Raw genomic sequence first — 141,402 nt, 5'->3', positions numbered from 1 at the left:
CCAGGTGGCAGCCTAGCCAAAAGGAGGCTAGAATATTCTCATTCAATTCTGGTTCAGGCACCTGGATCCTCTTGTTGGTTGACATGGTCCTTGGAGCCTTCCTCTCAAAGGAAAATGGCCTAGTACAAGTCTCTCAAACTATTGCAGACTCCTTAAACTTGACTCACTGGTTTGACATCCCCTACTAGATGGCTGTCACCATAATTTAGTCATTAACCTACTGAGCAGTCTATCAGAAACCTTAGGTGCACTTTCAGCTCCCATACCTCTCCTGCAAAACACGTCACAACCTGTAGATGTCTCCCTAACCTCCATTCTAGTAGCTATTGCTCTGTTTTCCTATGGTGTGGACAAATGCCACCTGGCTGGTAGTGTGTACCTGTGGGACAGTTTGGGCCAATTGCCATTGGGCTGTCTTTCCAAAAATAAGGACTGTTTTCAATTATTCTAAGTTAATGGGAACTCTGAAGCCTACCAGGTGCCCAGGAGGCCTCATTAGTGACAGTCAACCGCTGTTCCCTGAATGATGTAGGTCCTACTTGGGAGGCCCCAACAGTTGTAAACAGGTATCACATATGCCCTCAGGACTGTACCTTCTATGTGGAAGTCAGACATTAACTTGCCCCCCTCCCTGAAAACATGGTGCCTTGCACCATAGGGAGGATCATAAGCAACCTTTAAGTGTTTAAGGAAGCACCATCATTAGATCATGTATCCCTCAGATGACTGTGGAGATTGCTCCAAAATGAGGCTACATTTGGTTACATGGAGGAGCTTTCTGGAGGGGTGGCTTATTCATGCACATTCTGCAAGAAGTTACCCCTATCTTGAGAGTCATCTTATTTGAAATGTTGATATGAAATTCATCCCTGACTTTAGCTGAAGCCATCAGTGATACCACCTCAGCCCTGGAAGGCATTCAGGTGAGTCTCAACTCACTGGCCAGTGTGGTTATGGGTGATAGAATGGCCCTCGACTTCTTTGTGGGCCAAGGTAGGTCTCCAATCATGAGTACATCCTGCTGTACCTGGATTAATCCCTCAGGCTGGGTATAGAGCCAATTCAGAAATTAGAGAATGCTACCTGGCTTTCTAAGGCAGACCTTGATGTATGGTTGGGTTTTTTTGGATGCCATTTTTCTAGCTAGTTGAGTCCTGGCCCTTGGTTGATTCCTGACCAGTTCTGCAGATTGGTCTCATCCTGTTGCTTGGAGTTCTGTTGATAGTATGCTAATTAAATGTTGTATGAAACCATTAGAATGGATTTGGTCCCTTCTCTGTCAGATTAATCAGTGGCCAATAGAAAATTCATCAGAAGTCATCTGTACAAGTTGCTGTGAAGGCTGGAAGAGGAGTAACTTTTAGAGCATGAAAGCCTGGGAGGTTCTCATATAGGAAGTGAAACCTGTTTGATCTGAGCCATGAGTGAGGATTAGTACCAAGCGTGTCCATTTTACAGATGAGGAACCTAAGGCACAGAGGTTAAATAACTTGCCAAGGTCACCGAGTTCGGGAGTGGGAAGTCAGGATTTAAATCTCTTCCCCTCCAGAGACAGCAATTGCTACTCACTGTTTCAGGCATAAGACTGAGACCACCAGTCAAAGAATTGAGAAAAATTTGGCATTAGCTTTAGATATTTTTCTTTTTTTTTAAGGTTTTATTTATTTGAGAGAGAGAGAGAGCGCATGAGAGGAGGGAGGGTCAGAGGGAGAAGCAGACTCCCTGCTGAGCAGGGAGCCCCATGTGGGACTCGATCCTGGGACTTCAGGATCACCTTTAGATATTTTTCTAAAACTGGCCTACAGAGTTGGTGACTGTGAGTTTGGAGAAGTCTGGGTGAAGAACCCTAGGATTTTGTATGAGCCAATCTTTGAAAACTAAGATATTTTAAAAATCTTTTTAAATAAAACAAATATTTAATAAGATTTAAAGAAGAATAAAATGAACCACCTTAAGATAAATTACCAATACAACCGAAGTCCCTTGGGTATCCTCTGCACTCCCACAAGTAACTACTACCCTGAATTTAGTATTTATTATTCCTATGCATTTTCTTCATGTCTGTCCATTAATATATGTCACTGTTTTATATGTTTTAAAACTATATATGGTATTTGTAGTAGTAGTCCCAAGACTACCCCTAGGTTCCTAGACCTGCTAGGACTCACAGGACTCAGCATTATAGTTGCACTCACAGCTAAGATTTATTACAGCAATGTAGTAAGGACACGTTGGCTCGTAAGAGAAAAAGACACAGCAGAGTCTGAAAGAATCCATGTGTAGTATTTCTTATGCTTCTCCCTCTCATTGAGGGGTTGCATTAAGCACACTTTCCCCCCAGCAGGGAAAATGCAGCATGTGTACCATGTTTCTGCCTAAGGAATCCATTAGAGACTCAGCACTCACAGTTTTATTGAGGGCTGGTATGTGGGCACCCTCTGCCTAGCATGTACCAAAATTCCAGACTCCCAGAAGAAAAGCAGGTGTTCAGAATAAACCACATTGTGTTCAGTCTGTGCACAGTCTGCATTTATTAATTGGAACTCTAGTGTAGAAAGAGCTGTCCTCTCTCCTCCATTTATTTAATTATATCAATATGAAGTCATGGGTTTTTATTCAGTGGCTTGTAACACTATTATTTTCGCACTCAATATATAATCATGCAGACCCATTTAAAATTATATATATAATTTTTTTTTTTTTTTAAGGACGGGAGTCCATTGCTCTGGATCTCCCGTCCTTTTTGCGGAGTCCTCTCTTGACGGCCGGAACCTTTTTTTTGGCTCTCAGGCTGTCCGGGGAAATTTTAGGCGGTGATACCTATCAACTGACAGGCGACCCAATAGATAAGAGCGTTGGGGCTAGGGGACTGAGGGGAGGAAGGGAGGGAGGGAGGGAGGGGGAGGAAATGGAAGGGTGCGGGGCGGAGCCAGGGAGCTGCGCGGCCAGGGGGAACCGCGGTAGGCCCAGGGCCTGAACCAAACTCAGGGCTGCCCTGGAGCGGGTGGTGGTCGGAGAGGAACGGGCAGGTCCCGTGCCGCTTCTGGGGCGCTGCTAGAGGCGAAAGACAGCAAGGGCTGTCGCGGCTCGGCAACGAGGGGGCGGGGCCTCGGTTGCGTCCGTCCCACGGGGCGGGGCTGAGTCTGGGGAGCAGCCAACCGCAAGTCCAACGGCCGGTTGGCTGCGGCCTCCGCGTGCCCCGCCTCCGCTTCTCGGCCTGCTAGTCTGCGCGTCCGGGGACTGTCGGTCTCCCCGTCTCGCTTTGGGTTTTGTCGCCCTGTAGTTTTCGTGGCTTGCTTCCGAGTCCTCTGCAGTCTCTCTCTCCCTCCCCCTCCACTCCTGCCTCCGTCTCCCCAGCCTGGCTCATTCTCCCGCGCTTCGGTGTCCGAGACCTGAGGGCTGCCCGGCGCCCAGCTCTGCCCGGAGAGAGATGGAGGAGCGGGGGTCCCGCGCAGGTGAGCGGGGCTGCGACACTGCAGAGATCCCTCCAGAGTGGGGCACTGTGAGTGTGGGGACAGGTTCGGCGGCGCCGTCTGGGCTTAGGAAATCCAGTCGCGGGGAGAATATTGAGTCAGAGCCACGATCTCAGGCGTGGATCTCAGACGTGGCCGGAGAGTATTCTTGGCTGGTCTATTTTTGTTTTCCTTCAAGTGAAGCCAAACCTAAACCTTAGAGTTACCATTTTAGAGATGAAAGGGAACTGAGCCTGGGGCAACCCTTCTTTCTAGAGAGGGGTGTGGGGGTCGTAGAGAGTCCCCAGCTGGAACTTAGGGGACCTGGATCTTGGTCCAGGCTTGCTACCGACCTATTGAGTGGCCTTATATAAGCTATTCCCCTCTGTAGTCCTGAGTTTTCCCATGTGTACAGTGAGAGGGGTTTGGAGTACTGGATCTCCAAAGGCCTGACAAAGGATGGGTGCTGTTTAAATATTAGTTGTTAGGAGTAAATAAATATGGGAGGCCTCCTTCTGGGGTTCAATGGAAGCTGCCTGGTGCACTGAATTAACTGGCATCTTTGGAATGACATTGTTCATTACAGTGCTGAGAAATAGGTGGCATTATCCCCTTTACAAGCGAGGAAACAGAAGTACAGAGAGAAGTCAGACTCCAAAGTCCAGGCCACACTATACTCTCTCCCACTAAGAGAGCAGGGAGGACTTGATTGAAAGGTGATCATATGGAGCAGCAATTAATAACTTGAGTTCTTGGCTAAAATGAACAACTCCAAAGCAGAACTCTGATTCTTCAGAAGATACTGATTCTTCTCTATCCTTAGTTCCCAGTATATGGTTTGTGTGAAATAGTTTGGGTTTCAGTGCCAGAGTCATCATCTATGTTACATAACCACTGTCATCAACGTGATCAGCATAATCATAATTAATTAATAAATAATAAAAAGTAATGATAGTGACTCCAGTTGTTATAGTGAGAGCAAAGCCATAAGTGAAATTGTGAAGACATCAAAATCTCTAATACTTTTACTTATATAGTGCTTTAAAGTTTATAAAGCACTTTTGAGTGGTTCTTCATATTGGTCATCTTAGGTAGGTATTATCCACATTTTACAAGCAAGGAGTCCAAGACCTAGAGAGATTAAGTGACTAGCCCAAGGTCACACAGAAGTGTAGCTGGGACTCGAATGAAGTCCCATTTGACAAGCTGTGCTTCTGCTTTGGTGCTCTCCCTGCTTCCTCTCCCTTTCCTTTTTCCTAGTCCCACCTCCCCACTCCATGCCTATCCTGTGCTCTAGTTTTATCACCCAGAGAATTCCTGTTTTCATGTTAACTAATAATGTTAACTAATAATCAATCATATGTTGACTGATGATTAATAGTGTTGGTAGTAACTCATAATTAAAGTGTGGGTTTCTAAGAATTTAAAATATGATCTTTCCCAGAGGCATAGAGGGATTTAAATGCTTTTAAGAAGAGAGTTGTTCACTGTTATCATCATCATCACCCACAGATTTCAAGGAATAAAACTACAGTTGACCCTTGAACAACACAGGTTTGAACTACATGGTTTCACTTATATAAGCATTTCTTTCAGTAAATGTAGTACAATACTATAAATGCATTTTCTCTGACTTGTGATTTTCTTAACATTTGTTCTCTAACCTTATGATAAGAATACAGTATATCATACATATAACATGCAAAATATGTGTTAATTGACTTTATATTATTGGTAAGGCTTCCAGTCAACAGTAGGCTATTCATAGTTAAGTTTTGGGGGACTCAAAAATTATACATGAATTTATGACTGCCGGGGGGGGGGTCAGTGCCCCTAATTCCTGTGTTGTTGAAGGGTCAACTGTAGAATGTGTAGTGATTGAAAGTCTAAAAATAATAACCCATATATTGAGCTCATACTATGTAATGGGCTCTATAACAGCCACTTTAACTTTTTAACTTAATTCTCTCAGCAATCTTCTGAATTTTATACATGAAGATCCTGAAGCATTAGGAAAGTTAAATAACATGCCCAAGGTCATGTAGTCCCTAGTGTGGTCCAAATCCTGTGTTCTTAACTATTAAACCAGCTTGGCTCTAGGACAGGTGTTTACTTAGAAAAAGCAAGATCCTCCCTGGCAGGAGAGCCTGAATTGAGGAGAGAGAGGTGTGCTCTAGTACTGTGTGAAGAAGACAATTCACACTTGCTTTTCAATTCTGCTACCAAGTGCCCAGAATTGGAGTGAGGAGAGGCTTTTGTTCTGGACTCTGGAGGCCACTCCCCTCAGTCCCCTCATGATAATGAGCCATGGTTCTTCTTTCTTTTAAGTCAGAAACAAGTGACCAAATGAATCATTCATTTGCTCTTGGATAAGTTTGTCGTGATTGAAACTAGGCAGCTCTAGCCAAAAGCAGTGCAGCTTTTTCTTTCAGTTTATTACCCAGAGGCTTCCTGGGAGATTGGTCTAAAATGCATACTTGATCATGCCAGTCCTCTGCCAAAAACTCTTGAGTGGCCCCCTCTCTGTGTGATAAACACCTTAATAAGGTATCAAAGCCTCCCAGGACCTGGGCTCTGCTGATCCCTCAGTCCCACCCTTTGCGCTCTACTGCAATCCTACCACACAACCAGTAGTCCCCACAGTTTGCTCTGTTTTCTGTCCTTTATAGGCTTTTCACATCCACTCCCTCTGCCCTTTTCACCTCCCAACTGGCTGACCATCCTTTAGGATCCAGCTCACCCACTCATTCAGTCATTGAACAGGTTTTCATCAAGTGCCTATCAATCACCAGGCATGGTTCTGGGTATAAAGATGTAGCAGTGAAGAGAACAGACCTATCCCTGCCCTTTATGGAGCTTCTGTTCTGTAATATGTATTAAACAAGTAGGATCCGGATGATAAGTGGCATGGAGAAGGGAGCAGAGAGAGGGGATAAGCGAGGAGCAGGGGAGTTGTCAGTGAAGGCCTCCTCAATTAGATGACATTTGAACAGAGCTGAAGGAGTTGAGGGAGTGAGCTCTTGGTTATCTGAAAGGAGAATGTACCAGAAAGGCACGGAGCGTAGGATATGAGACAGGAGCTCACTCGGCTGCCCTGATCTGGACTGATGCTCTTTTTCTGTTTTCCTCCACACTCTCATGGTTACCCCTAATGTGGCACTTACTGCATGGTATTGTAATTGTCCATGTATGTCTGTTTCCCTCACTTGGATGCGGGTTTCTTGAAGGCAGGGACTTCTGATTTCTTTCTGTCGCCTCAGCACCTACCTTACGGGCTGACTTGGGAGTGGGCACCCAGAAATATTTATTAAATAAATGAATAAGGCTTTCTGAGCCTCGTTTTTATAGCCTGACAATTTTTTACAAGTGATTTATAAAAGAAGGATTGGATGACAGATGATGAGAGGGGAAAAAAAAAAAAAGAATTCTAAGCCTGGTTCTGTCTGGCTTAATTCCCTTTTTGGGCCTCTGAAGTAGAATACCTGATTTTCTTTGAGAAGCATACCTGGAGACTTCCATTTTCAGCATTTATGGCAGGCTAGCTAACCTGTACCATGGCAGGCTAGCTAACCTGTACCATATAACAAAAGTCCTTTATAGCTGAAATTGCAAGGAAGTAAGAGAAGTTCCCAGGGGCCTAGAAACCAAGAGTAAACTGAAAACCAGAGTAGTTAGCCCCTTAACCTGACCTCAGCTGCCTGGGTGTTTGCTCATCTCACTTATGTAGAAGTTTGGGCTTTAATAGACCTGCTGTTGCAGTGAATGCAACTGTGGGCCCACATGGGTTAGACCCTCACTGGAACTGAGATCCCTGCATGAAGCTAAGTCCCTTGAAAGTCCACACCCTTTGATGGGGTGAACTAGGCAAAAAGAATTCTCACTACTGACCCGGAGAGATGACAAAGAAGATTGCCTCATATCCTAGGCTGTAGTAGAGGGAAGAAGTTTCCCCCAGAATTCTTAACCACAGGCTTTCCTCATATGGATTTGGATTTATATTTACATTACCCGAATGACCTAAGAATTCCAAAGATAGTGACATTAGAAACCCTCCAGGCTGGCGATACCCCTGGATGCTTGCAGAAGCACATGCAGAATCTCTCTGGAGAGACATACTTTTTTTTTTTTTTAAGATATTATTTACTTATTTATTTATTTGACAGAGACACAGCGAGAGAGGGAACACAAGCAGGGGGAGTGGAAGAGGGAGAAGCAGGCTTCCCGCAGAACAGGGAGCCCGATGTGGGGCTCGATCCCAGGACCCTGGGATCATGACCTGAGCCGAAGGCAGACGCTTAACAACTGAGCCACCCAGCGCCCCTGGAGAGACATACTTGACACAGGCTGAGGCTATGTAGGATTTCCACAGAGTCTGGAGGATAGATTTGTTCAGTGAGCATGCTTATTGCTTGCTTTGTGCTTTTGAGAACATGATGTTCCTTTTGCATAAAAAAATAAACATTTGAGTAAATCTTTGCCTCCCTGTGTGTGGTCTCCAGAAATGGGATGATAGAGCGGAACTTGTACGCGGGGCAGCATTCGGGTATGGACACACATTTAGCTGCCTCCTGTCCTTGCAGAGGTCATGGAAGAAGTGACATCGTGCTCCTTCAACAGCCCTCTGTTCCAGCAGGAAGACAAGAGAGGGGTCACCTACCGGATCCCAGCCCTGCTCTACATCCCCCGCACCCACACCTTCCTGGCCTTTGCAGAGAAGCGCTCCACGAGCAGGGATGAGGATGCTCTCCACCTGGTGCTGAGGCGAGGGTTGAGGACTGGGCACTCGGTACAGGTGACTCCTCATCCCAGATCTGACTCTGAGCCTCAGTCTCTCTGCACATTGCTTAGACTACTTCAGGGTTTGTGCCGTTTCCTGTCCGTGCTGGAAAAGCCCTGTGTGGAAGGAAGGAAAAAAAAAGAAAAAAGAAACCAGTAAAAGCAATGGCTCTCACTTACTGAGTACTGACTGTGTGCCAGGCACACATTGGATCCCCAACAGCTACTCTGTGACATAGGAACGGTTGTCAGTCACATTTTACAGATGAGAAAACTGAGGCTCAGAGATGTTGCCACTCGTTCAAGGTCACACAGCTATAATGAAGCACAGACGCAGGCTTTAAACTCCATCTCTGATTCCAGAAGCCTCCGTGGTTCATTCAGATTCAACTAACACGCCGTGTGCTTTTCATTCACGTTCTCTTTTGTTCTTATAAGTCAGCCAGGGAGGTAAGCACTGTTGGTTCAGTTTTCTGGTGAGGGATCCTGGTCCTCCAGGAGGTAGGTAGCTTGTTCCAGGCCACAACTAGCAGATGGTGGGGGTGAGGATAACCACAGTTCTCCTTCCTGCGTGTTTTATGTGAGGTGCATAGTACAGGAGGAAAGAGGATTAGTGATTTGCCTCAGGCACACGCCTCCCAAGCAGCAGAGCTGGGGCTGGAGGCCTCACTTCTAAGTGGCACATCTTCGCTGCATCTTTAGAGGAGAGTGTTTGCTGTCTCTGGGACCGTGAAGATAGGGTTATTTCAGATCCCATTTATCTTTTCTCCTGCAGAGCCAGCTCAAGTGAGGATCAAATGAGATGATGGATTTGAGAGTCTTTTGTAAACAAACAAACAAACATAGATGTCTTTATAATAGGCACTCTAATCCCCCTCACCTGCCCTGGTTTTCTACCCACAGAAATATCACCACTTCTCACCAGACCATGACTGTCCCGTAACCTCAGTGCCCAGCCGTCACAAGCATTTACAGATGCGTCCATTTTGACTCCTTCTCCCTTCTATTTTATTACTTTCATTCTCTGACTTACCTGATTGCAGAATCTCGAAGGTAGAAGAATCATCAGCCTAACTTCTTTCCCAGTGCAGAGATCTTCTGTATTCCCTTGGTAGCTACTAAGAGCTTAGGGGTTAAGAACATGGCTTTGGAGTCAGGCTTTGGAGACCATTTATTGGCAGTGTGACCTTGGATTTGACTCTTGTCTGTTTCATCATCTGTAAAATGTAATAATAGCAGTTACATAGTAGGAACTCAACATTAGTCATCTCCCATAAAGGGTCTGCTTACACAACTCCTCCAGTGAGGAACTTGATCCTGTGGCAACTGTTAACTTTTGTTTTTGGAATGAGACAACCTGTACTTTAGAATCACCTATTGGTCTTCTGGGACATTTAATCTATATATAATATAAAGTCCCTTTTCCAGAGAATGCTCTTTGATGTACCTAAAAGCAGTGTTCATACCCTCTGAGCGTTCTGATTTGGGGGCTCACCAGCTTCAGTTCTTTTAGTGGCTTGTGAGGCCACAGTCTTGATTTGCTTTCTGGTCCCTCGAAAGCTATGATTACTGCCTTTGGGATTTGATCTGGAATGTCCGTGCCCTTTTTCAAAGAATGGTACTCTGAATTTCGGGCTCCAAGGATAGACTGACCAGCTCAGCAATGGGTGGCTATCCCATTTTGTATCTCTTTAACTCAGTCTAATGTAAAGTAGCATCTGCTTTTTTGTGGCAGCTGCATAATGCGGGGTGACTAATATTAAGTAGACGGTCAGCCCAAACCTCTGAATCCTTTTCACATTTACTGCTTTTATAAAAATTTTAAATTATAGTAAAATATACCTAACATAAAATTTTCCATCTTAACCATTTTACGTGTACATTGCAGTATTGTTAACTAGAGGCACATTGTTGCGCACCAGATCTCTAGAACTTTTCCATCATACATGACCACTACTTTATACCCTTTGGACAACTCCTCGGTTCCCTCTCCCCCAGCCCCTAGCCACCACCTTTCTTCTTTGTTTTTATGAGTTTCTAGATACTTTATTTATTTTTATTTAGTTAGTTATTTTAAGTGTTTTTTTGTGTTTTGTTTTGTTTTGTTTGACAGAGAGACACAGCGAGAGAGGGAACACAAGCAGGGGGAGTGGGAGACGGAGAAGCAGGCTTCCCGCGGAGCAGGGAGCCCGATGCAGGACTCGAACCCAGGACCCTGGGATCATGACCTGAGCCGAAGGCAGATGCTTAACCGACTGAGCCACCCAGGCGCCCCAAGTTTCTAGATACTTTAAATACCCCATATAAGTGGAATCATCCAGTATTTGCCTTTTAGTGATTGGCTTATTTCACTTAGCGTAATGCCCTCAAAGTTCATTTGTGTGGTAGCGTGTGACAGGATTTCCTTTTTTAAGGCTGAATAATATTCCGTTGTGTGTGTATATACCACATTTTGTTTATTCATCCATTGATAAGACACTTGTGTCTACCTTTTAGCTATTATGAGTAGTGCTGCTATGAATATGGGTATGCAAATATCTCCTCAGGACCTTGCTTTTAATTCTTTTGGGTATATATCTAGAGGTGGAATTATTGGGTCATGTGGTAATTCTATTTTTAATTTTTTGAGGACCCTCCATACTGTTTGCCACAATGACTTGAATATCTTATATTCCCACCAAGAGTGTACAGGGTGCCAATTTCTCCATACCCTTGCCAACACTTATTATTTATTTTTGATAGTAATCATCCTAGTGGATGTGCAGTGATATCTTGTTGTGGTTTTGATTTTCATTTCCCTAATTATTAGTGATAGTGAGTGATATTTTCGTTATGCTTGTTGGCCATTATGTTTGCTGTTATTTTTTTTTAAAGATTTTATTTATTTGAGAGAGAGCAAGCATGGTGGGGGCAGGGCAGAGGGAGAGGGAGAAGCAGACTCTCCATTGAGCAGGGAGCCCGACACGGGGCTCAATACCAGGACCCTGGAATCATGACCTGAGCCCAGGGCAGACACTTAACTGGCTGAACCACCCATGTGCCCCTGTTTGCTGTTCTTTAATCATGCTTCTCCATCCAGATTTTCAAATCCAGGACTTGATCTATCTCTGTCAAGCCTCAGCTTGTTTATGTCCCATTGCTCCAGCTGGTTGAGATCATTTAGATTCTAATGCTTTCATGTTTCAGTTACTGTTTCTTCCAGCTTTGTGTTAACTTTATCTTAGACATACCTGGCCCAAGTCATTTTCTTCTCTTAGCCAGTAAGAATGGTTGCACTTCTGACTTCACACTGACTAGACTGGCCAATAACTAAGTTGAATTTGGCACATATGTTTGAAGTGTTTACAGTGCACCAGGCACTCTGGTACAGAATGGGCTGCCCCAGAGATATTGAGTTCCCTGTCCCTTGACCAGTTCAAGGGGAGACTGAATGGCCTTGATCCAGAAGGCTTAGAGGGAAACCTATACGATGGGAATTAGTTCTAGGTCCTTATGACTCTGAGATTCTCTGATATGAGCTTTGCCTAATATGTTTTGCCCATTTATTCAGGAATTAAATGTTTTGTTTCATTCATTCATGTGGTATACATGGTCTACATTACATTCATGTGGTATACATGGTCTACATTACATTCATGTGGTATACATGGCCTACATTACATTCATGTGGTATACATGGCCTACATTACGTTCATGTGGTATACATGGCCTACATTACGTTCATGTGGTATACATGGCCTACATTACGTTCATGTGGTATACATGGCCTACATTACGTTCATGTGGTATACATGGCCTACATTACGTTCATGTGGTGGTATACATGGCCTACATTACGTTCATGTGGTATACATGGCCTACATTACGTTCATGTGGTATACATGGCCTACATTACGTTCATGTGGTATACATGGCCTACATTACGTTCATGTGGTATACATGGCCTACATTACGTTCATGTGGTATACATGGCCTACATTACGTTCATGTGGTATACATGGCCTACATTACGTTCATGTGGTATACATGGCCTACATTACGTTCATGTGGTATACATGGCCTACATTACGTTCATGTGGTATACATGGCCTACATTACGTTCATGTGGTATACATGGCCTACATTACGTTCATGTGGTATACATGGTCTAAAATGCTATAAAAAGGTATATATCCCATTCTTAGTGCCCTACTTCCTATAGGTTGTCACCATTGTTTCTTATGTACCCTTCTAGTGCTTCTTCTTACAGAAACAAAGAAATACAAGTATATATTCTTAATACTCCCCTTTAAAACGTTTTAACATGAAGTGATAAAACACATAATAGAAAACATAAAACATAACATAAATGTTCATTGCACAAAACATGAATGTCATCCCTGTGAATTGACAAAGCCAAAACTTGTGGACTCATCACTTAGCTCAAGAAATAGAATATTACCAGCACCTCAGAAACTTCTCTTATCCCCCATCTTAAAGGTAATTGCTATCCTGATTTATAGCTCTAGAGTTTAGTTTTGCTTGTTTTTTTTTTTTTTTAAGTAGACTCTACACCCAACATGGGGCTTGAACTCATGACCCTGAGATCAACATGCACTACCGACTGAGCCAGCCAGATACCCCTAGTTTTGCCTGGTTTTCATCTTTATTCTTTTTTTTTTTTTTAAGATTTATTTATTTATTTATTCATGAGAGACAGAGAGAAAGAGAGGCAGAGGGAGAAGCAGGCTCCCAAGGAGCAGGGAGCCCGATGCGGGACTCGATCCCAGGACTCTGGGATCATGACCTGAGCCGAAGGCAGATGCTTAACCATCTGAGCCACCCAGGTGGCCCCATCTTTATTCTTAATGTTTGTCTTCTTAAGTGTTTTTGAGGTTTATCCAAACAATTGTGTACAGGCTGCTCTGAATATTCTTGTATGCGTTTTCGCTACTGTGTGCGTGCATTTTTGTTGGGTTTCTATCTAGAAAGAGCATTACTGGATCATAGGGTAGGTTTACATTGCACTGCAGTAGATAATGCCATCCAGTTTTCTAGAGTGGTGGCCGTGAGAGCAAGTCTATGTCAGTTTCACCCTTACTCTATGCATTTAGCTCTTTAAAGTTCCATCTTCAACATTGTTTTAATGTTTTATCTGTCGTCTCTAGTCTCAGTGGAAAGCTTGGTTCAGATTACCTAGTTTGCTGTTACTGGATTTTTCTTCTTATTTCTTATGCAAAAAGTAGCATACTACATACATTGCCTGTACTTTGCTTTGCTCATTTAACAATATATTATAGAAATCTTTCTATCTCAATGTGTAGAGGCCTTCCTTTTTTCTTTTTCATCTCTTGCATTGTATGTTCATTTAACCAGTCCCCTACTGATGAATATTTGGGTTCACGATGTTTTGTTGTTCCAAGCAATACCACAGTGAGTAATCTTGTATATACTTAATTTGATGAGCAGAGATATTTTCGGATAAATTCCCAGAATTGGGCATGCTGGGAAAGGATAAATGTGTCTGAATTTTGATATACCCTACATTAATGTTGAACCATTTTGCACTTCGGTCCATATAAGAGAGTGCCTGTTTCTTCAGATTTTTGTCAACAGGATAGTGTCAAAGTTTATGATGTTGCCCGTTGGTTAGATGAAAAGTACCACATCAATTTTAATTTTAATTTGCTTTTCTTTTTTTATATGTGAGGTTAAACATATTTTAATTGTTTTTCCCTCTTTCTTTGAGTTGCCTGATCTTGCTTTTTGTCCATTTCAGTTCGGTTTCTGGAAGTTTTCTTACCAATTTCTAATACAGTTTTTTTAAAAGATATTAAGGAGATTAGGTCTTTCTTTGTGATCTGTCTGATTAGGCATTATCTCATTTTAGACTTTTACCAACTCCTGTGTGACCATGTTATTGCTGTATGAGCATGTTATTACATTTTCCATTTAACTGATGAAGAAATTGAGGTAAAGTAAGTTTAAGTAACTTGCCCAAGGTCACACAGGAAGTGATGAGGGCTGCTTTGAACTAGGTAACTCTGACTCCATGCTTGAGTTTTTAATGACAGTGTTATGAATTACCTCCCCAGGATAGTAGAGGAAGGGGGAAAAAATCTTTGTTTTAAATTTCCCTTTATTTGCCTAAATTCCATATTTGTCCGCCTTGCTTTACTTTTCTTCATTTTCTTTTTGTTTTCCCCCCTCTTTCTTCCTTTTTTCTTTCTTTAAAAAAATATTTATTTTGCTCCTATCATGTGCTAGGCACTGGAGGTACAAAGTTAGAATAATTTGATTTCTATCCTCAGAAGACTCATAATCTAGGAAAGGAGCCAGTCACATAAAAAGTTATGATTATAGTATAATAAGTGCTATAACTCTTCTGTATGTACAAAGAGGAAGCCACCAATTGCTTTTGGGAGGGGGTGGGGGGAGGGAGTTTCATAGAAAGCTTTACAAAGGAGGTGACTTGAGTTTGGAGAGTGAATTGGGCATCTAGACAAAGTGAGGAGGAGTGTTCTAGACAGAGAGGACAGCATGTACAGTATCTAGCATTGCCTCTTCCCAGCTTTATAAATCATCCTGTAATATTTGAGAATTATTGAATATTAGTGAATACTTCATGATTCCATAGATTTTAATACCAGTTATTTCTTAGCGCTGAAAAATACTAATGCTTTCAATGAGCCTCATGTCTTCCTATTAGTCTCTCACTCCTGCTCTCTCTCCCTTCCCCTTGTCTAGTGGGGACCCCTGAAGCCATTGCTGGAAGCCACATTACCTGGGCATCGGACCATGAACCCCTGTCCTGTGTGGGAGCAGAAGAGTGGCTGCGTATACCTATTCTTCATCTGTGTGCGGGGCCATGTCACCGAGCGTCAACAGGTCATGTCAGGCAGGAACGCGGCCCGCCTCTGCTTCATCTGCAGTCGGGACGCTGGCTGCTCATGGAGCGAGGTGAGGGACCTGACTGAAGAGGTTATTGGTGCAGAGGTGAAGCGTTGGGCCACATTTGCTGTGGGCCCGGGTCATGGCATCCAGCTGCAGTCGGGGAGGCTGGTCATCCCTGCATATGCCTACTACATCCCCTACTGGTTCTTTTGCTTCCGGCTACCATGTAAAGCCAAGCCTCATTCCCTGATGATCTACAGTGATGACCTAGGGGCCACATGGCACCATGGCGGGCTCATTAAGCCCATGGCAACAGTGGAGTGTGAAGTGGCAGAAGTGACCGGGAGGGCTGGCGACCCTGTGCTGTATTGCAGCGCCCGGACACCAAACAGGTCCCGGGCTGAGGCTTTCAGCATTAACCATGGTGAATGCTTTCAGAGGCCAGCCCTGAGCCCTCAGCTCTGTGAGCCCCCGCATGGCTGCCAAGGCAGCGTGGTGAGTTTCCGGCCCATGGAGATCCTTCAAGTGTACCAGGACCCTAATGGCAAAGATGCTCCTACCGTTCAGCAGAGCCCTCTGCTGGACAGCGCAATGAGGCTAGAGCAGGAAGCTGGAATGCTGTCTGAATCTTGGCTCTTGTACTCACACCCAACCAGTAAGAAGCGGAGGGTCAACTTAGGCATCTACCTCAACCAGACCCCCTTGGGTGCTGCCTGCTGGTCCCGCCCCTGGATCTTGCACTGCGGGCCCTGTGGCTACTCTGATTTGGCTGCTTTGGAAAAGGAGGGCTTGTTTGGGTGTTTGTTTGAGTGTGGGACCAAGCGAGAGTGTGAGCAGATTGCCTTCCGCCTGTTTACAGACCGAGAGATCCTGAGCCACATGAATGAGGACTGCAGCAGCCCTGGTAAGAGCTCTGAGCCAACTGAAAACTAAAAATTGGCTTAGAACCCAATTTTCCTTAGAAAGGAAACCACAGAAGGCAACCACAGGATGATGGAGGCCAGGTTAATAGAAGTTATTGAAGTCTACAGAGAATCTAAAAACTTAATATTCTGCTCTCCACCTCTTTTCACTTCTCCAAAGAGCAAAAGGAAAATTGTGCTGTAGTTACTGCAGTGGGAAGAACTATGTGTTGGGAAACCATGATGTGGTCCTAGTGGTGCCACTGGCTTGCTCTGGGATCTTGGATGTGTCCCCTGAACTCTCTGGGCCTCAGGTCGTCTCCATCTGTAAAATGAGAGGATTGGCTCTGTGATTTTTCTTCTTCCCATTCCTAGGAAAGGCAGAGTGCTCACATGCTCCATGATCAGCAAGTCCTGGCTTCATGGGTCTTTGATAGGACTCTGATCTCTAAGTGGAAGTCAGAGGACTCATCTTTTCCAGTGACTCACCACTCATCCAGGTGTGAGGCCACAAACAGGTGTCCTGGCACAAAGGAAGATCTGGATGGTTTGTTCTGTTTTTAATAACAAACACACCCTCACCCTTCTAATCAGGCTCAGAACTCTGCAGGCTCTCTGTCCTTAGAGGAATTGGGCAGAACAGCAGAATCATGAGGTCACCTACCTTCTCCAGCTTTGCAGCTCTGCTCAATCTTCCCTTCCTCCTCCAGAACCCTTATTTCCTAGGGAGAAAATAAGAAAAAGCCAGTGGCCCTTGATAATGGTACTTACTGTTTCTGAGGGCATTACTCCTATGAAAGATGACCCTGAAGTTCATGTACTAGAATGGTTCCTGTACTAGGATTAGGACGTTAAAGCATTGGCTAGAACTTTCCATGGTCTCTGCCCTCAAAGAGCTCACAGTTTATGGGGCTAGAAGTGGGAGAAAATTCAAGATAATCAATGCAGCTGGTTTGTAGATGTTGGGCTTTAAGTTGGGGTTATGGTAGCTCCTGATGTCATTGTCTTACTTGCATCTTCATTGTGCTTGGAGTCAGCTGTCCCAGGGCTTGGCCAGGCCACTGGGTTTTCCTCAGGTCTCTTTTTCTCAGAATATTGTTCTGGCCTAGCCACTGCTTTACTTATTAGAAAGGTCTCTGGACCCCAGACCTCTGAATCAGGCCTATTTTTTTGTACCTACTACAATCACTATTTGTGAAGTAGGGGTGCCCCTTTGTTTGATGGGTTTGGGGCTGAAATTTGCCAGTGCTGGGTATCTCAGATGATACTAGATTGGTTGCTCTTATTTTAGAATCTTTCCCCCATAGCCTGTTATTGTAACAGAAATTTGATCATGAAAGACTTGGTTTTTCTCCCTATTTTAGGAGAAGAAATACCTTTGACTTATATCAGATAACTAAATTTGGTGCTGAGTAATGGCCCGGAGAGCGAGTCTTAGTTGTAGAATATAGCCCAGGAGGCTGGAGGCTGCAGTTGCACCTGTCATATGGGGGAGAGCCCTCCAGGATGAAAGTAGGAGATTAACTTCACATACTTCTGCATAAGGCTTAAGTCCATGGTTTAGAGTGACTTTTTAAAATTCCCTTAACCTCTCTTCCATTTGTCAAAGTTATCCACCCAGTACACAGTTATGCTCACTCATTCACTCATTTATACATTTATCTAAATATTCTTGAGAGCCTGTGCATAATGTAAGGTGCTTTCTATTGCCATTCCCTGGTTGAAAGGCATCTGTGGCTCCATTTGCCTGCTAGAGGCGGTCTGCATTTAGTCTGGCATGTAGGGCCTTCAGTTGTTGGGGGAGATAATGCATACTCCTCTCTGCTGCCTTGTATGAAGCCCACTGTCAGAGAAGACCCCTGTCAAGTGGGCAGTGGAGGGGGCGGCAGAGTTGGTGGTACAGGGAGGAACCGGGGAAGGGCAGCCCTCTCCTGAGTCCTAGAAGCTTCTTGTTCTGCAAAGCTTTCCCAAGCACCATACTCCCAAAGAGATAGGAACAGTGGGGATGGCTTTCTTCTCCAACAAGGTCTAAAGGATGAGGAGTATGAAAATAGCAAGACTTCCTTGGGGCCATCCAAGAAGGGAGTCGGGGGAGGGCCCTCAGTCACATGCCAGTGTGAACCACAGATGTCCAGGACCAGCCCTCAAAAGATGTCTTATCCTTCTCCGAACTGCCATTCCCTTTCTCCTTCCCCTTTGCTTTATGTTTGCTTCTCCTTAGTGATTAGCAGTGAAACTCTTAATAGGCAGAGGGGCTGTGTGCATCGTTCAGGACTAGCAAGCAAAGAGGATTCGGGGACAGAGGTAATGCCGAATGAGGATTAGGGAGAGGAACAGAGTGAGCAATGGCAGCTATGGAGAAAAAGAACAGCAGGGCGGGAATCCCGGCGCCTTTAGGAAGAGAGAGAAACACGGCCCAGGTAAGAGACCTAGGCTGGAGAGGCTGCAGCGTAGGTGGTGGCTGCTGTGAAGAAGAAATGACAACAGGCTGGAGCTGTTTCCTGACACGTGTGGGAAGGGCCAGAGGCCCGCACAGGCCAGCAATTTAGGCTACAGATACGTTCCTACCCAGCCCTGTCACCTGAAGCTGGCTTAACTTGTTCATGTTCCGGGTGACCAACAGAGACAGCTGTAGGCACTCCTGACTTGTTTGTGCCAATTCCTCAAGGTCTTCAGGGCCCTGGGACTGATCCCATGACACTGGTATCCTAACTGAGCCCATTCCAGGCCCTCTCAGGTTGGTAGAATGAAAAAGATGGGGTAAGTGATGGCAGTTGTGAAGAAAAGAAGAAAAGCAGACTGGAGACCTCTAATCTAGAGGCATGGAGAGAGGCCTACAGAGGCTCTGGTCCCTTTGCTCCTACATGCAACCCCCCCCCCCATCTTTAGACCCTTAGAATGGATCCATCCAGCACACAGGGTGCACCACTGGGAGAGCAAGAAAGCATAGGTAGGGGCCTCCTGCTGCTGGTAGGTATCCAGATCCACCTCCCATCCTTTCAACCTGCTGGGCCTGCTCAGGTTCCCAACCTCCTGATGCCCTCACCCCTAGACCCCTACTGTTTACTTCAGGCCCTGGTTATTTGGGTGCTTTACTTGGATCTGTTTCTCCCGGTCACCAGTCTCCCCTCCTATCCTTGGGATATCATGCAACCGTAGGCATAGATGAGAGACATTGCACCCTGTCTGTTGGGTACCCCAAGGGACCCACAGAGATCAACCTAAGGCTGCCCCGCCTCCTCTCCAGGGCAGGAGGCTTCAATACTTCTGCTTCAGCTTGCTCAGTCTTCTTCAGTAGGCTGTGTGTTTTCCCCACTGCATCAGGCTGTAGGTGTCGTGTCCTCCCTTTCTGTGCTTCCACAGTGCCCAGTTAGGGCCTCCCTTTAGCCATTACCACAGGGTGTGGTGTGTTATTGTTGTCCGTCTTGTGCCTTCACGGCCTCTGCTAGGCTGTGAATTGAGGGCCAAGTCTGTATGAATCCTCTCTCCATCCCTTTTACCTCGAATTACAATGATTTCTTTATAAATACAGGCTTTTCCTGTTGTGTTCTGAATTCCCTGAAGGTAAGGACTGTGCCTGCTTCCTCTCACTGTCCTCTGCCCCCAGCACAAACTGGACAGCAGTACGGTTCTGCCCAATGAATCAAGGAGTCAAAGATCCTTGGCCTTCGGGAGCTAAGTGAGAAGGCCAGAGCGAGCCCCACCCCGCAAAGGGAGGGGCATGTTGCCTCCCTCTGTGAATTGGATAGCGTTCTAAACCCACTGAACACGCATCCAAAATGAGTCTTCTCTCTGCTGGCCTGCTTCCAGGACAGTCACAGGACTTCCTGGTAAAGAGCTTTTCTCTGGCTTCAGCTGAGTCCTGCCTGGGTGTCTCAGGATCACAGCCCAAGCCCAAAGCCAAGCCTCGGTTTGGGTTTTCATTTCAGTGGTATCGCCCCTCTGTCCCTGATAGGCGTTTGTGTAACTGCCCCTCCTCCAGGACTCCGGGGGTGACACCGTGGTTCAGTGTGTTCTGAGCATGTCTTGGTTCTGTGATACCAAGTTCCAGAAGTGCCCTCTGTACCATAGAAACTACCAGGACTCTTGGTAACAAGGGAGATGAATAAAGAGCTTAATTTTGGCAACTGCTGTGTGTGTGTTTTGTTGTTGTCAAACTGTGAGGTGATTATCATCCTAATACTTATATCTGGTTTGTACCCAGCTTCTTTCAAAAAATGGATTTGAGGCCTTTTCTTGCTTTTCATAAGAACTTTTACTTTCAGAAAGCTTTATTAATAATAATCCTTTGTACTTCAGCACATTGTCATTGGAATACAGTTGCCTATTGAGGGAAGCCGGGCAGAGATTACCATGACTGATAAGATTGGGTATTACTGGTTTGATTGCATATTACACACGAGCTATTAAGTGGTTAAGTGGGGGGCTGAGGTACAGAGAATCACCCCGTCTGGTACCAGCCCCGGGCTTGTCACTGCACGTCTTATTTCTTTTTGCAAAACGCCCTGAGATTGTTCCCAAATTGTAGCTGGCAAGGCCACAAATACTTACCTCAGTGATGTGGGGTGATAGCTTTAACTCATGACTTTGTACTCTGCTTTCTTAAAACAAATTGACTGTTGAAAAGTTTTAAATGGGCATCTCTTTCATCATAACACTAAGAGTCGTATAAGGATGAAAGAATCAATGTACAGAACTGCTAATTTACCTCCTAAAAATAGTTTTATAGTAATTATTGATATGATCATTTTAAAAATCCAGTGATCTATTTTATTTTTGTGTGTTTTGTTGGATTGCCTGGGGACCTTTGGGCTTGAGAGGAATATGCACTGCTCCATAAACTTCAGTGCTCAATTTCTTTTTTAAAGATTTTATTTATTTGAGAGAGAGTGCAAAAGAGCACAAGCAGGGGAAGTGGCAGAGGGAGAGGGAGAAACAGACTCCCCGCTGAGCAGGGAGCCCAACACATGGGGCTCCATCCCAGGACCCTGAGATCATGACCTGAGCCGAAGGTCAGGTCAATCAACTGAGCCACCCAGGAGCCCCTGGTGCCCAATTTCTTAAACTCCTATTCAATAAAACATTGAAAACCTCTTAAATAATTAAACAATAACAAATTTGATTATTGATTATTCTGCCTTCAACAGAAATACCAGTTACAAATTTAGTATAGCTGATCCTTTTGAAATTTCAAAGACCATAAATAGTAGATAAAACATAAGTCCAATGACTCTGAAAGATGTCCTTATACCAAAATGGAGTACAGAAGAGCTGATGCCATAGATTTAACTTTGTTAGTTATTGTTATTACACCTTTTGGGGGGTTTTAACTTTTAAACGTCTCCAGAGTTTGAGTGGCTTCATCAGGCTCCCCTCCCCCCACCACACCTTCCTAGCTCTTTAGTAATAGCAGGTCCAAAGGGAAAAGAGTACCATTTCAGACAAGTACCATTTCCACTGGGAACATTAACATGGGAGGTTGGAGGCCTGGAACCACAGACAGCTGTCTTCTCCTTGGGTGGAGAATACCTGAATGCAGGAGAAGCCTGAAGGAATGGAGCCAGGCAGAAACAGTCCTAATGATCTCTACCAGGCTTCTCCCTGTTATGGGACCTTATAACCATCCCCCCAACATTTTTTTTATTTTTATTTTTATTTATCTCTTAAGCTAGTTTGAGTTGGGTGTATACCGCTTGCCAGCAAAAGAATATGAATACGCATCCTCACAGGAAATTTGATTACTTGGTACCCCAACCTGTGAGTCACTACCTGAAGCAAAACCACATTAAATTTCAATGCAGTCTGCTAAAGTTAACAGCATTACCTAAAGGGTACATTACCAGAAGAGTCCTTGGGATAGAATGGAGGAAGGACTGAACTAAGAGGGGTCGAGAGTCCAGGGTCTTTGTCCTAGAGCTTGCCACTGACCTGATGGGCATCTTCGTGCCAGCCATTGGCCCTCTCTGGGAACCCATTTATTCAGCTAGAGCAGGGGGATAATCCTTGTCCTGCCATGACCAGGAGTTATGTGGGTCTGAGGAGCTAGTGAATCCTCAAGAGGGTTTAGGAACTGGTGCAATGTCATGCAAATAGAGGACAAATTACCATTCACTCTTTGATCTCCATTATCCATCAGCATTGGCGACCTTTGACAATCAAATGCTGAAAATGAAGGTGATGGATGGAGGAAAGGAGGAGAAGGCAGGGCCTGCTGACGGAGGCACTTCGAGGCTGGACAGCGACCTCGCCTCACCTCTGTCCTGTCCTTAGCAAACTGCAGGCTTCATGGTTTTGCCCAACCTTCTGATTTTGCCCCAGACCTTTTGCTCCCTTCCTATGAGGAATGACCCAGCCTGGGTATAAAAGAGGGAAATCTCAGCCCCAAGTAGGAAGGGACCTGGTCTGAGTCATCTGTGTTTTCAGTGCCCACCATAAGGCCAGGCATAGCACATACAGGAAAGGATGCAAAAGGAATAGCATTTGTAAAGTGCCTACTGTGGGTTGAGTTATACATACATTATCTCTTTCAACAATCCATTTTATAGATGGAAAAGTTGAGGCTCAACAAAGCTACAAGATATGATCCAATGTCACACACCTGTAAGTGATGAAGTCTGGTGATCCGATGCCAAACCTATATTTTTGTCATATTTTGCAAGTAAGAGGCAGAACTGTGAGGGATGCTTACCCTGCAGGTTGATGTGAGGCAGAGACAGTGCCTCTTAATTCCTTGGAATTAAGGAATTCCAATTCCTTGGGCGCCTGGGTGGCTCAATTGGTTAAGCGACTGCCTTCGGCTCAGGTCATGATCCTGGAGTCCCGGGATCGAGTCCCGCATCAGGCTCCCTGCTCAGCAGGGAGTCTGCTTCTCCCTCTGACCCTCCCGCTTTCATGTGATCTCTCTCTCTCATTCTCTCTCTCAAATAAAATGAATAAAATCTTTATTAAAAAAGGAATTCCAATTCCTTAATTAAATTCCAAATTTAATTCCAAAATTAAGAGGCTGCCAGTAAGAGGCTAGTGATGATGACCCCTGTAGTAATAACAGGTCTCACAGTTGTACTAAAGTGGCCTCTCAGACCAAAGGTCTTCCCCTTTTATTTCACTCAAGAGAAATGCATTAGGGGCGCCTGGGTGGCTCAGTAGGTTAAGCGTCTGCGTTTGGCTCAGGTCATGATCCCAGGGTCCTGGGATGGCGTCCTGAATTGGGCTCCCTGCTCGGCGGGAAGCCTGCTTCTCCCTCTCCCTCTGCCCCTCCCCCCCGCCCATGCACTCTCTCTCTCTCAAAAAAAATTTTTTTTCATTAAAAAAAATCTTTTAAAAAAAGAGAAATGCATTAATTTCTCTCCTTAGAAGCCCAGATCTAGCTGGAGATTATTTTCCGGTAGCTCCAAACTTCAGAAGAGCTGCCTCCCACAACCCAGAGTCATCCTAAACATAGATTGTATTGTCATCAACCAGGAATAGAATCAGGGTGAAAGCATGGATTCTCTTGAGGGGTAAACATAGAACTTGGATGGCAGGTGAAGCTGACTTAGTGCTGAGTGAGAAGGTCAGGGCTAGCAGGCGCTGGGCAGGTCTCGGATTGAGCCACAGGTTGGAGATAGCAACCCTTCTCTGCCTTTCCGCACTGTGGGCGGGTCCCTGGAGCTGTACCCAGTGGCCAGGTCTGAGGCCGTCATGCACTGGCGATGGTCCTCCCTACATCGTCTCTAATCCTCACAACAACCAGGGGAACAAGGCATTATTGTCCCCAGCCTGCAGACAAGGAAACTGAGCCTCGGAAAAGTTAAATGATTGGGCAAGTATCTTAATTATAATTTCAACTGTAAATACTAGGATAATAAAAGTATCTCATAGGGTTGTTGTGAGGGTTAAGTGTAAATACTCTATGTGTATTTAAACTTAGATAAAAATTAAAAAGTGCGTGGCACATAGTAGGTCGTCAAAGAATGGGATCTGCTGCTGATTATGATTTTTCCCTGTAGTAATCATATTAGCCCATCAAGTGTGCAGAGTGTGGTCACAGTACTTTTCAACTTACGTGTGCATATGAATCACCTGGAGAAGTTAAAAAAGATAGGTTCCTGCCCCCACCCCCACCCCCAAGAATCTACTCTGGTAGATCTGGGTGGGGCTTGAAAATTTGCATTTCTAACAGGCCCCCAAGTCATGCCTGATGCTGCAGGTCCATGGACTACTCTTTGAATAGCGCTAATGTTTCAATACTCCCCCTCTCCATCCATTGCCCCACCTGCCTCTTACTCACACCCTTGCCAGCTCCAGGTGTAGGAAGAACATAGCCTGCTATTACTAATGTCCATGTGGAGCCCATTTTATTTCCCAAATAGGTGTCTAACTTCGGTCTCTAGGCTGCCAGTGAGCTGCATCTTGGCTGGGTCAGAAATGTAGCTTTCCCATGGCATGGTAATTGCCTGGGATTCCTACTGATTTCTTGCCAAATCTCATGGAGCTTAAAGGTGACACCACAGCTTGGGCACAGACCTGGGTCTGTGGGTACAGGACAATTTCCATCTGTAAAGCAGATTTGCGAGACTCCTGTACCTAGCCAAGTACTGAGGAAGCAGCGTAAAAAGAGGCCCTGGGTTAGCTGGGCTGCTGAGGACTCAGCTCTGTGAAGAAGGGCTTTTCATACCTGCAGAGGGGAGAGTGAGGGTCAGCACAGAGCATGAGCTAAGACTGGAGAGTTGCCAAGCTAGAGATGGCTGAATTCTATTAGTATGAGGGTCGAAAGTGAATAATCTGACCCTATCTCTGGTCTAGACTGTTATTTTCCGCTCTTGGTGACCACACAGTGTGTGCCATAGGCAAAGGTCCTCCTTACTGTCTCCTGATAACCCTCTCCTTAGTTCCTTCCCCTCAGGGTCCCCAGGCCCAAATCTCTTTGGATAGAGATGTTGGAAATGATCAGCAATCTGTATAGTGCCCTTTTTGCTACTCTATGTTCCTGATTTGAGAGCTGAGATTTCTGTATTGAAATTGAAAGATGGTTTTAGACCGTGGAGTTTGGGTTAAGGTCAAGTCCTGTGGGCAGATAGGAGCTTTGAGGGGAAGGTACCATGTCCATTTGTTCACCATATTATTCAATCCCCTGGCATAGTAGGTACTCAATAAAAATTTGTTGAATGAGTGAATGAATGGCCATTCTACATTCAATCCTCCAAAATTGGGAACTCAAAGGTGGATATTAGGCAGGATAGGACACGCTTGCCTTTCCTGACCTCACTCCTTTGGTTTGAAACTTGATGGCATCTAAATGACCCAGAAGATGATCCCTGGTAGCCTGAGTTAAAGTGAACCCTGAATTCAGGGAGGTGCTATTAAGAGGCTCCCAGGCCGGAGCTGAGGAATACCTTCTTTGTCATTCCAGTAATCCAGGTTTGTACCACGGTCTGTGTTGTTACCGGAAAACCTTTCCTAACGCCTGATCTGAACACTGTAGTTTGGCATCTGCTGTGTTGTCAAACAATGAGGGATGCTTGGGTGAGCACCTTGGCCCGGAGCCTTGAAAGTTGAGAGCAAGGCTCCCAAGGTCAGCGTGGTGGTGGTAGCAGGAATCAGTGAGAGAAGACCTAAAGGAGAAGCTGAATCATGAGGCCAGAGTCTGTTGTGTCAGCTGCCTTCCACCTCTTACGTGAAGAGTCCACCTTGCTGGAAAGTTAACAGTTTCCTTAGGACACTCAGGAGGGTCGCGGTGGGGCGGGGGGGTAGGGTTTCAGGTTTGTTTTCCGGGCCAATGAGTATCCCAGTGCTTCCAAAATTGCAAAGGGAGGGCACAGGCCTCCTATTAAGCCCAGAGTCAGGAGGTGGGCAGATCCTCCCTCATCAGACCTCCCTGAACCCAGTGGAGCCTGACAAGGATCCACAGCTGCAAACACACTTATGCTTGCCCGGGAGCTGAGACTGATGCCACCAGCTAGGGACAGTTGGGTTCCAGATTCAGGAGCTCGGGTAGGTGACGTGTGTGGGCAGAGCTGCTGCTTCTGTTGCATCATACAAAAGTGCCTGGCCGAAAGCCAGCCAACGTGGAGCTCCCCAAGCCATGTACCTGTAAGGCTGCAAATGCCTGTTTTCCGACTAGTACTGGGTAGACCATGAAAAACCCCAGGTTTAGGTGTCTGAGGTGAAGCTAAGCATGACTTCCTGAGAGCTCTGGACTGGGGAGCCCATGCCTAGCCTCTTTGGGAGGGGCTGGGACCAAGGGCTGCCTCTCCTTCTTGCCGTGTCTGAGAGAGGTTGACCGAGGCCTGGGATAGGGCTGCCCTGTATCCAGATCATTCTCAAAAGAGGCCTGTGTACTTGACAGTGGGACCTCTGGCCTGTGGGTAGGAACTAGTAACAGACTGTGGAAGAACATCTCAAATGACATTTAGGAGAATGTACTTCACTGAATAGAATCTTACAGAAAAGAGCAAGATGATAGGAAATTAGGGTTATGCCGGGAACCAAGAGGAAGATCGGAGCAGCAGTAAAGGCTCTTAGTCTCCTTTCTTTTTTTTTTTGGCTCTCACTCCTTCCTCCTTCCTTTCTTTCTTCCCTTTTAAAAAACAAAACAAAACAAAACAAAAACAGCTGAGTGAGACCTTGGGCAATTTCTTAAACTCATTGACCCTGCATTTCTTCTCTGTAAAGTGGGCACAACAACGTGAACCCCAGGTTGTTGAGAGGATTCAGAGTGTGTCTATGTGATGCAATGGGTCAGGGATGGGCAAGCTTGTCCTCGCCCTCCCTGCCTTGTTCCCATCTCGTTTGCATCTCTGGGCAGTGCCAGGGGGCCTGAGGCAGTTTGTCAGTGAGACTAGAGCCATAAGGGCTCTCTCTCGTATCTAGGGGACCACAGGGACCCACGGAGGAGGCCTGGCTCCTGGCAACGGGAGGGGCTGGTGCTAGTGAACGCAGTGAGCCCCACCATGTCTTGTCAGGCTGCCCAGCCAGTCCTCACTGCTTCTCTGGGGCAGGAGTGAGTACCTGCTTTGTGTAAAAGAAGAAATAGAAGCGTAGACTTGCCCAAGTACCGAAGGTCACACACAGCAAGTGATGGAACTGATGCTGGAACCAAGTTTCCTGGTCCAGAGGCTCTGTGGAGTCAGCACTCCACCGTTTTGCACTCCTGTAGCTCCAGGAACTGTTTAGGTTTGGGCTGAGAACAGTTCCCGACACACGGAATGACAGTCCTGGGTGGAGGCTGGGAGAGAAACCTGAGGAGCAGGGATCTCTGTGAGTTTGCCTCACCACCCCCCTCCCCCTGCCGCCCCCCCCCCCCAATCTCCTGGGGCTGACCCTTGCTCAGAGTCCCGCTGGAACAAGATCCGATGGGTCAAACCTTTACAGAGGGCCCGCCCAAGACAGGTACATCAGTGTGATTGTTTAGTTTAATGCTCACCATAGCCCTGTGAGGCTGGCCTCGTTAGCCCACATTTTAGATGAGAAAAGTGAAGCTCAGAGAGTGGCAGTGATTTGCCCAAGGTCACACAAAGTCAGGAGCCTCAGCTCTCCCAGACCAGGGCTTCACCTGTGGCCCCGCGGCACTGCCAACATCATCCACCAGGTGGCAATCTCCCCCAACTTGATGCGGGCAGCCGGCGACCTGGAATCATATGGCAGTGCCCATGGTCGCTGATCCCAGTCCTCTCTGCCAGGTGTTTCAAAGCCGCCCGGAAGCATCACTTAGTAACCGTTGTTCCCAGCGGGAAACGGATGCCCTGAGAGGGGCTGTGGCTTCCTGGGGAAGGAGGTTCTGTGTGCGTGCCTGAACACAACACTCGCTTCAGTCCAGTTCCATTTGCGACTGGTGCACCTGCTGCCCCGTCCTTAGCTGAGATATGCTGGGCCTCATTCCCTTGGCATCCCTCCGCCCCCACTGTGGTCAGGCCTCGCCCCGTGGTGGCAGCTGAGCTGTCCCTTGACTCTGGCAGAGGTCCAAGGCCCAGCCTCTTCTGTAGGTGGGGTCACCCTTACCTGGTTTGAGGCTGTCTGGACAGCCTGATGGTCCCATGCCCTGTTCTAACCTGTGATCTTCTTCCACGCCTGCCTACAGCCAGGAAGAATTAGGAGGGGGTCCTCTGCATCCTTCCTGGAACACCTTACCCCTTCCTTTCATTACTGATGGCTGGAACAGCCCCCCTTCTCAGTGGATTCCTGCCACTGGATTGCTCTACTAGAAACTTCGTCCCAGTCTCTGTGCTGCTCAGGGTGGGCCTGTGGGTTCCCAGCTCAGCAAGTTTTCTGCCTGGGTAAGAGAGCGAGGTTCCACTTCTGTCAGGCATGCCTGGTTTCTCTAAGGAGCTCTGGAATAGTTCCCATTCTCCATCACGGCAGTCACTTCTCCCCAGGAACAGAGCACTCCTCGCAGGGCTGTGCTGATGTCCCCCGTTTTCCCTCCTAACACCTCCGTGTGTCTGTTTATAGAGTGTCTCCATAGAGTGTGGTCTTAGAGCCTCCTGTCCTCAGCTGGGGGCCTTCACAAAAGTTCCACAAGCCTGAGACCTCAGGGGAAGTCCTACTCTACAACCTGTCAGGCAAAGGTCATTTATGGACACTGAAAGGGTTTAGTTTTGAAGCGAGGGAGACTAGGAGCTCCACAAAGGCAGGGACCTGCCATTTGAGTTCCACGTTGCCAGCACCCATCACAGGGCCTGCATGAAGTAGGCCTGGGCAGATCTCTCACATGAGTGAGAGTCCCCGAGGTGACCTCTCCCTGATGCTGGATTAGGTTGGGTCACCCTTTCAGAGCAGGATGGCTCCCCTCCCTCTGGAGCCCCCACATTCCCCTCTGCAGGAAGTGGGAAGGATGGAGAACAGAACGAATATTTATGGCTGCCGGGTTCCCATGCTTCTCTTGTTCTCATGCCTTCTCCATGATTTTTGCTAAATCTATGTATTCTTCATATTTTTCTTTAGCATATTTTATGTATATACCTAATCTCACTATCTCCTAAGTAATAATATTCATGAAATCATAGGTTTGATATATTAGTTTTATTTTTTTCCTAATACACACTGAAATAAATAAATAATAAATAATGAAATAAACCACCGACAAACATCCTCTGTGCCACTCGTGAGGCGTGTACCGCACTTGGGGTATTTATTTTTCACAAAACCCTATGAGGTCAGTGATGTTATTTCTGTGTTACAGGTGAAGAAATAGAAGCTCAGAGAGGTGAACGGCCTTGGCCAAGGTCACAGAGAGTCTTTTGATCCTGACCCTACCGCCTCCAGATAGGAGAGGGGAAGGGAGGCTGTGTGTTGAGGGGGATGTGGGGTGGAAGGGGATGGAAGCAGCTACCAAAGAGAAATGATGGTGGCAGAGAAGACAGGCGGTGGGGGCAGGACTCCACGTCAGAGAGGCAAAGGACCTGAGTGCCAACGACCTATGCACAGCAATGGCCGTTCAGGTAGCCGCAGATTTGCCTGCACTTGTGTGACCAGGATTGATTGTGCTAGCGAGCCTGGTAATTGGATGATGTAAGCACTGCAGCTGGGACTGCTCGCTGGAGATTAATTATTAGGGAGGAGGGGAGTGGCCGGGATGATGCCGGGCGGTGGCGTTTGTGACCCCCCTGCAAGAGCAGGCAGCCAGACCTCAGCAATCCGGCGGACCCCTCCGCATGCAGCTGCTACCCAGAGAGGGAGGCTGCTGGTCCAGAGCCGCAGCCATACCATGTTTCATGGCAGAGTGGGGGTGCGGGGTTTGGGAGGTCCCCTGGAGGAAGGCCGTTCCTGGGAAGGAGCAGCAGCTACGGCGGCAGGAGGAGGAGCCTGGGCTTGGAGTCAGGAGGCCAGAGGGGAAATCCCAGCTTTGTCGCTTACTGGCGTTGTAGCCTTGGAAAGGTGGCAATATCTTTGAGCCTCAGGTTCCCCAGCTGTAAAATGGGGAGGATGGTGCTGACTTCCCTAGGAAGTTGTGAGGCTCCAAGGAGATTATTGGGCCCTCTAGACCTGGACCCACTCTGGGGAAGCTTTTATCTTCCCCCCACTGCTCAGGTCTGGCCCTTGTCCCCCCACCTGGGGCCTCTGTGTCCTTCCTTACCCTCCCCAAGGCCCCAAAACTTGGCGCCCAGCCACTGTGGGTACTTTCTGCATGAATGTCAAGGTCCCCAGCAGGATGGGGAAGCCAAGGGGTTGGACGATCCCAAGAGGAGGCCCCGAGGGGAAGGCAGGGTTAGAGAACGAGTCAGTCCTGAGTCCAGCCATCTGCAGGCTCTCTAGGAGAGCCTCTGGCTGGCATCCGATTCTGCTCGCACTTGGCAGGACTGTGGCTGGGCTTTGAGGGATTTGTCATCCCCCTCTCTCAGAGACCTCAGGGTCTGAGGGTAAGGGCTGGGGACGAAGAGAAGCAGCCCTGGTTCACCCTGGGGCAGGAGGAGTGGGCTTGGGAGGAAGAAGGCTCTTAGATTCTAAGTTCTGCCATTTAGCCAGCTAGCTGTGTCCGGCTTTTGCTTACACATGACCTTTCATGGCTATAACCACCTCCATGGCTCCTCCCTCCGCGTCACCTTGGAGTCTTCACTTCTTCCGGCCAGATGCTCCCATCCTTCCCAATTCATATGCATGACAGAGGGGATCTGGCCATGATCAGGGGGTCACAAGGCCCTCATAGATCTGTGGGAGGGACGGGCCGTTGGACTGCCATGCCTCTTAGCAGACGAGGGCTGAGGTTGGACGAGCTCACACATGTAAAGGGCCCACAGGGGACTTGGCACATGGTAAGTACTTGTAAGACTTTGAATGAAACTCAGAAATCCTCCTCTCACACCACAGACCTTTCTCCTGGCCCCTTCCTTTTGCCTTCACCCTCGTGGAGGCCTCCAGCCTTGGATTCCCCGACCGCTGAAGTTTTTCTTGGCCTCTCTCCCTCTCCCCGCCAGCCTGGACCTTGGCGGGGGGGGGGGGGGGGGGCACTGTCCCATCCAGACCCCTTGCAGTACCCTGCACCCCCCACCCTGCACCCCCTACCACAGCAAACCTCCTCCCACTTAAAGTTGCAGACCCCAGCTCTGCTGTCGTTCACAGACCTCCTGCCAAGGTCTCTGTCCCGGGGAAGGGAGTAGGTGACAACTGCAAGGATTCACCGAGCACTTCTAAGCGCCTGGTCTGCTGCTCAGTGCTTTCCCCAATAATGTTATGAATGCTTTGCAGTCCTCCTTGAGACGAGGCTTTGCCCAGATGAGAACAAGGAGGTGTGGCCCAGTGAGAGGACGTGAAGCCAGCTCTAACTACAGATCCTTGGCTCACGAGGCAAGCTGCTGGTGTGAGCACTAGCATCATTAAGCCCGTCCAAGTGGAGCTTCCACAAGGCATACTGGCATTTCCCGCCTTCTCTTTAGCCTTACCAGGTGAGTTAGCTAACAGCTAACTTTTATCGAGCCCTTTATGCGTGCCAGGCACTGTTGTAAGCACTTTACGTGTATGTACCAATTCATTGTGTCTTCTTCATAACTCTGGAGGATAGGCTCTGTCAGTATCCCCGTTTTGGAAACAAGGAACTCAGGTTCAGTAAGTGGCCACAGTCACGTCATCCTGATGGAGCCAGGTTTCACAGCCAGGCCATCTCCCTGCAGGCCCCCAGCTCACAGCCAGGCCGTCTCCCTGCAGAACCCCAGCTCTTGACCACCGTGCCACAGAGCTGCCCCCATTTCAGTTCAAGGCCCCAGAGCCCATTTTCTGCCCACTTCCTCCAGGAAGTTTCCATCAATCATTCCCTACCCAACCCCCACACCTTTAAGTTCTCTCTTCCCGCTGGATCCTTGTGACTTTCCCATGCCGACACAAGGTCCTCCATCCCAGGTTACTCTGCAGCTACTTCTCTCTCTCTCTTTTCTTTTTAAGATTTTATTTATTTATTTGACAGAGCGAGAGATAGATAGATAGCGAGAGAAGGAACACAAGCAGGGGGAGTGGGAGAGGGAGAAGCAGGCTTCCCGCGGAGCAGAGAGCCCGATGCGGGGCTCCATCCCAGGACCCCGGGATCATGACCTGAGCCGAAGGCAGACGCTCAACGCCTGAGCCACCCATGTGCCCCTGCAGCTACTTCTCTTCCTTTCCTCCCCTCACAGCCCAGGTTCCGGAGAGAGTTTCTCCACGTGTTGTCCACGCTTCCTCACCCCTCTTCCAAACTGACTTCCACTCCTCCCACTCTGCCCTAAGCAGATGGAGACGGTGCCTTCCCGTTTCCAGAGGAAAAACTGCATGCCCATCCACAGCTGAAAAGAACCCATCAACCAAACACGGGATCAGCTACGTAAGTTGTAAAACATGTTACAGATCTAGCAGTTCTGCAGCAAACGCAATCAAGATTAAAAAGAGGATCAAAGGCAAGAGCGCTGAGTCCTTTGGTAAAACCTGACTGGCAGTGAGGCTTGAGCCAAGTCTTCTCCATCCCACCGGAGTTCTGAACACCTCTCTGCGCCCATGTGCTAACATCTCAGCCAACCCAGCTTCCGAGTGCAGAGGCGGCAGACCCATCCTGGCGCTGTCCCGTTTCACTGTGGACACAGCCTTCTTCCGCTTCCTCGCCCAGTTAACATTCGGCCATGCGGACTGTGGCTTCCTTCTTGGCAACTACAGTTATTGGAAAACAGCATCAAAATAAGTCTCCTGTTCTTCTTGGTGGTTTTGCAGTCACCATACCTCCCTACTGGCCTTTAGGCATTTCTCAGCCTTTCTCTCTTCCTCCTATAATCTTTGTTCTTTCCTTCACATCTGTCCTCTGTCTCCCTTCCTAATGCTCTACTTGCCTCACTGGGCTCAGGGTTTCTGGGAGAGTTGGGCAGGAGTCATTTGTGTGCCAGCCCTGAAAGATGACCCTGGGCCCAATGCAGAGAGAGAATTCAGGGTCATGGGTAGGGTGTGTACAGACCCCTCCAACTGCTCGGTAACAGTGGGCCCAGGAAGACTCCATTGCCAAGGTTCCCAACGACTGCTCCATGGAGCTCCCCTGCCGCCCTGCTCCCTGCAGGACCCTCAGCCTCAGGGCCTGCTTGCTCCTTGATGTTCAGGAAGCAATTCCATTCCTCATGGGCCAACATCACATTGTACCACTCTGATTCCTTATCTCTCTTCCTGCTGCTCACTCTCTAAGGACTGGAATTCTAAGCTCCAGCCTTGATCTTCCATTTGCTGTATACATTCCCTCCAATGACCTAATCCACTCTCAGAGCTGTGGTTACCCTTTGGTCAGCCATTCCTGAATCTCTGTCTCCACGCTAGGTCTGGGCTCCACACCCACATACTGAACTGCCCTCTAATCCCCTGGCCAAGACCAAGCCCATCGGCTGCTCCCAAACCTACCCCTCCTCCTCTGCTCTCTCTCCCCACCCCCCACCCCCCCACCCCCGGCCAGAAACACGCACAGTCTCCGTGAGTCCCCTGTCTTTTGCTTTCCATATCCAAGCCACCACAGAAATCACATGGATCCTCCGCCCTCATAGACTCTCTGGAAACTGTAGAACACAGTTGAAAGAGTGTGGGCTTTAGGGTTGGACAGACCTGGGTTGAAATCCTGCCTCTGGTACTTACTGACTATGTGACTTGGGACAACTCTCTTAACTTACCCAAGGCTTAATTTCCTAATATACAAAATGCGGGTAATAACCTACTTCGAAGACTTGTTTTGAGGATTAGAAACACTGATGTAAATACTTACCCCATGCCCGTCCCGTCATGACACTTACTGGTAGTATTCGTCCTAATGATGGTAAAGATTATTATTATTTCTGCATTCACGTTATTGCTCTAATCTAGGGCTTCATCTTCTCCTTTGTGGACCACTGATGGCATCAGCCTCCTCGCAGAACTCTCTGCCTTTGTTCTCCATCACCACCCCCAAATCTGCTTTTCCAGCGGTAGGGGTGGAGAGATTTTTCTAAAATTCAGATCTTCAGGTGCCTGGGTGGCTCAGTTGGTTAAGCGTCTGCCTTTGGCTCAGGTCATGATCCCGGTCTCCCTCTCCCGCTACCCCTCCCCCTGCTTGTGCTCTCTCTCTCTCCCTGTCAAATAAAAAAAGTCTTTTAAAATAAATAAAGTAAAATAAAATGCAGATCTGATCATGACAGTTAACCTGCTTAAAACTCTTCTCTCCCCCATTCTGTCTGAACTGTGTCCTAGCCACAACTCACAGGTCTCCAAGCACACATTGCTCACTCACAGTTCCCTCTGCCTCTGCCTGGCAGAAGGAATGTCTCCTTCCCCTCCTTTCCCTCATTCCCTGCCTGATACATCCTCCCCCTCATGTCCAGAGCCAACGCCTGCTACTCCTCCACGTGGGTGTCTGTGTACTTGGAGTTGACTGGAGGGCAGGGGTCAGGTCTGATGCTGCTTGGTGGTCCCTGCTTGCCTGCACAGGGCTTGGCATAAAGAAGGGCCTCACAGAATGTCTTCAGAGGCTTGCCCAGGTTTGAACCCTGGTCCCTTGTCTCCCTGCCTGGGACTCTTTCCACCACACTGGTCACTCTGCCCCAGCAGAGAGCAGGAGCCCAGAGCTGGTGGCCTGGGTGGGGGACTTCCCCCTGTGATGGCAGCAGTCGACCTGAGGACATCACACACCCCATCTCAGTGCTGCACTCGGTGAGTGGGGAAAGGATAAAATTATCTACTGCCCACATCCTGTATCTCCCCATCTGACACGGAGGAGAGATAAAAAATGAACAGCACAAAATCCAATCTTCCTTGGTGCAGAGGTGTGGGGGTGCGGCGGGGGGGTGCCTGGAGGCCCAAGAGGCAGCTCCTCGTGGAGCACATCTCCTATTTATTGGCTCATAATTGAAGGCAGCCTGGAGATGTCCCAGCACTGGCCCCCGGCAAGACAGATGGGGGCACAGTGCCGGCTGAGGGAGGGCGTCGGGATGCACGTCCTGCCACAGTGGAGGGGAGGACAGAGAAGGGGAGGCAGCTAGCTGCTGCCCCGGCCCTGGGGGTCTCCCCTGGGCTCAAGGTCCTGCTTCTGCCACCTACTTGTGATGACCTTGGGTCAGACTCTTCCTTCTCCAGGCCCATCATTTCAGCCTTCTGCGTTTCATTACCAGGGGATAGGAGAGCTGCCCTGGGATTTGGGGGAAATCCAGGCTACTAACTTGCTTTGTGGCTTTTAGGTGAATCTCTTAACCTCCTGAGCTTTGTGCCTTCTCCTAGTAAAGACGAGAGGATGCTTCTGTCTTCTGTGTGAAGACTCAGGGGGTTGGGGTGGCCTGCAAGCAGCCGGGTCACGCATTTTAGCAACAGCACTGGAAGGCTCCCTGTTGGGGAGAGCAATGAAACAGGAAATGTTGCCAAACAGTAAGAATCTGCTTTGGCTCCCATTTGCTCATGGGAATGATCCAAATTCTCAGGCGTGGCATTCAAGGCTCTACCTCTGTTTTTTGTGCCATTGTGGGGAAAGGGTTTGGGGCGGGGGGCCAGGAGGCCTGGGACCAGTCTCACCACCATCTCGTTAGGTGACTTTCAGCAGGGCTCTGACCCACTTCCGGTCTCATTTTCCCAGTCTGTAAGATTTCGGTACATGATCTATGAGGTAATTAAGGTCTCCGAGTCCAGGGCCGGTCAGTAACTAAGTCCTGTCGTCTCTCCCTCTAAGTGTCCCCAATCCTCCCCTCCCCACCTCCAATAACGGCTACTGCCTCACCTCAGTACTTACCTTTTTCTCCTGGACCAACGCAGAAGCGTCCTGGCTGATGTCCCAGCCTCTGCCCACCCTTCTCCACAATCCGGTCACGTGACCCTCCTAAAGCCCGAATCGGACCCTGTGCCAAACCCTACTTCAGCTTCCTTGACACTTAAGGTCCAGCATGACCTGGCCTGGTCTGGTCCGCCTGTGCCCCACCTCTCTGCACCCTTCAGGCCGGCCTCCTCCCTTGCCTCTTCGGTGCCTCTGCTCAAATTCTTCTCCCAGACCTCCCCCCTGCTCTCTCTTCAGCTCTGACACAGGGTCTTCCCAAACTGGTCCCTGCTGCAGCCTCTCGAGAAGCTTCTGGAGTTCTGAGCCCCACAGGGGATAGGTCCCACGGAACCCCCACAGCCTCAGGTATGAATAATGCTGCCTCTTCTCCCTCCTGCTGCTGATGACCAGCGGTGTCTGAGCCACAGGGGGCCCAGAAGTGACCTCCTCCAGTCCCCCATTGTACGGATGGAGAAACGGAGGCCCAGAGAGGGGCAGTGGCCACATAGCAAGTCAGTGTAGAGCCAGGGCTGGGGATCCTCCAGTGCCTGCTGTGTGGGGTGGGGACACTGGGCTTGAGCAGAACTGCAGGCGAGACAGAGAAAGGGGATTGGGCAAAAGGGACATCCTGGCCACCTACCTCTCCTCTAGTGGTCAGGGTGAGCTCAGCAGGAGAGACTCGGGGATCAGGGGAGACTTCACTGACCGAGTTCCCAACCTCACCAGGCCCCCTGCTGGTTCTGTCACATCAGGGGTTGCAGGTCTCAATGCTTTAGATGACCAAGGCACAGGGTAGGGTAGGATTTTCCCAGTTGCCCCAGAATGTTAGGACCAGGCCTAGAATTCACCAGAATCCAAGACCCCAGGAGCCCACCCAGCATACCACATTCCCACTCTGGGGCATGAGGTTGGTGAACACCTGGACACTGGAAGGAGCCCAGTTTCCTCCCTGGCTGTCCCAACATCATTTCCATCTCTGATCAAGACTTCTCCCTACCAGCGGTAGCCACCCATTCAGTGTAACGAGCTCCTCGGCTGGTGTCAGGGACACTAGGTCCTTGCCCTTGTGGCTCACAGGCCTGGAGATGGGAGACAGGGACCCTTGAGGGGAGAGAAGATGAGGCTAAATCATTGCAGCGGTGATGGGTGGAGATGGACGGGAGGATGCCAGAGAGGTAGAGTTGGCAAGAGGGCCTGTGGTGTTCAGGATCCTAGGTGCCCAGGGGTGACGGTGGCCAGGCCTTAACTAGGATGCACAAGTATGTGGCTCGGACCCACAGGGCCCTTCAAAGGAATGAGTCCTGATCAGAAAGCTGACCCCTACTAGGGGAAGGGCGGGGAGAGTCTCCCCAGGTCCCTCTCCGTATTTCAGGGAACATTGTCTCAGGGCTGAAGTCTCTGCTTCGGATGAAAGGCTGTTTTATGTGGGCGGGCTCAATGTGATGGTCACATTAAGTGGCGCCATAAGGGAGCTTTTCCAAGTGTGAGGTTATTAGTTTCCTCGATGTAATTACATAGGAGGAATATGGCCAAAATGGACCCTCATCAATCTAGCAGCTGAGCAGCCTATTTAAGACACCCAGTCACATGTTACCTCCATAGCATGTCTGTCAGTGACACCACAGACCCCGTGTTCATTCCGCAGATCATCACAGAACACTGTGGGCCAGGCTCAGCGCAGGCTCTGGGAATGCGCAGTCACCTGCCTACATTTCCTTTCATTTTTATAGTTTCATTCTTGCAATCATTCTTTAACACACCTAGGGTTTATTTTGGAATATGATATAAGGTGAAGCTTTAAAATGATTTTCCTCCAACGGGACTGAGTACCTGTGAACTGTGATCTACGTCAGAATTTTCCAGAGTGATTCAACAGTATACTGGCACTGTAAGATGCTCAGGAGTCAAAAAGATCTGTAGTGAGAAAGTCTAGGAACTGCTGCATCCTCATAACCTTCTCAGAGATTCCCAGTGGATACAAACCTAGTAAAGGCTCTGAGGAGTCCTGCACATGAGGATATCTTTAGGTCTTGTTTCCTAATTTTCTTTGACTGCAGAAGCCATTTTTAAGTTACGTCTATAAACACAAGGCAGAAAGCATCATCCACTTTGGAGTAAAGATGAAAATAGAGCAGAACTAAGACTGTGGCCTCCTCTGCTTCGGTTGCAGCTTCTACTCGCTTATGGATCTGGGGTCGTGGCCAGAAGATACGCACACAACCAGCTCTGCTCCAGGCCCTCAGCACTAAGCGCTCTGCCAGGAGCCACGAACCATGGGTGCCCCACGGAGGGTGAAGTGGCCTCTCCGGCCCTGGGCTAAGACTTCACTGAGGAGCATTTGCTCTGGGCCTTGAAGGATGAGTAGGAGTATGTGATGGAGCTAGATCTCGTGAGGGCATGACCTCCAGCAGTGACAACCTGTCAGGGCAAAGACACAGACCCTGCCTCCAGAACCATGGGACAGAAAGAGCTGTATGAACAGACATGCCCGTGGGGAGCCAGGTGAGAACGCTAATGCCTATGACATGGGGCACAGTGGGTGTGGATGTGCAGCCAGAATAGGGCCTGGGAAGACGCCTGAACATTCACCTTCCAAGTTCAGGGTCTGCTTTGATGAGGCAGGGTCTCCTGGGGCCTCATTATGATAGTCAGCACAGACCACACATGGGATCCCCTCCTAGGGCCTCTCCTTCCTCAGGGAGTCTGCAAAGTTCCTTTCCTGTCTGAAACAAGTAACTGGGGAGTTGGAGTGGAGCAAGAGGAGAATGTGGGGAACCGAATTCCTAGGGATTAATTAGGGCCCTTCAGTGAGATCTGTTTCCCCTCTAGAGGCCAATTAGGGCATCTGAAAGCTTGGAAGAAGAAAGGTAAGTATGTGTGTATGTGCTCGAGGCAGGCCCATCCGTCCTGTGCTGGGCTGGTCCCTCTCCCCTCTCGGGGAGAGCAGGTCTCAGGGGCACCCTGTCCACTTACAGGAAAAGTACAAGTGCAAAGATAACCACAGAACAGTTTTCATCCTCTAAGAACAGGACTTCAGTGTTGCACTGTGTGAGGTGCATTATCATCATCACAGAAATCACCGTCCCCTGGGTAGCATTGTCCTACACTGAGCCCTCACTAGGGACCAGACTCTAGGCGAAGTTTGCATTCAGGAGCCAACAGCAATGCAAAAATGTTCCAGTTTTTCCACATCCCCACCAACACTTGCTATTTTCCGTGTGTGCGTGTTTCTTACCAACACCCATCCTAATTTGTGCGAAGTGGTTTCTCATTTTGGTTTTGATTTGCATTTCCCTGATAACTAGTTGAGTGTCTTTCCATGTGCTTATTTGCTATTTGTATATCTTCTTGAAGAAATGTCTATTTAATTCCTTTGCCCACCTTTGAATTGTGTTGTTAATTTTTTGGTTGTTAAGTTGTAGGAGTTCTTTATATATTCTGGATACTAATCCCTTGTCAGGTGTATGCTTTGCAAATATTTTCTCCCATTCTGGGGATTGGCTTGGTAGTGTCCTATGATGCACAAAAGTTGAAATTATTGTTTTAATTGGGAGTACACAGACACTGCGCGTCGTGGCAAGTGAGGCTGCAGGCGGGAAACATTATTGTTATTGTTGTTGCTGCTATTATTTCATGTCTGCTCCTGAAAAATGTTTAGGAGGGGCCACAGGGACACAGTGAGTGGGGTGGAACCAGCCTGGGATTCCGCAGCACCGCAATCCGCTGTGATTCAGTCAATGTTCCTTCTAGAAGAGGAACTAAAGATGAAAAGATGTCATGAGACTCTGCCAGGCACACAGGAAACCACAGCCCTGAACTGAAACTGAAACTGGTACCAGAAGAGAAGTTGCACAAGACAGAACTTCAGTAGTAACATGGTGATACTCGTGGAGTTGTTTATTGGGTGGTAGTGGAGTAAAGAACAATAAATAAATAAATAAATAAATAAATAAATAAATAAATAAATTCCCTCGCACGTTCCCAGGTTAAATTCTAATAGCTTATGGAACTCAGAGGCAAGGCAACTTATTAAGTTGTCTTCTTTAGACCTTGAGGATTGTGGTCCCATAGAGGTCTAGACACCGATTTCCAGGACGAAGGCAAGTGCTGCAGATTGCATACCATTTAAATAGAAGAACATGAGTCACGATTCCAGTCGCTCAGGGCCAGTCAACAAGGAGACTGAGAGCCTTGCTATCATTCTGTTTCAGGAAACCCTTTCTGACCATAATACGATGGGCAAGACTTTGAAACACGGAATCCGAGAACAAATCATACCCTTGGCTGAACTGCATCACCAGTTGAATTCCCAGCTACCTTGGGTTTTATATAACAGAAAAACGGTTAAAGTTAGCATCACGAGTGGCAAAAACTTGAACCCTGGAAATTGGGATGCAAATATCTGTGATGAGACAGAGGTAAAGACATCTGTCACCTGGGTCCCCCAGACACTTTCACTGTATGGTGTGTATGTCCCCAGCTGGACAAGTCAGGCAGGTCTTCGAGAGAAAATCTGGCATGGGGGGGGCGGTATGGGAAGGAAATAAGGAGCCTGGCCAGGCTGCTGAGGCCAGAAAGAGGAATACATGGGACCGTCTTTCGAGAAAGAGTAGAGGTTGTGGACACAGCCTATTAACCATACGGGGAAACTTCTCTACTTGGCTCCCCATTGTTGTGGAATGGCTGAGAAATAAAAGAACTGTAAGGCTTCGATGCCCACACAGGTTTGGGAAAGAACCCCCCTTGCTAAGCAGAAGCTAGAAGAAGAGCATGCTCGACTTTTATGACAGGAGTGTCTAGATACCAGAGGTAAATTTCCCGTGTGACTGGTGTTACAATATTTGTCATGGCAGTGAGTTTTTAGGCAACAAGGGTTGAGAGGGTAGCAGTGTCAGACTTTTTCCTTGAAGGGGACTTCTGAGTTGCTACCACAGCAGAAAAGGGCAAGGCTGATTCACACCATCTGTCGGCAATCCTGGGGACATCTAGAAATACGGGAAGAAGAGACATAAGGGGAAAGACTGAATTTCTTGCTTGTCAAATACTTGAAGTCTCTGAGATTCAAAATTCTTTCAACTAATGGAACTGTGATCACAGTTATCTTCACAGTCTTGTGAGATTTGGGATTTACAACTTAAAAATTGAATAGAAAAATCCTTTATGTTTTAACTGTGAATTAAGGAAAGAATGTCACTATTTTATTACAATGGAGGAGAAACACCTAGGACTGTATTTTGAGATTTATTGTTCTATCTGGCTATCTGAACTGTCTACTTTTCCTTCTATTGTTACTGGCATTTGTGAGTAGATCAAGTTACACCTGTGAGTCAGGGTTCCCCAGCATTCTTTGGGTCCTAAAGACATGCCATTCTGGTGATGGCTGCTTTGACATCCTTGCTCCTCGGCGTGTAGATGAGAGGGTTGAGGACAGGGGTGAGGACAGCATACACCACATTGCCCATGATGTGAAAGTCGAGGGGCAGGTCAGCCCTGTAGGCCACATAGGCTGTGGCAATGGATGAGTAGTAGGTGCCAACCACCAGGAGGTGGGAGCCGCAGGTGGAGAAGGTTTTTGAGCGTCCTTCTTGGGAGCTGCTGCGAAGCACTGCAGCCAGGATGTGGGCATAGGAGAGAAGCACCAGGAGAAGGGGCAGGAAGGATACCACCATGGCGATGCAGAAGCCCATGAAGGTCTGGGGCGTGGTATCAGAGCAGGAGGCCTGGACCCCAGCCAAGTGGTCACAGAAGCAGTGAGAGATGTGAGCAGTGTTGTCAAAGGCCAAGTGGGAAGTCTGCACCACTGCGGGGATGGGCAGGAGGAGGGCAGGGAGCCAGGCACAGGCTGCCAGGGCGGCACTGGTGCGCGAGGTCATGAGGACAGGGTAGTGCAGGGGGCGGCAGATAGCCACACAGCGGTCATAGGCCACGGCCACCAGGACGAAGGCTTCTGAGCAGGAGAAGCTGTGGAAGTGGTCCCTCTGCAGGAAGCAGGCGGGGAAGCGGAGGAAGCGGTCCCCAAGCAAGAGGAGGGACAGCATCTTGGGGACGGTGGTCAGGTGAAGAGGATGTCCAGGGCCGAGAGACTGATCAGGGAGAAGTACATGCGCTTGTGGAGGCTGGGATCTGCAACCACAGCCACCAGCATCAGGGCGTTTCCCAGCAGGATGAGCAGGTAGAGGAGGAGAAAGACAAAGAAGATAGGAAGAAAGAGGGATTTGGGCAGAGAAGGAATGCCCACCAGGTAGAAGATGGTTGAGGAGTCCTCTGATCCATTACAGGCTATGGTCTCCATGGTGGGTTAATATGGATGCCCAGGAAGTAGGTAGTGGAAACATCTGGGAGCCAAGCACATCTGGAAATCAGAATAATCAGTGATTCTGCAATGATAATTATGTGATGGTCACTGTATAATTAAGGTAACCCTCTTTTCTTTTATAATCAAGTATGGAAAAAGTATCTACAATATGCAACCATATGTTCTATGCTGGGTATATAGTAGACAGTTGAACAAGACAGAGACAGTCCCTAACTTCATGGAGCTCATTCTAGTGGAAGAAAGAGACATTAAGCAATGAATCACAATTATTTAATTACTGTTGTGTTAAGTGTTATGGAAGAATTCTGCTGTTCCTCTTTCCCATGTCCCATATAATCCTTTCTAGGGATATCAGATCTCTTAAACCATGCCCCTAAGCTCCTTTCCTTTTTGGCATTTGCTTTAAGTTTTTAGAAAAGTGATACCCTCGTCACCAAGTTGCTAGGGAGGGCTGATTTCTCCAAGGTTTATAGCAACATACTGTCTTCCCACCATAATTATTAACTAGGGAATGGCTCCTTTCTCTCCTGTCCGCCTGGTACACTGGTTCTGCCTGTCTCCACCTAAGCTGAGGACTCCAGATCCTGTCTCTGGGTGTGGAGCTCTTTGTTAGGTTACAGTGAAAGGAGTGACACTGAAAATGCTCTTGATGGGAAGAATCATTCCTGACTGGAGTCAGAACTGATAGTGGATTCTCCCACAATTGGCAGCAACAAAGAATCCAAGACAGTATCTGTGTGACTCCATCGGGCGTAGCTTCCTACTGGCTGCCACAGCTCAGCAGACGCTCCTGTTTACCCATTGCATGCCCCCCACCCAGCGGGCAGAACTTGTCATGTGACCTGGGAGGCGTTGACCATAGAGAGAAACTCGCTCACAGTAGCTGCTCAAAGGTGAAAGAACCCCTCCCAGAGGAACCAGAAGGGATTCTGGGTTTTCAACCCACAGATCTGGGGGGGTTTGAGCTGAGGAAAATACTGATTCACCCTCCATTTTGGATTTGTCCCTTGGATGAAGGGCCCCGAGAAATCCATGTTGATACTGGTATTCCTGTCTCATTGATCCTGGTGACTCCATGATTTTCCTGGAGTCACCTCCAATTTCTCTCTCTTCTCACAACACCTCTTATGTGGAAGACCAGCAATGTAAAAACTGGAAAAAAGTTCTTATTTTCAAGTCCTACAACTTTCTCCCCAAAAGCCAGAGAGACAGTGAGCATAGAGGCTTGGGGCACCTGAGCGACTCAGTCGATTAAGTGTCTGACCCTTGGTGGTGATCTCAGGGTCGTGGGATTGAGCCCCGTGTTGGGCTCCAAGCTCAGGAAGGAATCTGCTTGAAGATTCTCTCCCTCTTCCCCTCCCTCCCCTCTCTCTGTCTCTCTCAAATAAATAAATAAATCTTTTAAAAAAAGAGAGAGAAAGAAAGAAAAGAAAAGAAAGAAAGGGTAGGGGCTTTCCCAGGTGCCACAGGCAAGAGCCCCCACTAGAACTCAGGTCTTTGTTTCTCAAAACAGGGCTCTTTCTTCTATGCTATGTTTCCTAGAGGATCCAGAAGTTCAAGTTTCCAGGGGAAAACTTCAGGAGAAAATACTAGGACCAAGGTTTTCTATTTCCCTTTCTGGTTTTTATTTTCGTTGATAACATCAGACAAATCTATATTTCACATTTTTATCTGAGTCTCTATCTGGTGAGTACTGAAACAAGATGTGGTATCTGCCAATTCAAAAATTCCTTTGAAATGTTCCAGAAGTCAGACCCAAGGACCTAGCCAAAGAATGAAAGTTCTCTGTCCCAAATTGAGAGACTTATCCCTTAGTATCTGAACCCCATCCTGAGATGTTGGGCCACTGGGATGTTCTCACACCTGAGGGGATGCAAACTGTGCTACCAAGGGCATTTCTGCCCTCAGAGAGGCCAATGTGGCTGACAGTCCCAGGTGAGGCAGAGTGAGGCATCTGAGAGGCAGAAACACAAAGGGTCAAGGCCAAGGGTCCACCTGCGTGGACAGGTGCACATGGTGATGGACCATCCAACAGTCAACCACACAATGTGCTGGCTGACCAGTGAAGCAGGGGCACCAGAAAAAATTTCTGAAAGAATTTCGCATTTGGTATTTCAAAGCATCGTCCAACTGTCCCATCCTAGGAAATATCCGAGTTTGGCTGGATCTTCTTACACTTAATTTACAGGTTAGGGTTCTTGTTTTACTCTGAATTACCTAGTACATGTGAACGATGCAGTCCTGTGCTTCGGGCCCGAAGGGTGCTGTTTCCCAGGGCACAGAACGTGCCACCATAACCGGCAAGGGTGCTCCCTGTCTGGATTGTCCACCAGCCAGTTACACAGCCAGACAGAAGAACTGGTCCCTGAATGTACAACCTGAAGCCTTACTTCACATCTATCACCCCCTCTCATCATCCAAGCCTGCCAGGGAGTGCTTATGCCCTTCAGCCAGCGAGAATCTGAGGGTCCGTCCAAGGCCACGGCCGGTGAGGGGGAGAGCAGAAGGTGTTCTGGAGCCAGGCTCCTGCGAAGGCCTGAGCCCCGCCTGGCAACCAAGAGTGCTGGCTCCTGGACCAGCTCTGCCACTCGCCAGCTGTGACTTTGGGTCCCTGAGCCTTGGTTTTCTCATCTGGGCAGTGAGGGCTTTGGAAGAAAAGATCTCTGGGGGGTGTCCAATTCAATGAGCTCTTTTCTGAGGGTCCCCTCTGTGGTTGACAGATCGGATGTCACAATGGTCCACACCCAAAGGGAGAGGGTGAGGGCTATCTGGCCTAGGGAGCCCCTGCTGCCAGCCACATTCTCTCCCTTCATCTTGTCATGTGGACCTTAGTGGTCAAGTGTGTGGCTTGTGTGTCAGAAAGGCCCTGATTCCAATCCCAGCTCCTACTTTCAGCGGTGTGACCTTGGGCAAGTCACTTCCCCCTCCTGGGGCTCATTTCTGTCATCGGTGACCTCCTGAGTTGTTGTGATCCTTATGGAGAGACATAATGCTTAGCTTAGACAACGCTTACATGCGAGCCTGGCCACAAGGCTCAGAGCTTGCTAGTGTGTCTGCCGGTGACAAAGCCTTGCTTTGCTGGGGGAAAGGCTTGGCCAAGATGATGTGAATCCCACCCAGAGGTGCAACTTGTCCAGATCTGCCAGGATATGTGGTCTAAGATCCCACAGCCCGTGTATGCACAGCCAGTCTGGATCTTGGTTGCCATCATCTTGTGCACCCAATCTGTCTTCCTGATCCCTGGTCCTGGTTTATAGGTCCTGGCCACTCTGTCCTGTTTCCCCACCCCAGCATTCTCTGCCTGTCTTGGGGCACTGTTTCCCTAGCCCTACTCACCTGTTAAACCTGGTCCACACTGGTGTCTCCTATGGCATCTCCATGCAAGGCCTTCTCGGTGCTGAGCCATGACCCACTAAACCCTCAGCCCTTTCCTTTCAGGCAGGTCTCCTAGGGTAATTTCTTTCAAGATGGTACTCTTATGGGAACTGCACCCACCATCCCTCAGAGATCAACTCCCTGGCATTTCTTAGGACATATATGGGGGAGGGTAGAATTTGTCCCTAGACTTTGCTGACAATGAGAAGAGCATCATTAACAGCTCTCAAGAGCTCAGCACTTTATGCCAGTGGTGTATACTTTATTTTAATGAGAAGTCTGACTGAAATCCATGGATGGATCATCTTTATCTGACTTTGCCTGTTGGAACTATCTGCTCAGTTGAATTCTCTTTTACCATTCTATATTCATTAATTTATTTGTTCAACAATATTTACTGAGCTCCTAATCTGTCCTGGGCACCTTTATTTTGTGTCCTGAGTGCAGAATTAGCTGCATCTAAAGCTCAAGGGCTCTTATCCAAGACTGGGTCTTGAGATATGTGATTTTGGTGATGGCTGCCTTGACTTCCTTGTTTCTCAACGTGTAGATGAGAGGGTTGAGGATTGGTGTGAGGATAGCATATGCCACATTGCCCATGATGTGGAAGTCGAGGGGCAGGTCAGCCCTGTAGGCCACATAGGCTGTGGCAATGGATGAGTAGTAGGTGCCAACCACCAGGAGGTGGGAGCCGCAGGTGGAGAAGGCTTTTGAGCGTCCTTCTCGGGAGCTGATGCGAAGCACTGAAGCCAGGATGTGGGCATAGGAGAGAAGCACCAGGAGAAGGGGCAGGAAGGATACCACCATGGCGATGCAGAAGCCCATGAAGGTCTGGGGCGTGGTGTCAGAGCAGGAGGCCTGAACCAGAGCCAGGTGGTCACAGAAACAATGGTAGATATGAGCAATGTTGTTATACGCCATCTGGGAGGTCTTCACCACTGCGGGGATGGGCAAGAGGAGAGCGATAAACCAGGCATAGGCTGCCAGGGCAGCATTGGTCTGTGGGGTCATGTGGACAGGGTAGTGCAGGGGGCGGCAGATAGCCACATAGCGGTCATAGGCCATGACCACCAGGATGAAAGCTTCTGAACACGTGAAGCTTTGGAAGAGGTACATTTGCAATAAGCAGGCAGGGAAGCTGAGGAAGTGGTCTCCAAGCAGGAAGAGGGACAGCATCTTGGGGACAGTGGTTGTGGTGAAGAGAATGTCCAGAGTGGAGAGGTTGATCAGGAAGAAGTACATGGGCTTGTGGAGGCTGGGCTCTGCCACCACAGCCACCAGGATCAGGGCATTTCCCAGCAGGATGAGCAGGTAGAGGAGGAGGAAAGTAAAGAACACGGGGAGGAAGAAGCTCTCTGGCAGAGAGGGGATTCCCACCAGGTAGAAGACTGGTGATCCATCCACTGATCCATTACAGGTTGTGGCCCCCATAGTGAGGCAGAGCTGGATTTCTGGGAGATAGGCAGCTGGAACATCTGGACACTGAAGATATCTGAAAACCATAGAAACAAAGGATTCTGGAATGAGATTTTGTAATGTTTATAGTTAATACAAGCACAATTATTTACAGCCAAGTCTATAAGACTGATTGTAGGTTATGGTATTTATTGATTTCTACCATGTGAATCCAAAATTCCTACCTTTCTTCTTTGGTCAAATATTAATTAGTAGTTAATAGTAACCTACCAAATGGAAGTCATTATGCTGTGTTTATGTGATACAGTGATGAAAGAAAGAAGGCAGGCAAAATTCTTATCTTAGAGTTTACATCTTACTGGAAAAGTCAGATCTTAACAGTTGATTCTTGAATTATAATTGTGAAAAGTGCTTCAAAAGATTTCTTCTGGTCTTCATCTTAGGTCCCATGTTATCTAGTTTGGGATGTCAGTTCTTTCAAATCAAGTCCTAAAGCTTGTGTTTCTACTTCTGCACTCACTCAAAGTTCTACCATCTTGCTACCGTCTTGTAAGGGCTGCTTTCTCCAAGGCTTTCTGCGACCTGCTGCTGCTCACATACTTACTAAACCTATTTCTTGCTCATATGCCTTGAGTAGCGGTTCTTCCATATACCTCTTTAGCTACATGTCTGGACTTCTACTCCTGTGTGGGATGTAATAGGTCATGGTAGCCCAACACTTGTACTGCAACAACTAGGAAAACCTGGATAAATTACACAAATTACATTTTTTAATAAATTGGAGAAATATGGCTGCAATGAGGATGAAATGAATTGGAACTCCAGAGAAGGGGTACTCTCCAAAGTCAACTGCCAATCACCAGCTCTTATCTTTTCTGGGAATATTTGATTTGGGGACCATTGTGTGGCTTGGACTTGGCCCAGGCAGAGGGACACAGACTAGGGAAGGAAAAAACAGCAATGCTTTTTGGCAGTCAAAAAGGGTTTGCAAAGCTGGTGCAGCCACTCTGGAAAACAGTATGGAGGTTCTTCAAAGAGTTGAAAATAGAGCTACCCTATGATCCAGCAATTGCACTACTGGGTATTTACCCCAAAGATACAAATGTAGGGATCCGAAGGGGTATGTGCACCCCGATGTTTATAGCAGCAATGTCCACAATAACCAAACTGTGGAAAGAGCCAAGATGTCCATCGACAGACGAATGGATAAAGAAGATGTGGTATATATATACCATGGAATATTATGCAGCCATCAAAAAGAATGAAATCTTGCCATTTGCAAAGACATGGATGGAACTGGAGGGTATTATGCTGAGCGAAATAAGTCAAGCAGAGAAAGACGTGTATCATATGACCTCACTGATATGAGGAATTCTTAATCTCAGGAAACAAACTGAGGGTTGCTGGAATGGTGGGGGGTGGGAGGAATGGGGTGGCTGGGTGATAGACATTGGGGAGGGTATGTGCTATGGTGAGCACTGTGAACTGTGCAAGACTGTTGAATCACAGATCTGTACCTCTGAAGCAAATAATACATTATATGTTAAAAAAAAGAAGAAGAAGATAGCAGGAGGGGAAGAATGAAGGGGGGGAATCGGAGGGGGAGACGAACGATGAGAGACTACGGACTCTGAAAAACAAACTGAGGGTTCTAGAGGGGAGGGGGTGGGGGGATGGGTTAGCCTGGTGATGGGTATTAAAGAGGGCACGCACTGAATGGAGGACTGGGTACTATATGCAAACAATGAATCATGGAACACTACATCAAAAACTAATGATGTAATGTATGGTGATTAACAAAACATAATAAAAAAAAAGTTTGCAAAACATTTTGGAAATTTAAGGCACTCTAAATGCATAACAAGTTTTCCCCATGGGACAGCTTCTGAATTTGGGGGCTATGCAAAAGAGGTTGGGAAGCTGGACTGAAGGCTTCTCAAAGAATAAAAAAACTTCTAAAAGATAGATCTCATGATGCTTAAGAGATTAGAGGGAAAGAGCCTCCCTCAAATACAGAATGGTCTTACCCTCAAATATTTTCAAAATTTCTGAAGCTGTGTGTGTGTGTGTGTGTGTGTGTGTGTGTGTGTGTGTGTGTGTGTTGAGGGGGTAGGTGGCAAGGTTGCTAAAGACTTACGTTCAAAACCTCCAAAGGGTAAAAGCAAATCTATAATCTCTCAGGCTAAGGAGATCGAGATCAGCCACACTAAAAACCCACAGCCCAGGAGGCCATACTTTAAGAACAAGAGCAAGTCAAAGTTAGACTGAATCTTAGGAAAACTGAAACTGAACCTATCTCAAGCCTTGATTAGCTAAATTTTGTGGGGGGATTTGACCGGACTGGATACAAGGGAGCCTTCTGGGTTGCTGGAAATGTGCTATATCTTTAGCTGATTTATCCACATCTATATACCTATATTTGTGGGGTTTTTTTTAAATTTTATTTGTTTATTTGAGAGAGGGAGAAAGAGAACACGAGCAGGGGTGAGGGGCAGAGAGAGAAGCAGACTCTCTGCTGAGCAGGGAGCCCAACATGGGGCTCGATCCCAGGACCCTGAGATCATGACCTGAGCCAAAGACAGCTGCTTAACTGACTGAGCCCCCCAGGTGTCCCTATAGATCTATATTTGTATGTACATCAATATCTGTATCTGTGTATTTGATGTCTGAATCCAGAGCTAGAGCTATATTTATAGCTAGATCTCTATCTGTATCTAATATTGTAGGCATTATTATGCCCGAGTTATACTTTAATTAAACAAGCAAGCAAACAAACAAACACAACTGAATATATTAAATCTTGCCTCTGTGTATGGCTTTTTGTCCTACTACAATGAAAGGAATGGCAGAGGATGCCTTTTGTTGGAGAAGTCACTTGCTGATGCTAGTCAGAGTTAAAGGCATATTCTACCCAGTGGCAGAGACAGAGATTGGAAGGCATTTCTGTGTGATATGATTTGTTCTCTCCCTCCCAGTTGCTGCTGCTGCAGAGCAGGGGTTCCTGATGAACACTAGCCTGTAGACTTCCCTAGCCCCAGCTAAGGAGGTGCTACAGTATACTGGAAACTCAGGGGTCTCGGGGTCCACTGTTGCAGAGACGAACACAGTATTTTTGTGATAGTGCCTAAGGCACAAGCCCCTACCCCAGGGGCTCCCCTTGTCAAGGAAGGGGAAATATGTGCTTCCGAGCACCCACAGAACTGGAGGCCTTCAACCGACTGGGCGTATTGATTCCTTTCATACACTGGGATGTCCCTCTGAATAAACGACACAGGAGCAAGTCCATGGTCACATTTATATCATTGCCTCTTCAACCCTGACCATTTCTAAAACGACTCCCTCCTTGATTTTTCCAGAACTGTCCTGTTTCTCTGACTTGTGCTAAAACCTCTCTCATGTCATTGAATCATAAGAATACCAAACCTGAAAATGTCCAGCCAGCTTTTTTCTTTATAGACCAAAAGGCCAAGGACTTGCCCAAGATCACATAGGGCCAGTCAGCTGCAGAGCGAGGACCAGAAAACCCAGGCCTCAGACTCCTAGACCAGGACTCTCACTCTCTAGATCATGTTCCCTGGACAATCTGGAAGTTTTCGTGTGGGAAGAGATTGGGGCAGTTTTTTCTTTTTTCTTCTCCATTTCTAAGCTGATATTGGCAGCCACAATCAGAAATTTCAATTTGGAAAAAAAAAAGAAATTCCAGTTTGTTCTTTGGTTTTTTTAGAGTGGTGGGTGGCCTGGTTTCTCATTAGGGAGTGAAGGCTGGTAAAATGTATTTCCAAAAGACACATAGAACAGACCACTCCATTGTGAATGCTTCCTTGGAAGAAAAAAAATGTTCTGAAGGTCAGCCCACAGTATCCAGACAGGAAAGCAAAACTGCTACACCCCAACTGAAAAGAGTTAATTCTCAGCTAACCAGACCACCAGACTCAAACTGCCTCAGCCAGTCACCAGGTTTTCCTCAGACCCCAAATTGGTGCCAACTGCATTTGCCTACATGCTGTTATAGCTCAGAGGAATTGACTTGGGACTGATGGTCACTGAGTTAAGCTGAGTTGGGGTTTGAGGTGCAAAAATTCAGAGCCAGCAAGCCGATTTGTACCCCTCTAACCTCCCTCCTCTGTCCTGCCTCTATCCAACAACGGTGGTGGAGAGGGCAAATGCGGCGTCTGAAGTCCAGAAACAGAGTGTCTTCTCAAGGTCAGCCTTGAGAAGTTCATAGCCAGGGTGGGTCTTGAGCCCAGTTTTCTGGCTCCCATGTGGTGTTCATTAGGATTTTTCAAGGTAGAAGATGACCCCCTAGCCTGCCGTCCAAGATGGCTCTTCTGGCAGCCTTATTCCTTCTCACTCTAGGCACATGGCAACTCCTTGCTCTTGCCTTGTCCTTCTGCCTAACTCAACTCAATGCTCCCTCTCCCAAGAAGCTTCGCTGGTCTTGGCTGGCTCGGGGCCCTCTTTTCTGGCTTTCAGGGTTTCTGTGCTTTCCTTTGTTATCACTATGATCATATTGGGGTGTCTCTGTCTCTTTCTATGTCTGTGGCTCCACCAGACCGGAGCACTTGCAGGGCTGTAGTGGAGTCTAATTATTTCTATTTCAGAGTGAGCCACCACCCTCACCAGGAGCTCGGTGCTCCAGAGACAGGAGCCAGAATGCAGCTTTCCCAATAGGCCTTGAGTGGCTGCTGAATCATACCGTCAGCATGAAGGGGTCATTAGCAAGTAGACAGTTTTAGTTTGACCATTTCTTACACAGATAGGGCACACAGCTCAGAAATGGGCTGTGGTTTGCCCAAGGTCACACAGTAAGTGGGTGACAGAACCAGAACTAGACTATCAGCAGGGCTGGATTATCCCCTGAAGCCAGGGATCACTCAGCAAAAGCCCTAGCTGCCCTCCCTCCTGGGGCCACGGGACAGACCAACTAGTAAGATTTATTTGCTCACCCCGAAGGCGCTGAGGCACTTCCCTTCCCTAAACTTCTGTTTTGTCAGAATGCATCTATGCAACAGATAAAGCACGTGCTTAGACACCAGCTAGATCGGAGCACTGGAAAATGTTTTTGCAAAAACTTAGTATCTGATGTGTTTGAAAAGCACTGATGTAGCATCAGGCTAATAATCAGAAACTTTCTGGACTTCCTTACATTTATTTTATGGTTTAGATGAAGGGAGTTTATTTTGAATATGTATTACAGGGGTGTTTTCAGTGCTTAAGGACACCAAAGGTATTGTTAGGGGAAACTTCCTTGGTCAGGATGATCTATGAGCCACGAGTTACAGTGCTGGTGGGGGACAAAGGACAGAAAACCCAGTCACTAGAATGTTCAATTGGATGCTGCACTTTACATACATCCTCTCCTTCATCATCCAAGCCTGCCAGGGAGTGGTTATGCCCCTTGAACAAAGGAGAAACTGAGGGTTCGTCCAAGGCCACAGCTGGTGCGGGGGAGAGCAGAGGATGTTCTGGAGCCAGGCTGCTGCAAAGGCCTGAGTCCCGCCTGGCAACCAAGAGTGCTGGCTCCTGGACCAGTTCTGCCTCTCAAGGGCTGTGACTTTGGGTCCCTGAGCCTCAGTTTTCCCACCTGTAAAAGACGGCTTTGGAAGAGATGGTCTCCTCTGGCTCAGCTAGGCTTTTTGAGCACGCCCTCTGTGTTTGGCCCAGTGAGGGGTCAGGATGGCCGTCTCATGGCCCCAGGCTCTAAGGAGGGAGAGTGAGGGCCCTGTGGCGTGCTCGGTCCTTATGGTCACTGTGTCATCGCGCTTCACCACAACTCTTAAATCCACACCAACCTCCCACAATACTTCAACGATCCTGTGCCGTTCCCATAGCCAAGAAGCAGGATACGTGTGCAGGATAGCCTCTGGGCTCACTAACTGGAGCTAGAACGACCTGTGTTTCCATTCTGGCCTCACCACTTTCCACTTTCCCTCTGAACTGCAACTCCCTCATCTGTGACTCATAGTGTTACGGATGCCTCACTAAATATTTCCATTTCTTTCATGGTCATTGACCTTGCCTCTCTGTGAGAAACTCTCTCACAAAAGCATCAGCCTCTTGCCTGTGACTGCCCATCCCTGCCCGTCCTGTCAGGGTCTGGCCCAGGGCCACACAGAGTGGGGGTGCACGCTGGGACCCTCACTATGGCTGTACACATCCCCGGCCTCTCTGAACCTGTCCGTTCACTCCAGCCTTCGCCAACTTCTGGAAAACTCCACCCCCGGCCCAGCTCACCTGCAAGCCTGATCCACCTTGGTGTCTTCTGTAGAGTCACCGCACTTGGCCCTGGGGGAAGAGCCAGGAAGGAGCTGGGCCAGAGCCCATTAAACCCCGGAGTCAGGGCCTGCTGGGGCCCTCTCCCTTAAGTTGGTTCCCCTAAGGGGCCCCACCCCCGCCAGCTGGGAACAACTTCCTAGGGTGGAGTGGGGGACTTGGCCCTGGGCTTTGCAGGTAATGGAAACAGCGTCATTAACAACCCTCCTGGGTCCCAGAACTTTATCACCAACAGAAGAGTTTGATTCTTGTTTTCCCATCTGGCCCCACAACAGCCAGGGAGGACAGGCAGAGCCAGGATTGTCCCCACTATTTGACACTGAGGAAAAGATCGAGTGAAGGGAAGTGACTTGCCCAGGGTCACATGAGTGGCTGCTGGCCAAGCTTGGACCCAAGATGCCAGTTCCAGTTCAGCGGTTTAGCAGCACATCAACCGATGGCGGAGACCTCAGTTCTTTCCAGTGATGTCACCTTGGACAAATCCCTTAGCCTCACTGGGCCTTTAGGTCCTTGCCTGTGAAAAGGGTATAACAACACTGCCCATCCCACAGGCTCCTGAGAAGGTTTAGTTGCTGAGCTTGTGTCTAGGGCACGGTGAACATTCAGGAAGTGAGAGCTGTTATTTTGATAAACCAAAATAGGAAAACCCTGTTGTACCCCTGGGACACACTCCCTCAGCTATTCCATGAGGGACTTGCAAAGGTTCTGTGGGAAGAACGTGAGGAGAGGGGCTCTGTGCCCCAGCCTCAGGCAGGACCCAAGCAGGATCATAGATCGGTTTGGACCTCAGTCTGTCAGATTCTTCCCTTTGGCTCCATAGCTCTCAGTTTCTGACTCTGTCACTCTTTCATTGATCTGTATACAATTTTTAAAATTTCACAAGTAATAAATAGATCCCATTGTAAAATAGCTTAAGCAATGTGGAGATTTATGGAGTAAAAGGTGAATGCTTTCTTCACACCAGCCCTTCCTCATATTTCCCCTCCCCTCCCCAAAGGTAATGATTTGGTGTATTCCTTCCAGACCTTTGCTAAGCATGCGTGTGTGTTGTGGGTGGGGGGAATGTTTTGTTTTTCCTTTAACATAAATAAAGTCATTTTGTCCTTATGGCATCACTTATATTCCAACTTGGAACCTTTCTGTCTGACATACTTCATTCTTTTTATCTCATATCTGGTATTTCATAGTATGGATATGACATGGATTATTTCATAATTTCCCTGCCAATGAACATCTAGGTTGTACACAATTATTGCTATTATGAACAATATTATAATTAATGTCCTTTTAACATGCATTTTGGGGATGGGTACCCAGATATTTCTCTCAGATAGATCCTTAGAAGTAGAACTCCTGGGCCAAGCAAGCAGTAAGTACATTTTATTTTATGCATTTTATTTTAAATCAATTAATTAACATATAGTGTATTATTAGTTTCAGAGGTAGAGTTTAGGGATTCATCCATTGCAGCAAGCACATTTTAAAATGGAATAGGGCATGCATGCACAGGGACCATCCCAACTTCAAACCCAGAGACTTTGAGAACACCCAAAGCCCAGCAATGACTGAGATGACCTTGCGGGACCCGTGCCTGATGCTCTGCCCGGAACCAGGGGAAAAGCATTCACGAGCGATTCATTTCAGCCCACAGTAGAGACTTCCAGAATAGATGTCTGCTGACTGTAGATTTACAACTGCAGGATGTAGTTGGCATCCTGGGAACATTGACAGCTTCCTGGGAAATCAAAAGAATGGCACAGCAGAGGCTGTAGCCCCCTCTGATCGAAGGAACTTCATGATGGAACTGAAGATGGTTTGGGAAATTTCTCTGAAGAACAAACCAGAACTTTTTGTGCTATCTCCTCCTCTCCAGATCTACTCCTTCTGACTGAAGGGAGGACTTTTGGTTTGGGATAAATTTGTAGATGTGGATCTTTGCTTCAGGACCACAAAGGTAAAAGCTGAAGGTTTTTCTAGGGGAGAAGATCTAACCAGTCTCAAGTTAAAGGCAAAGAATCCTGCAGAATCACTGGACTGTCAGGTGGATTCTTTTGTTCTGTTTTCTGTTGCTCAGACACGACAGACCTTCTTAATAAACACCTGGAGCCATGATAGTGTTGTATGGCGACAGATGGTAGCTGCATGTGATGAGCACAGCATAACGTCTAGACTTTGTCAAATCACTATGTTGTAACATTGTGCATCAACTACACTTTAAAAAAAATTAAAAACCAGGTTTGTACCTAAAAACAAAAAAAAACAGGAACACCTTGGTGGCTCAGTCAGTTAAGTGTCAGACTCTTGCTTTTGGATGGGGTTGTGATCTCAGGGTCGTGAGATCAAGCCCCACGTTGGGCTTTTTGCGCAGCGGGGAGTCTGCTTGGGATTCTGTTTCTCCCTTTCCCTCTGCCCCTCCCCACTCTCGCATTCTCTCTTTCTAAAAATAAATAAATACATCTTCCAAAAAAAAACAAAGAAAACATCCCCAAACCTCCAAAGCTACCTTTTGGCAGCATGAGAAGGACTAAAGTCTTTTTGGGATGTGTCCGATGAAACTAACGAAAAGACTGGGTTATTGGTGGGAAGAGCTTACATAGAGCGCAACAGTCATTTGAACTATAGTAGGTCAGAGAAAACAAACAGAAACCATGACTTAGATTCCTTTCAGGTTTCTAATTTTATTTTGTTTTACCTCCAAAAGTGAGCCAAAATAGGCGAGCTAAATTGTTGGCTGAAATTTCTTTGTAAAAAGCCAACACTTAAAGACTTCCTAGTATAACATTAGGGGATAAAGTATGATTTACCTCATTACCTCTGAGAATAAAAATGTTCTCAGGCTTCTAGGAAATGACTGGCTGTTCGATAGCCATGGGGGTAAAAAATAGTCCTCAGAACTTGTTTTAAACCAGTTTAATTGTCCAACGACAGCTTCTCACTAAAACACATGTTCCTAAAAGCTGATCAGTCTAAATGTCAGCCACCCAGCAACACCCTCGCCCCAGTAACCACACCACCACCACTAAAGGCAAACCATTCCCTCAATAGCAGCACCGCTGAAGGTCCACCAACCCCTCCCCTCCACATTGTCCACAGGCCTGTGTGAGATCAGCTCCCCGGGGTCGCTCAGAACCATACACTGGAGCATTCCCAGTGCTTAAGCTGGTGGTTAAGTTCAGCCTTCTGTTTTCAGGTGTGGTGTGGTGGTCTCTTCCTTTGACATGATGCATTCATAAATGCATCATGAACTGCAGTTCAGTCGTAATGTTCCCCCTTTCACTTTTGATTTTGGTAATTGGGGGTCTTTTCTCGTTTTTTTCTTAGTCAATCTACCTAAATGTTCGTCAGTCTTGTTGATGTATTTGAAGACCCAGTTTTCATTGTGTCTATTTTTCCCATTCTCTTTTTATTTATTTCCATTCTAATCTTTATTGTTATTTCATGCCTACTGCTTGCTTTGAGTTGAGTTTGCTTTTATTTTATTTTTTTTAAGATTTTATTTGTTTATTTGACAGAGAGAGACACAGCGAGAGCAGGAACACAAGCAGGGGGAGTGGGAGAGGGAGAAGCAGGCTTCCCGCGGAGCAGGAAGCCCGATGCAGGACTTGATCCCAGGACCCTGGGCTCATGACCTGAGCTGAAGGCAGAGGCTTAAGGGCTGAGCCACCCACGTGCCCCAAGTTTGCTTTTAAAGAAAAATTATAAAAGTATAATTTCTTAAATTAAAAATTAGAGTATTAATAAATAAATTAATCATCTAATAACATTAGATGATTAATTTGAGATTTTTCTTCTTTTTTTCATATAAGCATTTACAGTTCTACATTCCCTCGAAGCACTTGTTTTAGCTGCATCCTGTGATTTTGGGTATGTTTCTACAAGATATTTTCTGATTTTCCTTGTGATTTCTTTTTTGACCCATTGGTTTTTAGAGGTGTGCTATTTAATTTCCACATATTTGAGGAAGCAGCATTCAGTGATAGAGTTTTTATTACTTTAAAGATGTGTAGAATAGAAAAATGGGCAGGCTATTTAAAATACATATGGCTTGGAACCAAAATATCTAGTTTAGTAATAATGGTGGCTTCAAAGGTGGAACTAAGACAAGGTTGTGTGGATGATTCTGGGAATATATTTGGAGAATATATAAGAGGAGGATAAAAGAAATTAAAGTAAACCACGCTGTTTGAAATATAAACAGAAAGCACAAAATAGGAATTTAGCATACTATAAGCATTTTACTTAGCATCAAGAATATAAGATTGGGGCGCCCGGGTGGCTCAGTCGGTTAAGCGTCTGCGTGATCTCAGGGTCCCGAGACTGAGCCCTGCATCGGGCTCTCTGCTCAGTGGGGAGCCTGCTTCTCCCTCTCCCTCCGCTGCTCCCCTGTTTGTGCTCATTCTCTCTCTCTCTGTCAATAAAATCTTTTTTTTTAAAAAAAGAATATAAGAAATTAATGCAGAGGAAATGGTATTACCATAAATATCGTTCTTGTAATGGAATCATAATCTCATGACTACGTATTTTCACTATGTGTAAATGATAAGTGGAACCAGCTTTAGAGCTCAATATTGTAACTGAGTTTAGAAGGGTTTTAAAGTAGCTTTTGACATTTTAGAAATCATTTTTTTAGTGTTTCTTCTTCCTTCCTCTCCCAGTAACATTGAGATATAAAATACACCACATAGTGGGTTCATGATATATGTTCTTGATATATAAATGACCTTATGTCATTTAGCAGACAGATTTTATTTTCTTGACAAGAAGCATAGGTAGCCACTTGTGAGGACAGATAAATGATCAGATTAAAAAAAAAATCAGATCATTGCTGCCTGAAAACTAGTTGGCTTATGCAATTATCCTAATGCTTGGTTAAAAAAAGAAATCTCCACTGGGAAGAATCAGTAACACTGGGACATCAGTCCCACATACCCTGACTCAAGATGAGCCCTGCACCCTTAGGGAGAAGTGAGATGGATTTTAAGAAAGTATTTTCCTGATGTAGGTGTACCTTATCTGAACTTAACATACGAGCACTCCACAGACCTTAATTCTGGCAGGCAGTCATCCCATATATGGCTCTGGTTTGTTGCCTCATCTCCTCTTCCAGATGACTTTCCCCCTCCTCAATCTACCAATATCTCTTCTTGTTGTCGCTCCAGCCAATCAGGAGTGCACAGGAGTGCACAGAGTCCCATCCCACAACCACCCACCTGCAAGCATCTGTGCCTGCATTCATTCTGTCTTCCCACCTATTCCTATGGAAGAATTCTTCGTGCTCCTACGTAAAGCTGGTCACTCCAGCGATGCCCCCCTCCCTCTCCCACCACCACTTTTTTTTTTTTTTTTGCTCAAACGGAAACAATCTCTATCAACTGCTGATTGAATTTTCAAAATCAAGGAACAGAACAGTCTTATAGTATGCTACTGTTTCTCTAAGAAAGATATAACATAGCCATAATTATATGTTATACATATGTGTGTAAGTATATGGGCTTGCTTATATTGGAAAGAAAAACCAAAAAAATGAATAAAAACAGTTTTTGTAAAGGGCAGGCAACAGGTGGAGGGAGCAGAAATGGAGATGAGAATTCACTAAAAATGCTTTGCTTCATAATTTTGACTTAAAATTGTTATCATTGTGACTTTAAAAGATGTTCATTGCTATTTGCTGAAATTCTCACTCTCCGCTAATGCCCTTGCTTAAAGTCCCATCGCATGCTACATCTTTATTACAATTTGCTAAGAAAGATTTTCTTTCCTTTAACATATGCCACAAGAATGTCACTGCCTGCGGCATTCACTTTTCTGAGAGTGGTTTTCCTTCCTGCCTTTTTGGGGTGCGTTGTAGTTCTGCCCACACCAGACCCTTTTTTGACATGCAGCATTCCTGAAGAATGAGTGGCAGTCTTCTGGGTTTGCTTGAGCATAAACTCCACTTCTTGTCCAAGCTAAAAATCACACCCCATGACAGGTAGCAACAGGGATGCCATCCCACATTCTGGTCAGCTCTAGAATGAAACCTCTCTTTCTCTGACGGGAGCAGCTTGGGGCTTCTGTTCAATCAGTCCACATCTGCCATGCCGTTAACTCCATGAGGACGCCCAAACAAGCAGTAGCAGGTGCCATAGGTTAAAAATATTTATGGGAGACATTTTTATCTTGGATTAAATACCAAACTCTATGCTCCCCCCACCCCCTGTGCTTCCCTCTGATACGGCACCTACCACACTGTGTTGTTTCTGCCCGAGTCTGTCTTCCTCACTAGACTGTAAGAAAATTGAGGGCAGCGACTGTCCCAATCTCTCTCTCTGTGCCTCTAGCTTCTACCACATGGTCTAGCACCTCCCAAAGGCTAATTAAAGTCTTCTTAAGTGAATGGAAAAACAGAGAAAATTATATTCAGCAGCTCGATGCTTATTCTGAATATGAAAACCACCACAAGACATCCTACTCATGGAAAGACTTGGACCGCACATTGAGAACTACCATTGCAGCCTCTGCCCGATGGAATGATGCCTTGTAAGAGTTTATTATAAAATAGAGTATTCACATGGAGTCAAAATGTATAAAGTCTGTATATACAGTTTAATTGTAAAGTGAATACCATGTCACCACCATTCAGGGGAAGAGAATGAAACTGACAACTCCTCATAAAGCCCTTCGTGCCCCTCTCTAATTCACAACCCTCTCCCTTTCTTACAGAAATAACCCTGATTTTCCATTTTAATAATAAATATGTCTTCTCTTTTCTTCACAGTGTATGACATCTGTATGCATTGATAAAAAATGTAGTTTAGCTTTGCCTGTCTTTAAACTTTATATAACTGGAATCATATTATATATATCCTTTTGAGTCATGATTCTTTTGCTCAACACTAGATTCTTCCACTCAACACTAGATTCTTTCATCTATTCATGTGAGATTACTCATGTTGTGTGTATATGTAATTCCTTCATATTTTATCGGCATACAGTGCTACATCTTATGAACATTTTACAAGTTAGAGAAATGCAGCTATGCCAGATAATACAGTATGTGTATATTCAACATTATAAGATAGTGATAAAGCGTTTTCCAAAGTGGTTATGCCAATAAACACTCCCACTCTCAGTATACGAGTGCTCCATCAACCTGCATGCTCGTCAACTTGGGTATTGGCAGACTTTGACATTTTAGCCAGTTTGATGTGTTTCTAGTGGTAAGTATTCATTGTTGTAACTTGCACCTCTCCTGTTACTACTAGGTTGAGCATGTTTTCTTAGATTTATTGAACATTTGCTTGTGAAGTATTCTGCTAATTTTTCTAATGACTTGACTATTTTAAAAAAATTGACCTAGGGGCGCCTGAGTGGCTCAGTTGGTTAAGTGTCTGCCTTTGGCTCAGGTCATGATCCCAGGGCCCTGGGATCGAGCCCTGCATCGGGCTCCCTGCTGTGGGAAGCCTGCTTCTCCCTCTCCCATTCCCCCTGCTTGTGTTCCCTCTCTCGCTATCTACCTCTCTGTCGAATAAGTAAATACAATCTTTAAAAAAAATTTAAAAAATGAAAATAAAAAATTGACCTAAAGTAATTCTCTATATATTCTGGATGAATCCTGAGTCCTTTAGTTGGTTATATGCATTGCAAATAATTTTCTGTTCTGTAGCTTAGCATTCCACTCTCTTCCTGGTGTCTTTTGATGAACAGAAATTTTACATTTTAAAGCAGTCAAATTTATCCTTTGTTTTTTCTAGGCATAGAGCTTTTAAAAAATCTTGCTTCAGAAATATCTCCCCAGCCCAAGATGAGGACTGTAGTCTCCTATATAGTTTTATAGTTTTGCCTTTCATATTTAGGTATTTAATGAGATTGCTTTTTTTGTGTTTGCTTAAGCTAAGAGACAAATTTCATTTGTTGACATATGGATACCTGATAGTACCAATACTATTTATTTATTTATTTATTTATTTATTTATTTATTTATTTTAAGATTTTATTTATTTATTTGAGAGAGAGAGAATGAGAGATAGAGAGCACGAGAGGGAAGAGGGTCAGAGGGAGAAGCAGACTCCCTGCTGAGCAGGGAGCCCGATGTGGGACTCGATCGCAGGACTCCAGGATCATGACCTGAGCCGAAGGCAGTCGCTTAACCAACTGAGCCACCCAGGCGCCCTTAGGCAAGTTCTTTAACCATCTCTGAGTCTGTGTTTTTCTATCTGTAAAATAGAACATAATACTACCTATCTCATAGAGTTTTTGAGAGGATTTAATGAGATAGGGGATATTGGGTGCTTGGAGTGAAACATAATTATCTGAAAATTACTCAAGGAGTTCTCTGTGTTCTACGTGGCAATATCCAGGGGAGAGCCTGCCTGCATAGATTTAATTTCCCAGGGGACTGGTGGCATCCTTTTCCTGCAGGAGAAGACGCAACTTTCATGGGTTCTGAGGGTCTCAGGAGGCCAGCTGGCTTTATCAGGAGCTACAGTTACTAGCTGGCATCTAAGGTTAGACTGCGTAGTATCCAGTAGTCAGTTTGTTCTGCTCATAAACCTACTCTCTTGCTCCCTTCCTCTCAAAAGAGAAGCCGTCAGGGTCAGGGCATTAGACCTACATCTTAAGATGTATGTGTGTGAGCCGTTAGCAGCCAAGGCTGAGCTGCTAGAGGGCAGGCCACCAACTGTGTCTACTATAGTCTATCACTCAAACCGCTCAGATTCATTCACTTATCACAGCCTAGGATTTCCGGGATTCTGATTAGTCAGAAGGATTGCCCCTGCCACTGCAGCGAGCCCCATGGCTGCAAGTGATGCTCATCCTCTCTCTCCTCTACCACCCATTCTAGATTCCCTTCTCCTTTCCCTTCACTTTCAATCACCTCGGTTGGTCTAGATGGATTCCCTTCTAGCATGACCCAGACCCTCATCCCTGACAGTTCTGAGCCCTGGTTACTGTGCCTCATCAGGCTATGATTGCGCTCGTTGCCTATTTATAGTTAAAGTTGGTCGTGGAAGAAACAAGAAATGCTCCTGTGCCTGAGTACCAGCCTCCCGGCCCCCGCTATGTATGAGCAGTCTTATTCCCTCCTGAAGATCAGGGTCAATTACCCTTGCAAGTATCATAACTCCTTTTTTGATTGCTAGTATACTTGCACAGTGGGCTTAAAATGACCAGGCAGCTGTCATAGCTTTAAATTTAGTGAGACTTACTGTGTCTCCTGTGGAATCAGTACCATTTAATCCACAGAAGCTAAATTGTAGGGATTGGGAAGACAGATTCCCCACAATGGGTCACTGCGGGTGACAGTGAGTGGAGCCACTCTACTATCCACCCACTGGTTCTTGGCAGGAAACGTCACTTTTTAATGGGTATCCAAGCTGAAAATGGATCCTTTCCTTTGGACGGGAATATGGACTCCATTAACACTCCCTGACTGGAGCAGCTAGTGGTTTTCTTATGCAATTATTTCAAGCCTCCCACCTGCCGTCAACTATATTGCCGACACACAAGTGCTTGCTAACAGATGAGTGACGCCAAAGCCAAAATTATAAGAACTTAATAGGAAAAAAATTTAACATTGAATTAAATGCAAACTTCTTGGCCCCCACAACCCCCTTTGCTTCTCTCTGTCCTATCACCTTATATTATTCGCTGCGTGTGACTCCCCACTAGATTATGGATATCTTGAGGACAGCAATTGTGTCTGGGTCATTTCTGTCTCTGGCATCTAGTAACGTTTTTTTCTGAATGATTGGATGATTGTATTCATCACATTAATGACTGATGAAAATTGTGAAACCTACAATTATTCTACAGCACCAGAGGGAAGCGTTCTTGATCCAGTATTTGAGGACCAGGTTTTAGCTGTTTGCTCAACTGAATGAAGCCAAATTAGACTGTTGAAGTTCATTTTAAAATATTGATTGTGTTTCTATTCTATGCTAAGCATTGTCATTAATGTCCAGGGATCTGAACTAGTTGTGTCTAAGGATCAAGGGCCCCCAGAATGCCCTGGGTCCCAGGGACATGCCTTACTGGTGATGGCTGCTTTGACATCCTTGCTCCTCGGCGTGTAGATGAGAGGGTTGAGGACAGGGGTGAGGACAGCATACACCACATTGCCCATGATGTGAAAGTCGAGGGGCAGGTCAGCCCCGTAGGCCACATAGGCTGTGGCAATGGATGAGTAGTAGGTGCCAACCACCAGGAGGTGGGAGCCGCAGGTGGAGAAGGCTTTCGAGCGTCCTTCTCGGGAGCTGCTGCGAAGCACTGCAGCCAGGATGTGGGCATAGGAGAGAAGCACCAGGAGAAGGGGCAGGAAGGATACCACCATGGCGATGCAGAAGCCCATGAAGGTCTGGGGCGTGGTGTCAGAGCAGGAGGCCTGGACCCCAGCCAAGTGGTCACAGAAGCAGTAAGAGATGTGAGCAGTGTTGTCAAAGGCCAAGTGGGAAGTCTGCACCACTGCAGGGATGGGCAGGAGGAGGGCAGGGAGCCAGGCACAGGCTGCCAGGGCGGCACTGGTGCGCGAGGTCATGAGGACAGGGTAGTGCAGGGGGCGGCAGATAGCCACACAGCGGTCATAGGCCACGGCCACCAGGATGAAGGCTTCTGAGCAGGAGAAGCTGTGGAAGTGGTGCCTCTGCAGGAAGCAGGCGGGCAAGCGGAGGAAGCGGTCCCCAAGCAAGAGGAGGGACAGCATCTTGGGGACGGTGGTCAGGTGAAGAGGATGTCCAGGGCCGAGAGACTGATCAGGGAGAAGTACATGCGCTTGTGGAGGCTGGGATCTGCCACCACAGCCACCAGCATCAGGGCGTTTCCCAGCGGGATGAGCAGGTAGATTAAGAAGACAGGGAGGAAGAAGGATTCATACAGAGATAGAATGCCCCCCAGTTAGAAGACAGGTGAGTAGTCCTCTGATCCATTACAGATGGCTTCCATCATGGGTCAGGCCTGGATGTCCACTGTTCTGGAAACCAGAACAGTCAGGGAAACATTAACTAGAACATTCCTCTTTTTCTTTTCAACTGTGTATCTCAATCCCAGCAGTTTCTTCGTGTCTAGAATTTCATTGCACAATTAAGAAGCCCAGGATGGTGAGGTGTCTAATGAGCAATGCTTGAAAGAGCTGGTCCTGCCTGGTGGGGAAGAGAGAAAGACACAAACCCATGAAGGGCTGTCCAAACCCCATATATGGAATAAGTCTTATAATTAGAACTATCCCAGAAGGCACAAAATTGACGTGAAAATTAGTAAATTCCATATAACTAGAGGTATGCAAGGCTGGGGCCTTTTTGGTTGAAATGCTACAGAGAAGTTTTAATATTAGGGTAGGTGCTAGATTACAAAATCTTTACGCAGTCTTCTAACCCTAGATCCATTGGTTTAAAAGAAAAAAAAAAAAAAAGCAACAGGGGCACCTGGGTGGCTCAGTTGGTTAAGTGTCTGCTTTTGGCTCATATCATGATCCTGTGGTCCTGGGATCGAGCCCTGCGTCGGACTCCCTGCTCCTCAGGAGTCAGCTTCTCCCTCTCCCTCTGCCTGCCATTCCCCCAGCTTGTGTTCTCTCTCTCTCTGTCAAATAAATAAATAAAAATCTTAAAAAAAAAAGTAACATAAATGAACCACATCAATCAGATTGTGGAATTTAGTGGGCAAACTTATTCCATCTGAGAAGAAAAGTCTTGAGAAGCATCCATTTCAGTTCAAATGTCAATTAAAAATGAAGCTGCTTCTTTGTTAGTTCAGTAACTCTTTTAAGGGGGTCTCATGGGGTAGCCTAGTTCCTGCCACCACGGATGGAGGAACATTCTGGGTATGGAAATGTTGATGGGACCCTCACCAGACTTTGCCCACTGTTAGCACTAGAATCTTGAGTACAGTCATTTGGCATAAGACCATCCGGTCTGGGGATCTCTACACGGCAGTTCCTGGGTAGAGTTCTTTCACCTGAGACCTCAGAAAGATAACAAGATCACTGGTTGAGGATGACGAAGCTAAAGCCTGCAGTGAAAACTACATACTTTGTAATAAAGTTCCCTTGATTCTACCTTCCTATCTCTGAGCCTAAGGCTGTCAGTGGCTTCTGATAGAGGCTTCCAGCTCATGAGCTCTACAGGACTGGTGGGAACACTTCTTTGGAGACTTCGAGAGAACCATTTCTGTACAGCTCTGGATTCGATTCCTCTTCTACACCCCACTCATTGTCTCACTCCATCTGAACTGGGATATTGTGTCTCTTGAATCAGCATCCCTTGTCTCTATATTTCCATTCCCTTGAGGATTCCCTTTCTGGGCCATCTTATTATGGTATTGATAGGGAGAGCGGCTGCCTCCAAGGAACACTACCAACCGCTGTCTCAACCCAAGAATGGCTTCCCTGTCTCTGGAGCCGCTAGTGGGGCCCTCCATCTGTCTCTGTCTAACCTGGGTGCCTGTGACCTGTCTTTGCATCCTGGCTCTTTGTCATATCCAGGGTGCAACCAGAACTGATTTTCCCAGAGCTGCCTGGTTTTAGTCCTGAAATTTCCATGCCCCAGGGAAATTGCTCTGTCCTCAGCAAACCCAAATGTTTGTTACCCCAGAAGGGTAGAGGTACTGTATGTGACTTTGGGGGAAGGAGTCAGTTCCTGAATGGAATCCAAGTTGAAAATGAATTCTCCCTATTGGGGAAAAAAAATAAAAATAAAAAAAAAATTAAAAAAACCCAGCCTCCAGGGACCTTCCATATGTCTTCCCCTTTCCTAGCTGCTGCAGCTTGGCAGGTGTTACTCATTAGCCATTTTACGCCCAGCACCCCGGAGGCTTCCTTTCTTGGCCTCAGTTCAGAGGGCACTGCAGAGAACTGGGAAGACTCAGAACCAGTGTCAGGAGAGCTGGCGGATCGCTCTGCAGGGAGTCACTCTGCTCCCCAGAGGCGGTTGAAGAAGGTCACCACTCAACCGTGGCACCCCCCCCCCACCCCACCCCGAGACCCGAAGGGTGGCTCTGCAACCGCCGGAACTGAGCTGCGAGAGGTGTTGGCTCGCCCTTTACCTTGACTCAGTGATCGGGGGCCAGGGTATACTGACATTCGGATCACTGCCTCGCTGTCCCAACCACGGCGTGAGCAGTACCCCCTTGGTTTTCCAAGACCACCTCCAGCTTCTCTCTCTCTTAACAAAACCCTTCTCATGTCGCAGAATGTGTAAGAGCGGAAAGGGCCCTGCAGATTGGCCAGTCCCCGGTCCTTTCTTCACAAACGAAGAATCGACAGGGCTGGGGCTGGAGAGCAGGCCCAGGGCAACAGGAGCCCACTGCCAGGCTTGGTCCTGGAAAGCAGGCCTCCGGGCTCTGGCCTTGGCCTCCGTCCACCAAGCTGGGACACCTGGAGAACTGGGAAGCTCTGCCTTCCACCTAGGGAAAAATAGGCCAAAGGTTTTATTTTCCTCTCTCCCTTTCATAGGCTGATGTCAGAGACAGCTATAAATTTCTATTTTCTTCTGAGGGTGTTTTCCAACAGTTTCAGATGGGCTGGTTACCAAACGGAGGCTCTACATGGCTAGAAAAATGCTCATTTCAAGAAATGCCTTAAGGAAGAGATGGACTGGGCCCAGCTGTGAGGAGAACGTCACAGTAGCCAGGCCCTACGTCCTGAGCAGAAATGTTATGTGCCCCGCGCCTGGTACAACCAGCTCCTCAGAAAGTCTCAACAAACATTTTTTAATAAATGAATTTATGACCGAAACAGTTCACCTGAGTGAAACCCAACTTTTTCCCCTAATGGACTGGTCAGCAGGGTTTCCTCTTTTCTCCCTCATTTCTTTGAAATGAATCCAAACCGTGTTCCCTGCGAGTCGCTGCGAGTCTGAGCGGCTGTGCCCTCCTCAGACTGGGCCCCTGGGAATGGCACATGCAGGATTTGCTGGGCAATCACAGAACATCAGAGCCAGAAGCCTCCTGAAACACCAGGTGGGTAGTCCGATCCCCATCTCTCTCCCCATCTTTCAAATTTAAAAAGCCCAAAGAAGGGGGTGACTTGCTCAAGGTCACACAGGTGTTGGTGGCAGAACTGCGCTAGCAGCCACATTCCTGGCTCCTTGCCCAGGCCCGCTAAGGGGTCACCTTGGGAGAGGCACCGAAGCTTCCCCGTCTGGAGGCCCAGATCATTCTGGGGTTGTCATCCATGTTTCCCTCATTGGCCTGTGGGTTGCTTGGGGCTGGAGATTGACTGTGACTCCTCTCTTAGAAAGCCAGTGTCTCAGTGGGACCCATCTTGCTTCTTGGTGATTCCACAGACACTGGAGCATGGCTGTCCCCACAACCTCAGAGAATCCTCTCCAGCATTCCTGCAGAATCAGACAACACTCGACTTTATGGAGACCTCCTGGTCCTGCTCCCTTATTGTTGCTGATAGCAAGGGAGAGGCCCAGAGGGGGGCTATGACCTGGCTAAAATCACACGGCAAATCAGCAGCAGAACCAGCCTGCCCAGGATGCTACAAATTGGGGCAGAAAGATTTTAGCCCATCTCCCTTCTCTTAGAGCCCTTCTCAAGCGGGGTGAGAGTCTCTACCTGCTTACCCCCTAAAGCCTGACCTCCCAGAACCTTGTCCTTCCTTGGGCTCTGACCAGCTCTGGGCATTGCCTTTGAACCCAAGACCTCTGCAGGTGGCCCAGCTCACCGGCAACCCAGGCCACTTCAGCTTCTCCCTCCACTCCCCAGGCCAGCGCTGCCTCAATGGGGAGAACCAGGTTGGGGCTAAGCCTGGCCCCATTAAACCTCCAGGCCCTGCCCATCACTAGGCGTCTGGGGCTCTCCCCCTCGAGATCCCATTCTGCTGAGGCCCTGAGTAATGTTTTTCTGGGGACTCCCAAGTGGCCGATTAACAGCTACCACTGGGCTTTGCTGATATGGAACAATAAGAGTAACAGTCCTCACTGGGGCTCGGAACTCTGTGGTCTGTGGATGTTTTCCCAGCTATCGAGCAACAACTGGGAGCCCCATGTGACATGAGGAAACTGGGGCTCAGAGGTGGAAGGAATTGCCCCATCACATGGCAAGCCAAGGGCCGGGGCGGATCTGAGGTCTCACATTTTCTCAGGCTAGCCTCTGAGCCAAGGACACACAGAAGGAAAAGTCTGTGAAAATTCTCTATGTAAGTGTGAAGTCCGTCCTGTGCTCTTGGCCAGGGGGTGGGAGCGGAGCTTTGAGTGTTTTGAAGCTAGAGGAACAAGTGTGACAGAGCAGGGAGCCACTCCGTTTCCCAGATCTTCACTCTCTTCACACTCGCCTGCCCTCTTTTGCTCACTCTTGCTCTTTATGTGAGACACATTATAACTCAGGCCAACCTCCTCCAGGAAGCCCTCTTCCTCTAGCCCCCAGCGCTCTTGCTCTCCTCTGGATTAACCAGGCCCGGCTGCCTATGCTGCTTATTTTTTCAAAATTAGAACGGAGGCTCACTATTCATTCCCTATTGAATGAAGCTGGCTGTGTGCCGGCCGCCCGATCACAGTGAATTGACATAGTCTAGTAGGGATAGCCAATGACAACACTGACCAGCAATTCTATCCAGTGTGATGTGTACTACTACAGAGTTGAACGGCTCAGAAGAGGGAACAATGCAGGCTTGCATCATGGAAGACATCTTTTGGGTTGGTTATGAATTATAAGCAGATGAGGAGAGCCCTCAAGGCCAATAAGGCAGGGACAAAGTCAGGAAGGGCTGAAAAAGCAGGAGGTGTGTTCAAGGGGCACACAGAGGAGTATTGGGGATGCAGAACAGAGGGAGAGACTGGGAGTCTCAAAAAGGGAAGCTACAGAGGTTGGCAGGGGCCAGAGAGAGAAGGGGCTCAAATTCCAGACCGCAGAATAACAACTCAGCCCAAGACACGGGAGAGCCAGGACCAGCCTTCAGGCAGGGGACTAACAGTCAGCTGCCTATTCCAAAAAGATCACCCCGACTGCCACGTGGAGAGCAGATTCTCGTGGGAGAGGCTAGAGGCAGGGAGACCAGCGGGGAGCTGGGTCGCGAGAAGAGGAATAGGGAGAAGTAACAGTATTCCCGATGACGGAAGCCGCTGCCTTTCCTGAGCGCTTACTTGTGCCAATGATGTGCCCAGGTGGTCACCTGCTTCATCTCAGCTCATCTGAGTGGTGGTTTTCATTACCCTTGCTGTATAGACGATGAAGCTCAGAAAGGTTAAGTCACGAAGCCTGCTTTGGCCCCTCCTCTGGGCCCACAGGGAGACACTGTTAGAATTCTATCCATCTCCAAGGCCCACGCCTTTTACTACCCAGGATCAGAGAAATCTGCAAGGGGCAGACTGGCCAAAATGTGATAACTGCATATGAAAGAGTCCAAGCATCCTGGCTTGGGTGACAAGGCAGATGGCGGTGGGTGGTGGGCAGTGCAGGTGGGAAGACAAGTTTTCAGAGGAAGATAAGGAGTTCCGTTTAGGACGTATTGTATCTGAGGAGCCAGTGGGACATCCAAGTGGGGATGTCCAGCAGATGTTTGAGGGTTTAAGTCTGGAGCCCAGGAGAAAGAGAGCTGAGTTGTAAAGACTTGGGGTTGAGGGGGGAGCCTTTGTTTTTACGGAGCTAGGGAGAGAGTGTAGAGCGAGAAGGACAGAACCTCGGAGGAAACCATCACGAGATGGGGGCAGAACAAGAAGGGTCTGCAAAAGATGCTGAGAACAAAAAAAGAAACGCCCAGAGAGAATGCAGCCACCATGATATCACAGAGGAGCTAGCTCCAAACGGCCTGCGCGGCCAGCAGCAGTAAAGCCGCCGAAGGGACCAGAGGTTGAGAAGCGGGGCGCGTCCGGGGGCCCAGTAAGGAAGAGACCACTGGCGACGCTGGGGTGAACAGGTCCAGAGGAACAGCGGGCGTGGGAGGTTGGGGGCTGAGTAAGTGGAGAGAGGGGTAGACGGCATTTTCAAGAGGCTTGGCTGTGAAGAGAAGTGTGTAGTTGGAGGGCAATGAGGGGTCAGGGAGGATTTTGTTGTATTTTTAAAGTGGAGATAACTTGAGCAGATTTCCCAGCATTTGTTGGTGGAGATAAGCCAGTAGAGAGGGACAAGAGGAAGGATGGTCGACAGAGGAGAGGAGCTTCTGAGCCCAGAGTCTAGACTTCGTGGTGAGTTAGGTGGGAGAAGGGGTTAAAAAAAGGAGGGGTGTAAAAGCAAGTTTGCAGATTTAGTGGTGCGGGGCGCGGGGGGGGGGGTCTCATTTCAGACCAGAATGGTGGGTAAATTCCGTGAAGATGTGGAGGTTGTAGGGAGTTTGTTCTCTCCACCCAATGGGACCTGGAGCCTGTATAGCGGGGCGGTCTCAGATCTTGGCACCAGACCGGACTGGCGCCAGACTCAAGCCTGGCATTTAGCTTCCTGAGGCTGAGCTCCCTCTCCTGTACGATGGGGGTTTGTCCATTGAGTGAGGAGCTCTCGAGTGCAAGCTCTTTGCTCATGAGGTACAGGTTGAGAAGAGGAGAAAGGTGCAAGCTGGTGTCGTAAGCATTCTCCACCCAGATTGCCCAAGCCCTGTCCCTCTCTCCTGGGGCCACCAGGAGGCCCGTAACATTCACAGGGCAGACCTCTCCCTCCTTAGAAAGTGGGGAGGTCCAGATGTGTCTCCAGGTGGAGCCCGTGCATCTCAGGAACTTTTTTGAGCTGGGAAGAGAAAACAGCCCGGCCCCTCTGAAGTTCCCACCTGCACAGAGGCCAGCAGCCGCGCCTCTGCCCTGGAAAGTCGGTGACACTCTGTCTCCCTGTCTCGCCCCTACCGCTCCTCACCCTCACGGCGTGAAGCTCCAGCAGACTCGAGAGGCTGGAAAAGGAAAGTGCCAAGGAGGAAAGGGAAGGTATAAATACATTCAGGGAGAACCTAGGCTGCCTTGCCAGCTGTGGGCAGGAGGCCATGGAGCAGGACTCTCCTAGAAGGAGAGTCCAGAATCAGGACCCAGGGTTGGGGTCTCCGGCCCTCTCATCACTATCTTTCCCACCACCAGGAGGCAGTGATGCATCAGCTTTGGGGGCCTAATGCCCGGGGGCGGAGGGGGGTGGCGGTTAAAATCCTAGCTCCTCCACCTACCAGCTCCACTTGGGCAAAAGACTGCCTTCTCTCTGCTTCTGTCTCCCCTGAGTGAGTGGGGGTAACAGCACCAGCACAGTGAAGGTTTGGTGAGATACTCTAGGTGAGAGTATTTTGCAAAATGTGAAGGCTGTGAAGTTTTCTATCACTGTCCCCTGGAGGTCTTCTCCTCTGAGGTTTTTCACCCTAGAAGGCTGGAGGCAGAGGAACTGGCTGATGAAAAGTTCCCTGAGGGTATGGCCAGCTTGTTCAATGCTCACTGACCAGGGTCACATAGAGAACCAGGATATGATCCAGACCTCCTCCATTTTCTTCCTGAGTCAGGAAACACTTGGGGGAGGGGGCAGTTGGCAGTGGTCCTTGCAGGGTGAGTGCTAATTCTGTGACAAAGGGAGGAAGGGCATTTGACCAGGGGGACACTGCATGTGTATGGGTACCAAGACATGAGTGTGTGTGGTATGCTCTGGGCGGAGGACCAGGGTAGGTGGGGAGACCAGTAAGGTAGGTCATAGGTATGTGATGACAAACAACAATTTTTAGCTAAAAAATAAGCTTTGCTCTGATGAGCAGGGCTGGGTGCCATGAGATTGGGGTTTGGAAGGATGACTCTGGGAGAATGGGGGAGATGAATTCGAACAAGGAAACTGGAGTCACAGAAGAAAACGGGGACTGCAAGAGTCTGGAAGAATGAGGAATGGACTCTGAGCTAAGGGGGACAGGGAGGAGAAGACAGGAATGTGAAGGACAGAGCTGCCGTGGGCTGTGGGGAGGGATGGGGGTCAGGGATGGACCTGACTCCGGTGAGACTGGGTTTCAGTAGAGGCCTAGGAGGGAACTAGGAGGGGCAGGTCTCCAGGCCAACAGTTGCTCTTGCTGAGCCAGAGGTGCCTGGGGGACCCCAGGAACACGTGGACATCAGGAGGGTGTCTGGGCTGGAGCAAAATCTAGGAATCACCTGCTGGGGTTCAAGCTCTTTCTGTTGTGGGAGGGAAACCTGAGATTTGAGGAGGAAAGTGACACACCCAAGGTCATTCAGACGGTGATCAGTAGAATAGGCGTGGACCCCTGTCAAAAGTGCTTAGCTCCGTACTCAACTCTATTCAAGGCCATGGTTTAGGGACTGGTAGACAGATGACTGAGTCCTCAAACTAGCCCTCTGAGATAGTTAAGTGCCATGATTCTGAGCACAAGTTCTGGAGCCAGACTGTCTAGGTTAAATCCTGGTTCTGCCTCTTAACAGCTGTGTACCCTTGGGCAAGTCTCCTCACATCTCTGTGCCTCAGCTTCCTCATCTGTAAACTGGGGGCTCTAATGGGTAGTTGGGAACATTAACTGAGTCCGTGCAAGGAAAGTGCTTAGAACAGTGTTTGGCATGTGATTCATGAATGCCAGTCATATTTATTGTATCCATTTTATAGCTGACAAAACTGAGGCTTAGAAGAATGAAGTGGATGGGGTGCCTGGGTGGTGTAGTCAGTTAAGCTACTGACTCTTGGTTTCAGCTCAGGTCGTGATCCCGGGGTCATGAGATTGAGCCCCGTGTCGGGCTCTGTGCTTAGAGCAGAGTCCGCTTGGGACTCTCTGTCCCTCTCCCTCTGCCCCTCCTCCCCTGCTCACTCTCTCTCTTTCTAAAACAAATAAATAAATCTTTAAAAAATAAAAGAAGAAGAGTGAAGTGGCTGTCCGATTCCACATAGCTGGTTGTTGGCAGAGCTCAGGCCTAAGTGACTCCAAAGACTGGATTGGTTTGCTTATGCTGAACTGCCTCTCCTTGTGGCTATTTCTGGAAGACGGTTCGATGTTTTCAACTCAAGAGACAGGAGTCTGCAACCTAAGGACCCCTAGGAAGGGATTCTGTGGGCCTGGGCTGGGATTTGCTGGAAAGATCCACCCCTGCCCTTGCCAGAGACCAGGTCTGCTCCATTTGGGATATCTCAGGCCTGGTGTCTCCCTTCCCCCAGGAAGACGCATCTGTGTTTCACCCAGAGGACAAAAAAAAGGGCAGGCCTTTAAATAAGGACAGCGTCACTTTGACAGTGAGAGTGTTTTAGGCATGAGTGCCAGAACAGTCGGAGCGAGTGAAGCTAGGAAGAGTGTGTGCAAAGTGGGGAGGGTAGGTGTGTTCGGCTGGAGTGGGAGAAGGAGAGAACCAAACAAAATGCAAACTGACAATGCTCCAGATAAACGGCACTGAGTTAGAGCAGAGGCCAGTTGTGTGTCCTGCCCTGGCCCAGACTGGGCCCAAACGCCAGACAGAATGCTCTTTGCCCCAGCAATCCTCACCTGAGCATCTGCGGAGGGCCGGCCGGCTGAGATCAGCTGCCTGTGCACTCGGCTTCCTGCCTTCCCCATCTGCAGGCTCGCAAGCCCATCAGGGAGGAAGTGACTCATCTTCCTAGATGAAGCATGCGGCATGCTTCCCCAGCAGCTGTCATAACCTCTGCCCAAGTCCCAGAAATGAAGCCCAGGGAATAAAGGGCCCTCGGGTTTCTGTAGATCACCGGTGCTGTGCTGCGCATGCGCCCTCCGGAGCCAGTGCCTCAAAAGAATACAATACTGGTGATGCTGATTGAGCACCCACCAGGCACTCTGCGAAGACTGCCGCTTATGAGCCCCATCCTGCAGATGAGAACACAGAGGCAACAAGAATTGAGTAACACACGGATATGGGGTTTCCCTTTGGGAAGACGAAACAGTTGTGGAGACAGGTGGTGGGGCTGGCTGCGCAAATCTGTGAATGCACTTCATGTCCCCGGATGGTACACGTACGATGGTTAAAAGGGTAAATTTTAGGCTGTGTCTATTTTACCACAATGCAAAAAAACTTACAAACAAGCAGAGAAGTAATCCAGCTACCAGGTGGAGAAGCCAGGATTCATGCCCAGTGGTCCTGCCCCCAAAGCCTGGTCCTTGACCATCCGCTATTTTGTCTCATTTGCAAAGGGGAGACACTGATCTGAGAGACAGGGGCACTTGCTCCCGAGGACGCTGGGGAGAGCGGGACAGGGCTGAGTTTTAAGCAGGGAGGGGCATGGTCAAATTTAAGGGTTGGCAAGTTCCCTCAGGCTGGAAGGAAGATGGGCTGGAGGTTGGGGAGGAGGCTGGAGCAGGGCCCAGGCAAGAGCGTCTGGTGGTCTGGACCAGGGTGGGGCCGGCAGGATGGGAGAACGGGGCCAGCTTGAAGGACTTGTGGAGCGAATAGGCAGTTGTGGAAGGGAGGGGAGAGGCAGGGGCAGGCTGTGACTGCTTTCGCTGGGCTCCCCCCAGCCTGTCCACTTCAGCCTCCTGGGGCGGTGGGCCTCTGCCCCCTTTCCCTGACTGGAGGAGTCTCGGAGGAAAAACCTGGGGCACCGACCTGCTCTCTGGCCCCCAGGGGGCAGTGTTGCAAAGTCGTCTGGGAGTTGGAACCCTTGCTTCGAACTCCCTGCAGTCAGGGGCTGGGGCTGGCTCCCCTCCGTCTCCTCTCCCAGCCTTTACTGCGTCCCTCCCCCATGTCCTCTCTCCCAGGAGGCAAATTATTAATAACCATAATCCCTCATGTCCCACACCTGACACTTTACAAAAGCAGTGGTACATCCGTTAGCTCACGTGGTTCTTCCCCAAAGACTGGGGTGGAGCAGAATGAGATCCTTCTTTTTATTGCCCCACCCCCCCCGACCATTATCTAAGGAAACTGAGGACCAGGCAGAAATAGGATCTGACTAATGCCAGTGTGTTGGTGGCAGAGCCAGGGCTGGGAGCCACGGGCCAGCCAGCACCCAGTCTGGACCCCGTGAGAGGGTATAGCCCTGCAGTGCCCGTAGAATGACAGCTGCTAACAAGGGCCCCCCCCAGCCAGCCTGCAGAGCCCTAACTTTGCCCTTGAGCTCCCTCCCACCTCAGGGGCCCTTCTTGGTGATTTATTCCCGTGGGGTTGTCAGTCAGGTCAGACCTGCCATGATTTACTTCCTCCTCATCCTCTGCTTGCAGAATTACAAGAATCACCCTATTACCATTGTCACCCTATTAATAATGGCTCATTATTAATGCTCAGCTCTTAGAACTTAGCAAGCGCTAATCCATCCATTAGCTCCTCTGAGCCTTATGACAGCGCTGAGAAGGTATTTCACAGACAAGGGCACTGAAGATCAGAGAGGGCAAGTGACTAGCCTCAGGTCACCCAGTTGGGCTTTGGGAGAGATTACAAGAGATTACAACCTCCTATGCACATACCAAGTTGAAGATAGGGCGAGATAGTTGAGGCTTATTGCGACTTTGCCTCAAGGGGTCCTGTTATCTTGATTTTACAGATGAGGAGATTGAGTCTCAAAAATCTACTGCATCAGGGGCACCTGGGTGGCTCAGTCGCTGAGTGTCTGCCTTCGGCTCCAGACATGATCCCAGGGTCCTGGGATCGAGCCCCACGTCGGGCCCCCTGCTCAGCGGGAGGCCTGCTTCTCCTTCTCCCACTCCCCCTGCTTGTGTTCCTGCTCTCACTTTGTCTCTGTCTGTCAAATAAAGAAATAAACTGTTTTAAAAAAAAATCTACTGTATCAGGATTGACCTGTCTGATGCCCAAGCTCATGCTCTTTCTGGGGCCTGGGGCTGCCACATTCAGGGAGGGATGCAGAGTTTCTAGCATAGTACATATCCTCTCCAGCCTGGAGGGAGAACCTGGTGGGAGGTGGATGCCGTTGGACCCAGGGGAAAGCTGCTGTTGGGGCAAAAGGGCTTGCCAAGGAGGAACCTCCAGGGGAGTGTAAGCTGTAGAGAGAGCATGCTGTGCAAGGCTGGGTGGGCTGGAGGTGCTAGTGACTGTGCTGAGCCAAGGTGGGCCGGGCTGAGTGGCCAGGCCATGCACCCACCTGCCTGCAGACCTGCGCTTCTCCTCGCATGATTCGGAAATTTTCTGTCTTGATCCAAGAGCTGTGCCAACAAAGAGGGATAAAATCCTGAACCCTTGGCAGGCTGGGGTCTTTTTCTCATCCACCAGAGAGAGAAACTAAAGCCTAAGGAGAGACAATGACTTCCCTGTGGTCTCTCCAGGCCTCAGTCTCCCAGTCGGAACAAGGGAAGGATTGAATGAAATGTGCTCCAGTTTCCTTCCTGCTCTGACCTTCTAGGTACCATGCGTCCATCTTTGCTGTCCTTGGCTCGGATCCCGGCCCCTGCTGTCTGTTTGACTTGTAGCTCTGGGCAAGACACAAGGACTCTCTGAGTGTCAGGGTCCTCATGGGTGAAATAAGTATGACACAGCCCTCCTTGAGCAGATTAAATGAGCCATGCATGGGAGCATGGCTGTGTAGCTTGGGTTCTGACCCCAGGCAGCGTCTGGGGGTGGGGAAGGCTAGAACTCTGACTGAGGTCCTCACTTGTCTGCCCAGCCAAAGGCTCATTTATAGACATCCGGCTCCTGGCTGCCAGGCTGAAGGGAAGTGGGAGCAGAGGTGCTGAGATGGCAGTTTGGAGCCTTTTTCAGGAAGGAGCCTCTGGCTACTCTTCCCCTTGCTACCGCTGCCTCCCCATCTTCTGGGCCTTCTCACAGTGACACTCATGACAGTCCTGAAGGTGGGAGGTGGGAGGTGATGGTCTCCATTTAACAGATGAGAAGACTGAGACCCAGAGAGGAGGGAGGACTTGCTGCAAATCCCATAGCTAGTTAGTGACAGAGCTGTGACCAGAACTGAGGTCTCCGGTCCGGAGCTCAGCACTATTCTGTTACACCCAAATTCAGATAGTTCTATAAAATGAAGACTGTCCTATTTTTCTGGGTTTGCAAACCCCCTACATGGGTTGACTTATTAAAGAAGGGAAGGGCCTGGGTTCTGCAAACAGCCCAAGGTTTTACGAACAGCATCAGGCTCGGCATGAGACGCAAGACTGTGCATGCATCATGGGGCCTCAGAAGTTCTGCGAGCCATGCTGGGCTTTGCCAACAGCGTGGGACTCTAAAAAAGGCATCAAGTTTTGCAAACTGTGGGAATCTGCAGATGGTGTTGCAATCTACACACACCATGGGGCTCTGTAAAATGCACGGGGTTCGGCAAACACCATGTTGGCAAGTGGTAAAGCAGGGGTGCAAAGCAGGTTGGTTGAACAAGCTGCGGCTACCCATGATGGGACGTCACAGAGGGATTAGCCCAAGAGCCCCCGAAGGCCCGTTAGCCTAATTCCCAGACGCTGCTGGGTAGCTGACCCTTATTCCAATTCCATAGATGAGTTCAGGAATATTCTCGGACCGGGCTACGTCAACCTGGGGAGGCCGAAGAGATAAATGAAGAGCACTCATGTCGGAGGTTATGGTATGTTCCACGCCTTGGGGAGCGTTGTGCATTGTTTCACTCAAAGACTGATGAGCTGAACTTAGCCAGCCAAGCTGGGCCCGACAGGTACCCAGAGCAATCCACGTATAGAACTTTTTCAGCCTCTGAAGCCAAGATGGAGGCAACTGAGTTTCCAGAAAGCCTAAAGGGACCTTCTCTCTCTTAACCATGCACCTGCAATTTGGAGTCTGAAGTTGGCACCTCTGCCAGTCTCTGTGAAGACTCGCACTACTGACTTCAGTAATACACAGAAATAGAACCAATTTGGTTTTCTCAAGCAGGAGCAGGGCCTGGTCTTTATATCAATCTGAGCCAACGATTGACCTTTCCTAGTATGGTGGTCATGAATTCACATTCCTGGTTTCTCAAAGACAGTCAGGCAACGAGTATCTATGGAGGGCCACTATGTGCCAGGCTGTACACTGATTATTTCAAAGACTCCCTGCTTCCCACCAGCTCTCTCATATAGCCCCCGGGAGCCAAGTGGGGTCCATGGATATTTCTCTTATCACTGTACCCTGAAAGTTGGATTCCAAATCCACATCCCCATTTCATGCAAAGACCTTATTCCTAGACCTGGGTCAAGTTCACTTCTGTATCTTGGATCTGGGGAAACCCAGAGGTCTTCCTCAGAAAATGCAGCCTGGGTGGAAGAATAAGCCTGGTTCTAGCACCAAAGGTTCAAGGCATGGCCCCACCACCTACTAGCTGGGTGATCTCTGGGCAGTTACTGAGACTCAGTGCCTCATCCATAAAATGGGGGAATAAGCAGCTGGCCTAGAGGGCTGACAGACCCGGAAGGGCCTCACGTGCGAGTGCTGAGCAAGCTGGGAAAGGCAAACCGGTATGTTTCCTCTGCTGGCCTGTTCTGAGACCTGCCTCTGTGGCTTCCTTCTCTGAGCTCCAGGCCTTCAGGCTTGGCTTTTTTCTTGCTCGCTGAACTTACACAGCAGCCTTACAAGTGAGGGGTCAGCTGTCCTTTCTTTATGGATGAGGGAAATGATACTCAGAGATATAGAAACTTGTCAAAGACCACGTAGCCGGCTGAAATGAGACCCAGGTCTGTCTGGCTCCAAGGCCTCCATCCTCAGCCTTCAATCCAGAAAACTCTTGAAATTGCAGATTTGCCCTTCTCCTCCCCGACCCCCTCCACCAAGATGGAGCTCCACTTCATGAGCTGTTGCCGTGAGTCCCTTAAGGCGGGCTGGCCATTGTGAATCCCGGTGAACGGACTTACTCCTTGCTCTGGATCTTCCGAGCTCAGAGAGGAGATGGGGGTTTAGTGAGAGGGGTTGAGATCTTCAGGGGGCCAGGGATTCTGGGAAGGGGGACCCTGGGGGAAGAGGGGCTCTCTATGGGGCTCATGGAAGGTGACAGGATGTGGTGGGGGACAAGAGCTTGGTGGGGGACAGCTTGAGAATGGGAGTGCATGAGGAGACTGGAGAATCCAGACTGAATGAGACCAGGGCTCGGGGACCATCAGCATCCCCTCTGCCCGCCACCTCTCTACTGCTAATGGAGGAAGAGAAAATATCCCGGGGAATGCTGAGGCGAGAGGATGTGAAGGAACAGGCTGAGGGGAGGTGACACAGCAGCCTCCTCCCAGCAGCGGGGCCGGATCGAAAGAAACCCAGCCTCCTGCACCACTCTGGCCCTGGGCTGTCCCAGCCAAAGATCAGAGGAATTCAGAGAGAGAGAGAGAGAGAGAGCCAGAAGGAACCAGTAACTGGATGAGGCAGGTCCTGGGAGAGTGGAGTCAAGTATTACAGGAATTCCTACCCCATCTCAGAAGAGGTGGCTGTGATCCAGTGTGGCCCGAGCAGCATCGGCCCCAGTGCCTGGAGTCTCCACATTAGTGCCTCCCTTCGGTGGCTCGTGGCTGCTGTCTCCAGGGGCCCCTGATAAGGTCTCACTCCCTCCCCTGCCTGCCTCTTGACATTGAAATAGGAATTCACTGCACCCCATGAATCATGGGACCCAGAATAGGTAAGTCTTGGATGAAATTAAGGAAGGGGCACTGGGAAGGAGTCTGGGGGCCACATTCCCAGTGTGGAGGGTGAGGAGGCTGTGGAGCCAAAATGGGTGTACTGGGTGGGGTGGGCTGGGGGACTCGCGGTTCCTCCACACAGAGCCAGCCACAAGGCCAGACCTAGAGAAAGTGTTTGAATGAATGAGTGAATGACGCAAGGGGCAGGAAGGGACGCTGTTTACTCAGCTGGAGGCGGGGAACCCAGCCTACCTTCCTTGATGAGACAGAGATGCTGAGAGGACAATGGAAAGTCGGGGCACTCGAGCCCCTCACTGAGCCCTGTTCCCCGTCCAAAGCAGGCAGAGATAAAGACAGACAAAGCAGACAAATATACAGACAAAAGTGGAGTCAGAGACAGAGGAAGTCCAGAGATAGGGAGTCAGACAAAGGCTGGGACAGAGGAGAAGACAAAGGCCAACAGGTGTCTGCAGGACTGTGCAGGGACAGGGAAGGAGGTCCGCCCCGGAGAGAAGGCTGCAGAAGAGACAGGGGGAAATGAAGAGAAGCAGACAGAGACAGACAGGAGAGAGACAGGCAGGCCTGCCACGAAGAATCCGAAAGCTCAGCACAGAAGAGAAAGGGGTTCAGAGAGAGGCTTGCAGAACCCAGCCTGCAGCGTGACACGCGCCACGTGGAGAGGGCGGAGGTTCTGGGAACGGAGCGCCCCGCTGAGCACTTCTTGGGCAGAGGAGGGAGGTGGAAGAAACAAAGGGTCTTCAGACACGGTGCCCTGCAGTGATCACCTCTGGTCTCCTTCCAGCTGTCTGTCCCCTGTTGGCTGTGTTAGCCTCACGCCCACTCAGGCAGGACTGAACCTCCTCCCTGGCTTGTGCGGGCGGCACCGAGGGCTTCGTGGGCGGCCTGACGCGGCTTGGGGACCCTGGCATGGCAGGAAGGGTGGGGTGGATGCTTCCTCTGGGGGCCTTGCCGGAGAGATGACAATGAGGTCAGACTTGGGTGGTTGGTTTGGAGATGGGCCACTGACAGACCAAATTACCCATCAGCTTTGGCTCGCTGCAGGATGGGAGGGTTGTGACCCTACAGGTATGGGAAGAAACTAGAGACTTTGGCTGTATTGGCTTGTCCCCCTCACCCCACTGTTATTCTGACCCCTGCAGGGCTCAGCTCTAGACTATTCTCTAGCCGCCCCGACCTCCCGCACATACAGCAGGAGGCTGATCCCCCGTCTGCCCACTGGGCCACTGGGGGCCACCTCTGGCTTTGCTTCCTGGGCCCCACCCTGAGCTCCTTCTGGTCTGAGGACATCTGAGGGGTATGGGAATGCAGGTGGGGCAGGGTATAGAGACTGGAGCCTGGGAAAAGAGCAGGGGCCAGCTTGCGTGAGGGAGAGGGGTCAGCTGTCCTAGCCAGGGGCAGACATCAGAGAGAGGAATCAGGGTCAGATCTGGCTCTCAGCCCAGCCCTACCACCAGCTCACCATGTGCCCTTCGGCAACAGGCAGAGCTTTCCCTGTCTGTGGGGGAGGAGTTGGAGAAACTGATCTCCCGAGGCCATTCCTTTTGTGATTTCAGAGAAGCCTCTTTCCTACCTCTGCTTTTTGCTCACAGCTTTTACCTCCACCAGGAAGGTATCTGCCCACGTTTCTTCACCGGTTCTGGTGAAATTTGCCATTTGCCAACTCCTCCAAACATCAGCTTCTCCAGGAAGTCTTCCAGACGGATTCCCCAGCTAGAAGTAACATATCTCACGTCTGCTGCTTGACTTCTCTTCTTCGAGGTTCATCTTTTCTTGTTGCTCGTATTGTTTCTGCTGCTTTCCAGCCGTCCTGGGTTCAAAGTGCATCAATCCGGGGCAGATAGGTAGGGCAAAGGAAAGAACTAGCAGCCCCAGGTCAAACTTTGAGCTCTGCGTCACTGGCTGTATGAGAATTCAGTGACATTCTCTCACCCTTTTTTAAAAGTTGAGGAAACAGATGCTCCAAGAGGGCAAGTGGTCTCACCCAAGGTCACCCAGCAAGGGAGCAGCAGAGTGGGGGCCAGCAGAGTGGGGGCAGGTTGTCCTGATGCCAAAGCTCTTTCCTCTCTCTGCCATGACCCTCGGGGCTCCCTCCTCTCTTCCGCAGACCCCACACTAGTGAGACTCCACCCAAGACTTGGGCGCTTCTCCACTGGTTCTGGACAAAGCAAACTATTCTCTGGGTGCGAGTGACTGGGGAATGGGTGGGGTTGGGGTGGTTATTTCCTCCCAGGCGAGGCCTTGCCTACTGGGCCTGATCTCAGGCAGCTGTGAACCAGATGGCAGGCTTGCCTAAACCCTACAGTCAGGGGCTAGGCATTCAAAGCCCCCTCTGCTTTTGTCCCTTTCTGGGACTCACTTTCTCTGTGTGACAGATGGAGGGGCTTGGCTGAGGTGGTCATTTGGTCTCTTCCTATACTGAGAAGCCCAATCTTCTGTCTCTGGAAGGAGAAGTGCAGCAAAGGCCCCTCTGCAGGCGAAGGGTCAGATCTCCCCATCGGTGATAAGGGGGCTGGGCTGTGTCCAGGGTGCCAGCCCCAACTTCAGCTGCACCCTGGGGGCCGGGAAAAAGTAAAGAAGTAAACTTGGTGCCTGCCATCCCTCATGGGCTGCAGCCCAGAGCCCTAAGCGTTAATGCTTGAAATGATGGAGAACAGTGCCTCCCTCCCCAGACTGGGAGCTTCCTGGAGGTGGGGTCGGATTTGAACCATTCTTGGGGCCCCAGATTTCAGCACGGGCTCGGCAGATGTGAGGATCTGGGGAAGTCTCCGTGCCTAAGCTGTCCTCCCTCCACTCCCTGTCTCCTCCCAGGACATTCCTTCCTTCCCGCCAACCTGTTTTGAAAGCCTACTCTAGGTTGAGGACTGGAGACTCATGGGATGGAGTAAGGTTGGGTATAATAGGGCCCTAGGGGGTAAATGTAAGCACACAGAGAGATGAGCTGGGACTCGTGGTCGGGGCGGGGAGGGGTGGGCAGCGTGGCCAAAGCCAATGGCCACCTCTCTCTGAGCCTTAGGCTGAAGGAGACTGACCTGGATTCCCTATGTGCTCAGGGCTCACCCTGCCCCCCAGGCCCTCCACACTGTTTTTAATGTCATCTTTCTAGTTGGGATAGCCAGGGCTGGAACTGGGAACAGAAAGTCCCAGCACAGGGTGCCTGACCCAGTTTGGAAACCACCAGAAAGTGCTTGGCCTCCTCCCCCACCCTGCACGATCTTCCTCAAGAAACAACAGCTGGGAGGCCAGCAAGAGCTGGACCTCAACCATGCTGTTGTCATCCCAGCAGACCACCAGAAGCCCTGCAAGGAGGAATTTCCCAATGATGACAGCCAAGCCCTTCGTGCCTCCGACTCTTTCCCCTCCAGAAGCTCGCTGACCCCCTCCAGGAGCTCACTCGGGCCGCACTGGAAACCGGGGCACGCAGGGCCCCCCAGCCCACCCCCACCCCAACCTGAGCCCCTCCTCCCACATTCCCATGCTCCAACCCCGTCTTCTCCCTCCCTCAGCTTAGCTCGGTTCAACAATCATGTTTTTAAGCTGGGCCAGGCCTTGAAAGATGAGAAGTGGTTTGCTGGCGAGAAAGGACACTCCAGGCTGAGGGTCCAGCATGTGCAAAGGCAGAAGGGTGAAAAGAATAGGTTGAATTTGGAGAATGGCAAGCGTCTATGGGGCCAGAGAACACTGTTCACTAGGGGCGGGTAAATGAGACAGGAGCGGTTCCCAAAAAAGCGGTTGTTGACCTTTTGAGGCTGAGATGTCCGTTCTCACATGGTATAGACGGTGGTGGGAAGGGAGGAGGGGGCCACCTATTGTTGGGGACAACAATCCTACAAACACTCCATGAAACCGGCCCTCTTCTCTCGCTCCCAGAGAAGGAAACTGAAACTGACATTGGCTAACTAAGCTGCCCAAGGTCACACAGCTCCGATGTGGCAAAGCAAATATTTGATTCCAAAGTCTTCTGACCTAGAGGATTTCAGCAGGGACATGGTCCATCAGGACATAGGATGGGACAGGTGCTGCCCTGGGGAGCTTACTGCTTCATCAGGGGGACTTAAATAGTGCAGGAGACTGACCAGCCCTGCAGCCCAGAGGAAGGTCTGAGGGAACCGGCCCAGGAAGGGGTTTTACGGAAGACGAGACAGCAGGCGTGGGCCGCAGGAGCTAGGTAGGAGGGACCAGCAAGCTGAGGGCATACAGAACAATCTAGGAGGTAAGGGCTCAAGGAAGGAGTTGGCCACGCTGCCTTCCTTCTACTCCACTAACTCCGGAGAAGTATCTGTCATTGTTATGAGGGACGGATTGCCCAATATCTGCTGCTGGGAAAATTTCCCTTCCCAGGCTCGGGCTATGGGTGTGTCAGTGCTGGAAGCTGGTAGGTTTTCCAAAAACATCTTGGCGCCTTTGTGACACTGCCCCCTCCCCCCACATGGCATCTGAACACAGTTCCAGGGTAGGTGCTTCTTTTTGCTCTGTTCTCTTCAGATGGGGCCTATGCCGGAGGCGTCTCACTCTCGCTGGGCAGGTTGCCCACTTGTGGCTTCTGTTACCCTCTTTCCACTCTTGTCTCCGGACAGCCAGAGAGCTGACTCCAGCCCGTATCCTCTCATGGGCTCTCCTAGAGCCCACAGCCCCCTAAACATCTCTCCCTTGGTGCACCACCCCCCCTGCCCCACCACCCCAAACTCACCACGGCCAAGGCTGAACTCACCACCGCGTTTTAATCCCGGCCCTCAATGATGGTAGGCCCAGATGCAGAGCTGCGCCTCCCTGCTCCACCCCTGCCCCCAGGACTCCTCGGCCTCCTGCACCCCCCACAGCTGATCTTCCACCAAGTCCTGCCCATCCTACCTCCCCACTGTGGTACCTCAGTTCATTACTCTCCTAGCCACTACCTAGCCCAGGCCCCATGGTCACTCGCCGCTCTGGACCCCACTCCTGCCTTCTCCCTGGTCCCTGCCCATCGCCTGACTCTTCCACTCTCCCCTCACAGGCACGGAGGTCTTCCCAGGTAGCCAAATCAGACCTCATCCCTGGGCTCAGAACAAAGCCCAGCCCTTCAGCCTGGCATTCGGGCTCATCATAGCCCGGCTCCTCCAACCAGTCCAGCCCCAGCCCCCCGCCACACCCCCACCGTGGCCCCAGTGCTCCGGCCTTGCCAGACCATTTGTTCCCTGAGCATTCTTTGTACTTTGATATTTCTGCCCTTTCCTCTGATGTTTCTTGCTTTAAGAAGCCTTCCAGAACCTTGCAATCTAGGCTAGGGTCTCTGCTGTGTTTCTGTAGTCTCGAAACTCCTTGTTACCTCAGTGAGCTCATGTCACTGGGATTCTGTGTTGGATGTCTGCTTCCCCACCCCCAGACACTGGGAGCTCCCTGAGGGCAAGGACTGGGGCTGCTGGCCTCTGAGTCCTACCTTCTGGGTAGGACTCAGAAACTGAGGCACAGAGAGGGGAAGCAACTCGAAACTCGAAACTCGAAACTCGAAACTCGAAACTCCTTGTTACCTCAGTGAGCTCATGTCACTGGGATTCTGTGTTGGATGTCTGCTTCCCCACCCCCAGACACTGGGAGCTCCCTGAGGGCAAGGACTGGGGCTGCTGGCCTCTGAGTCCCCAGCAGCCTGCCTTGGAGAGCTGTCAGGGTGTGTGGAATGAATCTTCATTGTTACTTCTAGAACCAGCAGAGACCAGTTCTTCCCATGTGGAGACCCTGGGCAAGTCATGGTCCTCTCTGGCCCTGTTTATGCGCCCCTCAAAGGCTCAACCCAGCCCTGGCTTCCTGTCCAGGGGGCTCCCCAGCCCAGTGTTGCTGTGGAGTCACAGACAGATGAAGAGGGTCCCTGAAAACACACCAGGCAGGCACCCCCCTATCCCCACAAAGAGACTCCAACAGCGCAAATTGCATCTTGGGCCAGCTGAGTATTGCTATATGAGAATGTGGGCCCAGGATTGCCACATCGGCTAATCTTTCAGGAAAAAGCAAAAAATCTGGAGTTTTATGTGAAATTTCCCGTTTTTAAATGCTGGCCACTAACTTAAAAACACTCAGAAAGCAAGCATTGCGCAAGCCCCTCAAAACATCTAGAAGCCAGATGTGCCACCAGGTAGGACTGCCATGCGCTGCCCCACAACTCCAGAGGGCACCATTCCCTTCGTGGTGCACAGCCCACACAACTGCACACGGGGCCTTTGGCCGGGGCCTCTCCTTCAAACCTCTGCCTTATACTCTATCTCTGCTAGTTCTTTTGATGGTCTTAGCGAAGGGTGTGGGGAGAGGCCTTTTGTTCCCTTGTACAGGGAAGTCGTTAAAAAAAAACAGGACCTTGGAATGCCGCTGGGGGGATGGGGTGTGGGGAGAAGACAAGAAACGGCAGAGGGAGGCATCCGGAGGGGTCTGTGCTGCTTCAGGGATCAGGGGGACGTGAGTGAGTGGTGCTGGGGCTGAGGCGCCCACAGGAAGGAATATCGTTTTTTTCTGGGCCCTGGTGGCCAGACCTGGAAAAAATAGATTGCCTGGTGAGTTTGCAGCAAAGGCTGACGAAACTGCCACTTGCGGGATAGCCTCATGTTGACAAAGGACATTATACTGTGTGACTCTCACACAGGCTAGAGAGGCAAGGCTTAGTATTCCTAACACACAGAGGCTCAGAAAAGTCTAGTTGCTGGCCCGAGGCCATACGGGGTCTAAGTGATCTTTGATTTTGCTCTCTCTGCTGGAGACAGGCTGGAATGTTCTGGAGAGAAAGTGCCATTGCCTTGCCCTTCCTTGGTCCCCAGGATGTGAGAACCCTCACAGGCTCTCTCGGCATTTCCCAGCAGGTCCCTCCTGAGAGTTCAAATCTGGGCCTTGGTTATGAGTCCTGAACTCCCACCATCCTCGGGTCCCCTGGAGTATGGGACTCAGGGCCCCACGTGTCCTTGTCCCCTCGTTTCTCTCTCTCCAGCCTTGCCCCGACAGCACTCTCTGAGGCCGTCACCAGTGAACGACGGACACTCTGTAAAGAATCAGCTGGTAGAATGGCAGACTCTCCCCATGAAACTACCTTAGACAAAGCACAGAAGGGAAGCCAGGTTGGAATAAGAAACGGCTGCATGGGGATTGTGTATGTTTCGTTTGTTCTAAGGCCATCTTTGCAGCCAACCTTCTTGTGGTTGCTACTGGGGGCCCAGGAGTCAGGCAGATCTGGGTTCCGGTCCAGGCTTTGCCATTTACCAGCCCCAGGACCCTGGATAAGTTGCTTCCCCTCTCTGTGCCTCAGTTTCCTCCTCTGCATCATGGAATCACAGCAGCTATCTCTAAGGGGTGCTAGGAGGATTGGTGAGTGAGCCCAGGCCAGCCCAGCCCAGCACAGAGTGTTGCTTGGTCTGTGGTAGCCCCTCAGACAAGCTCCTCGGACAAGCTCCTCCAAGACCCTTCCTGTAGAGGATTACGGTGAGGCAGAGAGCTGGGTCTCCCAACCTCCCACCTCTTCAGCCCTCTGGGGTTGAACTTTCTCTGGATTCTCAAGTTCCAGATGTGGCAATGTGGCAAAGCAAGTATGGAAGCCAGCATGGAGTTTGTGGCAGGACAGACAGCTGACAGAAAGACTGGCTGCCCGACGGGTGATAAAACAACACTTACTGCACACCCTGCTACACGTTGTGCTTGTACTGGTTTCCCCACACGTTACCGATGGAACCTGTTGGTAAGACAAATGCTGTTGTTTACTGTGAGGAGGGATAAGAACGCTTCTCAGAGCTTTGGCAGTGATTCAGAGTGGGGAGGTAAGGTCAATATTTGCTGAGAATTGGAAGTTTGTTTTAAGGCTGGTCCTTTGGTGTGGGGAGGGAGGGAGAGGGGGGAGGCCTGACTGGGATTGGGTAAGAATCATGATACAACAGTTTGTTGGTGGAAATGACAAGGTGAGGATTTTGTCGGGGAGAGAGTCAAAGAGTCGGAGGCTCACACTCTGTGGATGGTTTCCCTTGAAGAGTCGAGGGGTCTTTCAGAAAGTTCCTGTAATGAACAATGAAGCCATTTGTTTGAACTGGTCGGTCTGGGAGGCATAAGAAGAAAAAATGCGAATGAAGACAGTGGAATTGTAAGGCCCAAGTTCATGTAGACCGTAAGGTGTGGTTTCAGGCTTTTAGTGTCCAGGCTGAATGTGGGGTGGAAGGATGTGGTTCTCAGTGGGCTCTTTCTGTCCTGGGATGTGGGGATTACAGTCCCTGCCTTGCAGAGGAGGAAGCAAAGGGGCCACTGGTCTCAGGCCACACAGCAGGATTGCAGCCACGGGGGACTCAAACCTGGGCAGTGCCCCTGAAGCTAGTGAGTGTGCATGGAGGGAAGGGGTCCCAGGTCCTCCTTGTGGTAAGTTGGGGCTTGGGTGAGAGGGAGAGATAATCTAGGGAGGGAAGGATGGTGCTGTCAGAAGGAGGCATTAACTTGGAGGGGCCAGCTGCATGTGGAAGGGAACGGGTTCCGTTGGGCCCTGTGGCCTCGGAGGCGCTTGAAGGTTATCAGGAGAGGGGAGGGTAATTGTCTTCAGTGGGGCCTACTGTGTCTCAGGCCTGGGCAGGGGCTGGATGCCTCATCTCCTTGAGGTAGATGCTGTCTTCTCATCTGGAGGGTGAGGCAACAGCTTAGAAAGATGAAAGGGCATGTCCAGGCTCACTCAGCTACCGGTGACAGAGCTGGGGCTCAGACCCAGGTCTGAGGACTTTGGAACCCATGCTCAGCGCCATACCTGCCCCTGGGATTTTCTGTTTACAGCTGGGAGGTGGCTGGAGGAGGTTAGGACTTTCAGCGTTTCTGGCAAAGAACAGGCAGAGGAATCTAGCCTTCTCTGTCAGGCTGCTCTCTGACACCTTGGTCCTCATCACCCTGGATTCAGCTGGTGTGAAGAGTGCTGATACCTGCCCATGGAGGGGGTCTCTAGAGGCAGAGCCTCTGCCTTACAGATGTTTGGAGTCTCTGAGTGAACTGAAGGTTTCTGGCTGAAAGATGTTCAGGATGACTGACTGACTAGCTGGCTAGCTCAGCTTGCCTGAACAGACAAGTCTCCTGAGAGACAGCCAGACCAGTGACTAACCAGCTGATGGACCTGAGTGGGCCTGTGTCCACAGCCAGCCATGTTACCAACTGACAGACACCCAGACCCCTTCCCTGCCCGCTCTGAGGATGTGGGCTCCAGCCCTGAGAACCAGCTGGCCTACTTGGAGCCCCAAAACCTGGTTGCCCACCTGGGAGAGAGACAAACTGGCATTTTTTTTTTCCTGGGGCCAGGTTCCCTATCTCTCCCCTCATTCCTACAGGCCACCCAGGCCCAGCCCAGGTTCACCCCCACAGTGGCCCCCTCTCCTGTCAGGGGTGACCCCTGACAAACTCTTCACAGGATGGGAAGGCCCTTGGAGATATCACATGAAGAGGTTGTACTTTCCTGGACTCAGGACCCTCCTTCCTAAGGGAGCTTTGTCCTTACTTAGAGAGTCAGACTATTTTGTTGCCAGCCTACTCAGAGGCCTTAGCCCACAGGAAGAGCTTGAAGAGGCCTGGTTACCTGCCTGACCAGCCCCATTCAGTGACCAAGTGACCACCCAATGCACTGACTACTCCCAGAGGGCACGGCTTCCCTCCTTCATCCGGAGGCTCAGGCTAAGGACTCGCCCATGGGAAGGTAGAAGATTCCTTAAGTTGGTCCACTGATCTTCTGTCGCCCTCCCTTCTCCATATCGTGGACTTCTTTCAGCGCCTTCTGGTCAGTGACTGCTGCCCTCCCAGACTCAGCTCCAACCTCATCACCTGGTTGGCCTGGCCCCTTGGTGGGTGTTCACTGCCAGTTAGGGCCGTGACAGAGAAGAGCATTGTGCTTCTTCCCCTCATCAAACCTGTGCAAGGAGCATGGAGTGATGTTGAGGTTGACACCTGGGCTTGAGTCCCTGCCCCAACATTAACCAGCAGAGCTAGTTACTTCAGAGCCTCAGTGTGCTCATCAGATGCATAGAGACAATGAAAGCACCGAGGCCCAGAGCTATGGGGAGGCTTCGGGAGCGTGGAGAACATGCATGTGAAGGCTTAGCTGCATTAGAGCGTGTAACCCAGCTTCTGTGCTATAGGAAGTGACCAGTCTATGCTGGTGAGCGAAACCAGCGCATGGGAACGGTACCATCAATCTCCTCTGCGGGAGTCCGCTCGGGAACACCCTCACCTCCATGTCTCCTTCTAAGTGACCTCTGCAGAGCCTGTCCCTTCGCTAGGCCAACCCCTTATCTCCTCCCTGACAGGTGTCACTTTGGTTTCAATATCTCCTCGTTTCCCCCGAATCCTCATGCCCCCCAAAGGCACTCCTCCCTAGCCGCACACACTTCCATTTCTTCAAATTCCTTAAGCCATTTGAATAGACGTCTCTCCAAAGAAAATACTCAAATGGCCAATAAGTACATGAAAAGATGCTCGACATCATTACTCATTAGGGAAATGTTAATCAAAACCGCATGCGATATCGCTTCCTACCCACCAGGGTGGCCATAATCAAAAAGACACAATAATAAGTATTACAAGGATGTGGAGAGATTAGAAGCGTCACACGCTGGTGGCGGGAGGATAAAATGGCGCAGCCACTTTGGAAAACAGTTTGGCAGTTTCTTAAAAAGTTGAACGGAGTTGCCACGTGACCCAGGAATTCCACTCCTGGCTATATACCCAAGAGAACTGAGAACAGATGTCTACACAAAAATGTGTACAACATACGAATGTTCACAATACCTGAAACCTAAATAAAATGTGATGTATGTTCATACAATGGGATATTCTCCAGCCATGGAAAGGAATGAGGTACGGATGCCCGCTATAACATTATTCTCCGTGAAAGCAGTGAGGCAAAAAATTACATATTGTACTATTTCCTTTATATGAATTTATATGAAATATCCAGAACAGGCAAAGCCAGAGAGCCAGAAAATAGATTTGTGGTTGCCAGACGCTGGGGAGAGGGAGAACTGCTAACCGGTATGGGGTTCCTTACTGGGATGGTGAAGATGTTCTGGAATGAGTGACAGTGATGGATGCCCTTTTTCATATACCAAAACCCACTTAATTGTGTGCTTTAAAAGGGTGGGGTTTATGGCATATGAACTATACCTCAGTTGAAAAAAATTCCGCAGGCTCCCAGGTACCTTGTGTGAGGAGCGCAGACCCTTGGCCTCTGTGGCCCCTCCCTGGGTTTGCCTTCGGGGTCTGGAGATGGAGAGTCCCCATGTCCCTGCCTGGGTCAAGGGTGTCCTTGCGTCCATTTCCAGGCTCCAAAAGGAGCTTGTTGAATGAGGGGAAACTCCTACCAGGTTAAGAAACATATGAAACAATGGGGGAGGCTTCCGTGGGAAGTGGGGCCCCAGGAGGGGAGGAAGGCCACGGGGGTTGGTTTCCATTTGAGTGGAAGGGTGGAGTCTCCCGAAGCCGGACTTCCGAGCTCCGCACTGAGGTGAAATGTCAGGAGACCCCAGGAGAGATGGTCCTGAATGGGGTTCAGCTTTGCTCTCACTGCCGTGAGTGGGATACAGGCAAGATTACCATGGTTACCATGGAGCAACCCAGACATGCCTAATGGGGCCAAGGATCCAGATTTTAACCACAGCTCTGCCTCCTGAGTCATCACCACACTTGGGGAATTCAGTTTGTCCAGGGTGAGGGAGATGGTTAAGTGGGATCACCTCTGAGGGCCCTTTCTGCACCGACCAGCAACACGGTTTGATGTATGAGTTGGAGATGGGGTTAGGTAACTCCAGGATTACACACAGGGTGGTGCCCTGTGGGGGCATTGGTATCTGTTCTGAACTACCCCCAGGAAAAACCTTTACGCCCTGACTATGGTCCAAGCCTTGACCCTAAATCTGTGATCCTACCCTGAGCCAGAGAGACCCACAGCCAGACTCAGCCTCCAGGAGCACTGGATGTCTCTTAGCTACAGGCCCGAGTGGGGCTGAGGCTGCACATACTTCCTGCCAGAGTCCCTGCTTGAAGGGTATGGAGTGTGGCTGGCAGCTTCTCCCTAGAAGGAAGGTTTATGCTGGGAATGATATGAAGATGTGAGACAGGAGGTCCCAGCTGGGATCCGGCTAGCATGGGTGCATGGATCACGTACCCTCTTAGGAAGGGCCCTCCCATCGCTGGGCCTCAGGGAGGCTGGGGGTGCTCAGATTGCCACCAACCCCTGGAACACCCTGGGTGACCTGGGACAGGGCCATTCTCTGGGATTCCATCGCCACTCTCACCTCCTGGATGTCTGTCCCACAGGGCCAGTGGGTGAGGAGCCCCAGATACCAGGCAAGGACACCAAGGCCATGATGAGCGCAGAAGACACACCTGGAGGCAAAGCCAGCCCAAACCCTCGGGACTTGAGGCGAAGTGTGTTCTATAGCATCAAGGTATCACTCAGGGCCTTCCGGGAACAGGGCCATCTGAGCCTGGCGGAGAAGGCTGTATGACTCCAAACAAGCTGCTGCCTTTCTCTGAACTTCAGTTTCCACAGCTATCGAACGGGTGGCCCTGAGAATCAAAGGGATAATCCACTAAACCATTTAGCTTGGTTTGGGGCGCATGTTCCCTCCTTCAGAAAAGAAAGAAGGGCTGCTCTGTGGGCAGTGGGGGACCAGGCTCCTTGCCTCCCATTTCCCTACAGGGAGAGGAAAGGACTCCAGGGATCCTGAATCTGTAGGAATGTTGGGGAGCTCTGGCTCCTCCAGGCATCCTAAACAGCCAGGCATACCCTGGGTGCCAGGGCCTGTTTGGTCCTCACGGTAGCCCTGAGGGGTAGGGACGCAGTCCTTGTTGTACACAAGAGGAAACCAAGACTCAGAAGAACAGAGGGAATATTTTTAAGCTCTGGCATAAACACCCTTCTTTGAAGTTAGTTTTCTTCTCCCGGGAATTCTGCCAGTTCATCCGGAGGGGGGCCCGGATGTTTGGGGTGGGGCTAGGTGGGGTAGTCAGCTTGAGGATTCGGTGTGTGCAAGTGGTCTCCCAAGGGAGCTCTAGGGGAGGAGTGGGTGGGTTGAGGTGGAGAATGATCTGGGAGAGCTTTCTGGAGAAAGGGGCAGGGTGGTGGAACAGGGAGGAAGGTGCAGTCCGGCCCAGGGGAGCTCTGAGGGTCAGAGTGGCTCCCATCGTTCTTGGCCCCAGAAAGACCTTACTCTCAGTCATGTAGGTCTGAGGTGGCACCAAGACCCCCTGAATGTACCCAGGACAGTTTGTGTCGTTTTTAGGCCTGTGTGAGAAGCCATGGGCTACTCCAGTAACTCTCTCTCTTTCTCTCTCCCCCTCCCCTTATTCTTGACTCTCTCTCTCTCTCTCTCTCCTGTGTGTCTGTCTCCCCTGACTCTGTTTCCCCATCTCTATTCCTTGCTCCTCCCTTTCCCCAACTCCGTCTCTGTCTCCCAACCACCACCCTCTCTAACTGAATCCCCACCTATCTCCCTGCCCCGCCCCGGCCGGCGACCCCCCCCGCCTGGGCCCCCCCTGGCAGTTCTTCGTCCTGTGCCACAGCCTGTTGCAGCTAGCGCAGCTCATGATCTCCGGCTACCTCAAGAGCTCCATCTCCACAGTGGAGAAGCGCTTTGGCCTCTCCAGTCAGACCTCAGGCCTGCTGGCTGCCTTCAACGAGGTACTGGCCCTGGTGCAGCCACGGGGGTGGGAGTTGAGGAGCCTCTCACCCCCACTTCCTCACCCCCCTCTCTCACTAGCCTGACATAAACCCTTCCCGGCCCGGTGCCCACAGGCCACCCCGCCACAGCTTCCTCCCCAAATCTCCTTAGCCAGCTCCTTCTTCGTGTCCTGGTAGAGAAACTGACCTCTGCCTCCTTGTGAGGACGGAGGACAGCACGGGCAGTCCTGCCCTTGGGGCCACTCTGATGGTCGGGGTGTGGGGTATTGTAGAGCTAGTCACAATTCCCATACCCACCCACTCTCCCTTTGGTTCCTTTATGTGGGCTATTGCCTGTCCCGGGGAGGAGTCAGAGGAAGTCACTTCAATAGTAGTGAGACAGACTTAAAATTTGAGAGCAAAGGCAGAACTTTGGGTGCAGTGGGTGGCAGGGGGAGGGAGTGATAGCGTGGCATGAGTGTCTTCTCAGGCTTGCTCGGAGATCCCTAAGTCTGGGGCCCACAGCGAAGCAGGGAGAAGGGGACAAGCTGCTTTGGGGAGATTAGAGATCAGGGTCCAGCTGTGCCCCAGCACCCCCTCCACCAGATGTTTTGCACCTCAGAGAAGGCCACTGTCTGGAGGACTCTTTCTTCCCTCCCCACAGCAGATTTCTAGGCAATTCTCTGCCCCTGGCCTGCCAACGACACAGCACCCCCAGATAGTCCTCAGACCCCACCTCCAGATCTCAGAGGTGGGAAGGAAACGTCATTACCTAGCTCTGGGACCTTGCGGAAGTCACTGCCCACCTCTGGGCCTCAGTGTCCCACCTATAAAATGGAGAGTGGCTATCCTTCTCAGGGTTGGGCCTCCTACCAACTTTCTTGTGAATACTGCTCCCCTCCAGCAGCAAGGAGCCTGGGGCTCGGGGCGAGTATAGCAGCCCAGAAGCAGTGGGGTGGGCAGCTTGCCCCTTCCCTGCGAACTCTCTAGTCCCCTCCAGTGCCCACATCCTCAGTTTTTTATTCTAAGGCTTAAAATTCCAAACCTTAGTCCTCTGGCTTTAGCTTTTATTTGTTTGTCTCAATCATGATATCCCAGAAACTTAAAAACCCTTCCCTTGACGACTCCTTGTTCTAACATGGGGTCCAGCCTGTTTTCCAGAATGAAATGGAATTGCTAGCCTTGTCCACGTTGCCCTCGTTTCTATCCCCTAATGGGAGCCGTGGGGCCCCTCCTAGGAGGACCCAGCATCTGCATTAAGAGGGGCCCAGATGACTCTCATTCTGTCAGCTAGTCCTTTAGACTGAGGGCAGCACCAGGCTGGTGATAGAAGCAGGGGTGGTTCTGGCCTCTGGTGGCTCTGCTGCACTTGAATGGGTCCCCTCATCCCTTGGCAGGTGGGGAACACAGCCCTGATTGTGTTTGTGAGCTACTTTGGCAGCCGGGTACACCGGCCCCGACTGATCGGCTACGGGGCTGCCCTTGTGGCCCTGGCAGGCCTGCTCATGAGCCTCCCACACTTCATCTCGGAGCCATACCGCTACGACCATGCTAGCTCCGGTAAGAGCAGGACGGGCTGGGCTGGAGACGGGCACCAGGAGCTGCCTTACCATGCACCGGGGTCCATTCCCAGGCCCATGGGTCAGGATGGGCCCAGCTCCCCGGGACACTTGCTGGTCCTCCCCACTCCCTCGGTCCCAGCCTGGACGGGTGCTCCTGGCAGTCCTGGGGAGTGGGGGAGGGGGGTTGTTCTGCGGCAGGGGGTTGTAACCCTCTGGGCCTCCCTTGGTGAGGGCCTGCTTGTGTGTCACTGTGTTTTTAAGGTGGGGTGAATGTACAACACAGCCTGCTTTAGGGCCTGGCATACAGTAGGTCCTCAGGAAATGTCTGTGGGATAATAATAGCATCACGTACCACTTCTGGTGTACCAAACACTCTTCTAAGTACTCTATGTGTTTTAGTGCATTTAATCCTCTCAAGAAGCCATGACATTAATGAAAGAATGAATGAGTGCATGAACAAATTAAAAAATGAAAGAATTTTATTTTATTTTTTATTTTTTTTAAAGATTTTATTTATGGGATGCCTGGGTGGCTCAGTCGTTAAACGTCTGCCTTCGGCTCAGGTCATGATCCCAGGGCCCTGGAATCGAGTCCCACATCAGACTCCTTGCTTAGTGGGGAGCCTGCTTCTCCCTCTCCCTCTGCTGCTCCCCTTGCTTGTGCTCTCTCTCTCTCTGACAAATAAATAAATAATTTTATTATTTACACAGTGAGAGAGGGAACACAATCAGCGGGGAGAGGGAGAGGGAGAAGCAGGCCTCCCACTGAGCAGGGAGCCCAATGCGGGGCTCGATCCCAGGACCCTGGGACCCGACCCGAGCCGAAGGCAGATGCTTAACGACTGAGCCACCCAGGCGTCCCCCCAAAAATGAAAGAATTTTATACAGTAATAGTGAAGCCCAGTGAGATTTTGTTGAGGGCCTACTCAGGTAGGTGCCTATCCCTTGGAGAATAACCCAAGAAGCCTGAGGTTCATGCTTTCGATATTCCATCCACCCATCCATCCACCCATCCAGCTACCCACCCATCACCCATCTATCTACTCTTCCATCTATCCATCCATCCATCCATCTACCCACCCATCTATCCACTCTTCCATCTAGATCCATCATCTCATCCATCCATCCATCCATCCATCCATCCAGTGGTTAACCCAGTGAACCCTTAGCGTAGCCTACTTTGTGTCAGACCCTCTCAGGGAACTCAAGACTCCAGGGAGCTTCCAGCATGGGAGAGGAGACAAGAGGCAAACAAAAACCCTGCAATGTGTCACTTGTGCGAGGAAGGGAACACAGGGGCCAGCCTGGCATCATGGAAGCCTTCCCAAGGGAAGAGGGCTGTCAAGAGAGCATTGCCTCCCTTGCTCACACCCCAGAGCTCACACCCCAGAGCTCCCACTCTGTGCCAGGACCCGGGGTGGGAAGAGGGAGCAGTACAACCAGCCCTGAGAGGTTGGTTAGAGGCCCAGGTTAGAGGCATGGGCAGCTCTGCTATAGGGTAGAGACTCCAGCTCACTGGGAGTCAGCCAGAGACAGCTGGCAAGAGCCCTGAGTGGGGTGGGGGATAAGGAAAAGGTGGACGTTTCGAGTTCAGGGAGCCGCAAGGGCAGTGGCGAGGAAGTGGGAAAGTAGACAGTGTACGAGAACAGCTTAGAGGGGTTATCGAGGCCCAAGGGAAAGCCGTCAAAAGGCCTGATTGGAATACTGGGGGAAAAAAATACATTTCTGGGTCCAGAATTTTCACTTCAACAGAGCTTTGTCTGTGCAGGGTCTACACGTTCTTCCTCCGCCCTGCCACACAACACCCCTCTGCCATGGGGGCCCCGGGAAAGCCTTAGCACAGCCCTTCTCCTGCCTGAGCCTGTCTCGGATGAGAATACTAGGCTTGGTGACCGCCAGGCACCCGGCCTGCTCTGGCATCCCCGACTATTTCATTCACTCCTTCTCCACCCAGCATGGATTAGTTTCTTTATCACTATTACTTCTCTACCAGGCCCTCTGCGAGGCCCTGGCGTCACAGGGGAGCAAAAAGAAGACAGAGCCCTATAATAGTCATCGCCTGAAATGTCTAGTAGGCTCTGTGCACGGGCAGCACTCACTCTCCATGTTTATGGCCCGGTATCGGGTATTAGCAGCATCCTATTTGACAGGTGAGGAAACCGATGTTCAGAGAGAGGGGGATCCCCTCAAGGCCCACAGCTCGTGGGGACATGACATGTCCAGGTGGCTTGGCTCCAGAGCCCCTGCTCTGAACCACTGAATTATTCTGCTTCTGAATTCTGAATTTCTGTAGAACTTCCATTCTAGGAGACTCTTCAGAGGTGAGGAAGCTGAGGCCCAGACAAGTTGAGGTCCTCCATCCAAGTCTCCCAGGCTTCAACTCATGCAACCTTGGTTGAAGGTCCAGGTCTTTGACCCTGGTTCACATGGCTTTTTCTCAAGAGTCCCAGCTTCCAGAAAAGGCTGGGCAGGCCACACAGAGAAGGCCACATCTATACTCACATTTGGGGTAATAATAGCACGAGGGTGTCTTTAAGTTTGCTCACCAAATATTGGTGAGTTACAGGGAGCAACTGTCTGGTGCTAAATTAAGAAATTCCCCTTTACTGAACTCTGCATCTGTGTCCTGAGCTGACACAGAGCCCACCCAAAATGAAAGCCAAGGGCCCTAGAGCCTTCCACACTCCAGGCCCAGCGTCCCTCCCCTGCCTGGCCCTGCCTTCAACCCTGGCCTGGTCCCTCACACTCTGTAAGTCCACCCTGCTGAACTTCTGCCTGTGTTGTGACCTCTCCCTGGAGCACCACTCCCACCTTCTCTTTCTGGAAATTCTTGTTCTTCTTGGTCCTGTTCAAACTCATCTCTTTTGAGAGCCCCACCCCACCCGAGGGCCACGGTTGCAACGGAACTTCCACATACCTCTGCTCAGAAAGGTGGCATAGGGTAGTTTAAGAGCATGGACTCGAAGCCAAGCTGCCTGGGTTCCAATCCTGGCTCTGCCTTTGCTAGTTGCTGCCTGAGCATCAGTTTCCTCGTCTGTGCAATGGGTGTAATGAGAGCACCCATCCCCTAGGTTTGTTGCAGGGAGGGAGTCAAATGGTTTACGTACACAGCACTTAAAATGGTAACTTGCATCCAGTGCACACTGTGTTAAGAGTCTTAGCTCTCGTCATAATATTTTTTATCATCTCGTAGTGGACATGCCACAGGATTTTGAGGCTTCTTTGTGCCAGCCCACAACCTCGGTCCCAGCCCCAACCCCAGCCCCCTCCAACAGCAGCTGCTCAAGCTACACGGAGGCCCAGCACCTGGCTGTGGTGGGGATAATGTTCACGGCCCAGACCCTGCTCGGCGTGGGCGCGGTGCCCATTCAGCCCTTCGGCATCTCCTACATCGATGACTTTGCCCACAACAGCAACTCGCCTCTCTACCTTGGTGAGAACCGGGCTCAGAGGGAGGGCCAGGTTCAGAGGTCGGAGGACGAGAGGACCAGGTAGGGGCTGGGCAGAGTTCCTGACCTCTGCCCCACGTGGCCAGGAAAGGTCTGGAGAAGCCCTGGAGTTTCCTGGGCCTGACCAGGGGAGATGGGCCGTTCTTGCCTATTGGAGACTGACCAGGTGCTGATCTGCAGAGGGAAGCCAGGGCCAGGGGGCCTAACCCAAGCTTTGTGTTGCAGGGATCCTGTTTGCAGTAACCATGATGGGGCCAGGCTTGGCCTATGGGCTGGGCGGCCTCATGCTGCGCCTTTATGTAGACATCGACCGGATGCCAGAAGGTGAGCCTCAAAGAGCACACAGCCGTCCCTGGGGGCACACAGCCGCTAGCTCACTGACCACTGGCCTCATGGGAGACACTGGGCCGGGGGCTCACATTCAAATCCTAGCGATCCCGCTGACCTTGGACGTGCCTCTTAACCTCTGAGCCTCAGCTTCCTCATCTTTGAGACACTCTCCCTCCTGTCCACCTCCCCAAGCTGCGATCAGAATCCAATGAGAAATGAAGATAAGCTCCAGAACACCCCCAGATGGGCCGTCGTCTTCTCCCTGCTATTCTGATGCCTCTTCACTCAGTCCGTTCCCTGAGCTCCCCCCGACCCCAGCCCGCGCTCAGATACACTGCGGGGCAGACAGGGGCACATACGCTCTTGGCCTGTAGGGAGCTCCCATCTTTAGGGGGAACAAGACCCAGGTGAAACAGAGAAGCATGTGGGAGAGAACTTCTGGAGCAGGACTCGGTGAGCTTGGGCCTACTTCAGATGGGAAATTTACGGGGTGACCTCTAAAGACCCTTCTAGTTCTGACCACCTCAGAGTCTGGGAACCTGGGCCGAGTGCCCCGCTCAGGGAACAGCAGTGTCTGATGCAGGCAGTAGTGGGGGCGGCCAAGGAGTGGGACCGAAGCTTGGGCTGAAGGCAGCCAGGAGCAGGGAGTGGTGGCGGGTCCCCGAGCTCTGACACCCTGCAGGGAGTAGGAGAGAATTCCTTTCACCTGGAGACTTCCAGCAAGCCCTAGAAACCTCAGGGGATACACGTGTCACTGGATGGACACGCCGATTCTGCTTCCGGTTCTCTGGCTTTTTTTGCACGAGGGTGCCTCCTGGGCAGCTCTGAATAAGACTCACTAGGGATAGTCCTGCCCCACCTTCCTTCGTTCTAGAAAGCGGGGCCCAGCAGCCCGGCGTGAGCTCTGGTCGGCCTCCTCAGCTTGCCCAGACATGCCCCAGCTCCAGGAAGGTGGTGTGTTTTCGGGCTCTGTTGACATCATCGTGGCAGATGTGGCTCCTCCGCGGGCAGATGTGGTGCTCCTGTAGACGGATCTTCCTGCCCTTTCTCTATGGGGGATTTCATGGGGTGGGCAGATCATGTCTGCTGCAGGCACAGACGAGTGTGTGAGAAGCGGGGGAGTCGGGGAGATGCCTGTGCTCGGGCTCGCCAGGCTGGCACAGAAGCAGGGGGAAGAATAGCTGGAGGAGGGAATTAGTAACAAAAGCCACCTTCATCCCCAGCTGATATGTGTGCTGAGTGCCGATTGTATACTCTGGCCCTGGCCAGGAGCACTCAGGCCCAAGCACCTGGGAACCAGCCCTACTCCTGGGCTTGGTATCATCATACATCTGTGTGGTTAGAAAGCATTTGCGGATGCTGTGGCCATTGAAGGAGGAGGTATCCGACTCGGCCTCGAGGTCAAGGGCTTGGGTGGGAGAAGCGGTCAGGCCAGCCAGGAGGCACATCTGGAATAATCTAGTCCTAATTATACCTGGGGAACTTGCTAAAGGGAAGACTCCTTGGTCACCTTCCCGCTCCACCCCGTGGTAGTTTTAAGTTGATCTTGGGTATTCTTGACAAGCACCGTGGTGATTTTAATGACTCAGGTCTGAGAAGCACAAGAGGGGTCCTAACGATCGATTTGATAATAATAATAATAATCACAACAACAATAGTAAGGTGAGGAAGAAGAACAAACAGGTGCACAGCACATACTACGTGCTTTGCCTGTATTGGTTTCTGGGGTTCTCACAATGACCCTGTGGTGTAGGTACTACGATTGTCTGTATTTTATAGAGGAAGACCCCGAGGCACAAAGAGGTTAAGTAATTTGCCCAAGGTTATATTAGTAATGGAATTCAGACTCAACAGTCCATTTCCAAAGTCCATAACCTTGACCGCTACACACAATGCCTCAGTAGTCGGAAAGCTGAGGTCCAGGAGGGATCAAGGCCTTGCCCAAGGTCACACGGGACATAACTGGCAAAGCCATGCTGGAGCCGAGGTCTCCTGACTCCTGGTCCCTGGGGCCAGCTCGTGTCTCAAAGGTCAGTCCCAGGGTGGTGGCCAAGAAGGGACAGCCCGTCCTGACCCTAACATCACCATGGTCTTCTCTTCCAGGTGGTATCAGCCTGACCTCGAAGGACCCCCGATGGGTGGGGGCCTGGTGGCTGGGCTTCCTCGTCTCCGCCGGTGCGGTGGCCCTGGCTGCCGTGCCCTACTTCTTCTTCCCCAGGGAGATGCCCAAGGAGAAGCACGAGCTCCGCTTTCGGCAAAGGGCCTTGGCAGCCACAGCCTCATCTGTCAGCAAAGTAAGCCCCCTCCGTGGGCCCACCCTAGTCCAGGCTCCAGCCCCCACCCACCCATCCTCCCTGGTAACCTTAGACTTCATCCCTCCTGGGCACTGCACTTCACAGCTTACAAAGCCTTTCTGTCCAGGCTCCATCCACTGCATCCCCCAACAGCCCCACACAGTGAGTATGCCCTGGCCCTTGCACGCGGAGGAGATTAGGGGCCCGAGGAGGAAGTGACCTAGCCAAGATCACCCGGCCAGTGAGGGCAGCACTGGGGTGAGAACCCCGGCCTGTCCGAGCCCACGCCCTCTGTCTAACCATCACACTCTCTGCCTCTCTGCTTGTCACTTCATGGTTTCTGTGAGTTCCTAACGTGGTGCGCCGGAGCAATATTGAGAAGTAGGAGGAGGTGGAGAATGGGTGTGGGGTCTGAGAAGACTTCTCTGAAGGGGCAGGATTTGAGCTGGACTCTGAAGGATGGTGGAAGCCTAGGGAGGGGAGAGGGAGCATTCTAGATGTGGACACAGCGTGGACAAAGGGCTCAGCTGTAGAAATTAATCCAGCCTTTCCAGAAGCAGTGAGGGGACAAGTGCGTACTGAGGGCGTCCTCGGGGCCATGTGTCAGGCCGACACAGGAGCTCAGCACATGGCCTCTACCCTTAAAACAGGCACAGCCTAGTGGGGACCAAGATTCACTGATAAGTAACAAGCCATGAGGTGCTCGAGGAGATCTCGCTGAAACCCCCTGCTCGGCTGAGGGGCAGGTGGTTTTTCCTCAGAGGAGATCCCCTGGGCAGGAGAGATGATTCTGGGTGGGGGGCCTCCGAGCTTTCCAGAGGCTCACCAAAACACTAGGCCTTAAAAACGATCAATTGGCTCCAGAGTACAAAAGAAAATGACAAAATAGAAACTTTTATTAAAAGTTCGATGTGTCATTAATGTTGACCTTATCGAATTTTCTTTAGCACTCAGACATTGCATTACATTCTGAAAATTTGCACATTCATTTTCTCTTTTCCCGAGTACCCACACACAACATTTCTGTGACCAAGTATGTGGGGTGATTCTCATGCCGACCAATTCTCTGCGCCACCCACTGGGTGTCCTGTAATTTCACTCAATTCTGACACTGTCTACCGGGAGATAGCATCTGATCCCACAGCTTAGGGCTCAGTCCCACTTCAGCCGCAGGTAGTAGGCCCATCCCCAGGTGACCCACAATTTCTGTCCTACTTGGCTACAGATCAGGGGTTCCAACAACCCCTTTCTTGGATTCCATCATTTGCTAGAACAGTTCACAGAACTCAGGAAAGCACTTGCTTCATGTTTACCAGCTAATTATGTAATAGGGGGTATGATAAAGGGTATTGATAAACAGCCAGATGAGGAGATACATAGGGAGGGGCCTGGGAGGGTCCCGAATACAGGAGCTTCTGTCCCTGTGGAGTTGGGGTATGTCACCCTCCTGGCAAATGGATGTGCTTACCAACCTTGAAGCTCCCTGAACCCCATACTATTAGGATTTTGTGGGGGTGTTCTCCATACAGACATGATCAATCCTTAACTCCATTTCCGGCCCCTCTCTCCTCTCTGGAGAATTGGGGGTGGGGGTGGGGGAGCTGAAAGTTCTAAGCTTGTAATCGTGGCGTGGTCTCTCTGGTGACCATTTCCCATCCAAGAGCCCACTGAGAGTCATCTCATTAGAACAAAAGATGTTCTTCTCGCCCAGGAAATTGCAAGGGATTTAGGAGCTTGGTGTCATTTCCTAGCACGCAGGAAATTACACAGATATTAGGAGCTCTGTGTCAGGAACTGGGGTCAAAGACTAAACACTAGAAGATTCTCCTAAGCACTCTTAATTTACAAGAGTTTTAGGAGCTCTGTGTCAGGAATATAGACATTTGCATATATATATTTCTTATTATTTCACAGGGAAGCGATTGTTGAGAAATCACAATCATAAATTATTTGTTGCTAAGTAATTCTAATTTCAAAGGGATGATTTGTAAAAAGCCTGTCAAGTATTTTGCAACAAGAATAATTCTATTTAATGAGGCATGTTGGTACATTTGAATATGCTGGCTGTGATGGGAGAGAGGCCCTCCTTAGAGCAAGAACGTCTGGGCCTAGCAGAGAGGGCTGAAAATGTCTTCGTCTAGAAAAGCTAGAATTTGAGCCCAAGTCTATCCAAGCCCAAAGGTGGCTGCTCTGTGAACTTCACTACCCATCGCCCACCCCCTGCTGGAGCAGAAGTTCTATTCATGGGAGACCAATGAAAATTGTTGTTAGAACAGCCAATAGGGGGCAGATCAGAAAAGGCCTTGCCTGCCAGCTTCAAGAGCAGCTGGGCGCCCTGGAAGGAGGGTAAACGGGGCTCCCATGGCTCTATCACAGGGTCTAAGCCGAGAAAGGGAGAGAAGAAGGGGGGGCGGGGAGCAGTGGGGGCGGGGAGACTGGTCCAGCCGCTCTGGCTGTGGTCCAGGTGGGAAGCCGTGCACCCACAGTGGTGCGGGGTTGGGGAGGCAAAGGGAAAAGTTGTAGGAGCCGCCCAGGAGATACACTGCCCAGCCCGGGCACTGCTCCACTATGGGACATCCCGGGACAGTGCGGGGCTGGGCTGGTGCTGGGCTCAGAGGCAGGGGGGGCAGGCCCTGCAAGCGACCAGTTTCAGGGGAAGAAGGCACTTGAAACCACAGAGGGCCCTTCCTGGTTCTGCCTAGCTCAGGCCAGAATTTGAATGAGATAAGAATTCCTAGAACTTGGGGGAAGAGTTCTTAGAAGTAGGGGTGGTCACAGAGGAAGTGAGGAGTTTCTGGTTACCGGCAATGTCCAGGTTGGGCCTCACATCTGAACAGAGGACAACTGCTTGAGCCATGGGGCAGACTAGATGGAAGAAGCCAGTGGGAGGCATGGCTGGGCTCGGGCATGTGGCCGCTGTGTGACCTTGAGCAAGACACTTCCCCATTCTTTTCGGCCGCGGGAGATGCCGAGGGTTGATTCCCGGAGCCATAGTCTGTGTGCCTGGAAGTCTTAAGAATGCACAGTTTCTTGAGGCGAAGCTGCTGTGGTACAGACATCTGGATTTGAAGAGTGGCATCTCTGTGATGCTTGGAAACCCTGCTCCCCGGCTGTGAACCTGTCTGGCTGTCTGGATTCATTCTGTCAGCACACTGGGGATGGGGAGTGAGGAAGGAAGGGAGTGAGAGGTTCTTAAAAAAGAACCGAAGGCTGAGAACATGATGATCTGCTTCCAGCAGCTCGCAGGCAATAAATATTGATGTGGGAGGAATTGTTGCCCGCCCCTCCCCCCCTCCTCGAGGCTGCCTCGGCCAGCTCTGCTGACTCGGGCTGGCCCAGCCCACTGAGGCCACTGAAGGGGAGGTAGATGGACTGGGAGGAAGGGCCCAGTTAGGTAGAATTGGCAGCCAGAAGGTCCAGGCCCACAGACGTGGGAGGTGTATCTTCTGTAGAGAGTGGGACCAGGCATGGGTGGGGGTGGGGGGAGGGAAGTGAAGGGGAGACTGTTTCTGAAATCCCTTCGAGCATCTTCTCCCAGACTCAGGGGTCCCCCAAGTAGCCTCCTACAAGTAAATGCAGTTTTTAATGGTGGTATGGTGGAATGTAATATCAGGGTTTTGTGACCCAGTGAAGGTCTCTGATCTCAGTCTCTTCATCTGTACAATAGGCAGAAGATTGGACAGGGTCTACCAGCTCTGACAGGTTGAATGATGTCTTCTCTAAATGCAGCAGTACAGGAGCCCTTCCACTGTGGGAGAAAAGGGTGCAGTCCACAGCCTCTGCCCCCAAGAAGCTCTTAGGTAATGAAGGAAGGCCAGATGCAGACGGACAGGGGGATGACTGACTGCTCAGGCTTCTCCCACGGCCAGTGCTTAGAGTCCTCTGCCTGCGGGGAGGGGAGCATGAACAGTCTCCACAGAGAAGATTATGAGATGGTAGATGGGGGAAGCCATCCAGGACATGGAGGGGCAGGATCTCTGCTTTCCTGCCTTTGGTTCTGCCCATGTATCTGTGACCTCATGGTGGCCACCAGATATCCTTCTAGGAGTGAACCAGGGCGTGTGTTAGCTCTCTGTGAGCCTCAGTCTCCCTGTAGTCTCTCTTTCTATAATCAGCCCGTGTCCAGGATCCTGTCAAGCCCCAGGACTCCTAGAACACAGTTCTGTAGGGCCTGTGAGGTAGAGATGGCCTCTTAGGGGCTCTCTGGCAGGTCATCTGGTTCTCTCTGTCCTTCCGGTCATAAGACCCCATCAGTCAGCAACCCTCCTTTGCCCTCCATACCCTCAGGTCCCTCTGAGTGCCTGCCCTTGAGGCTGGGCCAGGGGCTGAGAAAGGCCTTGTCCACCGAGAGCCCCTGTCCCTGCCCGGGCTCTGAGCACCACTGGCCTCTGTCATTTTCTCTGGGTTCCTATTTCCCAGGAGTCTCCATGTCTGTTATTCTAAGCCATCTTCCAGAGTCTGGGATTCTAATATTATACAGTTTTAAAGTTCTGTGTTTCTAAAGTACTTGTGTTCTATTACTCTATGATTCTATGCTTCAAATGATCTTTGACTCCCCAAATTCACATTTCTACATGGCTATAATTTTGACCTACAAGTCTAGGAGTGTATGAAATCCGTTTTCTCCCGATCATTAACCTGATGTGCTTCTTTGGGAGAATGGTCAAGGATGGGGACAGGAGTGGGCAGTGGCAGTTGCCCTTAAAACCCAGAACTTACAGCCAGCTGGGAGGCTTCTGTTCTTCTTGGACGTCGTGCTCCTTCTGCAGCCCCTGGGAGGTCCAAGGTGACTCGGGTCTGCCTCCGGACCCTTCCCAGCCAGCCCAGGAGGCCTCATATGTCCTTCTCCATCCCTCGAAACCCAGGCCTTGGGACGCCACCCTCACCCCTCCTCGACGCTCCAAGGTAGAAGGTCTTGTGTGATCATCCAGTTCAACCCCCACTCTACCTTACAGATGGAGGGATTCAGGCCCAGAGAGGGTCAGGGTTGTGCCCAGAGTTTGGCCAGCACCACCTCCCCCTGTACCAGTCTGTACCAAGCCAGGTCTTGGCCCCACAGGGCTAAGGTGAGCCTCACCCCTACTCACGGGTGGTGTAGATCAGAGCTTCCTCAAACACTGGGACTGGAAGGCTCTTCAGTGATTTCAAACTGTACCCACAGAACCCCAAGGTGCCACCATAGGGAGATTGAAGAGCGGTGTCCCCCAATAGGACGAAGGGCCTTCTACCTCCCTGCACACACACACACACACACACACACACACACGCAACATACACACACACACACACACACACACACACCAATCAGATTCTAGTTTTATGTGTTTTTATATCAGTTTTTTGAGTGAGGTTTCAATTGGAGAAAGGGTTTTGCTGCTGAAAACCCAGTTTTAAAAACACTGACCTAGTTCAATACCCCCGTTTGGCAGAGGAGGAGACTTGAGTCTCACTAAGAGAGCTGATCAGTAGCTGATCTGGCCCGAGAGGCTCCTCGGTGCCTGAGGCATCCACACTGGCTTCAGGCAGCTAGCAGCAGGAGCCAGACACGCCTCCGCACTTGGAACTCTGAAATCTATAAAATGGGTATAATCCTAATATCCACACCTTGGGATTTTTGTAAGAATGAAACGAGGCAAAGTGGGAAGTGGGTTGTTCAGTGCCTGACGACCCGGAGTGTTTATTCTTAATATCTTTCTCTGATCAAGCCAGCTCTTAAGAGGAAAAATAATGGAAAAATCACCTTTTTTCTAATATTCTTACAGCTCACGCCAAACTCACGTACCGAACTAGTAGGAGTGGGAAATTAGGCTGACATCTATCGCTTACTCTGGACCTTGCATTGTTTTATAAGCCCTTTGTATGTGTTATCTCACTTAATCTTTGTAATCTGCCTATAAAATAGGTTCAGCTATAACCCCCATTTACACCTGAGGGGTCAAGTTACGGAGAGATTAAATAACTTGCCCACAGGGCTAGTGAAGGGTGGAGCTGGGAGTCAGACCCTCGGGAAGGGCATCGGAAGGGCATCGTGGGACCTGAGCCGAATCACTCAGTCAGGACCAAGAAGCAGGAAAAAGGGGTATCAGCAAGAGAAGGGGAAACTTAGGAGCATGGACCACAAAGATGAATTAAGTTGATGTAACCGAACCCCTTATTTGTTTCTGAGCTTGCCGGTGGCCACAGGGACACGGGGAGCATGGCCAGTTGCACGGATCTCAATATGAGAAAGCCAGAGGAAGCGTGTGGCAATCCTCGGCGGATCTCCGATCTCCGGGCGCTCTGCTAGAAACACGATCTCCTTCCCATGGCGGTGGGAAGGCTAGTAGATCACCCCATCCCTGTGGCCGCTTGTTGTGGCCACGTGCCATGGCAGCTGAGGGTTGGCAGAGAGAGTGCCCTACCACCCACCAGGGTCAGCGAGGCTCCGTGGGGCTGGGGTCACGGCCCCGCACAAAGCTTTCTAGGCACCCGGCTTCCCCCGAGGACAGTTCCTGGAGCTCTGGAGGCCCGGCAGGCAGAGGGCCCTTGCTCGTGCCGGACCAGACACGGCACCCTGTGTCCCACAGGCTTGCAGCCGTCAGCACATGGCCCTGAGGGAGGGGAAGTTCTAACCAGCTCCCTCAGCGCAGGCCTGCTGACCTGGGCAAACCACAGCCAGATGCGTCTGACTCCAAGCCCTGCTCTGAGCGGAGCCACAATGCTTCTGGTTTCCGGAGCCGGCTCTTGGTTGCTTGGTTGGGAGTCCTCAAAACAGATGTGGGGAGAGAGGCAGAAACTTGTGAAGAGCCCAGGACAGGGGCTCCCAGTACCCACCTGATAAAGCCCAAGTCCCTTAGCATGGCCCTCCAAACTGCCCAGCTTCTGCCCCAGCCCCTATGGCTTCCCTGTCAACCCCCCACCCCCACCCCCACACAGAAGGGCCCTCCCCCACCCCCACACTCCTGCTATCCTATGCCCTTGCTTTGCATAACCTCTCCCTTTCTGTCCACCCCAATCCCAAACCTCACTTCTCCTGGAGGCCTTCCCTGACGCCCCCCGCCCCACAAGCCCCTGAAGTTCTGCCCCTTCCCTCCTGTCTCCAAACCCATGCTCTTTTTCACAGCATGAGACAGGGGTGAGACATTGGTCCTGGAGGACCTACCTTCGAGAACCTGCTCTGCCCATTGCTCCCTGAGTGACAGGTCCTCTTCTGGGGCCTCAGTTTCCTCTTATGCAAAATAGTGCAGTAATGATCCCTTCCCCAGACTGCTGCGGGAATCAGATGACATGGTGGATGTGAAAGTGCGGGGTAGACCACAGGGAGCTGGACGTGCAGACACTGTGGTCTTCCTCACTGCTTACATGAGGACAACGAACCCTAGGCAAGGAGCTCACAGATTCTGCCCGTCCAAAGGCCGCTGAGCTGAGCCGCCCGTCCTGTGGTCCTTGATGAGAATGTTGGGAGGTTCTTAGTTTATCTCAATTTATTCCTCCCTCCTGTCCTGGGGCAGTACCCTGGGGTCCTAGCACCCCTCCCTTGGTCCTGGGCCCTTCCCGCACCACTCTCCCAGGCTTGGTTAGGACAGTGAAAGATGCGAGGAGATTCTCGGATTGTCTTGAAGGCAGCATGTCCAAAAGAAATATTATGTGAGCCACATATGTATATTCTAAATATTAACTGGTAGCACATTCAAAAGTCAAAGACACTAATTTTAATAATAGCTTGACGTTAACGCACTATATCTAAAATATTCTCATTTTAGCATATCATAAATTTAAAAAATTAATAATGAGATATTTTCCTTTTTTTTTTCATACTAAGTCTTTGAAATGCAGCCTGTGTTACTCACGGCACGTCTCGGTCTGGACTGGCCGTATTTCCAGTGCTCAGCGGCCACACGTGGCTGGTAGCTCGTGCATCACACAGCACCACTCTAAGGTATAAATGAGGAACAGACCCACACAGTGCCTCACCCGGTGACTTAGACTGTGGGCTTTCAGGCCCCTTCACGGTACTCCAGAAAGGTGCCTCCCAATTCTTCCTGTCTTGCACCAGGGCCTCCGACTCACAGGACTTAGTGGAAAAGGCATGAGCTTTAGGCACAGGCAGGCTTAAGCTCAGATCATATGGTTCTGTGCAATGTTGGGCAGGTTACCTAACCTCGAAGCTGCTTTGCGCCTGTGTGGAGCGTTTTCCTTTGCAGGTGCCCGTGAGGATAGAGCAGCAGCATGCATGCGGAGCCACCAGCCCGCATACCAGTGGCCTGGCACACCGGATCTCCGTTGTGCTAGGCCCCTGGGGTACTCGGTGTGGACCCCCTGCCCCATTCCTAACCAGAAGCAGTGTAGGAAATTGCTTGCATCGACGCAATAGCCTCTCCTGTTGATTTCATTTTTTCTTCCTAGAGCCTGACACTGGCCGCACCCATTGCCACTTCTTCCATTCTTTCTGTTCATTCATAGTTATCAGATACCCACTATTCCACCCCAGGCCCTGTGCTAGGCACCAGGGTTTCAACAGAGAACAAGATAAGCATGATACCTGCTCTTGCAGAGCTGGGAGCCCAGCAGGGGAGAGACCCTGCACAAAGTTTGACTCAGTCCTGCGTGCGTATGTAATGTAGTGATTTTCTCTGAAAATCAACTTCCCTTCTCCTCTGAATGCCCATCCTGCTGGATTAGCAAGACACTTGACCTCAGCCTTTCTCAGGGGTCCCCCACCAAGGTGAAGCAAAGGTCCTTCTAGGGTGTTCAGGCACCAGAGAGCTCTCACCCCCACCCAGCACGCATCAGCATCCACCCATCCAGGCCCATTTGGGGCCAAAACAAATGGAACACTGTTGACCCCTATTGATTTGATGAGGTGACTGCCCCATACCCTCTTCTCTCCCACAGGGTTTCCCCAGCCCACAGGCACCTTGGGGCAGAATGTCTGGCATCTAGCTGACTGCCCTTGGTTGTGTGTCTCCCCAGGGTGAAGATTCTCCCGCTGAGCAGACCCCAGGGGAGTCCCAAGAGAAGCAGGATGGCCTCACCCAGATTGCACCAGACCTGACAGTGATCCAGTTCATCAAAGGTAAGGGAGCTCAGGCCAGTATACAGAGAAGTGGCACCAGAGGGGCATGTGGGGCCGTACAGGATCCAGCCCCTTCCTGCCCTTCTTCATTTATCTTTCACACCTACAGACCCCTCATGAGCACCATACACTCCTGTGAGTCTTGACTTATATGATCCCCTCTGCCTGGAATGTCAGTTTTTATTGCTATCTATCAAAATCTTCCTGGTCCCTCTATGTCAAGTTCAAGTGCTCTTCCTCTCCTTCCCCTGGCCAGCCTGGCCCTCCCTCCTCTCAGTTCTCCGAACCCTCAGGGCCGATAATCCTTGGCTCTGCTTCCCTCAAGGACTATTAGGAGAATCAAATGGGGGTGATGAATGGAAAGCCTTTTGTATATTATTTAAAGAAAAAACAAAACTTTACTTCCATAAGGTATAATTATTTTTTCACTTATCACCCCTGGCCTACTGCTATTATTCTGATCATGTCCTGGGACAGTAAGTTGAGCTGCCTGTGGTTTGGCAGGGTGATGACCGAGGGGTTTGCTTCGGCACCCACCCCTGCCCCCGCTGAGGACTCTTGAAACAGGAAGTTAATTAGGCCCAATTCTTGGAAGTGTGTCCTAAGACCTGATGTTGGGATACCAGTAACCCAACCCCCAGTTCTCCAGCCTCCCCGGGGTAAGGGGAGGGCTGGACTGCATGGGGCTGGCCTAGAGGCAGGAGGGGCTTAGACTCCCTAACCTCAGATCACCCCCCAGCTGCTGGAAGGCCCCAGCAGGCTGCTCCTTGGGAGAGTTTATTAATCACTGCTTTGGCTTCTGCCCAGAGGGGAAGCTGGGGCCAATCACTGAAATTGGATCCTGGAGTGGGTGTCCTGGGCAGATTGTCTCTGGTGGTTTCTGCTTCTCCATGAGGCTAGAGGAGACCAAGGCAGGGCTAGCCATAGGCCCTGTAGTTGGTCAGCAAGCAGGGCTCCTGGGCTTTCTGCTGAGTTCCAGAGGGAATGGTAACCTGAGGCTTGGCCTTGACCACATGGGGCCATGGGGGAGCCAAAGGGAGGAGGAACCATGGCCCTTCAGCTGGAGGAGGCCAAAATTCTTGAGAGAAGACAGTCCCTGAGTTAGAGAAGGCCCCTGTCTGATGGGGGAGACATTATCCTTGAGTTAAGGGAGGCCCCTGACAAAGGGAAGAAAGACTATCCCTACGGTGGAGGGAGCCTCTGAGCTGTGGGCGGCTCCTGAATCTCTTGAGTGGGGAGGAGCCTACCCAACAGAGGAGGCACTAAGCTAAGGGAACAGCTATCTAACAGAGGTGACCCGGGAGTTCCCAGCAGATATCCCAGTCTAAGTGAAAGGCATAGCCCTGCCCTCCAGGAATTTCCCATCTGTTCTAAGGACCGGCTGCAAATGCTGAAGAGATAGCGGGTGGGTACAAAGTGCACTTGGGATGATTAGCACAGGAGAAGGAGATAGAAGCAAGTAACGAGCTAGAGCCTTCTGGCAGCCGGAGAGGCCCAGGAATGTGGGTGGGGTGGGGTCCTGCAGGTGGAATGGCCTTTACACTAGGAGTCAGGAAACCCCTGGCAAATTCTGGCCTTGCTCCGGCCGCTCTAGATGAACTTGGGCCCCACCTGTCCAGTGAGGGCACCGGTATGGCCTGGGCCAATCCTGGCCAGGGCAGCTCCAGGAGGGAGGAATGCTGGAGCAGCTACCTGGGGTGCAGGCCACGTGTCACACCTCCTCACTCCAGACGCTGGTTCAGTGCGCTGTGTGTAGGACAGGGGACTCAGGACAGGAGGCAGGCCTGAGACACGAAGGAAGGGGAATTCCACAGCCCAGTTCCTACCCACCGTACGAGGACTGTTGGTCTTTATTTTCTGGCTTCTAAGGAAATGGTTCCTGGCCCACCCAGGGGGCTAGAGAACTAGCTGACTGGGCTCTGGCCAAGCTCTGAGGGCAGACAGAGATCTCCAGCGATATGCACCCTGGTCTTGCTACTGCAGGAACAGACGGGACCTCCCACTTGGCCCAGAGGAGCCCGAGGGCCATCTTTCCCCACCAGTCCCGACTGCCAGGTGGTTTGCTCCTCTGACGTGTCTTCTCAGAAGGGCCTTTCCTCCTCTCTCCCCCACACCTCACGTTAACTTTCAGCTCACCTCCCGAGGGCAGAAACACATGCCTTTCTCTTTTGATGTTAGTGGAGAGAGAACTGCACGTGTCCGAAGAGAAAGCATTCTTGGCCTTGGCCGTCACCCGGGCTGCCCCTGAGGCTCTTCCTCGAGACTTACCCCCATCACGTGCCTTACAGGTTGGCAGACCTGCAATGAGGAAAGCTGTACACAAGGCACCGGGTTAGGAGATAATGGGGGATGGGGGAGGTCATCAAAGCCCGACCCATCGCTTCTTATGTGCTTTTGTTCTTGCTGCGTCCCTACTAGGAATTCCTTTTCCTTCAGATCCATTCTTCAGGCCCTACCTCTGTCCTACCTCAAGAAGCCACCCAGCACCAAGCCTGCTCAGTTTTTACCTTCTCTGGAGGTCTCACTTCTGCCCCAACATTGTGACATTTGGTCCCATATTGGCCTGCAGTTCCATCCATTCGTTCCCTCATTTGTTCCATAAATATTTGCTGAGTGCCTGCTGTGCCCCTACGCTCTGGAGATTGAGCAGTGAACATGGCAGACAAAAATCCCTGCTGTAAATGAAGCTTATGTCCTGGTGGGGTGACAGTCAAGTGGCTGAGCGAAACATGTGGTATGTGAGGTGAGGTGCTGCAGAGCATAGAAACTCGGGATGGGAGATCAGGGGAGGGACTGCTCTCCCGTGCTGGGGACACAAGAGGGAAAACAAAGGCCAGGGTTGGCTTGTTTTCTTTCTAGGTCTTTCTGAGAAAGACCTAGAGCAGGACAGGATGAAAAAGACTGAGTGGGGGAAAGTGAGCTGAGGAAGTAGAACAGAAGAAATGTACCGAGGTGGGATGAGATGAGATGAATGGAATAGGAGGTATGGAATAGAACTTTATGGAATCGAATTTTAGATAGGATCAAATGGAAAGAGGCACGATTGAATAGCGTGCAATCTAATTCAATGGAATGGAACAAAACTGAGTTTCAAGAGCAGAATAGAATTAAATGGGAAGGAGTCAAACGTAACGGGATGGAATTGGGTGCAGTAGAATTAAATGAGACGGCATGGAAGGAATGGGCCAATTTCAACTGCACAGGGCAAGACTGGACAGAAACAAAAGCACGGCTGGCCTGCGCACTCTGACCTTCTCCCCGCTCACCCCAACAGTGTTCCCCAGGGTGCTGCTGCGGACCCTGCGCCACCCCATCTTCCTGCTGGTGGTCCTGTCCCAGGTGTGCATGTCGTCCACGGTAGCAGGCATGGCCACCTTCCTGCCCAAGTTCCTGGAGCGCCAGTTTTCCGTCACAGCGTCCTACGCCAACCTGCTCATAGGCTGCCTCAGCATCCCGTCAGCCATCGTGGGCATTGTGGTCGGGGGCATCCTGGTCAAGCGCTTCCACCTGGGCCCCATGCGTTGTGGTGCCCTTTGCCTGCTGGGGGCGCTGTTCTGCCTTCTTCTCAGCCTGCCCCTCTTCTTCATGGGCTGCTCTACCCACGAGATTGCAGGCATCACCCGCCAGCCTGGGTGAGTGTGTAAGAGGCAAGGGGCGGGGGTGTCAGGGAGGGGGCCCGGACAAGGCCAGGGGAATGGGGTGCCCGTCTACCTCAAAGCTCACTCTCCATCAGCACCTTCTCCTCCCCTCCCCACCTGGCTTCAGAGCAGTGGGACTTCTCTCTCCGAGTCTCCAGTCAAGGTGTCAGGCAACACTAGGAGGGGCAAGGATGGAACTTCACAGACAGGACAGCTCAGGTCTGGGGAGAGGTGGAAGCCAAGCCAGGGCAAAGCCACTTGTGCAGATGGCATCTCCAGAGTGGCCAAGGTAAGGCAGAGGCCACGTCAGAGAGCAGGACCCAGCTCAGCGTGGGGAAGGCTTCGCTCCGGGGCAGGGGAAAGTCCTGCCTGGGAAGCCCGCACCCTCTCCATCCCCCGGGGGGTGGGGGTGTAGAGAGAGGGGGCGAGCAGGGCTGGAAGGCATCTGTCATGGACGCTGCAGAAGGGACTTAAGCCGTAGGAAGGGGTTGGCCCCCAGAGGCCTTGAAGACTTGCGGTTCTTAGAGCCTGGCGGCTAAAATGATGTTGTTCCATGACCCTAAAACTCAAGGTTCTTTTCCCACATCTGAGGCGGCACCAAGAGGAAAGCCTCCGATGCCTAGCTCCCTTCCCGTTTCTCTGTCCTCCCACCCTCAGGTATATGCTCTCTCCCGCTGGGGGCTGTCTTCGAGAGGGTGCTGGAAGTTACATCGCTGCCTCTTCTCCAGAATGACTTCACTTTTCCTGGGAACTGCTCCAGGCTTAGGCTGGCCCAAGACCCAGCTAGAATTCCCCGATTGTCTCCATTCCCACCTCTCCCTGGGCATCTCCTCCCTCCACCCACATGCCAGCTATCCCGCCTTGCCGGAGGCTCAGCAAATCTCTCTGGCCCAGGCCCCACATCACAGCCTCTCCCCCGTCACCCTTTCCCTTCCCCTCCTTCCTTGTCCCTCCTCCCAGACAGTAAGGCGACTCTGCTGCCTCCCCTCTGCAGAGCCCTTGTTCTAGGCACAGCGGTGGAGCTGTAGCCAGACCCTCTACAGTCCCCGGTCTGAGGAGCGAGCCAGGGCCTTTATTTTTTTATTTTTTTAAAAGATTTATTTATTTATTTTAGAGAGAGAGAGGGAGGGGGAAAGAGAGAGGGAGAACGCATGAGGTGGGGAGGGGCAGAGGAAGGAGAGAGAGAATCTCCAGCAGATTCCTCGCTGAGCACAGAGCCTGACATGGGGCTCAATCCCAGGACCCCAAGAGCATGTCCTGAGCCGAAATCAAGAGTTGGCTGCTTAACCGACTGAGCCTCCCAGGGACCCCTCCCCTTTTTTTTCTTCCAAAAAGTAAGTGGAGGGCGCCTGGGTGGCTCAGATGGTTAAGCGTCTGCCTTCGGCTCAGGTCATGATCCCGGGGTCCTGGGATCGAGTCCCGCATCGGGCTCCCTGCTCCTTGGGAGCCTGCTTTTCCCTCTGCCTCTCTCTCTCTCTCTCTCTCTGTCTCTCATGAATAAATAAATTTTTAAAAAGTTTAAAAAAAAAGTAAATGGAGACAAGTCAGCCTAGCACACACGCCTATTTCCCTTTTCTTCTGCCTCTCGCCTTGACTCTGACATCTCATCTCACTGTGTTCTCATCTTTGTTCTTGCAATTTACTCACTGAGCTTTGGGCTCTAATTCATTGACGAAGCTTTTTGGGACCAACTGAGCAAATTCAGGAGGCTTTCTCATATTTCAGCCCAGCTAGTGATACCGACAGCTGCCAAGAACTGAGGTCTCCCACGCACCCAGCATCCAGCCCAGCTCTTCCCATATTCTGTCTCATTGAACCTTCACAGCATCTCTGAGATGGGTTGTACCATTATGCCCATTTCACAGATGAGGACAGTGAGGCTCAGAGAGGTGAAGTCGCCCAGCTGGGCTGTCCAGCTGGGAGGGGCAGAGCCAGGGCTCTCCCCACAGGAGCAAGGGGCTGCGGAAGAGTCCCTGCTCTCATCCATTCAGCCTTCCTGCTGCTGGCAAGGGCAACCTGAGGGGTGCCTGCCCCTGGGAAGCCCGCACCCTGGTGCCACCTCAGCTCAGGCAGTGCCAGCCCGTTCCATTTCCTGCTTGGCAGCGAAGGAAGAAGAGATGATCTCCCCCTACCCACTGTCAGAGGGAAACCCCCTCCTGAGGGAAAGAGTGCATTCACCTCTTCCCCGAGGCCCCCTTCCCAACTCTGGCTACCCAGTTGTCCTACCCACCTCCCCAGCCCCCTGTTGAGTTGAACCTCTTCTCCAGGGAACTGAGATCTCACTAAGCTGGCCAGACTTGCCCCGCTGCCTGGGCCTCTGCCCACACCCAGCCTAAGCCCACAGGACCCTCAGCTGCCCACTGGGGCCCCCTCCTCGTTTGTAGCCTGGTCGTAGGCTCCCTGGCAGCTTTTCTCCCTCTGAGCCATGAAGTCAGGTCCTCCTCTGAGTCCCAGGGGCCACCTCCGCACCCCACCGAGGGTGACCTAACTCCTCAGACTCAGCCTCTCCTCTGATCTCCCAGCTGACTAGAGTAGGGGTGCTCCTGGGACTTGGGGGCAGGCCCTCCAGAGGGAGTTGGCGGGACTAAGTCATGCAGTGGCCACAGTGAACAGAGTTGTGACAGGGAGCTGAGAGGCCGTGAGACTGCAGGGTGGCCATGGGAGGGGGTTCCCAGCAGAGCTGACAGAGACACTGAGGTCCTGAGAGAGGCAGGGACAGGTGGGTGATTCCACAGCTAGTCAGGTGTCGTACCTGGTCCAACGGACATAACTCGAATTTTCTAAGAAAAGGAAGCAATCCAGCCCATCAAGAAAAAGGCCCCTTGGGCACAGGGCTGAGGTGGCCCCAGTTCATGGTGTGAGAGCCAGAAAGCCAGGCTAACCCTGCCACCTTCTCTCCCACCAGCAACCTGCCTGGACCGGAGCTGTTTCCAGCCTGCACAGAGCCTTGCTCCTGCCCATTGGACGACTTTAACCCTGTCTGTGACCCCAGAACCCATGTTGAATACCTCACACCCTGCCAGGCAGGCTGCACAGGCCGGCTGGTCCAGGAAGCCCTGGACAAAAGTCAGGTGGGTCAGGCCTCTGATTGTTCCCTCTGCCTCCCCTGCGCTCTGCCCCTCCCTGTCTTTGTGCATCCATCACACTCTCCATCTTTGCGCATTCTCATTCTGTGGCTCTTCTCTCTATCTGTTGGTTGGTCTGTCTCCTTCTGTTGGCCGATGTAGAACATGATTCTTGCAGTAAACTTTCATTGCCGGTTGGGGCCCAGCCATGTGCCAGGCCCCAGAGCACAGGGGTGAGCCCGATCTGACTCCAGCTGTCTGTGCAGGGGAGAGGCAAAAGGAAACAAGGAATTCCAGGGGTGGTGATAGGCAGGAGAAATGGTCCCCACACGTACAGACAAATATGGAAGAAGATGCATCCTGCCTGGGAGGGTCCTAGAAGGCTTCCTGGGACGTGGCCTTTGTGCTGGATCATCGAGGATAAGTGAGCAAACCAGGAAAGGACTTTCCAGGCAGAGGGAACCGCAGAAGCAGAGTCTGCATACACATGCATACAGTGTTTCAAGAAACTGCAAAGAACTTGTTGGAGCAGAAGCAGAATGTTTCCAAGAGGGAAAGTGAGGCTCAGTCAAAGAAGGGCATTCAAGGCCTTTACCGAGAGAGCAATGGGGAGCATTGGATGGGCCAGTGACAGGGTCAGATCTGGGTCTGATCATACTTGAGGCCATGTATTTAGGAAGGCGAGCAGAGTGCAGGCTAGGAGACAGGGAAACAGTGGGGAGGCTGGCCCAGAGAGCCCAGTCAATCATTCAGCCAGTCAGTAAACCTTCACAGAGCTCCTCCTCTGTGCCAGGCCCTGTGCCGGGGCAGGGGGGCGGGCGGCGAGGACCCAGAGCCACAGGGCCCTCCCCTCAAAGAACTCCAAGCAGGGAAGGAGGCAGAATAAGCAGCCGCAGTGCATTCTGTGTGAACCTTAAACGGGGCTCCAAGACTAGCCACTCCTCCTCCCCTTTCTCCTCAGTCCCCCAAATGACAAGTGAGGAGAATATCTGCCTTCCTCAGGCCCCCAGGCTGTAGAAGAGCCTGTGGAGGGGGGGCGCGGGGGGTGCAGCGTCGGGCTGGCCACAACGCGTCCCTTCTCCAGAGTTCCCCCTCTTTGTCATGTGGAACTCCTCCTGCCTTTGCATCCTGCAGGGCATCAGTATCCAAGCCCAAGGCTCCTCCAGGTAGAGACCTGGGCCCCACGGGCTGGTGCAGAGGAAAGCACCTGGCTGACGGGGCTGCAAGCCAGCAGGCACCACGTGGGCTCTGCAAACTGTTTGCCTTTGCAATCACCGAAATCCCAGCCTCTCTGCCTCCTTAGCGCTCACTGTCTTTACCTGGTTTCACCTCTGAGACCTTCCAGGGGACCCCAGGCCCTGACAGCTGGGGCAAGATCCCCCAGGGAACAGTAAACTTTTGTGGATATGGGCCCCTGAGCACTGAGGCCAGGCTACCCGGTTCGAATCCCTGTTCTATCTGTACCTGGCTCCGTTACCTCAAGCAAATTATTTAATCTGTGCCTCCATTTCCTGGTCTATAAAATGGAGGTGATCGTATTGAGTACCTACTGTATACCAGCCACTGTGCTAAATGCTTTCCTCAGGTGAATTCATTAAATAGTGAATAAAGAGCCACATGACAATGTCCATGAAAAGTACTTAGCACAGTGGCTGGGAAATTTTAAGCACTCAGTAGTACACACTCCTATTAATGTCCATTATACAGATGGGAAAAGGAGGCTCAGGAAAGGACCAGGCATTGCCCAAAGTCTTAATGCCAGAGCTGGGGTTATAACCCAGGGTTCTGGCCTCCCAGCCCAGTGCCCTCCCCAGAGCATCCTCAGAGGTTGTGTCTGGGGATAGTATTTGGAGGAGGGTGCACCTGGGTCCTGGTCAGCACTCAGGAACTGTCGCTCTGGCCTGGAATAGTCTCGCAGCCAGCCTGCCTCCTGAGGTCGACTGTGAGCAAGCTCGCGGGCCCAGAGCTGGGTCGCTCAGCGGCCAGCATGGCTGCACTCAGTAACCGTGGATGAAGGAGTAGATGACCAGGGGAAAGAACAGGGAGAGGTGGGCGGTTGGGGGGATCTGAGGCTCAGGGGGTGAGGCTGAACCCCCCGGGGGAGTGAGAATCAGAGGCAGCTGGAGAGATCGGAGTCAGCCGTAAGAAGAACTTGCTGCCAGAGTTAGATGAATGTGAATGAGAGCTGGGAAAACCCCAAGAGGAAGGCGTCTAGCTTTGTGTCCGTCCCAGCCATCTTTGGCCACTCAGAAAAGGCATGAGGGCAGGTCTTTCTCTTCTAACCACCTTGCCGGGCATATTTCTCCCCTCACCTGTCCCTCCATTGTACCTCCACCCCAGTGGGTTGCTCAGCCTGGGGGCAAAAAGGTCCAGATGGCGTGTGCTCAGCAGGTCGCACGCCTGTGGCAGCCTGACCACGCACGGGCACCCTGCGGGCAACGGAAAGAGCGCCCAGTTACCCCAGCTGGAATCCCCGATCTTGCGCACGCTCTCTCACCTTGCCCTAATTCTACATCCTAAGTACTCTCAAATCAAACCCTGTTCTCCATCCTCCTCCCCCGCCCACCACTCTCTCCATGGTGGGCCTCTTCACCGGCCTCCCCTGTCTGGCCTGTCCTCTTGCAGGAGCCCCAGTGGCTGTGGTGCTCCCGAGCTTAAATTCTTCCCAAGGCTCCCACAGTCCGCCTCAGACTCCCAACCCTTTTCACAATGGGAAGTGTGTGAGGCTGCCCCAGGCCGAGCAGACCACCCTGAGGGTTGATGGCACCCAGCCCTGCACCCTATCCCGGCAGAGGCCGAGGCTCCCTGGGACACGCTGGTCAGAAACTCTATTCTGTGGGGAAGAAAAGCCTAGGCTTCCTGCTTTGCTTAGCTTCTGTGAGGCACGGGCGGTGGAAACCATTGCTGAAAGAATCCTAGGCTGGAAGTTTTCCAGGCCACGTGGGGATGGGAATGCGGGCTGCAATCAAACACGCCCCTGAACCAGCCTGGGGGCCATCCCTTGCAGTTTGAAAAGGGGTCAGGCTTTTCACATACTTCAGCCTCTGGAGGGGTCCCAGTTGTTTGGGGGGGTCTCCTATTGGACTTGACTCTGGCAGGAGGGAGGGCTAGGCTTTGTCCTCCGGCCCTGGAGCCCCCAGACCTCAGAAAGCTATACTCCCTGGTGAAGGTTCTGCAAACATGCTGGGGCCAAAGCTCGCTTCAGGACCCTGCTCACCTCGCTGGGTTCCAGCCTCTCTGAGCAGTTTTCTGTTTCTGCCAGCACATGGGTGCCCTTAGGACAGTGTTTTCAATACTTTATCCAGCATTGTGTCGTCAGCAGGATGATTGGCAGGGCCCCGGTCCCACTGTGTTTCTGGAAACAGCAGTCCAGGTTCCTCTTTGTCCCAAAGTCTTCACGACGCCATCCCGGGGCAGCCCTCGAGCACCTCCCCGCCTCCCCTCTGCTCTCCGCTCCAGGCAAAGATTTGCTGCACTCTTTCATGCCACTTTCATGGGATTTTACATCTGACCTTCCCTCTCCTCATTTCAGTTTTCCTCTTGGCAAACTCCTATTCATTCCTCAAGACCCAAATGCAGCACCCCTCTCTGGTGAAGCCTTCCTTGCCCCTCACCTGCTGAAGCCAGGTTCCCATGGAGCTGCCTGCGTCCCTCTCTCCTGTGCTTGACTCTCTCCTGGAGCGTCTCCTCTGCAACCCAGTGCCCTGCAAGACCTCAGTGAAGTAGAAAGGGAGGGACACTGAGCTGGAAAATCTGAGTTCCTTCCCCAAAAACACTCTTAGGTTGTTTTTTTTTAAGATTTTATTTATTTATTTGAGAGAGAACATGAGAGAGAGCGTGTGTGTGTGTGTGTGTGTGTGTGTGTGAGAGAGAGAGAGAGAAAGAGAGAGAGCGCACAAGCAGGGGGGAGGGGCAGAGGGAGAAGCAGACTCCCTGCTGAGCAGGGAGCCCGATGAGGAACTGGATCACAGGACCCCAGGATAATGACCTGAGTTGAAGGCAGATGCTTAACTAACTGAGCCACCCAGGTGCCCTTTCTTTTTCTTTTTTTTTTTAAAGATTTCATCTATTTATTTGAGAGAGAGAGAGCATGAGAGAGATCCCCAGAACACTCCTGGTTACTTTGATTCCTGGCACAGTCAGTCAGGAATTTGGAACGTTCTGACCTCACCAGGTGAAAGAACGAGAGTGTGTGTGCACACGTCTGTGTATGATTGTGTGTGTGGAGGTGTGTGGGTGTGAGAGTGGTCCTGCGGTGTGTGCGAGTGTGTGTGGTGTGGTGGGGGGTGATGCTCCCCCAGCCCCTCTCCCTGTCCTCTGCTTCCCGGTCCGCACAGCCTCAGCCCACGTGTGTGTCCGTGGCCAGAAATCCCAGCCTCCAGCCAGCTCTGTCCCCAGCCGGTTGGTGCCCTCGGGTCCCTCACAAGCCTTCAGGGGCCTCAGGCGCTTGGCCAGCTGCTCGCCCTTGGAGGCTCCTGAAGGCTTTTCTCCGCTCCCTTCCCACTCTAGGTTTTCTACACCAACTGCAGCTGCATAGTGGGGGGCGGCCCTGTGCCGGCGGGCGCCTGCGACTCAGCCTGCAGCCACCTGGTGCTGCCCTTCATGCTCCTGGTCAGCCTGGGTGCGGCCCTGGCCAGTCTCACCCACACACCTTCCTTCATACTCATCTTAAGGTGAAAGCAGGCGTGGGCCAGAGCCACTGGATACCTAGAAGTCCTTAACCCCAGGCAGGATAAGGGATCCTGAAGGCGGGGTTTGAAGAAGGAGGCCACTTGGGTGTCCTGGGCCCCCCATAACAGAGCAGGTTCTCACTGCCCTGTCTCCATCCTCATGGCAACCTACTAAAGTGAAGTCCCGCTCCCCCCATTTATAGATAAGAAAACTGAGGCTCAGAGAAGTTCAGAAGCTAGCCCCGGGTCTCGTGGCAAGTGTTGGGTAGAGAAGTACCGGTGCCAGGGCCCAGAGCCAGGCCCCTACTTGCTCCAGGGAGAGGCCACCCAGTCACAGTGAGGAGAAAGTGGAGTGTCACATGACTGCCCACCGCCACCCTGCCCATGGTGGGTGGGCCGGCAGGAGCTAACATCCAGAAAACCAAGCCCTATCAGTGTGGTTCATGACTCTTCAAGTCAGTGAGCACTTATATGTCCACTGTGGACCCAGCCCATTGTCCTGAGGGTGCCTGCTGGGACTGACAAATTGTTACCTGAGGCCAAAGTCAGCACGCCTAGGTTGGGGGCTGGAATTGGGACCTCAGAGCAGGATAATTGCAAGTTTTCATTGTGCTGGGATTATTTTTTTTAAACCATTTTTTTTTTAGATTTTTATTTATTTACTTACTTATTTGAGAGAGAGAGAGAGAGAGAGAGAGAGAGAGAGAGAGAAAAGGAGCAGGGAGAGGGAGAAGCAGATTCCCCACTGAGCAGGGAGACTGACTCAGAGCTGGATCCCGGGGCCCCGGGATCATGACCTGAGCCGAAGGCAGATGCTTAGCCAACTGAGCCACCCAGGCGTCCCTGGGATTATTTTCATTCTCTGTTTTTTGGAAAATTAAAAGGGGGATGGCGCCCCTCACAAATACGAGAAGACACGTAGATCTATAAAACAGGCTGGCCACCAGAGAGAAGGTAGTGGACTCCGACTTCCCGGCAGGCAGGCCATGTAAGAGGAGTTAATGCAGGCAGTGGGCTGCAGATTCTGACTCTTGACACCCACCTGCGCTGGGATCTTAGCCGAGTCGCTTAACCTGTCTGAACATTCATCAGTCTCCTTATCTGTAAAATGGGCTAATGGTAGAACCTACCTCATGAGGGGTGAGGTAGGGCCTGCAGTATAGAATGACAGAGCCCGTAGTAAGCACTCCGTAAACACTAGCTGCTGCTATTCCTAAGGAGGAGCCAGTGATGGCCCCAGCATCCTAGGCTGGGGCCTCACAGCATTTGGGGAAGTTAGAAGGCAGGTTCTGGCTACCTAGTTTCGGGTTTTGCCGAGTGCAGGAGGAGGAACTTGGCGGGCCCGGGGGTGAGGAGAAAGGGTGGGGGTGTCTGTGAGCAGGAACCCAGGGAGGCCAGCACAGGGTCCTGATAGCTAGTGGGAGTGCCTGGAATGTGGGGGGCTGGGCTCCACAGGTTAAAGGGAAATGGAGTGGGGAGCCTGAGCCCACCCCCGCCCCAACGCCCCGGACCCTCAGACCGGGGGAAGGCTGGCCCTGGGTGGTGAGAGAGAAGGGGATGGTGAGAGCCACTCGGGGGCTGGGACCCTCTTAATCCTCACGTGGCCGTGTTTCTACTTATTAGGGGAGTGAAGAAAGAAGACAAGACTCTAGCTGTGGGAATCCAGTTCATGCTCCTGAGAGTTTTGGGTAAAGAACCTTCCTGGGACCCTTAGTTCGGACACACACTGTGCGCCAGGCCTGGGGGCACAGGGATGAGTGGGACCCAGTTCCTGACCTTAGGGTTCATGAGCCCCAGGCAACGGATGGGACCTGGGACCCTGGAGGTGGGAATGCAAACAGAGAGCCCTCCAGCGAGGCAGCATCCCACACCAGGGTAAGGGCTGGGCTTGAGGGCCAGACACTTACTGGACAAGAGGCCCCAGGGGCTCTGGGGGTTGCGCCTGCCAGGGAGCAGGGGAGCGGGTAATGCAGAAACGCCAGGCCCCGTCGTCCCCTGACCACCTCCTTCCTGCAGCCTGGATGCCCAGCCCAGTGCTCCACGGCAGCGCCATCGACACCACCTGTGTGCACTGGGCCCAGAGCTGTGGGCGTCGGGCTGTTTGCCGCTACTATGACCACGACTTGCTCCGAAACCGGTGAGACCTGGGGTGGGGACTGCCAGGGCCCTGTGGGAAGGCTGCTGGAAATAACTCCTGGGGTCCCAGGTAGGACAGCAGCAGGGACGAGAGGCCCATTTATACCCCGCTGCTAAGTAGCAGGTGCAATATCCTGTACTGAGCTCACCAGTCCTATGAGCTAGCTACTGTCCCCCACTCTTAGGATGAAGAAAGTGCGAGTTAAAGCAGCCCAGCATCACTCAGCTGATAACTGGCAAAGCTGGGCCTTGAACCCAAGTGGTCTAACCATGGTCTGTGCAGGAAACGTGTCGTCATGGTTGAGTGTGGGGAGAACTGGGGGAGCAGCCCAGCTGTGAGAGAGACAAGGAGTTGAAGTGGGGTTGGGAGAAGGCCGGTCTAGGACACAGGAGGCCTGGGATCCAGCCCAGCTCTGTCTCTCTCATTGGGAGACCTGCCTTTTCTGGAACTGAGTCTTCCCATCTGTGCAATGGGGAGCCCAGAGGAACCTGAAGGCCAAGAGGCTGCTGGGATGGGATAGGGGGTTGGAGGGGACTTGCTAACAGGGCTGGGAGCAGAGAGCTGGTCCCTGCCAGCTCTGAGGAGGGCCGGGAATGACCAGGGCCCTTCCTAGAGGGAAAAAAAATCAAGTAAGAGCCTTGGTGAGTTAGGCAAATGGGGGAGAAGGAATCCTTGTGGCAGGTGGGGTGATCTAAAGTTGCACCTGTCAGGGCCCCTGAGCCCTTGGACAACCAGAGAGAGGCAGGGCTGGCCCAGGCTGCAAGCTGGCCAGGGACAGGGCAGGAAGGATGCCCAGGCTTCTGCCTCCCTGCCCAGCGCTCCTTCTGCAGAGCCTCTCCCCCTCTATCAGGGAAGGACCCCCACAGGGGTCAACGCCAGGGGCCTCCCTGTCTCCCCAACCCTTATGGTGATAGGGTCCACTGCCCTGGGGCTGGAGGCCTCTTTCCGCCCCCCAGGCTTCAGTGTCTCTGACCACACGATGGGTGATGATGGCCGACCCCGCTCTGCCCCACCCCAGGGACATCCAAGCCCTGGACAGGGAGGTCCCTTGTTCAAGGGTCCCTTTGGCCTTTTCCAGGTTTGTTGGCCTCCAGTTCTTCTTCAAGATGGGCTCCCTGGCCTGCTTTGCCTTGATTTTGGTCATCCTAAGGCAGCAAGACAAAGAGGAGGGGACCCAGGTGACCGTCTCCACATCTGGCCTACAGCAGCAGCTGTTGGCGTCAGGGCCAGGAAAGAAGCCTGAGGAATCCAGAGTGTGAGCTGGCCCCAGAAGGGCAGGAGTACCTCCTCTGCACCCTTCGTCCAATCTTGGGTGTCAGGAACGCTGTTTTCCAATTCTGGCTTCTCTGCCAACTTGCTCTATGACTTCGGGCAAGTTACTGACCCTCTCTGGGCCTTTGTTACTCATCTGAACCAAAGAGTTGTCTAGGGGTTTGGTGTGTTGGCCACTTCTAAAGCACGATGGTCTTCCCCCTTCTGCCCCCAGCCACACAGGCTGACCTGAAACCAGGCTTTCCTGGTGGAAGGACTGCGTATCTTTCCCTCAGGCCCTAGAATAGAGAAGTAGACAATATTAGGCCAGGTTGCCTTTCGTACCTGGTCCTAGCCCAGCTCTGCCACTCACCGGGAGCACCCTACCCTCTCTGGGCCTCAGCCACCATCTCTGACAGGTGAAGTGGACTTGCCGGCTTGTAGGCCCCTTCTGGCTATGACCATCTTTGTGGTCAGGATGGACTCAGGTCTCCTCCTCAGCCCCACTCAGCCTGGAGGTGGGGCCAGGACAGCCTGTCAAGCAATATCCATTTGGCGCCCCCTGGAGGCAGAGCCCTGAGCTCCGGGGGGCGCCCACTGGGGAGGAAGCTGGCCTCACACTCAGAACATTCAGGTGGGCCAGGGCCTTCAGCAAACCTGGCGTGAGGGCCCCTGGGGCACTTAACTGAGGTGGGAGGGTCACTCTGTAGACTCAGGAAAATCCAGTCCTTGCCCTCAGGGAGCCACAGTCTAGGCGAGGCCTGGGCTCTGCCTTAGGGGCTCCAGTGAGGAGGGAGATCCAGGCCCCACACTTGGGCATTTTCTGACTTCAAAGACCAAACACACCCAGCACACATTCATTGGTACTCACGCATGGCCAAGACTTCACACATTTGACCAGGGCCCACCAAAATCACTGTGACCCTTGTTGACTAAAATCCGAATTTCACCATTTCCTTCCCGGTGCCTGGCTCCGTGCCGCCTAGCGCTCTGTAGATAACATCTGGTTCTGCGATAACCACGTTTTGGGGGCAACGTCTGGTTCTCTGTGATGCCTGAGTTGGTGTAAGGACCTGTTTGTAAGACCAAGGCCTGTAATGTCCGACTATGTGTAAGAAGTGGGTCTGTGGAATGCTTGGGTCTGAACCAACTGGTCCATCAGTGGGCCTTGTCTTGTTTTATGGCCGGTCTTCCCCAGCCTGGTTATCCCGCCCCGCCCCCCCGCCCCCCTACCCCGGGAAGGGGAGAGAGTTTCCTCCTCTACTCCAGCCCATTCTGTTGCCACTTGAGCTGACCAAGACCTGCTGCTTGCGGGGGGATAACCCAAGGAGACAGCTGTCAGCAGTGGCTTCCCAAGCCCTGTGTCCAGCCCTGTGCTGGAGGCAGGGGAGAAGCTGGGGGGCAAGCAGGGGGCAGTGGGGACACGTGTGGCTCTGGCCCCCTGAACAGCTCCTGTGGCAGGACTTTGAGGCTCTCCCACGTGAAAGAAGAAGAAGAAGGTACAGAAATTCGAACTCCCATTTTGATTCTACTGGTTGATACCTTTGAAATGTTTAATAAATACCTGAGCCTGTATTTATCAATGCCAAGAATTTCAAGGTTCCTTCCAAAAAGATGAGGCCGTTCACATGTGTATATTCCTTCTCCTTCCCTCCTGTTTCCCAGGCTTTGCAGAAATAATCTGGAATTATAGACACAGCATATTATTAAATTTGTTTTTGCATCATGTCTATTACAAAATTCCTTTCTTACAAAGTGCATTAGAGTTTGCAGCAACCACATTATTTCCAGTTATTTAGATTTAAGTTTTACTGGATTCATAGCTCACTGTTACTTCTTGCATATGACATCTTTCCCTATTTGTATATTCTGGTCTAATTTTCATTTGACTGGGTTACTTCCTCCAGTAATGGGTTTCAGAAACGGAATAAGGTCATGAAGCTTTCCGAGTCCTCACCTGTTCAAATTGTCATTGACATTTTATAGAAGAGGAAACAGTTCAGAACGAATAAGCAACTTGCCCAAAATCATACAGAACATAAATGGTGGAGGAGGGTTTTGTGGGAACTGAAGCTTACACACTTTGGGGAGCCCTCTTTAAGAAAAAGAGCACAAAATTAGGTAAGAAAGTGAGTACCTAGAATGAGAAAAGAAGTCAAAGCAAACACATCACACAATTCAGAAAAATAGCATATTTTTTTACTAACTGTTGTGCACATGTCTAAAATACATTCTTCCCCCTGAAGACTGGCAGGATTTTCTGCAGCCTAGCTTCTGGTTCTGTCATTGCAAACCTGTTTTCCCTTTATTGCCCATGTACTTCCAGGGCCAGGCCGCATAAAACACTTTGATGTCACAAGATGACCTCTGGATATGACACCTTGATGTCACAATGCCGAGTGAGTTGGACAGTGGGTAGGAAGATTCCTAGAGGCCATTCTCTACATGCAGGTGGCTAGCAATGAGTTATCAAATACAGAGGTGACTGAGAACCATATAAATATATCCCAATGAACCCAAATTAAGTTGATCCCCAATTCAACTGCCCCTTAGCCAGATCCCAGAAGTGCCCATGGCCCCTCCAACCACCTCACATAAAGAAAAACTGGGACACAAGTAGTTGGAGTAGGAAGAACTAGCAATCTTAACTAGTTGTGGTTAAAATACCTTACCTTTGCAAATTTCCCAGGAACACAAAACCTGAACACATTGCAGAGGCCCCTCCCTGGGCCTGAGGAGAGACGATGATACTCAAGCTGCATTAGCTTCATGCTGAGTCCGCCTCTGAGTTGAGCTGAGATTTGAAGGAGAAAGTGAGGTCCTTGTGCTTAAAACCTCCCAGGCTGGTCAGGGTAAGGAGACTCCAGGAGTCATCACAAGAGAGACACAGGGCTGAGAGCCAGGGGTGGAGCAGGTCAGGGCTGGAGGGGTTCCCAGGGACCAAGGGAGTCCAGGGAATAGCCCTCGTATGGCCTCTGGCCAATGAGGAGCCATAAGCAATTGCATTTATGAGCTCACTTTCTTCTCACCCTGCATCCGGAAGCTGGGAGAAAGGCACTGTCTCCATGCTAGAGTTGACTGGTAGTAAAGTCCTGCAGTTTCTCCTGGAACCAGAATGAACATCTTGATGCCTGGCTCAGAAACCCTTTGGCCCATAGACCCATGCTAGAAAGTTGCAGCAGGGAGCTGCCTCTCCAGAGCCGGGAACCAGGCGCAATGACTCGAGTGCAAATAAATGAAGAGCAAGAACCCACAGAACCTTCGCCATTCTTTGGCCTTGTTGAATCCTTTCCCCCTAACAGGCCCCAACGTGTGCTCTTCCCTCCACCTAACAGGCCTTCTTCATCCCCACCCCACTGCTTGCCTCTCCATCCCACTCCATGAAGTCCTACTCAATCTTCCAGACCCAACTCAAAGGCCACCACCTCTAGGGAGACAGCCTGGCACAGGTAATGGAAAGCGGATGACAAGAACCTTAGAGAATGAAAGAAGATGTATCTCCATTAAAATAACACACCATCGTATAAACACCTGTGCCTCTGAGTTCAGAGGTTGGGGACCCTCAGAAGTCTGGCTTAGACCTCCAGTGGAGTGGAGTGGAGTGAAAAGATCAGAGGTTTAGAGTCCGTGAGATTTGGGTTCAAATCCTGACGGCCACTTATTCACGGTGTGACCCTGAATAAGTGATTTAACTTCTCTGCATCTGTTTCTTCACTTGTATGGTAAGGCTGATCATTCCTATCTCCTGTCTCCCAAAAGTTGTGAAGACCAAATAACAACATACTCGCTCACAGGCAGTGCACCGGATGACCAGTATTTGTAAGTTTCCTTCCCTGTCCCTGAAAGAATTTAAGGAGCCCATAGAGCATGGAGGTGGGATCGGGGGTGAAGATAGTGGGGAACAGGCACCACTGAGGGGAGACACACTCCCTTTGCTGCCCTGGCTGTAGCTCTGCTTGTCCCCTAATCTCCCACTGTCAGCCAGGGCTCAGCCTGCCCAGTCTTCTCTCTCTCCGCAGCCAGCCTGGGACAGCTTTTCTCAACTAGATTTACATTTTTATTGATTTTCTTTCTCCCTTCCAGAGCAGTCCCTTCCTCTGCTTCCCCTTTTGCTATAAAATGGGTTTACCCTGGGAAACAGCAGTTCTGGGGCCAGCCAAGAAGTGATGGTTTAAGGCTGGATTCATCCACCATTCACTCATTCATTCAACGAACCAACCAACCAACCAACCAACCAACAAATCCCACATGGCTGCTCTGTGCCCCGGCAGCAGCACTGCTGGGGACACAGCCAGGGTCAGATACAGCAAACTCCCAGTGTAAGCTGACAAACTGACAAACGGTAACAAAAGCATGACTCGTCAAATAGGAGAAGGAAGAAGAGGAAGCCGTGAACTCTTCCTGGGGCCACCAGGAAAGGCTTCCAGAAGAGGTTAAATCAGAGCTGGCTTAGAAGACTAGGCAGGAAGTCCCAAGGTAGAGAAGATGGGAATGGGCATGAGAAACGACAGGATGAGCAAAGACAGGGAGGCATGAGAGAGTAAGGTGCGTCTGAGATATAACACAAGAACAATGTGGCAGGGGTGTACCGCATATGCAGGGCAATCAGGAGAGACTGGAGAGCTGAGGCTGGAGACACCAGTGGGGACCAAGCCTTGGGTTCCAGCTGAAGGCTTTGGATATCTTCCTGAGGGCAAGAAGCCCTTGAAGCATTGATTGATGGATTATTCCATTGACTGGTTATTTTAAGCAGGGAGTGACAGGACAAGATTTGTGTTTTAGAAAGGCTGCTGGCTGCACCATGGGGGCTTTGAGTGGAAAAAGGAAGCTGGAGGCCAAGAGCTCAGGCAGGAGGCTGGTGCACTAATCAAGGGGAGAAGTAGGAAGCCTTGAACCAGGTCAAGAGAGGCATCCTAGAAGTGGGGGCATCTAAGCTGAGTCTTGAAAGATGAGTAGGAACACACCAGGTGGAGAAGTTGGGAAGGGTGTCCAGGGAGAAGAAATGGCACAGATAAAGTGTCAGCATACAGAAAGCTCCCGGCAGGCTTGGGGAATTTCCACTGGTTCAGCCGGGCTGCGGTGTGGCCTAACAGAGAGGTCATGGTGAGGGATGAGGCTGAAGAATTGGGTCGGGGCCTTCAATTTCTCTCCGTATTCTCTGTCTCTTGAAGCTAGACTCAGGTGGGAGAGAAGAGGGACCACTTGCCACTTGTACAGAGGTCACTGTGTGGGGCTGCGTTGTGGGGCTGCGTCCCCTACAGACTGAGAGCCCTGGGTCAGGGGTGCTCCATACTCAAAGCAGACCTTTCCGTAATCACAACACTTCGCATTTTACAAAATCCCCTCACACCTGACCTTCCAGGTTTCCTGGTGATGCATGTGGAAGGAGGATTTTATTCCCCATATAGTGGACAAAGAAACCACGGCCTAGAAAAGTGCAAGAATTTGTCCAAGGTCACTCAAAAACCTCTCAAAACTCTGCTGTTTTTTCTGATACAACTTCTTGTCCCAGAATCATATATACACACTAGATGATGTAGTGGCTGCTAACTAATGTGGCTGGAATGAAAAAAAGGAGAGAAAACACATCAGAGAAAGAGACTGACTCCTCCAGTTCCCAGTTCCTCAACCTTCATCCTGCAGACATTCTAGCTGAGAAAACAGAACCAGGTTCCCTCTCCTCCGGAATCCAATAGACATGAGGGCAAATCCCAGATCCGCCACTTTCCAGGTGTGAGAAGTCACTGCCCTCATCTCAGCATCAGTTTTCTCATCCTCAAAACGGGAGAAACAAACTCCACCTTTCAGGGATGTTGTGAGGATTTAATGTGACAATATAGCACTATGGTAGTTAACTACTGCTGAGTAACAAACTACCCCACAACTTAGCAGCTGAAAACAACACGCTTATTATGTCACACAATTTTCTGAGGATTGAGAACCCAGAAGTGGATTAACTGGGAGATTGTGGCTCACGATCTCTCATGAGGTTGCATTCAGGTGTCAGCCAGGGCCACAGTCATCAGAAGGCTCAACTGGGATCCACTTCCAGGCTCATTTTGTGGTTGTTGTCAGGCCTCTGTTCTTTGCTAGCAGGTGGTCAAAGGGTTTAATTTTTATGCAAGCCTCTCCATAAGGGCACTCTTGCCATGATGGCTAACTTCCCTGGGAAGTGAGTGAATGATCCACAGAAGAGAATGTGTGCTGCCAAGATGGAAGCCACGGTGTCTTTTATAATGTAATCTTGGAAGTGATATACCATAACTTTTGCCACATTCTATTGGTCACACAGACTAACCCCGGTATAATGTGGGAGGGGAACACAAAAGGGTGTGAATACCAGGAGATATGGATCATTGGAAGCCATTTGGAAGTTGGTTACAAGTGGCCAGAGCAGTGGCTGGAACACAATAGGTACTTATTCATTAGTAGCTGCTATTATTCTCCCAGTGCTCATAGACTGTCTGGGACAAGATCTGAACATGGAAAGATGAGAGAGCTTGGCAAAGTAGACTTGAATTGGGTGATGCTCAATTACATGGTAGAAGAGGGTATGCTGGATGCGGGTGGAAACCAGGGCAGGCTCCCTGGCAGACATGAAGAGGCCAGCGGAGGCCAGTCCAGAGAGGAGACAGAGTAAGTATGGCAAGCACTATTGGTTGCCTTCCCACAGCCAATTCCCTCTTCCTTGTTCTAGTAGCAAGGTACCTAGCTGCAGGGATAATCCAAACCATTCATGGAAACGCCTTCATCTTCACCAGCAAGTGGTCTGAGAGTGGACGTGTGACCTCATTTTGGTCAACGAGATATAAGGCGATTGTCTGCTTGGAAAGATCCCCTCCTGGATAAGACAGTGGCATGAGAGAAGACCCTTTATGCTCCCATGGCCTTTCTTCCTGCTTGGGAAGACATGGTGCTTGGTGCCACATCAGCCATTTTGCAAGGCAGAGGAATCTCTCTCAAAGCTTAGAATGGGAAAAGCCTAGGTCGTTAGACACGGTTGAGTCACCAGACAAACCTGGATCCACCTTCCTCTGGTCTCCTTGTTAAGGAAGCAAAAGGTTTAATTAAGCCTCTTAATCAGGTATACTTTCACATGCAATCTAACTGATTCAATGAGCAAAATATTCCAGTTCCCTCTGGAGTTATTTTCTTTTCCCAAAGAAGACAGAGTGGAAATGTAAACAGGAAAGTGACCTGCCCTGGGAGGCAGGAGTCCTTGGTCTAACCCCAGCTCTGACTGAGTTGCTCTGTGATCTTGAGCAAGTACCTGCACCTCTGGACCTCCAATAATTATAGCTAATATTTATTGACTGCTTACTGTGTGCCAAGCACTCCTCTAAGAGCTTCCTCTGCATTATCTTATTCAATCTTTGCATCAACTATTATTCTCTTTATTTTATGGATAAAGAGATGGAGGCCAATATATTAGGTAATTTGCCCAAGGTTACACACGAAGTTAGTGCTTAGTGCTGGATCTCTGGATTCTGAATTCATGCTCGTCTCTCTCTAAAGCCCAGGCTCCTGACCATAGTGCTGTACTGCCTGGCAGTAAAAGGAAGTCTCTGGACAAAATGACCTTTAAGGGCCTTTCTGGCTCAAATATTCTTTGATTTGCTGTCCCATTTCTAGCTACATGATGAACAAACCAGCTTATCCTAGAGAAGAAAGAAATAAAGACTGTCTTTATCCATCTGAAAAGCTGTCATGTGAGTGGGAGATTAGACTTACTCAGTGTAGCTCAGAGGACATGAGCCAGACCAGTGTGGAGGCACTACAGGAAGAGAGTGCAGCTTATATAAGAGAGAACTTTCTATTTGCCATTCAGCAGGGGGTAGAGGTATGCACAGAGGTAATGACTCCCCTGTCATGAAGCTCATGCAAGCCTATGTTTGATAAACCTTTGACAGAAGTACTCCACTGAGTAGAGATGGGACTAAATGGCTTAAATGTTGTGGAAGAAATTAAATGGAATAATATGCTTGAATACTCCTGGCACCATAATTGATACAAATAGTGGGAGTCAATAAACTAGGGTTTCTTTTCCCTTTTGACACTCAGATTCTTGGATTTTAAGATTCTCTAATATAGACTTTTGGCTCTTTGTCTCTAGTGTTCTACAGTTCTATAATTTTAACACACTGTGTTCTGCCCTGCTAAGATGCTATGGTTTTAATAGTCTAACTATCCATGGTTGTGTGGCTCTAGAAGCTGAGCAGTGTATGATTTTGTAACTTAATAGTCTCTAGCTTTAACAATCCAAGATTCAATAAAGTATCTCTCACCAGTTCCAGAAACACGAGGGAGTTGTTCCATATGCTGTACTTCAGTGGCCTGGACATACATTAGGCTACTCCCTCTGCCCATCTTATCACTGCACCGCTATCCCCTCACCCCAGCCTCAAGCTCTCCATTCCAACTAACCCTCCTCCTTGATCTCTACACCATCCCCACTCTGCTATGTCCCCAAACACCAAGTAGGTACATTCACTCTCTATCTACTGGTGATTATTCATTGAACAAGGACCTTCTCTGTGCCTGGGCTTGTACTTACTCCAAAGGGGATATAGGGAATGAGAAGGCACGGTCATGATTCTCAGGAGGCCTAAGATCTAGGGACCAAAGTCTCTTGTTTTCCTTTAAGCTCAGTTCAAGCTCACCTCTACCAGAAAATTTTCCTTGATTAACAATATCTAGGGCAAATAACCTCAATCACGAGCATGAAGATCTGAGCCCTTTGGTTGGTTATTGTGCACATTTTAACTTATCTGTCCACCCTGTCTCCCTGATTATAATTGAGGTTTCCCCCTAAATCAAGAACATGTCTCCTTAGCCAGACAGATTTTTTTCAGAGGAAGACCATGTCTTCCACATCAGACTGGAGGCTCCATTTAGACATGGGTCATGCCTCCCTTATAGCATACTTGAGTTAAAGACAGAGTGACATTCCTCTGCTGGATTAATAAATTCTCAAATGTAGTTCATGACTATATCACTGGACTGGGGATTTAATAAAAGCAGAAGTCAGATCTCCCTTTAAGATGGGGAAGTCCCCAAGGCCAAGAACTGGGCTTCCACCCTCATACTGGGGTCCATCTCCCTGAAAGCAAAGGGTCTAGGGCTTTTCCTTCTCTTCTATTTCTTCAATCTCAGCCGAGAGCTCCGGCCATAAGGGATATTTTCCCTAAAGAAGATGAACAAATGAATGGAAAAGGGAAGACTCAGAAGGGAGAATAGGAACTCAAGCCTCTCCCCAACATGTCCAGACCTTTCTTTGCTGTATCCTGGGCTGTCTGCTAAAAGCTGCCCTGCCTCTGCCCAGAGTGGTCCCTTCCCAGCTCCTCGTAGCAACTCAAGAGCAGTAAGTGAAGATGTCAGCACCTTGGACAGCGCCCAACCCATTATAGTTCTCAGAGCAGCCGAAGCCAAGCTCTGGAACTCCCTTAGCCTCTGGGTGATGAATTTCCTCGTTTCTCAATTTGATTAAAGCCCAGTAGATAACCAGAGCGCCTTGTTCCTTTCTCTTCTCTCTTCCTGATGAACATAATTAACTCCATCAGGCTGGGAATACTTGCTCTTAAATACTGCCTGCCCAGCTCCCACCCCGTAACACATAATCAAAACATTTGGAAGACACAGGTTCCTTCCTGGGGAATGGAGGTGGGAGAGGAAGCTCTTCTTGAGATATATAGGGGCTGTGACTGGAGACTGAAAAATTGTGGTTGGGTAAAAAAAAAAACCTTGACCTGAAAGTCAGGAGATCTGTTCTGGCTTTGCCACTAATCTAGATACGATCTAGAACAAGTCACATGCCCTTTATGAGGCTATTTTTCCATTTGTAAGATGAGGATATTGGGCTGGAGGATCTCAAATGCTGTGTTCAGTACTAAGATTCTATGCGGGGGTGGGGGGAGTTTTAAAACATAAAGGGAAAGAGACTTGCCTGAGCGCACATAGCAAGTTCATGGCAAAGCTGGTTTTGAATTCATGGCTCCTGACTTCTACTTCAGTGCTATTCCGGTTGCACAGAACTTCCCCCTTCTTCCATATTACAGAATTTCTTGCCTGGCGATGAGGCTGGGGAAGTTGAAGACAGCTGGGATTGAGTTTATTGGTGCCAACAAAAGAAAATAAAATTTAAGATATGTGGAAATGCTGATGTCTCTGAAGAGAGCAGAGAACATAGTAGAAATAATTAAAATTAGGGGAAAAGGACCACCTGATAGAGACAGAAATTCAACCCCAAACTCAGAGAACCCCTTGTTACTTCTCCAAGGCCATCCAGCAATGCAACTGTAGAATCCTCTTAAAGAGAAAGGGTAAATTCTTATCCTGATTAAGTGTTGGGGGTATCCCTGTTAAGAGAAGGGAAAATATTAATCACCAAGTATGTATTAAGTTACTAAAGTGTGCCCAGTTCTGTACTAGGTACTTTAGTGGAGGTATAAAGAACAAGACATGACATCTCTCCTCTAGTAGATTTTATGCTACTTCTTCTATTTGGAATTACATCCAATGCATTTATGTATGCCCAAATACTGTTGTTCTATTAAGGCCCAAACCAAAAGTTTACCCTGGTGGAAAGGCATCCATAACCCTATCCATATACCACTTCTCCCTCCTCTGAATCCCCAAAGCATTTTCTTTGTTCCTGTTTTACAGTACTCACCATCATCTGGTTTGTGGGCTCCCAAAGAGTGAGCACCTATATTTTACTCAGTTTTGAATCACTCAGAATACTCAACACAGATTTGAAAGGTAATAGAATCCCAGTAAGTACTGGATGGATGGATGACGAATATAGATGTATGGATGACTGGGAGAGGGAACAGATGAAGAGATATATGTATGGGTGGGTAGTTATATCGGTAGATGGTGGATGAATGGATGGATGGACAGTTAAGTACATGCTCAGATAGGCGGATAGAAATGTATAAATGGTTAAATGGGTTGGTAGGTAGGTAGGTGGATGGACAGGTGATTGAGTACATGAATGAATCTATGGGCAGCTGAGTGGAATGGTATGTAGGCAGATAGGGGGGATGGTGAATAGATGGATTAACATATAGTTGGATAGTTGTGTGGGTGAATGAGTCGATGGATAAGTACATGATTATATGAGAAGATAAATGTCAGCGTAGATGAAAAGAATTACAGGGAAGAAACATGGAGATGTTCCTAATATTACAAAGATCATTTTCATGGAGACTTTCCATTGCTTATGTCAGAAAAATGACAATGGGGATTTGCTGACTCTGTGCATAAGCTGAGTCAAAGGTGTGTTAAAGCCTCAAAAGATCTCAGGCAATTTCAGCCCTTATCAATGGAACTCTAATATCAAGATCAAAAAAGGTGACAGTCCTGCTCTGACCTGAGCTATTCACACTGCCCTGGAGTCTGTGTTCTGCTCTGTGCATCTGGAGAGATGATAATCTCCATGACTTGTCCACATAAGAGATAACAGTGAGGAGTAATATGTAAAGTCTACCAAATGAGGAACTTGTGAAAGAGCTAGGTGTTCATCCTGAAGAAGAGCAACCATCACGTCTCAGGATCTGGCTGGCTGTCCTGGGGCATGCCCTGTGGGCCCAGAGGCAAAACTGGGTCCCAGCAGAAGTCACAAGGCTGATATCTCAGCCCCATGTGAGAAAGACCATCATACAAGGGAAGGACTATCTTAGGGGAGTGAGTTCCCCATCTCTGGGGGTACACAAGATCTGGACATCCTTTATCAGAGAAGCTACAAAGTAAAGATTTGCTTGGTGTGGAAAGTAAATAAAGACAACTCCAAGGTCTCTTCCTACCCCCAAACTAAAGCATCTGTTCCTCCCTCATTTCTCAATAAATTATGTTTAGCTATGCCCTGTGCTCAGATTGGAACGCAGGGAATTTCTGTCCAGAGCTGAGGGTTTGGGGAAATTTGAGATAGATAGGGTTTTATGGGACCCTCGACTTTCTCTTCATGTAAGACTGGGGCTTGAGAAATGAGGAGGAGATGAAAATGTCCTTTCAGAGACCCAATGACTGGGGAGGGGGAGAATCAGAGCTGCTCAGAACCAATCCATGACCTAGATTCCCTGTAATTAATGAGCCTACGTCACTGATGTGTTGGCTTCTGATCAACGCTGTCTCCCCAACCCCGCCCAGCTCTCTGGTAGCTCTCTGGTATGAGAAGATTAAATCAATTAGGAGGAGGAGATCTGGCTGGCGCTGGTTGGGAACAGAGGATAATTCACTTACATAACAGGGGATTGAGGTTTGGACCTGTCCCTTGAGTCGTGGGAGTGGATCCTAGACCCCAGGCCTCTGGCAAGAGATTTCAGGATGTAGGAGTGAATGCAAAAAGGACAAGGGAGTCCAGGGGAAGGCGGAGTGATAACACCAGGCCGAGGCCCATCTTCCATCTTCCTTCCAGAGAACTAACTCCTGTTCTCTGGGCTGAGAGAGAGCCAAAGTGAAAAACCACTCTTCTTACCCCAAATGATAGGGGTCCCAGCCACTAGGATCGTTCAACAATGAAAATCTGGCCAAGCCTCTCTCCTTAGCCTGGCATTTAAGGCCGTGCAACCTCTCCCATGACATCTCCTGCCTCCACAAGGTGGGGGTGGGTAGAGAGGAAACAAACATGTTCTGGTTTGCCCTCTGTGCCAGATTCTGGCTAGGCACTGGAGGTACAGAGAGAAACAGGTCCAGTTCCCTCAGAAGTGCCGCCTTGTGTAGGACACATACCTACAATACTCTATGCCAAGTGGTATCACAGAGGGCTGCATGGGCAGGGTGCAGAGGGAGGGCACAGTTCCAGAAGGCTCCCTAGAGGAGGCAGTACTTGCACTCAGTGAGCCTTAAAAGAAGGATGTATTAGTGGGAGTTATTCTTGCTGACCTGGCTGAGGAAGGGCCTTGAGTGGAGGGACCAGCACGTACAAAGGCATGGCAGTGAAGATAGCTTGGCTCACATTCAGGGAACTAGTTGGTGTGGATGGAGCCTACACCATAACGTAGGAATGGGGGAGATGAAGCAGAAGACGTAGCCAGGTCCAGGTCTCACTTCTGATGGCATGCCAAGAAAGGACTGAAGCAATAATCTCAGAGTCTCTGACCAATCCACGCTTCCTGAGCACAGACATTATGCCAGGCCCTATTCTGGAACTGGGAGCAGGTGGGAGTGGAGGAAACAGAGATGAACGAGACTCAGGCACTGCCCTCCAGAAGTTCTAGAAGGACACACCAATAGTCCCCCTTATATAGTCCCAGCTTGGCTCCAGGTGGGATTCAGGCCTGGCTGGTCTCTCTGGAGTTCCACTTGTTGGCTGGGCCTGCCTGCAGCCCCCTGCCTAAGATACCCAGGCAAGCAGTCTTACTGGATAAAATTGAGCTGGCCTCTGGGAGGGGTGGGGGTCTGCTCCTGATGCCTAACTGGCCTCCTGAAGACCAGTCCTATGATGAGCAAGGTCCCCATAAGCAAATTCAGAAAATGAGAAGAAGTGATGGCTGAGATGATATCCTGGGGATGGAGGCAAGGTATAGATTAAGAAATGTTTAGGAGGTGGACTGGAGAGACACCAGGGTTTTTATCTTGGGCCATGCCATCCTATGGGAAACCCAAGTTGGGGGGGGGTCGGGGGGGGGGGGAGAAAATGAGCTGCCAAGTTTCCAGGCTGCTCAAGTCACAAGATTCACCCAGTGGAGATCCAAGGAGGCTGAGGAATTCAAGGGAAACACACACAAGTTGCCTGTAGGAAGCAAACATACAGAAATCCCTCCCTTACCCACTCTCTCCCTTCATTCTTTCCTTCAGCAGCTCTGAGTAAGTCCTCTCTCCAGGCTGGCTCTGGCTGAGCAGGGAGGCACAGATCTAGGATCACCCTGTTCTTTGTCCAAAAGGCCAACAGTCAGCACAACACTTCTAGCACATCCAGGACCTGTCTGCATTAAAACTTTGGCTGGTAATTAAAGCGAGTGCCTGAAATTTATTTTACTGTTGAAAGATTTAGGAACTAACCTTTGTGGTTGCAAGCAACAGAAACTGACTCAGACTAAGCAAAACAGAAAAGAAATTATTAGCAGTTCCACTGGGCAGCTCAGAATGGATGAGAAACCTGGAGAATCAAATGAGTGGGCACCTGAATTCACAGCCAAGGTCATATCATAGGAACAGCTGGTCTTGACACCTCCACCAGTATGGCTTTGCATGTCCTCACAGCGCTACACACCCAGATACGGCATTGCTACATGACATAAGCACAAATAAATTCTTTTTTAAAAAGAGATTTTATTTATTTATTTGAGAAAGAGAGATTGGGAGAACAAGTGGGAGGAGAGGCAGAGGGAGCAGCAGACTCCTTACAGAGCAGGGGCAGAGAGCCCGACATGGGACTCCATCCCAGGACCCTGGGATCATGACCTGAGCCAAAGGCAGACACTTAAACAACTGAGCCACCCAGGCGCCCCAAGCACAAATACATTCTAATGAAGCATCCTCCCAGCCTCACTAACTGTCACATTAAAGTCCTGAGGCAGAAATAGCTGGCCAAATTGCCAGGGGGTGACAGTGGAAGAGTATCCGGCCCCCTTTGGCTTTGAGGTGAAAGGTGGGGTCCTAACTTACATAAGGACTCACCTCCAGGGAGATTCATTCAAAATATAAAAATGGATTCGTTTTAGGCAGCAAAAAATGTGACAAATGTCCACTACATGTTTATTGAGGGCTCACTAACTGCTGGATGCATTGTCAGGTGTTTTATATACACAAATCTGTGAAGCAATTCTCTAACCGGATGATGGTTGATCTCATTATATAATTAAGGAAATTAGAGGTGAGAGTAACTTTCCCAAAGTCACTCAGCTTGTAAGTGATACAGCCAGGATTTGAAGACAGGTAGGTTTTGTGTTTGTCTGTTTGCTTGTTTGTTTAAGTAGGCTCCAGCCCAGTGTGGAGCCCAACATGGGGCTTGAACTCATGACCCTTAGATCAAGACCTGAGCCAAGGTCAAGAGTCAGATGCTTAACCCACTGAGCCACCCACCCGCCCTCAGGTGGGTTTTTGTTGTTGTTGTTATAAATACATTATGCTGTCTCCCACACTGTAAACAGAGCACTTGTACTTACAGTTCCTAACATGTTAAAAAAAAAAAAAAAACGTGGGGACAGAGAAAAATGACTAGATGTAAATATTCCAGTGTCCTCACACAACAATGTGATAATGGGATTTTGAGTAATTTTTTCCTGCCTTTTTAATGTTCTCCTATACTTTCCTTTTTTTTAAACTAAGAGCATCCTTTACCTAAAAAATCATAAGAAAAAATAAAACAGTTTTAAAGATGAGAGCAGTGTTAACGCAACGATGGAGAAAATATGCATAGAAAAAAGACTGGAAGGAAATTTGCCAAAAAGGTCTCTGCATAGTGCGATTGTGGGTGTGTTTATTTTTCTTTCAACTTCCCTTTTTCAAATTTTCACCAGTGAGCACACTCTGAAAAAAAAAGCAAAATGACTTTTTAAACAAGAATAAAATGATATTAAAGAGATGGTGCTGCTGTGTTTTGGTCCTTTTAAGTTCCCGTAGTCATGCGTAGAGTAGTACGGAAGTCAAGGTAGTTCTGGGTTTACTGGAGTAGCCCGGCAGCCCCCTGCAGTATCTGCTGTCAGCACCGGGCCAGCGGGCATGGACCAAGGCCACCACAGTTATCTCAGGCTGAGCACTCTGAGCCAGGGTGGGAATAACCCAACATTCCCACCTCTTGTAACAATGTGTGTGTTATCAGGCCCTGCTACGCTATGAGGATTAGGCCCCTGAAGCCGGAATCCTCCTCTATGTTGGTTTTCTCTCTCACTTCACAGGCTTCAAGGTTCACCTTCACCTCTGTGAATGGGGCAGGGCTGGTCAGTCATGTCAATGTTTAGGCCCGTCTGAAGTGCAAGCCCCCAGTCCCTTCTCCGGCCTGCACTGCCCTGGCTCCCAGGGCAGTGGATGGATAGAGGATGGAGGTTCAGTCCTGTCCTGGCCCCAGTCTCGTGGGCAAGCCAGTCCTCCAACTGCAGGGAGACTCCAGACTATTCCTTGCCTTAGGAACGTCTCAATCAGATGGAAGACGCAGTGCCTATTTTCCAGGAGTTCCAGTGTGGTGGGGAGAAAAGATAAGAGGGTGGGGCTGATTCAGTCTCAGCCAACCTTGACTCCAGAACCTTCTGTCTCAGGACGACCATACCTCCCCCAACGCCTCCTCCAGGTGGGACAGCCAACTGCCATGGCCTTCCCTGGCCTCCAGGGCCCTCTGCTCCCTGCCCCCTTCCCTACCTCCCCAGTCACATGGAGGTTCCTTATGCCCTGTGTATCCTCTGGCAAGTCATACTCCAGTCCCCACCCCCGAAGAGTCCCCCCCAATCCCCCACCCCTACTCCTCAGTTTCTCCCTGGCTAAAATAAGGGAGCCAGATACTCTCAAAGGTCCTCCAACCCAGTGGAGACATTTTGTTTCTCATTAGCGCCTTCCCAGACCTTCCCTCTCCCTTCCCAGCTTCTTATCTACTCTGCTCCCTTTCCCCCTCCTTCCAGGTACACCCCCCTCCTGCAAAGCCCCCAGAACCTCCAGGCTAAGACCCACTTTGGCTCTTGCAGTGGCCAAGCTGCTGCAGTAAAGGATGCAATGGGGTAGAGCAGAGGTGGCTACGGAGCGAGGAGGGCTCAGGCCAAGGCCGAGGTCGAGGAGGCTGGGCAGGGCAGGCGGCCAGCCCCAGCAGCCCTGGCCAGAGCTACCTCAGCAGCTTCTGCAAACCCTAGCAAGGCATCTACGCTTGGGTGGAGCTCCAGAGAGGAGAGGCTTGAGGGGGAGGGGAGCACCTGCTGAGGTCAGCACAGCCTCCAGAAACCTCTCCAGAGGAGGAAGAAACCACAGAGTCCCAGCCCAAACTGGACTCCC

At 50.2% G+C, this 141,402-nt stretch overlaps 3 protein-coding genes and 2 pseudogenes across 10 annotated transcripts; 2 read left to right on the top strand and 3 right to left on the bottom strand.

Moving 5' to 3' along the window:
- Positions 1–2,916: 2,916 nt before the first annotated feature.
- NEU3 (neuraminidase 3) lies at positions 2,917–20,122 on the top strand. 2 transcript variants are annotated; one of them, XM_027580984.2, is made up of 3 exons: positions 2,917–3,455; positions 8,033–8,238; positions 14,955–20,122. In XM_027580984.2, the coding sequence occupies exons 1-3, from the start codon at positions 3,431–3,433 to the stop codon at positions 16,032–16,034; spliced, it is 1,311 nt and encodes a 436-aa protein (XP_027436785.1). In that variant the 5' UTR covers positions 2,917–3,430; the 3' UTR covers positions 16,035–20,122. The 2 variants fall into 2 exon arrangements, with proteins under 2 accessions (XP_027436785.1, XP_027436784.1); XM_027580983.2 differs by having other exon boundaries at positions 8,033–8,244.
- A 20,883-nt stretch (positions 20,123–41,005) lies between these two features.
- On the bottom strand, positions 41,006–41,970 carry LOC113915336 (annotated as a pseudogene).
- Positions 41,971–45,828: 3,858 nt separating this feature from the next.
- Positions 45,829–46,800, bottom strand: LOC113915350 (olfactory receptor 2AT4). The gene has a single exon (XM_027581206.1). The coding sequence runs from the start codon at positions 46,798–46,800 to the stop codon at positions 45,829–45,831; it is 972 nt and encodes a 323-aa protein (XP_027437007.1).
- A 16,228-nt stretch (positions 46,801–63,028) lies between these two features.
- LOC113913681 lies at positions 63,029–63,978 on the bottom strand (annotated as a pseudogene).
- Positions 63,979–79,055: 15,077 nt separating this feature from the next.
- On the top strand, positions 79,056–126,213 carry SLCO2B1 (solute carrier organic anion transporter family member 2B1). Of its 7 annotated transcripts, none has more exons than XM_027579560.2 (14): positions 79,057–79,398; positions 91,691–91,821; positions 92,919–93,056; positions 94,433–94,595; positions 97,790–98,029; positions 98,271–98,369; positions 100,479–100,669; positions 109,622–109,724; positions 112,999–113,356; positions 116,268–116,433; positions 120,937–121,100; positions 122,721–122,785; positions 123,114–123,234; positions 124,313–126,213. In XM_027579560.2, the coding sequence occupies exons 1-14, from the start codon at positions 79,383–79,385 to the stop codon at positions 124,491–124,493; spliced, it is 2,136 nt and encodes a 711-aa protein (XP_027435361.2). In that variant the 5' UTR covers positions 79,057–79,382; the 3' UTR covers positions 124,494–126,213. The 7 variants fall into 7 exon arrangements, with proteins under 7 accessions (XP_027435365.2, XP_027435366.2, XP_027435361.2 ...); XM_027579562.2 differs by lacking the exon at positions 79,057–79,398 and adding an exon at positions 87,316–87,500; XM_027579563.2 differs by lacking the exon at positions 79,057–79,398 and adding an exon at positions 87,316–87,529.
- The last annotated feature ends 15,189 nt before the right edge of the window (positions 126,214–141,402 follow it).

This window comes from Zalophus californianus, chromosome 11 (assembly GCF_009762305.2).
Source record: "Zalophus californianus isolate mZalCal1 chromosome 11, mZalCal1.pri.v2, whole genome shotgun sequence".
NCBI classification, from domain to species: domain Eukaryota; kingdom Metazoa; phylum Chordata; class Mammalia; order Carnivora; family Otariidae; genus Zalophus; species Zalophus californianus.
The sequence above is the reverse complement of the archived record's forward strand: the minus strand, read 5'-3'. Positions and strand labels throughout refer to the sequence as shown.

Excerpts from the sequence above, each read along its gene's own strand:
- LOC113915350 (XM_027581206.1), bottom strand. The coding sequence starts at position 46,800 with ATGGGGGCCACAACCTGTAATGGATCAGTGGATGGATCACCAGTCTTC.
- NEU3 (XM_027580983.2), top strand. The coding sequence starts at position 3,431 with ATGGAGGAGCGGGGGTCCCGCGCAG. Across the intron at positions 3,456-8,032 it reads GGAGCGGGGGTCCCGCGCAG|AGGTCATGGAAGAAGTGACA; the intron begins GTGAGCGGGGCT and ends CTGTCCTTGCAG. Across the intron at positions 8,245-14,954 it reads GGACTGGGCACTCGGTACAG|TGGGGACCCCTGAAGCCATT; the intron begins GTGACTCCTCAT and ends CCCCTTGTCTAG.
- SLCO2B1 (XM_027579560.2), top strand. Across the intron at positions 94,596-97,789 it reads CTACGACCATGCTAGCTCCG|TGGACATGCCACAGGATTTT; the intron begins GTAAGAGCAGGA and ends ATCATCTCGTAG. Across the intron at positions 98,030-98,270 it reads CAACTCGCCTCTCTACCTTG|GGATCCTGTTTGCAGTAACC; the intron begins GTGAGAACCGGG and ends TTTGTGTTGCAG.